The sequence below is a fragment of the Ixodes scapularis genome, unplaced genomic scaffold, assembly GCF_016920785.2.
Source record: "Ixodes scapularis isolate PalLabHiFi unplaced genomic scaffold, ASM1692078v2 PGA_scaffold10__122_contigs__length_95168666, whole genome shotgun sequence".
Lineage (NCBI taxonomy): Eukaryota > Metazoa > Arthropoda > Arachnida > Ixodida > Ixodidae > Ixodes > Ixodes scapularis.
In genome coordinates this window covers 57,644,079-57,788,257 of record NW_024609836.1, presented here as the reverse complement: position 1 = coordinate 57,788,257, position 144,179 = coordinate 57,644,079, and the positions used below count along the sequence as shown (strand labels likewise).

General features: G+C 44.3%; 1 protein-coding gene across 1 annotated transcript; it reads right to left on the bottom strand.

Annotated features, from left to right (window-relative positions):
* Nucleotides 1–27,915: 27,915 nt before the first annotated feature.
* Nucleotides 27,916–111,722, bottom strand: LOC8040513 (homeobox protein Nkx-2.2). Its single transcript, XM_002414276.5, has 5 exons — nt 110,425–111,722; nt 74,250–74,461; nt 40,084–40,311; nt 33,492–33,741; nt 27,916–31,393 (listed from the first exon to the last, which is right to left on the bottom strand). Exons 1-5 carry the CDS (start codon nt 110,565–110,567, stop codon nt 31,018–31,020), a joined length of 1,209 nt encoding a protein of 402 aa, XP_002414321.4. The 5' UTR covers nt 110,568–111,722; the 3' UTR covers nt 27,916–31,017.
* Between the last annotated feature and the right edge of the window lie 32,457 nt (nt 111,723–144,179).

Genomic DNA, 144,179 nt, shown 5'->3' with positions numbered 1-144,179 from the left:
GGTTTTTAAAATTGTTTTGCACAATACGCTTGTGTTGACATGTTTGATTTCTTAACCGGAATTCGGACAAAGGTCGGTTGCACTCTTCAGTGGCCAGTAAGAACGAGACAGGTTTAACTGTTAATAGCGTATTAACAGAGGCGGTTGCCAAACCTAAAACAAAAAGTGATTAAGTGGGCGGTGCAGCTTGCTCTCCAAATATTTGTTTCCCCTTTTTCCAGCGAATGTGTATCACGGCTCCCTAACAAAAATATTTGTCCACTTTCTAAAAAAATTCGATAGAAAATAGTGTATAGAGGCTAAAAATATTTGAAAGAAAATGTATCCACTTTTGTATCCAGTGTCCATAGTTTTTTAGCCGCTTTTTTCTGAAGCCATATTTCTTTTCTGAACAATTTCGGGGAATATTTAGGGATGTTGAATCTTGTCAGATTTCGAATAGAGTTCTCATTGTTTGGTAGTGGCTCGCCCGCAGTGAGTTTGAGGCTATGCAAATTGGTGTTTTTTTTATATTTGCCGGAAATCGGGAATTTGTACTATCTGGCGTGTGCTTCGCACTGTTATTATACTCTTATGACTGGTAATGATAGCGATGTCTTATTTATTTTTGCACTTACTTCCCGTACCCGAGTCGGCGTGAAAGTGAATGTATCATACAGCATGCTCTCCGTGGAAGGGTTTTGTTAACTTGGTTCCGCTAAGAATCTATTGCAAAGTGTACGAATGCCGAAGTCCTTCATATTCATTTATTTTTGTGAGTATCGATCTCTTTCGTATAAAACATACATAGCTTCTGAAGTAAATCATGTGTACATGAATGTGGTCCAATAAAATGTGTTCGAATCACTTACTGTTGTTGACCCCAAAATGCTCCACCAGCCAGGAGTCAATGCGGTGATTGTGTAACTTCAATGTTTTACAATAGAAAAAGAACAAGAAATATATATACTTCTGCTTTGTGAAGTAAGTTGAAATATTGTTTGACACATTTTGCACGAACTCTATCTTAAAAAATAAAGCAAAAGTGTGTCAGTACTAAAAAAAAACCCAAAAAAACAGCGGCTTCAGGAGTCAAGGTGCTCCCGAGAGATGAGCGAGGCGGGGAGGAAAAAGTGAGAGAAGGGTATTGGAGAACCGGAGCAAAAACGCCCAAACCGAAACCGAAACTAACTTGACCGGAAACGGAATCAGATTATACTTCATACCGCCCGCTAGGAGCGCTACCTGTCACTGGTCTATCTGGGCCGCTGGGGCCTATGGCAGTGTCCGCTCTTTACCTTGTGTATATTACTCTATGGTAAGGTCCCAGATGTACGCGGCTGCGTTGCGGTCATCTACGAGTTCGAGGACCCGACCGGTTCCAAGCGTTCCGAAGGCCTTCGGCGAGCAGGTTTGGCTTGCGGTTTGGCCGTTTGGCGGTATGGCAGCGCGAAGTGGCTCGCGTTCTAAACTGAACTTTACCCGTGTTTGCTGTCGTTTGGGGCCAATGAAGTGTCATGCCGAATTAGTGTTTAATCGCGCAGCAAATGCAAAGCGAGCCGCCCTGACTGCCCGCTTCCTGCAGCTTATTGTCACAAATGAAAATTGATGAGGCGATAACTGAACAAACTAGACGTCTAACTTGTGCCCAAAGCGAAATAGAGAATAGCTGGCGTCGCAAACGTCTGTGGCGGCGAAACAGCAGGATCGAACGCTGGGTGAGACTAACTGCGGCTCGCCACGCAAAGCCAATTATGTACACGCGTGGGCTTCTGGAGCAATCGGCGTAGAAGGTTCGGCGTGTAGAAGAACATTCGGACCTCGAATGAGCCCCCCGAACACGGTTCTCGAATTTACCAGAACAACACATTACAGAGTCAACAAAAATGTGTACCCGTGGCCAGGAATCGAACCTTGACTCTTGGCGTGGAAGGCAAGCACGATAACCGTTAGGCCACGAGCGCGCCGCCTGCTTGGTCAACTGCGCTCGCGGCACTATCCAGAACATGCTTTAGTGGCGCCCTCTCGAGCCGTCAACAGGGAGTGCGGCAGCCGTGAGCGCTTGCTGAGCTCACTACCCTTCCTCTAGTTAACGGTCACTCAAGCGACCAAGGACGTCATGAAGGAGGTTATTTTTTGCTCGTTTTCGTACTTTATTTTGCCTATAACTTTTAAAATAAAGCAAAATTCGAGAAAACAAAAGTTTCATTAGGTTACTAAGTTCAGTGCGCTCAGGTTCGGTGCAAATTAAAGCCAGTAAAGATCCTTGCAGGGTTCCCGTAACGCAGTAATATTGCGCCACGCGTAGCCGAGCGAACGCGTGCGTGACCAAACAGTTACCCTGCTTGCCTGTCGCGCGAGGGATCCAGGTTCGATTCCATTGAACGAGATGATCTTTTATTTATTATTTTAACTTGGCGTTTTCGTAAGTTCGAGAACTTTCTCGTCTGACTGAGTTACGAATGTTCTACGCGTCCAACGTTCTACGACAAATGTTCCAGAAACCCACGCGGGCACGAGAGGTGCTCCGCGTGGCGAGCCGCAGTCAGTCTCGCCCCTAAGTTCGATCCTGCTATTTCGCCGCCATCGACGCCTGCGACGCTAGCCTTTCTTCTATTGTGTTTTGGGCACAAGTTCGCCCCATTAAACGTTTTGTTTGCTTCAGTTCTCATTGCCTGATCGATTGTCACTCGTGACAAGATCTACTTTTCTCACAAGAGGGGAGTTTATACACTTCCATTTTACACTTCGAACTTAAAAAAAAAAAAAAAAGTATGAAGAAAACAGAGGAAAACATTGTAGGAAAGAGGAAAAGTTACGAGAGATCAAGAAGTTGTACAATCGTGGCGCAGATTTTAAACTCGGTATATCTATTGAGAAGAACATCTGGGGGTGTTTCCATAGGAAAGAGAGTAGATGCTGGAGAATTTTGAGAAGGACGAGATCTTGCAGCCAGCAGAGAACCGGAGGAGTAAAAATGACATTAGATAGAAAAGGAAAGTGAAAACAAGAGGTAACGTGGAACAAAAATAAATGAAAAAAAAAGTTTGAACGAAAATAAAAGTAAGGAGGTCAGTAGTGAATCTATCTTCTGCCCTCCTCTCCCTCATCTCCCTTCCAGAAAGAGCTTGGCTAAAAGAAAGTGGGGAAAGGGGAAGAGGGGAGGAAGGCGACGGAAGAGGAATCTTCCCCATTTCGGTGAAGGCAGCGAGACAACGGTAATGAAGTGAGTAGTAGTAGCAGCCAGGCCATCAAAAACGGTCCGAAATGAAAAGGAGGGCTTGATTTATCTCCTTTCGCCACTGTTGGTGGCGCGCTCATATGGAGCGTTCAAGTCCCGAAAGGCCGATTGGGGAAAAAGAACGATCCTTCCAATTCGATTGGGGAACAACGAGAACGACGCTGCAGGCGGTAAAGGGGGAGACGTAGGGAGCTATAGGGGCACGTTTGGATAGAGTCGAGAGAGATAGTCAGCGGGAGGCATTCAAAATGAGGATTCTGCCTCCCCATTCGTCCTGCGTTCGCAATGGAAGCGATGGTGTCATTTTTGCTTGCATTTTCTTGTTTTGTTTTGTTTTATCAATTGGAACTGTTGAAAAAAAAAAAGGGGCCACTAAATTGAGACTAACGCGTCGAGTTTATATGGCCGCCATTCGGAGAAAGATTTCGGGTGGTCGGTCATTCCGATAGTGCCTACTCGTTCTGGGAGCGCTCGAACCGATGGCGAATGTAATCTTACAGCTGCTTGCTTCTCATTGAGAAGTCGGCATTGTTAAGTCACATCTGTACTCATTGTCAGCATGAAAAACGTGGAGGCTATGAGTAACCGAGCATCTCATTACCACTCCGCAGCCAATCAAATTTCAGCATTATTGAACGAGAACACCAAAGGAACAGTCACGCGAGAGGAACCGGGATAGTATAGAGAACCTGATGGAAAAGTTTCAGAACTAAGCGCTATGTACCACCGTGTTTGCTCGAGTAATAGCCGCAATCCTTATGAAGAAGCCCCTTACGTCTACTTCCCTGCAGAGCACATGCTCAGCCAATCATCATGTCCTGCATAAAAAGAAAAAAAAAAAAAAAAACGCAAATGAAGACAAGGTGGGCAACACGATTGTTCGTAAAAATGCGATATGAACAGATAGCGATTTCGCGTAATGGCGATTTCTCCGTCCCGTAAATCGCTGCCATTTTTTTTTTTCGATCGTGGTGATTTGTTTATTCCGTGCTCCGCGAGCCAGCAGCTCCATTCATCACTCAAAACAATACGATAATTAAATTGTGGATTTTCGACAAGTGAAATGGGAAAATGGGGCTCGTTTTCTATAACTAAAGCCATTCAGCTCCACACCTCCGAGAGCTTCGTCGACCGACATTTTTCCATTGAAAATTTAGGAAAACCACTCATAACTTTTCAACAGGATAATGATAGTTTTGAAGCAGCGGCATTTGTTTTTTTCGAACCACTGGCACTACATTTGGGCGAAAAATGAGCGTTTGGTGAAAAGTAAATTACTTTTGCGTTAAAAAAATAAATAAACACAAATACCTTGTAAATTGGTATTGATGGAACACCTTGCACTTCTCTGCAAACCGCCTGGGAGATTCACCTCTCCCTATCTACGGTGAGAGCTTGGTAAATGACTAAGGTAAACATATGGTTAGACCGATAACTTAACAGTATGCGACGCGACATCGATCATGACGTGAGAGCGGGAAATGTCTACGTTGGTGGCCACGCTGCAGAGTGGCTTTAGGTCTATAGATATTTGCAGCCTCCTCATACTCTGTCTGAGCTCTCTCTCAGCAGAAAGTAGTCGCAGGAGAATATATAGACGCACAAGATTTCTTCGAGTATGGTTCCCTTATTGCATTTCAATGTTCTTTTGATTGCAGGATTACGTTGAAATGCGTGCAGTCTCTTACAGATATATTTAATCGTTTTCCGAAACATAGTTTTGTCTTTATTTATTTGTATCGATTTTCGAGAAAAACTTCGACAAAATGTATAATTATAGATACGTTTTGAAAAGTAGCCAAACGGCGGGTATACTTTCTGTCAAACATAATTGCTCCCAAATTGCACACTAACGGATGTGCATGTCTCCGAAGGGATAGTACCGATTGATTATAATCGCAACGCGTATTCCTTTTCTTTTGCTGTATATCGAATATTTGTAAAAATATATGGCGTTTTACGTGTATATATATGTATATATATATATATATATATATATATATATATATATATATATATATATATATATGTGTGTGTGTGTGTATATATATATGTGTGTATATATATGTGTGTATATGTATATATATGTATATGTATATACAGGGATGGGCAGTATTTCAAATACAAGTATTTGAAATACGTATTTCAAATACTTTGTGTATTTCGCATTTGTATTTAATTACAAATTGGGTAATGTATTTGACGTGTGTATTTAAATACTAAAACGTGGGTATTTCAAATACAATTGTAATTAAATACAATTTTGTGGGCGAAAACACATCTCTCAAATTTATTGTCACTGTCCAGAGCAGGAAGAAAACTACGTTCTGCAACGAGTCCAGTGTCTCTCAATCAAGCACAAGCGTTTAGTGACTTTGTGATTAGGGATCTAGTCCAGGACAAGAATAGTGACGAAATCGACGTTCACAGGCAGACTGGCTAAATAAGTGCCTGTGACAACTTGTGATGCTTTCCAGCCTGATTTCCATTCATATTTTTGCCTGGAACATTCTAAATGCGCGGGTCGTCCAGATTTTCGTAACTGGTGCGAGTTGCAACAATAAAAATTCTCTAACTAGTGCTGCGCGTCTTGGTCGTCTCGGTTCTTTGTTGGCCTATACCAAAATGTAATCGACAAAAAAAGCTGCTTGAAGCTTTGTACTTTTTTCACCTATTACGTCCAAGCTGATTACATTTTTTGTGATTATATTTCTATTACCTTACTAGAGCCTCGCACACTAACTCCCGACTGTGCGATGCAAAATTAAAATGAGATACCCAGAAACCCGTTGCAGGTGCCCTGAAGTCGCTGACGCAAATTTTTCGGAATGTTGACTAAAGTAGGAGTTTGGGCTAGTTGGTATTTCATGATTAAAGATTAAAACAGCGCAAGGACACGGACAAGAACAAGAAGGTAGACAAACAAGGCGCTGTTTTAATCACAGCGCCTTGTTTGTCTACCTTCTTGTTCTTGTCCGTGTCCTTGCGCTGTTTTAATCTTTAATCTTGAGAAATGTATTTGGAAAAATATTTGGAGGAGACCAAATACATTTGGTTGTATTTGTATCTTGTACTTAAATGTTTTTTTGGAAATGTAATTAGATTTGTAATTAAATGCATTTTTGATGAAGTATTTTGTATTTGTATTTCGATACATACTTGCATGTATTTTGCCCATCCCTGTGTATATATATGTATATACGCTCCGTGCGGGAACTATAGGGGGCGCTTCGAAAAACGCGCGTAGCGCCGCTAGCGGAGGAGCTGGCGTTCGACTGTGAGGCGCGCTCAGCAGCCTGCGGCGCCTTTTTGCGTGGGAAGCTGTGGCGGCGGAAGCGCGCAAGGACGAAACTTTTGCTTTTTGAGCCGATAAGTTGAGGGTGACGTGGCATAAGTGCTGTGGCAGATTTAAGAAGGGCATTTAGCTGTTCTCCGCTTTTTATATATTGAGTTTGAGTCGTTTTTAGGAGTAATTTCTTCAGTTGCGGTCGAAAAAAGACTTTGAGCAATTTTCCGAAAAGCAAGACGGCCGCCACCATAATTGCTCTCAGTGGGAAATTTGTTTCGTTCGTCGCTGTAAATTTAGGACTGCTGGGACGATAATATTTGGAGGCGAGTGAGATGTTCACTAAGTTTGTGCACTAAGTGGGCCAAGTTTTATTAAGACAGTAGATGTGAAAGTTATGGTTCGAAGGAATAAAGCTGTCAGGAATATCCAATATTGAACCCAAAATGTTGTGTTATAACCGGGCTAGTGCGAAGTGGAGATTTGGGCACACAGGTTCTTGGACAGGACCGTAACTTGACACAACAGTTATAATGCCAAAAATAGGTGTCATAGGGAATCCAGGTGGGAATTTGGTTTGGGTGACGTAACTCAATGGGAAATTGTTTTGACGGTGAAAGGGCTGTGAAGAAATAACACTCGTCGTGGGAGATGGAGGCTTTACAGGTAGGAAGGGACTAGTGCACTGCACTTCCAATTGAAACAACTTTACGAAAGGTGGCTTCAAAACCGAGAAAACCAAGTTGCCGGCCAACACACGGTTTGGCCGTCAAAGGCTTTTGCGGTCAGCTGTTGTATAGTAATCAGATTGTGCGAGGTGCTGATTTTCGGCACACAGGTACATGGACAACTTTAACTTGACAAAACACTTATTATACCTAAAAGAGGTGGCATAGTTTAACCAGGGGAAAATATTTTTGGGCGGCGTAAGTAAATGGGTACCGGTTTTGACCGTCAAAGGCTGTCAAAGTGTGCGCCTCCCAGACGTCTGGGAGGCGCACACTTTACACGTAGGAAGGGACCAGTGGATGGTACTTCCAGTTCGAACAACTTTGCGATAGGTTGCTCTAAAGCCGAGAAAAAAATTGTTGTCTACAAGACTCGGGTTGTCAGCGTATCCACATCCAAACGGAAACTGATAAAAAAAAAAAAAAAAAAAAAAAAAAAACATTACATAAACTTTTATACTCAAGCATCGATTGTCCAGTGATTCCAAGTTTCATTGTAGTTTTTCTTAGATTCGTATTTGTTACTTTTTGTACCGTCCGAATCTTTCTTTATGAAGTGCAGACTGTGTGACATACTGGTCCGGAAATGTCATCGACAGGTACGATGGAGACGAAACTTCTTTGGAGGGCATTCATTCAACGAAATTCCCACTGCATACCCGCGAGTGTGGGATGGTATTTCAGTTCGACCTACTGGTACGGAAATAAACGCAGAGCGCAAAGCGGCAGTGTAGAATATGTCAGCCGTGCCGACACAGTGGCAGACATGATCGGGAGACCAAATTTCTGGCGTCGTACGGCACGGGTCCATCGCTGTCGCTGTCCCACAAAACATCGGCGAGGTGAAAAACTGTGAAACTTGGTCCCCACGAGATGCGACGCTTAACTATTGGAGCACTTAACGACGCAGCAGTTCAAGCTGTCAAGTTCAACCCAGCGCAACCGCACCGCTCCGACTTCAATGCGTACCAATGTACGCGACGTGGTTTCGTTTCGCTGGGGCTCTCACTGCCTACCTTCGGTAACGGCCGCGCGGCGGCGCGCCGGTCGCGTCGCACGGAGTGTGTGTGTATATATATATATATATATATATATATATATATATATATATATATATATATATATATATATATATATATATATAACGGGCATGGTGGCGGGAGGCCGAAGGCGTGGGTATAAAACTGAGAAGAAAAAAAAACCTTAGTGAATATATATATATATATATATATATATATATATATATATATATATATATATATATATATGTATATATATATATATATATATGTGTATATATATACGAGGGGGGACCCAAAAGAAACCGAACTAAAATCTTTTTTAAGCAGAGCTTTTGCAGTACCGCGTTTTGCCGCCAGGAGTTGATAGAGCGAACATTGCTGAGTCATTAGGCCTAATTCCGTCCTCGAAGAAGGTTAGGACTAGCTGCGGCTGGGTTTATAGTGACAAGTGTTTCGTGTGGGCGTCGTTTTTGCAATGTCTGATTTCCGTGAACAGCGTGCGGCGGTTAAATTCTGTTTTTTGCTCGGAAAAAGTGGAACAGAAACTATTGAACTGTTAAAGACGGCGCACAAGGACGATTCCATGGGGAAAACTCAAGTGTTTGAGTGGTTTTCCCGTTTCAAGAATGGCGACATGTCAATTGATGACAAACCTCGTTCCGGTCGTCCTTCCACGACACGAACCCATGAAAACGTTAAAAAAATTCGTGCAATCATCAACGAAGATCGACGACGGACCATTGACGAAATTGTGGAGCTGTCGGGAGTGAGTTGGAGTTCATTGCAGCGAATTCTGACAGAAGATTTGGGAATGAAAAGGATGGCTGCCAAATTCGTGCCACGACTGCTGACTGCTGAACAAAAGCAAGGTCGCGTGGAAGCATGCTGTGCTTTGAAGGAAGAGTCCCGAAGTGACCCAAACCTTTTTTCAAAAGTTATTACAGGTGACGAAACTTGGTGCTACGGTTACGATCCTGAATCAAAGCAACAATCGAGCCAGTGGAAGACTTCAGGTTCGCCTCGCCCCAAGAAAGCTCGTCAGGTGAAATCAAACATCAAAACAATGCTGATTATTTTTTTCGATGTGAAATGAGCCGTCCATTCAGAGTTTGTTCCGCAGGGTCAAACTGTTAACCAGGCTTTCTACTTGGAGGTTTTGAAAAGATTGCGCAACAGTGTGCGGCGGAAGCGGCCCGATTTGTGGAAGTCGGGTGACTGGTTTTTCCATCATGACAATGCCCCGTCTCACACTGCCTTGTCTGTACGACAATTCTTGACCAAAAATGGTATGACCCCTGTTCCTCACCCTCCATACTCACCCGACCTTGCCCCGTACGACTTTTTTTTGTTTCCTAGAATGAAAAGAGAAATGAAAGGAAAGCGTTTTGCTGACGTTGCTGAGGTGAAGAAAAAAACGACGGAGGCGCTGTCAAGCATCACAAAAGATGAATTTAAACAATGTTTCGACACATGGATTAAAAGATTAGACAAGTGTATTAGTGCAAGTGGACAATACTTTGACGGAGATTGAACGTTTGTACTTGAAATGGGAATAAATAAGTGCAAAAAAATTTAGTTCGGTTTCTTTTGGGTTCCCCCTCGTATGTATATATGTTGATGAAATGTTTTGCTCGTAATGACCAATCTTAGAAAATGCAGTTTTTAGCATTTGCTTTCGCACCGTGTGAATGTGACTTATGACGCACAAATAATAAGGCAATAAACCTATTAATCTCAGACAAATGAAGCGCCAAGATTTAGCACCTCTGCTTTTCAATTCGACTGCATCTAAAGCCCTGTTCACACAGTTGCGGCGACCGCATTACGTTGCGTTGCGTCGCGCAGCACAGCGCCTCCCCATTGTCTCGTCGTAAGGGTCGCCATGGCAACAGCTCGACGCAAGCAGTCTTAACGAGACGCAAGTGGTTACAGTCGCACTCGAACGCCACTGTGTGAACGGGACTTAAGGCCGCGCACTTGTGAACTACTTTTTCGTCAGTACTGCGCAGTCGCGTCACGTTTAAACGCCAGGTAGAAAAAGAACATTGAACGTTAGACACAGTGCGAACAAGTGTGGTGACACTAGTTCACACTGAATGTAGGAAATTCGGCAGTGCAGTAGGACCGCTAGCTTGGGGTCTTTAAAGGGATACTTCAACGAAATTTGAAATATTCTCGTCGTGTTCAAAAATAGGTTGAATATGATCAACAATATCCGTAAAAGACAAACGCACGTTTGTATTTTGAGCCTGGTGGCTGTATTTTTCGTTGCAAACGGCCCACTCTGACAAGCGCTCGGAGAAGGCCCAGCAGAGACCACGTGACATCCAACGCAATCGTGACGTAGGTCGCCTCAGGACGAGCAAAGCTACGGCGAGGCTGACGTCGATAGGATGGCCTAGTCGCTCCAGCCATCGAAGCGGCTGCTTTTGTACGAATTTTGAGTGCGGGTTAATCTTCTGTAATCTTGTAGGGGGACAATAGCGACTACTGCGACACACGAAAGGCATTCTCGGGAAGAGGGGAGTTCCTCCTGCCCCTCTTCTCTCGTCGTGGCCGGAGGCGAAACAACCTCCGTCACTAGCTGTCAATTTTCCTAGACGGGCATTACAAGCGAGGCGTTAGCGACATCCACCAGGTGCTCTTTACTAATCGTTTAATTCGTTTTAAAATTCCTTTTCGAGACTTTTTTAACAAGACATTGGTATGTTCGATGCGATGCTGCTCCTTTGAACACATATAGACCAGAAAATGAGCAGCGCCGAAATTTCGTTGTAGTATCCCTTTAAAGGAATACTCCAACGAAATTTCGGCGCTCAAGAAAAAATCCTATGTTATGGCAACATCTGCTGCACTGTCAAATAGTTAACAAAAAAAGAAATTACACTATAAATAAGCAGGATATATATATAGGGCTTCCGGTATTCCTTTGATCTGTGAGGTAGTAATATAATACTGTTTGCCTTAGGCAGCCTTGGAATGTTCGATTGCGACGATAACGGGACTTCATCCCGTTCATGATAAGAGAAGGGAAAGTGCTTTTGTAAAGCAAAATTGAATTTTTTTTCGCTAGAAAAACAGGAAATAAACGATTGTTATTGTTCTTGCTCAGCAGAACAGCCAACTGATTTTAAAGGCCAGGACAGTGAAATGAGCAGTCACGTAGGCATATTCAACAAAACACAAAATGTTTCTTTAGACTGTGTTTCAATAAAATTCAAGAAAAAGAATGCATAAATTGATGTGAACAAGAATATAAAAGAAATAAATGGATAATTGAATGAATGAATGAATGAATGAATGAATGAATGGATGAATGAATGAATGAACTAGCAAATATTCAACAAGCTCCGAAACGAAAGTCTTTCGGCTTTTCTCGCGGTAAGAGCGGGCACCGTATACATTCTCCGGGCGCTAATAGAATGACCTATCGGATCTTGGTCCCCCTCCTCTGGCTCGTCTAACAAACATCCGGTCTTTATCGGAGGGGGCCTTCTCGGGCCCTGACCAATGGTCTGCGGCCTCCAGCGAGAAGGAAGATTAGGCCACCGAGATTCTATAGTCCATTCATCCCTGAGGTGACCGTGCGATGGAAGCTACCCGTTTGTTGAACCAGCCACACGTCTCTCATTTGCCACATGATCCCGCTGACGCCAGAGCCCACGCGCACAGAGCTGAGTCATGTGATGAAAGGGACGCGTTTGATTGGTCCGGCCAGTATGTAGCTTCCACCGTACCGTCAGCGAAGGGGTGAGCTGAGAACAGCGGTGTTGCGAGGAGCTGGGACAGCGATCATTGTGTGCCGTGATGTATGGTTCCCTTTTTTTTTTCTTCCTTCTTTTCTTGCCAGACGGTACGCGTTCTACTGCCCCCTTCTGTTGTCCGTAATCTTCGCCGATACGTGTTTCTCGTTCGTGTGTGTAATATTATTCGATGGTCCATTTTGATTCGGTGCTGCGAAGATGAGCGTTTCTGGGGTGATGGGAAAAGTGGATCCGATCGAATGAACGCGATCGAAATGTACCGTTTTCTGTTTGTTTTAGTATCCTTTGGAATTAGGAAGACGCGTTCAAATGCAAAAGCCAGTGGTGCGTGAGACGTAGTCCGAGATTTTTTTCTTATAATGACATACCTTTACTTCTATTATTGTCAATTGCCCAGGAGACTGCTCTTTGTCCTCCCGGCGCGTGACTTGGCGCTTTTTCTTTTTCGTGTGGCGCGGCTCGAGGGAACGCCATTTTGTTCTGTCGGGCTTCTCAGGGACTTGGCATAATTGAAATCGGGCAGCTGCGTTCGCCACGCGTGTTATTAACTTTATATTCTTTATTCTTATTTAAAGTTATTTCAAGATTTCTAGAGGAAAGTTTTTCACCATGTCGTTTGCTCAACTACCATGTTGTTACTGCTCTTTATGGTCACTGCAATAGAAATTCCCGTAATTCACAAATAATTCTTCGACTTGGTTCTGAAGACCTGTGATTGCCACATATGTCACCGCGCCTCTACTTCCTCCTAGAACACACAGAAAGAAATCACCGCTATGGAGGGAAAAAGCACGTAATTGCCGAGGCTCAAAACGAAGGTTCCAGACTTTGTGTCAGCTTTAGTTCAGAAGCAGTCGGTGCTGCGAGGTTATAGGAAGCATCAAAGCAACGCCAAAAACGTAATTCACTAGGAATTTTCCGTTTATGATTAGTTCAGCTATGGTAGAACACCTACAGACACATGACGAACACCACGACGGTATGCTTTCGACGATGTCTGATTGGTTCCCTCAGCTCCTAATGTCGGCTGCCTTTGATGAAACAAAGTACAATTTCCTAGATAGGTCACTTGAGCTTGGACACTATTCTATACTCAGTTGCACTTTAAAATCCAACCGCTGCCGATCCTAGGGTCCAACAGAGCAAATTAAGTAGCTCGAAGATTGTATTGTCACGGCGTTTTTGCTATCACCAGCAAAACCAATCACACACACCAAAAAAAAAAAAACAAGTCAGGATCGTGGGTCATTCACTGTGCGTGATTAGTTTAGTCGGTGAAGTCAAGGGTTCTGTGTATTCGGTACATACCCATGAACACCGCAAATTGACCCCCGAATCTGTTTTCTCTGAATCAATGAAAACCCAGAAACGTAGAATTTAAACTGACCTTAAAAAAAGAAAAAAAAAAAACCAACAACAAAAACATTTACTACACGTTCTTTTTTTCTTCACCTGGAAAACAGTGGCACTGAAGTGTCCTTGTGGTTGTTCCTGTCTACCGAAACCCGATCCCTTGCCTTTTTCCCTTCTTTCTCTTATCTTTAGCAGCATTACTGGAGAAAATATTATAGCTCATATATTTATAATATTTTCTGGAGTGATTATGCGGTCGCTTTAAATCGGAAGCCCGATAAACACCCATTTCTCTCCGGTATCAAAATTAGACACCGAAAAACATCGATTAAAAAAGAAAATAAAATCGATAAAGAACCACCCAATTCGTAGAAAAAATAAATACCGAAAACACGGTACTCTAGGGATAACAAATCTGCAAGGGCGTTGAGCGCCGTGAAGATGCAGCTTTGGCGCGGCTTTGATTGACTCCATTGGAGCGTTTCGAAACAGTTTTTAGAAACATTTTTGGAATGTTTCGAAAATGGCAGCGAAGGCATTGATTGTGGCCGCGGTGCACCCCCGGTATTTTACGAAACATAGTTCTACATGCAAGCAGATTCTCGTCTACACTATGCCGAGCGCAAGTTCGTCTGCTTCTTTTGCAAGGGTTCCGGTGACATAAGAACGCCGAGCGCTAATTGGTTCCGAGTGGAAGGATAGTGGGTATAGACCTCAAGCAGACTTGTGCCCGTTTCTCCAAAAAAGTAATTAATTACAATTACAATTACTTGGCCTCAAAAGTAGTGAATTACCGTTACAAATTACTTCCCGTAAAAAGTAACTAATTAATTACTTTGTTACTTTACTCAATTACTTTTGCGATACTTTAAAGAAACACGCGAAATACCTGCAATATCTATTGCGTGTTTGTGGGGAGAATTTCGGGCCCCATCGAAAATAAAACAGATTCAGTACTATGTCTACCGATTATTTTAGGATAATAATTTTACAACGATGGATCTATAAGGATGTAAAGGACTGGAACAGGTGTTCGATATAAACTAGTCTAGCGCTGTCCACCTGGGACAGAACTGAATCCCATGAACATGCGACGAATGCACATGGGTGGCGGAGGCACGCACACCATTCGAGATATGGCAACGGCAAACTTGAGAACACGACTCTCCTGAAGATGTGGTTTTTCTGCGGTTGCTATATATTGCCTAATAGGGGCTGGTTTAGCCACTAAAACCAACTGGCTGTAAGACACCTACAAGCGGTACTTGCGTTTGGGCAGATTTCGGAGTACCGCTTGTTGAAGGTTGTTATCCAGCCTTGACCCACTTGATCTTTTTTCTTTGTCATCAAACTAATCAAAACTGAAACTTCACACGAAATATTTGTCCACAATCTTTCAGCTAAGCTGATTTTTTCGTTTAGAAAATATTAAGAAAGCACAATTTTCAGTGAACAGCAGGCTTCAATGTATCTCACGAATTTACAGCCACCTTGCGCTGCCTTAACTCCTGTGGAGGCACCCCACTGTGTCCAAGTCAGCCACTGTTTATTCTCAGAAAACTCGGGCCTTGTTCCCTTTCCCTAAATTGTCGGAGTAAGTTCCCGTAGGCACAATCCGCTGACGAGAACCCCAACATTCTCGTTTCTAAGAATAAGGGTTCAGCTTCGAAGTTCCAAGCCATTTGGGCTGTGCTCCCCGGCCACCTTATCGCCTGCTGTCTAAAGTTGCTGTTTGAAGTGACAGTAGTGTTGATGCTACATTTTTGTTTTCTGTTCCAATGAGGTTTTGTCATCGCTTCCCTTACGTTTGTGCCTTACGCATCCGCTAGTGCGAAGTCAAGTGACAGAAACCACAAAGCTGGTTGGTCCAGTCAGTATTTAGCTTTCACAGCGCTGTCAAAGATGAACAGGGTCAAGATCTTGTTACAATTTTTTTTCTGTGGGGTGGGTGTGTGTAGGCAGAACATCGACAAGCAAAGGACGTTCTCGTGTGACAAAAAAAAAATGCTGATTGGTTTTTGGGAAACAACACGCAGGGGGTGGGACGGGGAGAGGGGGGGGGGAGGGGGCGAGCGGACATCTGCACCACGGTCACAGTGTCCACGTTCGTACTCTTCACGACTCCCACTCGATGGTTTTATAGGCTATTAGTTCTCTGCTCTTTTGTGCGCTCGAAGCATTCCGTTCGTTTTCCAAGTCGAAGCTTGTTGCCTTCATGTAGACAGTCGAATCCTCCCAGCCTGACTGACCGTACGAAATAGTCCAGAAACGGGCTCTGGCTGGGCTGTCGCGGTTTCCGTGAATTCCTTTCCTTCGCCAGCACTAGATCTCTTCGCGAGTGAACCCCCGTCTTGTGTTACCATGCTAAAAGCGCGAAGGCCGTTGCATCGCCCTTCTTCCTTTCTATTTTTCCCTTTGACGGGGCGGAAGAATTGTAACGAGTAATTTCAGTAACGCGTTACTGAAGAAGTAATAAAATTAGATTACAAATCACATTTTCAAAAAGTAACGGATTAATTGCAAAATTACTAGAAAAGTAATTAACTACAAGTAATTCCGTTACTTGTAACGGGTTACTTCCAAGTCTGACCTCAAGGCGGCTTGCTTTCAGGTCTACCCACTATCCTCCTGTCAGAGTCAATCAAAGCTCGGCGTTCTCTCGGCATTCTGACGTCACCGCCACCTTTGCAAAAGAAACAAGCAGACCAACCTGCGCTCCGCAAAACGTAGAACGATATGTTCAGCGTCCCAGCGAAGGTGTATACCTCACGTGACGTCACTTTCCCCGCTAAATTTAGCGTAAAAGGCACGGACGGACGGACGAAAACAATTTTGGTATTGGGAGGGTAACATTTAAAAGCATTTCAAGCTTAAGGGTAAAAGAAAAAACACACAAAAACACAAGAAACTTTAGGGGGAGCATTTTTACACTATGCCCTTTTGACGCTATCTGAATGGCTGCGGCGCGTTGGCTGGGGTCCGACTTAACTCCTTTATCATTTACTCTTTCCCTCTTCTGTCTATCAGTTCCTTTTAACATTAAAACGTAGTATAGTCAACAGCGCTGAAGACTGCTTTCCGCTTCAAGCCATAATAAACTGTTCGAAAGTTCAGGGCATAAGTACAAGAAGCAGGAAGCTAAATTACATAACGCTGTAACAATAACTTTTTTTAGTAGTCCCCACATAAGCTCTGCTGGACGAAATAGCAAATCAAACAGTTAAAACACGTCTTAATAACAGTTTTGATAATCCTGCATTCCTGCTATTCAGGGAAATACTTCAAGTGCACATTTTCAAACAATAAGCACCACGTGTAGTCACGGTATCGTATAATTGACAACGCAGCACAAATAACCTTTCCTTCTTTTGCGTAAAACTAATAGAAAAAATGCATACAGATAGAAAAGCATTCACGCAATAATACACATTGGCTCAACCGTTTAACACAATCCTGTAAAGCGATAGGCGAACTCTAACCGAATTACACGAAACTACACCAAACAAACGCCCACCTCCTCTCACCCCCTCAGAAAAATAAGAAAGCAACATTTTAAAATCCTCATAGAACGGGGCATGTGCTCCTAACACAGGGGCCACGACCTCACCCAAAGCCCGCGCTAGTGTGATTAGCTTTTGGCACCCTCGTACGCGCCTACCACCCCTGGATCATGAATATGGAATGAAGGGCTCCGACCCTGCGAACTGCGGCTGCGGGACAGGCACATCTGTCTACCAGTGGACACGGGGAGGGAGGGCTGGAACAGAGGTTAGCGGCCACACTAACTTGTCCCCCGGGGGATTAGAGGCAAGGAGGCACGGTTGGGCTCGGATTTCGGATCGTACACGGTGTTGGCTTTGGAGTTTGTGGCTGGCGGCTGGGTGGATAGAACGGTTCGAATCTAAGTTCGGAATCGTTTGTTATAGAACAGTTGTAGAAAGAAGGAAAAAAATGAAATGTTTAGGCTCACGCCAAACGCATTTGAACGAAGAACATGCCTCCGTCGAGTTTGGCGACTAAATACAAGTCCGATAGAAGTGTTGCCTCCTAAATGTAACGGGACAAATGCATGATGCGACCGTGACGTTACCCTTATTTGTGACCTTATATTTGTCGGGGACGTTATTATCGTTTTAGAATCACATGCACTAAAATATTTTAATTATAAGAAAATAATGAAGGCCAAATTTAAGAAACAGTTTTACGACAAAAAAGGTTGCAGTCGATTTAAGAACAGATCCGCATTCACGAGGAGAAATTATCGTAAGTTTTGTGTAGGTTTCGATGGAATCAGAGGACAGCTCCAGAAGTGTATCATGCACGTTTTATGATCAAATCCACATGATCGACAACATCGCTCGCTTTCATTGTCGCAACGACCAACGAGCATTGATCTCTCTACGCGCTCCGCGCGCGTCCCAACTTCAAGCAGCAAAAGAAAATGAAAATTCACAGGGTTTCCTATGTTATTTTTAAGACGAATTTGAGGAGGAAGCCCAAGTGTCGAGTCATGAAAGACAGGCACATGACTTACTTAAGTCATTTGATTCCTCTTAATTCGCTTTGTCATTCTTCTTAATTTTATTGTCTCTAATTCGCCTGACTGGTAACGTAAACGTGATAGCGAACCTCCGAGGACAGCGCGCTCTCCCACAAGGCACTTTTGGCGCCGTTTCATTGGTACACGTACCTTTGGTTTTGGTACCTTTCGTGTCGTCGACGTGTTTCCTGAAGGTCGACTGAACGATGAGACATATTAGGCTTTCGCCTTAATAAGTAATCAAAACTGAAATCCGTGGAGATAAACGCTGGAAGCACGGGTACCCTGCAAAGAGCTACAGCGAAACTACAGCGGCCAAAGTCTACCCATCAAGTGACCGCCAAGGCATAGCTATAGGAGCGCTAGGCCTGGCAAGGCGCACCGACGGAACGTTGCTCCGACGTCCCTGGCCAGGACCGTTTGCTCACTACCGGCTGGCTTGCTGAATAGAATATGTATGCGCGACCTTTGTGAACCCATCCCGTATAAATAGCTTGAACACTGACCGGCATTTTCGGGGAAGAGGGCCAGTCTCTTCACCTCATCGTGCACTTGTATACAGAGACAGCGGTGGCGAACACTCCCGTCGAAAAGAAACAATATCCTTCAATTCCATCTATTTTTATCATTTTCTTTTTGTGTTATAGAGTTCTAATAAATTCCGTATGGATTGATTTCACAACATGTGTACGTTCGCTTTTTTGTATGCCCCATGTATTTCGATATGACGGTACGCCAACACATGTCGAGCTAGAGCAGTTTTTGCGAGCAGCGCAATGCCGGTCCAAACTTGCTTTTTTAGGGGCGACACTTTGGCATAGAGTTGCGATTGTCTGGTGGTCCAGTGATTCATATAATCAGTTCTAAAAGTTCGTCCCCAAAGCGGTTACCAAGAAGCAGTTCAACAGCACGGTCCCGCTCCCAATATGAACAGGTATTTGCCTGGCTCTTACTGACATTATTAAAGTACAAACGTATCTTCGTGGACGTCCGCTCCCTCCTGCATCCCCAAGGCCACTAAACTCGCTGCGACGATTTGTTTCCATGTGCGCCGCTTTCCAGAGCCGTGCGAGTGGTGTCCTGTTAGCAACGATGTTAGTTGTGTTGCCTTCGTAGTGACCAAGGCAATTATCCTGTCCTTAGCGGAGCTGGACATTCGGACCTATTTAAATCGACATTTCGTAGCGCCGACGCTAGAGAATTTTAGTAGATCGCTGCGATAACCTCCGATACTCTCCAATAACAACACATGATAACGATACGATGCATGCTCAAAGGCGGCGGCGGAGTGTCGGTTGTCGTTATCGAAGTCATCGAAAGGATCTACTAAAACTCTGTATAACACCCCATGGACACAATCTCCAAATAAGCATTGCCAGAAAGGCCACCTACGTTTGTTGTGATACAAAATCCCCTTGCTTCTATCATGCCGAGGTCTCAGATTGAGTGTTCGTCTTGTCGAAGACGCTGTCGCTGTAGCAAGCGCCCACTCTCGCGCTAATCGGGAGCTTGCGGGGCACCGGAAGCTGTTGTTTTTCTGTGCGAGAACGTCGCTTACTTCTTATCACTTAAAAAGAAACGTTCGTGAATACCAATTTCTTGACTTCTTACGATGGGCGCAACTTGAGAACTTCTGAGCTAAGTTGTTGTAGCCCAAGAAGTTCTTCATGAATCTGGCCCCAGATTATATAGAAAAGATGCAGCGGTTACGCGACATTGCAAACTTCTGTAAATGGCGAAACATTGCTATTCAGATAAAACGACTGATCTCGTAGATGCTAGGTCGACCGAAGGATGCAAATACGTACCAGTTACGACAACAATACATTTTCTTTTCTCAAGTTCGTTTTTTTTTTATTCTAAACATATTTCCTTTTTCTTTTTTTGTTGAGATAGATTCTTGATTTTAATTTTTGCAGCCACCCAGAAGCTTTTTCTTCAATTACAACTGCAACGCTTGTTTCCCTTTGGTTGGAGACAAAACGTGAAAGTATGTGAATAACCCCGAGGCGGGGCATTAAATAATTACACAACCGCTTCGTTTTTTTTGTTTTTTTCATTTATTTCTGGGTTTTTTATCGGTAAGGGCGCAGACTGTTCTACTGGGGGTAGGCTTTTATTGTGTTCATGCCCTTTTTGGTGGTCACTCGACGATCTTACTAATAAACAAATAATTCGTAAAGAAAAAAAATATATATATACGTAGATTGGAAGTGCTTTAGGGCTGCCCTACAGATGGCGCCAGTGTCTCAACTTGTTCTCTTGTCGTATGTTGTCCCAAGCACTCACAAGTCATGCTCACACATAAATATCTCAACCCATTTTTTTTTTAACAAGTCACGCTGTTCATATTGCCACGTGCATGGTCGAGAAGGAATGCTTCTTGCGACATCTAGAAGAGTCCTGTTTCCTCCTAACCCAGAGTGTAATTAGTGAGGAGGCCAACATGGGACCTTGCCGAGTCAGTCTGCAGAGTGCTCGACGCTCGAACATGCTAAGGCGAATGTTGAAACGCCTAATCTAGCAGATAAAAAAAGCATTGGCTGCAGAAACTACTATTGTTGGTTTTCTATGAAATGCGTCAGCATTCGTCATGTTTACATCCCTTTGTTACAAGGCCATGGACAACGTCAAGGACGGCGTCCAGGACAACGCCGAGGACGACGTTAAGAACGACGTCTAGGGCGACCTCAAGGACTACCTCTTGGGAAACTTCTAGAGCCTACAGCCCTAGAGGTTGATGTGGAATCACCTGACGTAAATGTTTTCGCTATATTTAGCGGGAAAAAGGACTTAGTTTGTAGGTCCCGTGACGACAGGTCACGGGACATTAAATTTTCCGCTAGATATAGCGAGGAAACTAAATTGAAGTATCGGTCGTGCGATGCCGATTTTACGCTAAATTTGGCAGGGAAACTAAATTGGTGTGTAGGTCCCGTGACGTCTGGTCACATGACATTTCCCGCCAAATTTAGCGGGGAACCTGAATTGGTGCATAGGTCATGTTACGTCAACCTATCCGCTAAATTTACAGGGGCAACTGCGCATCTTAAGGCCAGAAAGATCCACGAAATCGGGGGGGGGGGTGGGGGGTAGCTAAAGAATGCTCTCACACTAGAAGCCCAGAGTGTCCTTGCCGACTTACTTTCGCATTCTCTCGGTAGCGAGTTGCCACGCCGACACCGCAACGCTCGCTGTTGCCGCTTTCGACACTCGCTGCTGCTTTCCGGACGCTCGTTAATTCTTCCCTTTGTTTCTGACACAAGTTTGACGATTCGAACTTCATTTTCAGTTTCACGCTTGTTGATCCGTTTCTATCCGCGACAATATATGCGTGCTCGCAGACGCGTCTCTCACAATGTTTAACCTGTCTGACAAAACCTGTTGCCTTATACATGTGCGAGGCTTGACCGCAGACAATACTGTCATACATGTCCGCACCACTGTTGCGGAAGGGGCCAAGTGCCCCCATTTCATTCCAATTCCATTCCGGCAAATTAGTGTCCTGAAGTTCCATTCCTTCCAACTCCTAAGGATGGTGACACTGGGCTCCTTCTTACTCTTGGAATGGCTGAAGTCTACCATTCCATTCCTCTAATTCCTATAGATAAAGAAATGGCTATTGAGAGCAACATTGTGCTACTGGAATAAGCAGCATAAAGCTGCTGACATTACCGAACCCGGAGACGACTGGAAAATATGTAAAAACCTACTCAAAACACTGATTCTACTTAGACAAGCTGTAGCCACACAGAGCGCTTCGTGGCACTAGCTGTCACTGCAGTTGTTAGGGAATAATTAAAATATGGCCACCAACCAATTCCTATACATAGGAGCCCTACGTTTCGAACCGACTTGGTTCTTCGTCAGCGGCAACTCTGGCTGTTGAGCAACGTTTTTCGGTTTTCTTTTTCTACTCTCAGGTATGTGGCGCATTTCTCCATCTTCTTCTTTCACGAATATGGCGAAGCCCGTTCACACACACTGTTGGTAAAGCACCAAGGCACCTATTTATGTTGCCTGGCGTCGCTTATGTCGCTGAGCGCTGCGAAGTCCAAGACCACCGGATTGATTTCTACAATAGCAGCATTATCGACGCAGAGACTAACAACCGACATAGGCTTTTCATTGAGTCCTGGCATATTCAAACGACGCCAGGCAACATAAATGGATGCCTTGGTGCTTTACCAACAGTTCACGTGAACGGACTTTGCTATATTCGTGAAAGAAGATCGAGAAATGCGCCACATCCCCGAGGGAACGAAAAGGAGACCGAAAAACGTTGCTCCTCAACAGCCACAGTCGCCCCTGACGAAGAACCAAGTCGTTCGAAACGTAGGGCTCCTACATGTTTAGAAATTGGTTGGTTGCCATATTTTAATTATTGCATTTCCCAACCAGAGAGATTTCTCTCGAATGTTTAGGTTCAAGATATAAGGGAGTTTAGGTAGATCGTTTTCGCTGTCCCGAAACGCTCTCCGCGACGCGCTACGATGCCCGGAACTCTACAGTCAACACCGTCGGCGCGCAGGCTCGGTAGCGGCTTCATCGTTGCGGAGGGCTTAGCGGAGGGGGAAACGCGTTCTACGAAAACTCTCGATTAATAGAGCGATCAAGCGTAAAAGGCTCGGAATAAAAGTCAAACATTACAACAGCCAATTTTCTTCGCAAGCGAAGCGATACATGGTAAGCGTGTTGTTCGTATGATAAGGCCTTCAAGATGTCTAGAACGTGCGTCGAGTAAGAAGCCATCTTGCTCTCTGCTTTGAATACTTGCACAACAGCACCGCTAGTGCGCTGTCGGATGGGACGCCGCGTATATATATACCTGCCGCGAATCTCCCCGCACTGCGGCGAGAACACAAAACAGCTGACAAAGTGCAATCGCTGTCAGTACAAGGAACTGCAGCTCCATATTATGTAACCTGTCTTAAAACAAACCTTTACGTTTAGTGTACGATTCTCGCGTTTCTTTACCGTACTCAATCAATTTCTTTAGTTTTGTTTTACACGAATGCTAGAAGATCGGCTGGATTAAAAGCTAAAGTGTAATCGCGCATGATTACAGCCACCACTTTGTCGCGTCTCGCGGCGCCAGGAACGACACCTTGTCAGCCTACAACGTTGCAGTTTTTGTTGCATCCCTGGGAGCCCGACATTTTCATCGTCAAATGAGCATAGGCCAGTGAGAATCAAGCCGTCAGTCACCTGCAGTGCAATGATGCTGTTTCAAGAGCAACTTTACCATGCGATATCAAATTACGCCATCATCCTGGATGCGCTAGATGAAACTCGACACAGTTCGCTTAGGAGCCGCGAGCCCATTCCATTACCACTCCATTCCGGGCAAAAGATATTTACTTCCATTCCCATTCCACTCTTACCACCACTGCCGCAATTCCATTCTAATTCAACTCCTGGGTCGCGGAAGTGCGGAATGATTTCGAAATCATTCCAACTCCGGAGTGCAACTCCGCAACACTGGTCCGCAAGAACATCGTGTCTTTCGCATGACGTACGAGCAGTTTGACTGCGACTCTAGCCTTTTCGCTCGAAGCTCCTAGCCTCATCCACAGAACCAGACGTGTATACGTTACTGAAGGAAAGTAACTCGTTACACACTCAAAAAGGAACTACTACCTATGTCAATCGTTGTTGCAATTCGAAGGGAATGCGTTTCCAGCTTTAAAGCAAGGAGCTATTCCCTCATCGCCCTTAATGTGTCGTTTTTATGAAGAAGCAGTTTCCGATATTTGTCGCCTTTAATAATTCTTTGCGTCTAACGCGTTCATGCCAAAATAACTGTCTTTATACTGGCGTACCTTGAGCACATCTTTTTATGGTCTATCTTCTGTAGACGTCTTGAAGAAGCTCCTGACATTTTCATTGTAATCTTTCGAAACAAAGGCGGGCAGGGTTTTTTTATCATCTTGTGTGCCAACCAGGACTGGTATGTTTGTTGCCGAGCCACTTAAAAGGAAAAAATCTAGGTGTAAAAAACAGACTGATACAACAACCGGTGCACCGAAATATCGTCGTGAAAATTACTGGCGCGAGCTAGGGCGAGAATTGAGGTGGGTACGTGTGCTGTACATATCACTCTCCAGGAGTAACTAAATAACGCTCGTTACCCCATCAGAAAGTTAAAAAAGCGTTACTCTTTCCTTTCCTTGAGGAGTAACTAAGTCGTTAGTTAGCTACCAAAAAAGTAACTTACAAGCAACGTATTACTTGTAACGCGTTAGGTAGAATTCTGCACATGACAATCTCCTCCGTCCTTTTTTTCCTTTCAGTCCTCAGTCTTGGTATACGCTCCTTAATGCCCCTTTGAAACGCAGACACGCAGGCTTACGCACGCCCTTCCCCAGCTTGAACGCGACGTTCCCCGTTAGTTTCCCGTTGTGGCCTGTAGGTGGAGGAGCGCGTCCGTCGGAACCGGAAGTGGGACCCGAGCAACGAACGTCCGTCCGTCTAGGACGGGCAGAAGGACTGTGTGCTCCACCCTTCCGCTAACGACCCGTGAAATCCCCTCGCCACGGCGGAAGACGACGCACGCCCACCGCGCCAAATTATACCGCCCGGTGATTAAGGAGCGCCAGCCCACCGCAGCCTAATAGAGCCATTTCGGAGAGATGGTGGGAGCAGAATGGACGACACCGTCACTTAAAGGGAGCTCGAACAAAAAGTGAAACTGAAATTTAATATTTCTTGTTTTTACCTTAACGATAGTTAGAAGCGTAGCGTAACTAGCATTTCCAAATACATTTTAAATGTAAAAAAAAAAAATAAGAAAAATATCGGTTGAATATCGCGGGCGTACGCGAACCCCCGAAAGTAGGAGTAAGAATATTTCTAAGAATTTCAAGTTGTGGCCTCAGTGGGCTATGTCACCATCATCGTAAGGCAGCATAAATGTTAGTTGGGGTGAAATTTTTGATCGACCAAACGATTTTGGTGGATCCGATCTGATCAATCAAATCATTTTGGTAGATGAGATCTATATACGAAGTGCTTTTGGTGAATCCGATCGGATCGACTAACTAATTTGGGGCAACTAGGGTGTAATCGTTAGCGTGCAGGAGTGCTAGTTGAGAAATTGGGAAGAGACATGGTGACGGAGTGTTTACCTCCCATGGGTTGCACATTCTCAAGCTCTAGATATTGAGAAAGTTTCCAAACACATTGTGCAACACCGAAAAAAACAAAGATTAGTTTGCGTAAAACGAACGTATTGTGCACAATATAACATGATTATGAAGGTTTCCAGCTGACCATAGAGGAAAACACCAAGGAGCGGAGAAAAAGAGAAACACACTGCTGGTTTTTTCCCTCTACGTTCAGCTGGAAACCTTGAGAATCATATCATACCAACCAGCTCAGCTCCAGGCAGTCACAATAACATGCAGTGATTCAATCGACTAAAGAAAAGAAAACGCCTAAGCTTTGGCTAAAATCAGGGTTATGCAACCATTTGAACTGGCTGGTTGCAAATCTACGAGCAAACCTGTTTTGGCTTGCAAGTAGCTTCAATAAGCCAACACCCTTCGGAGATCCGAAAGCTGAACATATTGTTTGTGGGGCAGTCAGGTAATCGAGCAGCACAAACACTAATGATTTAACGCCTAACACTGCAAAGTACATGATACATTGTTTTCTTTTTTTATAAAAAGATCCCAATTTCAAGATGGCCCTAAAAGACTGGGTTACACCCCTCCGAATCAAGGAAAGTATGTGCTGAAAGTTTAACATTTATTGGTCAATTGTATAGAGCGTTCGTAAGGTTGGAAGCAGATACAACCATATGCATAAACTGCTTGCCATAGGTCGTTAGACCACCATTGGGCTGTTTCTGTTTAGCATTTTCAAATGTAATTCAGGTGTAAGAGAAGCAACCTATGGTAAATAAATGTAGGACGCATTTCCTGGAAAGGAACTGCGTCGTTCGTCTGAGAACTTGCCATAAGTATATTTGTTGTCTGAGTTTGCCCCCTAAAAATTATAGCGACGAATACGTTTAACGCAAAAATGAAAGTTTAAAGAGACGTAGGCTTAGCTAATCAAAGCAATCACAGCACAAAAATAGGTTGATGTCTCTTATACTCGAACTAATGATGCCTAGCAGAAATGTATTGATTTCACAAAAGTTCCAAGTTTACACGTTGCTGCTGTTGTGTTTACACGCATATCGCTACAATACACTTCACACAAATACAGTCGTACTGTCAGTGTCCCATCAGTGTTGGCGATCTCTTGAGGACTTTGGCCGCAAGACACGTCTTCTATGGACGTCTTGAAGAAGCTCCTGACATTTTCATTGTTTGTAATCTTTCGAAACAAAGGCGTGCAGTTTTTTCTTATCATCTTGTGTGCCAACCAGGACTCGTATGTTTGTTGCCGAGCCACTTAAAAGCAAGAAATCCAGGTGTGAAAAACAGACTGCAAAAACAACCGGTGCACCGAAACATTAAAAAAATATGCAAAACAACCTTACATGTAATCGCTCTTTTAATTTGAATAACATCACAAGTACGGCCTACCTTTTTTTTTACAGGAAACATGCCTCATCTGCCAAAAGATGTCGGTAAAGAAGAAAGGGAACTCACGCAACCATTTACTTTCAACCAAAAATGTATATTGCAAACAATATTTTAAACCTTCAAACATTGGCTCCGTCCCTATGCAGTCACCTTAGCACACAGTAAAGCATAAAAATGACTTCGCCAGCTTTGAGCGACAGCTGAAAAGAAGCCGGATGAGGCGGGAGACACTCTAATGTATATTGATTTTATTTTTATATTTTTGCGATCCTTTCTGAAGCACGTCAGTGTTAACGTTCCTGTTCATGTTTCTAGAAAAAAAAAAAAAAAAAAAAACGAAGCCAGCAAAGTGGAGTTTTTTTGTCTTGTTTGATTGTTTTATCTCTCGCTTTCTATGAAGCCGTCGGGTAATGTTTCACTTAACTTGAAAGCCCCTTTTTCTAAGGAAGAAAGATAATGCGACCCACGCACGCCGAGCATGGCAGTTATGACAGGCGCGACTTTAGAAGAAAGCTACAGTGCGCGTTGGACAACGCAAGAAAAGAAAACTCCCAACATGTGTTCTTTTTACATTTTCGTTATGTAACATAAAGGTGTAGTGGTGTGCAATCGAGCTAAACGTCACTTCTACCATGGCCTCCGAGCTTCTTCTTTTTTTTTTATAGACTTGTTTTAAAGTAGTTTCCTTTTCATTCGCACTTTATTTCCATGGCGCGCAGAAATAAGCATTCGTCTCTGTCATTCAGAAACGTGCAAGCAAAATATATCCTTTTCCTTGTACTTATTTTTATAATACAACCGTTGAATACTTTTTTTTAACACGTGCTACCTGAGACGGACAATTTGAAACAGAAGGAAATTATATCGTGTCCGACTTTTCGTTTTAACTAAATCTTTGAAACTGCTGGGAGAACGGCCCAAGTGAGCCAAAGGGAGCATCAGAAAAAGGCATGCCAGAACGCAGCGACGCCATTGTGGGCTTCATTTCGGTGATTTCCTTGATTCTTCTGGAACTGATGTTACCGACAGCTTAAGAAACGTGTGGTATGGTAAGTTCAAAGAACTTTAATATCGCTCACGTTTGGCGCTTCATAATTTGCCGGAAACTGTGTGTACTCCCGTTCAATATTAACCTCCTGACAATTTACATTGACCCTCAGACGACTACACTGATATAGCCAATCCTTAAAAAGAAACATTTTTTTGGCAGTTGTGAACTTAAGCTTGGTAGTAATGTAACACTTTATTATCTCTGTTTATAGAGCTATAAAACAAGAAAGTAAAGTAAAGCGGGAAATAAATTGAGGAAGTTTATTATTTGTATGTAGGGAACGTTTTGAAGTAGAGGGGGTGTTTTGCGTCCTTGTTTATTACTTACAACAATCCACCTTTATCAGACCGAATTTTTTTTTTCTATAGCGATGCGTGAGGTTTCCCACGAACTTTAAGTGCGACACGGGAACAGTTGAAAGGGTGATGCACATTTCCATTTATTATGTACACAACAACAGAAAATAAAGGTGACAATAGGAGCTGTGCAATGTAGCAAGCTTTTTTGTTTTCTCCCAGCAAAACGAATGCCGGCAAAAAGTGGCAGTTTGACACCGTTTTTTATTTACCTTCGTTCAACAAAAATAAAACACGAGACTTGTCAACAACGCGAACAATTTCCAGAAAAAACCGATGCATGAAAGATGATGTGAGAACACCCATGGCGACGTTGAAGACTAGATGAACATGAATCAAAGCTATGAGCACAAGCAAAACTGTACTTAAAAAAAAAAGAAAAGAAACATTGACTATAGGAACCACTGTACAGCCCGGAGCTGAACCACGTGTTCCTTTTGATAATCTCGAAAGCTAGGCTCGGGATGTACATGCAAGGATTCGAAACAAGTTTATGAAAGCTAGCTGCCGTTAATTCTACGAATGCACTGAGAGTCCGCAAGTAGAACCAGAGATACAAGTCAGGCTTTAGTCAAATCATAGCTGAACATAAATGCCGCTCTTTCTTCGTCTATATATGTAACCTGTTCGTTTGTGTGAGACATTTCTATGCCTCTCTCTCCTGCGTACCGTACCATAAATGCATGTTACTGTGTTTTGTTCACCTATATATAAAGAAAGAAACTAGTGAGTTGGGAAAACATGGAAGTTACAGCTGGGATGAAGTTCCACTATTGTCACCGACAGCTTCAGGAACGCATGGCGTGGCTGAGAATACTATCATCGCTTTGCAGCCAATGAGATTGTTGCATTAGCAAATAATAACGACCAATCACGAAGAAAGGAGGGCGAACACACTCAGCCACGACTTGCGTTTCTTAAGATGTCTGTGACCACAGGGTCAATAGTCTCTGCAGCGTCTCAAACACACGCTTCTTCGTATGTACACATAGCGATTGTACACGATGCTTATACGTATATATATATAGATTCATATCTTGATATATTTAGCGCTTTATATCTATATATATATGTCTTTTTGTCTCTAGACGCATCGGCAATCATGTATGTACACCGAAACTGTATACAACGTCGTCATTGAAATGGAGTGACTACAAGGGGCCCAAGGCGGGCCTTATTTTTCTTATTTACACTGGCAGGACAAGAGAGCCTAACGTAATTCAGAAAGTGATTCCTCGTTTGTTTTTGTTGTTTGTTTTTGTAACGAAGAATAACTTTCAGTCGCGTCAGAAGATATTTTAAGTACCGTATTTGTGCGGCCCAATCCACTATTGGCGGGGAAATAGGAAACCCCGAGAGTTACAATGCTCGCCCTTAATGTCGTGTGGTACTCTTTTATAGTCGCTGACAGAATGGAAAAGGCAGGGAGTGTCTTTCCATAGCCTCCTCTCTACTCACAAAGCCTGGCAGTTTGACGACAAAGCCATAGAGTGCCCGGTCGCGGATATGGAGCGCGAGGATCTGGTAGCACAGAGCATCAAAAAGCCATTTCTCGGGGAACCTGGACGTCAGCGCACAGCTTTTGCAGCGGCGAGGACCCGAAACACACGTCTTCGGTCGGGAGAAGTGTGTTTCGGCGCCTCGCCGGAGCGGGGCGCCAGTCACGTTGCTCTCCTCTCATCCGCTGGCTGCAGCTCCATCTGTTCCATTTCGGCGGCCACTTCTCGTGGCGATCTGCCAGGCTTTATCAGTATATAGGAGGCTATGGCTCTATGCTTTCTGCCGTGCTTTGGCTGCGTACGGGCGATCGAGGGGCACGAGACGCCGATGCCTTGCTGAAGGCAGGAAGCTCGCGCTGGAGGCGGGACAACTGAAGTTCCTCCCTACCGTTGTCACCATGTCAGTGACTACATTAGAGGGGAAAAGAATTCGATCGAATAATTCGTTTTAGTTTCTTAACCCGCGTTTCCGCGCACGCCCATAATGCTCGTGAAGCGCTTGTTTGGGCCGGTGAGGCTTAATATAAATTCCATGTCGCGGTCCAACTCAACAGTTCGTACGTGCGTCCACAATGACAATGCAAATGACAGGAAAGCAATGACACAAACCCAGTGTTTTCAATTTGACGCAATACAACTAATTCTACTGAAGGATGCGAGGTAAACGGACACCCAACGACGGCAGACACTCCTGAAGTCGTAAATGCACATTGCCATCAAGGTCAGAAAGCGCCCCTACGCAAGTCAACGTCATGACTAAGGCACTGTTCAACGAACGTGCATAAGCACCGCTAAGGAACAGAAACAGTCTCGTGCGCAAAGCGCGACCGCAGCGTAGTGGACGTCGGCAAGCACGGCATAGCAACAAGTACCATAGTCTCAGTCTCCAACGTGCGTTGATGGCCTTCTTGGTTCACTGTTCATGCCTTCCTGCGTGCGTTGTGCACATGGCCCTGGTGTAACGGTCACTCGGGTAGTTCACGGTTCGATGAGTGAGTTGCAATGATGTTGCTTAGCGCTGTCTTGAGCTGTCTCCAAATAAAATTCTCATGCACCATCGTCCACCATGCGGCCATTTGAGTGGCAGCATTTTAACAAGGTGTCCTTTAGGGGTATTTGGACATTTACACACCACTGATTTGTTGCACTGCCACCTGCATTACTGATCTCCACCACTCCACCAGATAGGGGTCAGCGGATTTTCTAAAGTTAACGATAATTGAAGACGCTCGTTAAGCACGAGGAAATGGCTCATTTGATGACTGTTTGTGCGCTTGTCTCTCGATGCTGAACAATTGCAGAGACGCGGGTATCTCTGAGAATCCCCATGGTTAGCACTGCGGTGCGATGACACTATGACACGAGGGCAGAAAGTTCATGTGGTAACGTTTTTTTTTCAGTCTGCAGGTGACGTCTTGAGCCCTGGTATAGAGCCTGGCATGACGTACAGAACACGTGCGTAGACAGCAAGAACATGAAAACGAGTGCCTCCAGTTGACCTCGCGGGAGCAGATGACCGTTACTCTTTGTCAAAGAGTCACAAGTGTTGTTTCAGCAAACCAGACCAGGGCTGAATCTACAAGCACAGGTTCACTTCCATCGATGCTGACTTGTACGGAATTCGATAGACTCATTTTTTAGGCAGTCTCAAAGCGAGGACGTCAGTTTAAATTCATTCCCCACCATCGATGTTGAGGCTGCATGAGGGGATGTGTATACGTGGGCATGACGTTGCTGCCAAACGACGCCATGCAGGTTGCGACCGCCGACGGACCCAAGTCTCCAGGGAAAGGAACAGGAGGCCCGACCTCCGACTTGAGGCTAGACGTCGGTTGACAGGGCTTGCCGTCTCGAACGAGGACTGGGACAGCGACACGACGCGGCGATGGGAGGGGGTTGCCCCCCGTACCGTCGAGTCCTTTCTCTTGTCTTGCACGTTTCGTCTTGTAGCGATGGTTCTGGAACCAGATTTTCACCTGGGTTGGTGTCAGTCGGATGATGGAAGCGAGGTGCTCGCGCTCTGGGGCCGACAGGTACCTAATAAATAGAGAACAACGACAATCAGAATCAACCCACAAACTCCGTTAACATACTTATCAATCCTATTTTCAAAATAATCGCTGATGAGACTGAATAACAGGTTATGTTTATTTGCGTGTGGTTCACATGTTCCTGCAATTACTCATGAGCGTAGCTACCCTCAGAAGGGAAACAACTTTGTCTCGTTCACTACTTGAATGCATCTCTGTTTTAGTCATAATTGTTTCTTGCAGTTTACAAGTTATCTGCGTGTGCGTTTGCGAAATTTAAGCCTAGATAAAAATATGCCCGTAAAACCTTGAGTTTTGAATATCCTTGAAAGTCCGCATCGAGTAGAATACTATACGTACGAAAGTTCACTTTTTGAGCATCTTTCAGAAACGCATCACCAATTTGTTAAAGCGGTGTAAGAATGTTTGCAAAGACGTTGGGTAAAAGTACTTGGTCTAACCATTTTCTTCAACTTCGGCTCAAAATCTGCAAGAGATATGACGACGCGAACTACCCAGGTCGAGGTTAGATGTTAATATAAGAGCAGGGTGTTTCTAGTTTTTCCCTAATCGGACCTTCTGACAAAATACAGCTTCAGAAAAAGCGCAGGCAGCAACCTTTCTTTACCTAGAGATATATTTGCCACCATAACCGACGCGAATGATAAATAATACATTCCGACATAAAGTGCCCCCTTCAGATTAATTTTTCTTAACTGCAGCCTAAATTTCCTAACATCTGCCGTCAGGGTTCGCTCAATTTAAGCTGAAATATTCACCTGATCTGGTCATAAATCTACTAAACCTAAGGAATTTATCTTGGTTGCGGAGCATGATCGTAAGGTTAACGTTTTCGGGGCATGAGCAGACGGTTCCTTCTTTATACATCAACTACGAGCGTCCTAAAAGGCTGTGACTTGAATTCATGCGCAGCGCTCAGATTGCACACAAAGGAAACCATAAATCATGGATATTCTTCGTGAAATTACGGTTTCTTGAACGCGTCTTTGAATGGTGGCTCTAGCATCATATCTCGCTCATACATCAAAGTGGTCCCGAACTGGAAACAAATGAAGTCCCAAAAGCAGGCCTGTCATGTTGTCGCATGTCACGATCCTGGTGGTTGGTGCTAGAAGTCACGGCAAATGGTACGACTGAACACAAGTGTCGCTGTCGTTACGGTATCCCAACTCCTGTCTGCCGAAGCTTTCGTGAACTGTCAAGCTGGAGAGCCACCTGCAGCAAAACAGGCATCTGCCGTTCCACCTCGGTTGTTTGGACACCGCCAGGATCGCGACCGGCGAGAGCATCACAATTTCGTGATGTCATCAGGGAGAAATAGAGGGACCACTGAATTAATGTCGAGAGTTGGGCTAGTTGGTATTCGTTGATCATAATGTAAAAACAGCGCAAACAAACACGGACGAAAGAGAAGAAACACGCAGACGGTACAAGCGCTGACTCGCTTGTACTGTCTGCGTGTTTCTTCTCTTTCGTCCGTGTTTGTTTGCGCTGATTTTACATTATGATTAGAGGGACCAGTTTTTTGGATAAGGTAAAGGCACCAGTCATGAACACGTCGGAAGCATCATAGTTAAAGGCACGAGTGAACATCGTATAGCTAGTGGGTTCCTAAACTGGGTTCCTAGGAACTCGTGGGCTTTTCAGAGCGCCGCCTTGGGTTCCCCGAGCTCCTAAGTTTTCTGGGCCGTTCCTGCCATCAAGTAAAGTCCATTTTTTACTAGAACACTATTTAAGATCTTAGACACCAAATCACGTATAGCTTTGAACTATATGATCCCTTATATGTGAATTATTGTTTAAAAGGTCGGCAGGCTTTTGCACTGCTTCATGGCATGAATAGAGAGTTTTATAAAACCATTTTTGCGCATCCGATACGGTACTATGCGCCCCCCGGTACGAACTGCGCATGCGCTACCACAGAAGACTCGCACATGCGCACTTCGTGCCGGAGGGCCCATTGAACCATATCGAATATGCACAATGGTTCCCTAAAACTCGACAATGCCGACACCGGTAAGGGTTCTTTGTCTTTTTATTAAGACAGATAGATGTTTTTTTTAAGAAGCCCCGGTATAGTTTACCGTTGCTGTCGGAAGCGGCGCTCCAGCTCGTAGGTCTGCGCCTTGGAGAAGAGGACCCGCCGTTTGCGCTTTTTCTGCGGCTGAGAGCCACCGGGACCTGGACCCCCGGAAGGGTCCCTGCACCCCAACTGCGACCCTGATGGGTCGTCGCCCTTGATATCCGAACCGTCCTCGTCTTCGCTGTTCGAGTCGTCCACGGCCAGGTCCACGGAGGGCTTCGAGGACTCCGAGTCGTTCGGACTTGCAGGTCCTGCGGGACAGAAGGAGAGTGGTCCTGATGACGGATGCAGACAACGTGAACTTAAATGAACCTCGTATACCTCTACAGCGACAAGCGACAAACACTGCTCACTGACACATGTCAGATACACGTCGTCGTTGTGATGTTCCTGACATACGCACTCGTAAATAAAGAAGAAGTGTTGGGGGAGCTCGAGAGATCGAGGCAGGATCTCGGGGCACAACGCTTATGGAATGGCTATGGTTCTGGTCTCAGTCATTGACGTCCTAACATAACAAACTGGCGACGGGGTACTCCGTCTAGGATTGACTTCAAGGAAGCCGTTCAGCGCTACGACAAGGGCCATGTCAACGCTTGGAAGCATCGAACCCTTCGATGAAGCGGAAGGGGACTGGCCAACGTATGCCGAAAGAATCGGCCAATTCTTCATCGCCAACGACGTGAAGGAACCGAGACGAGTGGCGGCATTCCTGAGCATCATCGGCGGAAGGACCTACGCGCTACTCAAGAGCCTCGTAGCGCCGGATGCCCCATCAAGTAAGACCTATTTGGAACTTGTCGAGATACTTCGGGCGCATCTGTCACCGAAGCCAATTGTGATTGCTGAACGCTTCCGCTTTCACAAGAGGGACCAGAAGGACAGCGAAACCATCCTTGAGTATGTCGCATCACTGAAAAAGTTGGCTCAAACCTGCGAATTTGGAACAGCGCTGAGTGAAACTTTGCGAGACCGCTTTGTATGTGGCTTATGCAATGACAGCATACAAAAAAGGCTGCTTTCAGAAGAGGATTTGACTTTCAAGAGAGCGCTTGAAATGGCGGTAGCAATGCAAGCCGCATCCTCCAGTGCGAAAGTTCTACACGGCTCAGCGTCGTCCAGCGCGGAAGTTCTTAAGGTGGAAAGCAAACCTTTAGAAAAAGAAGGTTGTTCACACTGTGGTTACAAGAATCACGAGTCGGTCAATTGCCGCTGGAAGGGCCTGGAATGCAGAAGATGCGGAAAAGTAGGGCACCTGCAAAGAGTTTGTAAAGGATCAGCTCCAAAGTGGCAAGGACAAGCGTCTAAACCCTTCAGTAAGCGCAACGAAAAGAAAACGATGAAGGCTGTAACTGTGGAAGATTCCGACGAAGAGATAGAAATGCACGAGCTAAGAAGCGCGCGAAATGATCCGTTAGAAATAACGCTATCGGTCAGTGGAATTCCTTTGAGAATGGAAATAGACACAGGAGCAGCAGTATCTGTTTTGCCATTACAAGAGTACCAGGCTAAGTTTTCGCACCTCAAAAGGCAACGAAGTAATGTCGTTTTGAAGGCATTTAACGGAGCAAAGATTAAGCCGCTGTGGGAAGTACAAGTGACGGTGATGCATGAAGACAAGGAGTCCAACCTGAAGATGCAAGTGGTCGATTTCAAGGGACCACCTCTTCTTGGACGTGACTGGCTAAGAGTCATGAAGTTGGACTGGGCAAACATCAAAGCGATACACTGTTCCGAAGAAATAGGAAGAAAAGAGATTGAAGGTCTGATGGATGAATATAAGGAAATATTCTCAGATGAGCTGGGATGCGTAAAAGGAGTTGAAGCCAAACTCAAACTGAAACACGGAATGTCTCCACCATTTCAAAAGGCGAGGCCAGTACCACACGCATTAAGGGATGCTGTGGCCAAGGAACTGCTGGCTCTACAAGAAAGAGGCATCTTGACTTCGGTAGAAACAAGTGAGTTTGCTTCTCCAATTGTCCCAGTCGTCAAGAAAAACGGCGAGATCCGGATCTGCGGGGATTACAAGTCCACCGTGAATCCCGTGATCGATGTGGACAGTTATCCTTTGCCCAGAATCGAAGAGCTGTTTGCAACGCTGGCGGGAGGGCAGCTATTCACTAAACTTGACCTAGCCAAAGCGTACTTACAAGTTCAAATGCACGAAGATTCAAAGAAGTACTTAACCTTGAACACGCATTTGGGGCTTTTTCAAGTCAACAGGCTTCCTTTTGGAGTAGCCTCAGCTCCAGCAATATTTCAACGAACGATGGATCAGGTACTACAAGGCCTGACGCACACCACCTGTTACATTGACGATATCCTGGTAACAGGAAGAACAAAAGCGGAGCACCTGAAGAACCTGAAAGAGGTTCTCAAACGCCTTAAAAAGAACGGCATCCGACTTCAAAAGGAGAAGTGCGAGTTTTTCAAAAAAGAGGTGTCCTACCTAGGCCATGTCATCAGCAGCGAGGGACTACGGACACTGGATGACAAGGTGGCTGCTCTACGAGATGCACCCGAGCCAAAGAACGAAGCAGAGTTGCGCTCCTTTTTGGGGTTAGCTAACTACTATGGCAAGTTCATCCCAAACTTGGCAACCATCTTGAGTCCTCTGAACCTCCTGCTGCACAAGGATGTCCAGTGGAGTTGGAACGAAGAATGTAGAAAGGCCTTCAAGACTCTGAAAGAGAAGGTGACGTCAGCACCAGTGCTGATTTACTTTGACCCAACTCTTCCGATTGTGTTGGCATGCGACGCCTCAGCGTACGGCGTAGGAGCGGTGTTGTCCCACATCATGAAAGACGGGACAGAAAGACCCGTATCGTTCGTCTCACGAACACTGTCCACGCATGAGAAGAACTACTCGCAGCTTGAAAAAGAGGCCCTTGCCATTGTTTTTGGTGTAAAAAGGTTCCATCACTACCTGTATGGGTACCCCTTTACACTAATAACCGACCATGCTCCACTTCAAAAGATTTTGGGACCTACGACTGGAGTTCCGACGATGACGGCAGCACGCCTTCAGAGATGGGCTTGCAGACTGGCAGGACATCGATACAACATCGTTTATCGTTCGTCTAAAGAGAACGCCAACGCCGATTGCCTTTCAAGACTCCCGCAAGCTGCGAAGACTTCAGACGAATTCGTCGTAGATGAAACCTACGTGTTCTACTGCGACTATTTCAGCAACTTCCCAGTGAAGAGCACAGATATTGCAAAGGCTACGTCCCGTGATCCCGTCCTAAGCCAAGTCTTGGAGAAGGTGCTCAAGGGCTGGGGAAGTGAAAAAGGCGCAGAAGAAATGATACCATTCTTCACACGTCGGTTGGAACTATCGGTTCATCAAGGCTGCCTAATGTGGGGCCTACGAGTAATTGTTCCCCTAACTTTGCAAGAGAGAGTCCTTAAAGAGCTGCACAGCGATCACTTCGGTATCGTTCGAACAAAGGAAATAGCTAGAAGCTATGTGTGGTGGACCACCATCGACAAAGACATTGAGGACGAAGTGGGAACCTGTAAGCAGTGTCAAATGCAACGAAATAACCCAGCACAGGCACCGTTACACCCGTGGAGTTGGCCAACACAACCGTGGGAAAGAGTCCACATAGACCTGGCTGGGCCATTCATGAACAAGATGTTCTTCGTGCTAGTCGACGCACATTCTAAATGGCCAGAGGTATTCGTGTTGAACTCAACGACGTCCGAAGCCGTGATAAAATGCCTGCACCAGTGCTTCGCACGCTTTGGACTGCCTGTCAGCGTGGTATCAGACAATGGGCCACAGTTCGTGTCTCAAGAGTTCAAGACCTTTGTCAAGACAAACGGTATTGTGCACATTACGTCTGCACCGTATCACCCGTCGACTAACGGATTGGCAGAGCGATTCATCCAGACCATGAAGAACCACTTAAAGAAGACAACGTCTGAGGTGTCTATTGACACCAAGGTTTCAAGGTTTCTTCTATCCTACAGAAACACGACTCATCCAACAACCAAAGAGTCCCCGGCCAATCTAATGATGCGGAGAAAGCTGCGAACCAGACTAGATCTTCTGAAACCCACCATTTCGGACACAGTGGCGAGGTCTCAGTTCAAACAACAAAGGGCGAGGCCGGAACACGAATGCACGCTGACAGAGGGTGATGATGTCTACGCGAGGAACTATCGAGGATCGTCAAAGTGGACGCGTGGTACTGTCGTTTCCCAAACAGGACCGGTATCCTTTCAGGTACAGGTGTCCCCCGGCAGGATATGGAGACGCCATCAGGATCAGCTGATCCCGGCTCAGCCGCAACGAGAACAGTCACCAGACAGTACTCACATGTATACAAACCGGTGTGTGTCCCGACATCATCGGAAGAGATTTCAGTGGCCAACAACCAACAAACGCGTCCTAATCCTGGAGCGTCAGCGGTCATTGTCGAGGCCGAGGACATCGAGACGCAGACTCCCACAACAAGGTCGGGGTCGAGCGACGTAACGGGAGACATGACGGATGAACATCTCAAAGTGGGGCGGTATCCTACTCGAATCCGACACCCACCAAAGCGTTTTGCAAACCAGTAACTACCTTTGGTGGTTGCTTAATTAAAGGGGGAAAAATGTGATGTTCCTGACATACGCACTCGTAAATAAAGAAGAAGTGTTGGGGGAGCTCGAGAGATCGAGGCAGGATCTCGGGGCACAACGCTTATGGAATGGCTATGGTTCTGGTCTCAGTCATTGACGTCCTAACATAACAGTCGTCAACTTGTACCGCTTAGGCTGATCCGATAATCTCACCCGATTGGTGCCCTTGTATTATCAAAAGACTGGGGTTCTGCTTCTTATTCTATAGTCGCTGACGGCTCTAGAAATGGAGAGCGCGGCGAGTCCATGGTCATCTAATTATCGCGGCACAGAAGATGCCATTGCGGCATTATCCGTTAGAATTGCTGAAAAACGAATCAGAAACCAAGAAATGTGAATATAATGAGCCACGTTCCGCATTTCTTCAACTGTCCTTGATTCAACTTCGTTTCCCCTTACGTCTAAACGCAGCTGACGCTACGAGTTGATGCTAGACGTCAAACACCATCAAAAGCGCCATCGCGGTTTTGGTCTAGTTTCTGTACGTGTTTCTAACATCACTGAACCAATCGTAAACAAAAAAGACCCGGTGAATCGCGCTTTTGACCTTGATTGATTGGTCTCATTAGGTGATAGTGTCAGCTGCGTCAAACCTAAGTTGAAATGAAGTATATTGTGGAATTCGATCTTCGATGCGGTGACTCTATACCTGACTTGGACGGGACGTTATCGCATTATACTGGCGGTCATTCACGTTTGTTATTGCTTAGGAAATATTAAGCTTTTGATGGTGTAAACTGTGTATGCTGCAAAAGGATCGCGCTCAGCAGCAGTGTACCCACAATGGCTGTTGATGGGACGTCGGTGCGAGTCATGTATTGCTTGAAAGATCTAGTTTGGGGAGGCGCATTTATTTTGACTTTTATCTTCTGAATTTTGTCCGGTCTGGTATCCCCGAACAAATGGCTAATGCAAGATGGATTTTTTTTGTATATATAAAGCAGTGGATGAAATGGTTTATGATTATCTCTGTCTCAGTGACATTTCATTTTGTGTTCTTGGGAAGCCTATGAGACGTTGGTGTCGCCTTTCCGTGACACGCTTACCGCTTCTTTGTAATCATGATAAGAGTGATCTGGATTTGCTGTGTCCCCCCTTGCAATAGATAAAAAAATTGCTTATGTCACGCTGACCACATTGTGGTGATTTTTCGGTCCACGAAAACTACCAATGTCAGACATTTCTTAGACAGATTTTTTTTTCCCTCCGCTATGCTCTCCGCAAAATGAACGATGCTACTACGCATGCGCGTCGCTAGCGTTTTATGCAGAGTTCTGGATCTCATAGTGGATTGCGGAGAGCATTGCGGACAAATGGGAAACAGACTACAAAAACTTTCTATTAGGGACATTTCGCCTATCGTTTTTTGGCCCCTCCGCTATGCTATTAGTAACAAAGAGACCACTCCGGCGCATACGAGTTGCTAGGATCATCTGCAGATTCCCAAATCACGTAGAGTGTTTCGGAGATTGTTGCGAGACAGTGGAAACGATTTACGAACACTCCATATTAAGAATATTTCGTAGACTTTTTTTTTTTTTTTTGCTACGTTTTTTTACAACGTAGGCGTCACTATTACACAGTGTGCCTATATTTGAGGTTGTTTTGAACTGCTTGATTGAGGTCACGTGGGCCATGGACCGCGTTTTCAATAGCAAGGTGTGTGGTGGAGGCAAACGTCTCCAAGCTTTGCTCGTCCCGTCCTCCCGCAATGCTCTTGGACGCCCGGCCCGTGCGCTCCAGCAAACATTGTGCACAGAAGGTGTACGACAATGGATTTAAAACACACTTCGTGGTTTTAGTTGCCCGCAGGGCGCTCTTTATTAGTGCGCATGCGCGTCGCAAAATGTTGTCTGCATAGCTCTGGATCTCGCATGGGGGTGGCGGGGAGCATTGCAGGCCAGCAGAAACGACCGATACGAAAAACTCCCGGGCCTAAATGGGTTCACGATACGTACCAAGAAGCGGCCTCATGGAACCGGGGGACACGGAGGACGGGGTCATCAGCGGCGTGCTTCCGGTGGGCAGGGCGGGGGAGTCCTGGTGGGGCGAGGCGGCCACGGCCGGGGGGTCTCCGAGGTCCCCTTCCGACAGCATCGGAGACTGGTCCTGGTGGCCCGGGGGACACACCGAACCCTGGAGGTGGCTGGGCAGCTGATCCATGCCGGCACCCATCGTTCCCAGGGCTGCAGAGGAAAGTTCGAGAACGCTCAGAAAGCCGCGTCTGGGTCGACGTGTCACGACTCACCGTCAGTGACAAAGATTAGTGCCGCGGTCACACACTGCCCCAATACGTCGCACAAATGACGGCCAGCGGACACTGTCCGAGGCGTGTTTCTTCCTTGTACGACTATATCCCGTCGCGGGTGGATGGATGTTAATGGATATACCCTTTGTAACGGGCGGCAGCTTGCGCCACCTAGCCTAAGTCGCGTCATACACACGTCATACAAACACTGCTTGTAGACATCTGTTCCAAGCATAGAAACGTATATGGAGTAAACGTGCTTCGAACTTGCATGAGGTGTGCCCCGGATGATTCTGCTTTCGCGTTGACAGCGAACGCAGTGTATTTTGCATGATGCACAAACTCCCCCCCCCCCCCCCAGAAAAAAAAAAATATATATATATATATATATTGTGTGTGTAAAGTCTCTCGAATAAACTGAGCTCAATAGCACCAGCTACCGAAAGCGGGCAAAACTGAGCCCCATTTTACCATTGAAATTTTCAGCAAATCACTTATATAACTTTTGGAACTTCGGCATCTCGTTCGGACCACCAGCATTACATTTGGTCTGATAATGAGCGGTCAGCGATGCGTAAATTACTAAAAAAAAAAACTATGTTTTTTGTTTCTTTCTTAGGAGGGGGGGGGGGGGGGGGGGAACACACATATTGTGTTAGCGGTATAACTGCTATTTCAAGCTATCGATGGCTATAAGCGTTGCACTACTGCCCAAGAACAGACAGGTTTTCTAGACGATGGCCTTCATTGTCGATCTTCTGCAGCGTATCCCGGGGTGTGCTTGTGGGTAGGAGGACGTTGCCCGCTAACTCTAGCTGGAAAATGACCAGCGGAGACCTTTAGCGAGAAAGCGACGACGTCATGGTGTTGCTTGACGTCGCAGTGTTACGTAACCACGTCACGTGACGCCTTGATGTCACGTGACGTGATTTTGACGTCATGCGTCATGTGACGTAACAATCTTTTCTGACGTCACAGTGTTGCCGTGACGACACACTGTCAGATCGACATCGTGAGATGAATCCAGAGAGACGTACACAAGTCCGCTAAATTTAAAACCGGCGCGGTCTGACATACACGTTCCAAAACCCAGTCGAGCAACATTGGCGGTCGCCATTTCTTGGACGCCATTTCTTCTGTAATTTGATCCGACTGCTCGCCGGGCGCCGACTCAGCACTCGTTCTCAATACCGACTAAGCTTAGCCGAGTCCACGCCGAACAATGACGAAACTCTCGTGCCCAATAGATTCCCAGAGTGCGTGCCCAAGGACACAGAGAATTGGCGCTGCCGCTACTACACCGCGCTCACTTTTGAAAAGGGTTCATTGTTTTTCTAGACTGTGAGCATCTGAACGTCCTAGTGAATAACCCAACGAATAAAGCTGTTTTCAGTCCCGATACTATCCATGCTACTCTATTGACCGGTTTTTGTTTCCCCAAATCACGACGGTCGGGGCACCGAATGCCTTGCCGAAAGTAATAGCTTGGGCATTATTTGAAACATCGTCTTGTTCTTTAGCTATTCCAGGCATTAGAAATAAATGTTCCACTTGATTGGGGCCAGGATGGGTCACATTAGTACTTATAACTCTATACGCATGCACCAGAAACAGATGAAAAAATGAAGAGAAATGTTTAAACTGCGCTTTCCAAAGAACATATTCTAAAATTCGACCTGTCGTAATCGCGAAAACATTATATCTTCCAAAAATTATAGATTTTTAAACAAATTTCTAAATTTTGCTTAGTACTAAGCCTTAACTAAGCTGACTTACAGTGCTTACTTCAGTTCGTGGGGATCAAACAATCAACGAAACGAATCGACATGCAGAACTACAACTACACATGACAAAAAATCTGACGATATTCGACCCAAAATAAGAATTTGGTTTGGTAAGTGTCTTCCCAAATTTCTGATGGAAAGTTGCCTGTTAAAAAAAAGCAAAAGGACGTAAAATTGAAACGGACTCTCTTTTCGATCTGACCTAGATACTGCGAAACGTGTCCTTTCTTCTATTGCGTAATCTGCCGTCCTCAAATCTCTTTTTGGCGGGTCTCGGACGTCAGCAGATTACGTTCGTGATCCTGCGTCCAAACTGATACCAAAGATTCTCCTAAATTGCGACACACAAAGTTTCATAGGAAAGACATGGCTACCAACGGGGGGCGTAGATATCGAGTCAGTACTTCGCCGGCTATAGTTATCAGTTGCTGTCCATCGCCGGACACCAGAATTTTTTTGTATTAGTATTTTTTTAGTTATTTTTTTTTTAGATACCGTCCGCCGAAACGCTCCGGTTCTAACCGGAACATAATCTTGTAGCTAAACCACATTCGTATGCCATATGATGTACGTCAAATATAAGATAAGATTGTAGCTAATAGCTATACCACATTCGTTTGCAATATAACATACGCAGTCATGAGAAATTAATGAAGGTTTACTATGGTCACTGACATTATAAGAAACACAGCGCAACGTATTATCGTTTTGTTGCGGAGTAATAATAATAATAATAATAATAATAATAATAATACATTTATTTTTTCGAGGACTATACTCATGAAGCTGTCAGGTTCGTCAAAGCCGACATGGGCTTGTGTGACTGAACCCTTTTGGGTAGAATTGGTAACATAATCGGTCAGAAACAAGAAAAAAAAAAACGTTAAGACACTAGAAGTCCACAGTAAATGTCCACTTCAGCGGTACTATTCAATATAAATTATTTGAAGAAAACAGGAGAAAAAAAGAGTTAAAATTGGTTTGTCCGTCTGGTCACAGGACATAAAAAAAAAATCGACACAAAACTTTGAGGCACAGATCTTCGGGATGAGGAGTCTAGCAGAATGAACAAAAAGGACGCACTCACACGGCACGTCTGTTCACAGCACATTCAAAGATCGACACAAAGTATGAGGGACAGAAATACCACGCGATGAGTCTCTCCTAGTCACAAAAACATACTCCACAGAAATGTGAAAAAAAAAGACAGTTATCCTTTTTCTTTTAGTAAATCCATATGACGGAGGCGCTTTTTTAGTTTTTTCTTTGACGTAAGGTTCCAGAGATCTGATGGTAATTGATTAAAAATGTCTGGAACGTAGAATGAACGCATAGTTTTCCCGTGCCGTGTGTAGCATTTCGGGACGAGATATTTGGAAACGTTCCGTAGCTGCCGTGAGACGAGACGAGGAGATTTAAAGTCGTCAGACCAGTAGTGATTGATCACAACTGTTTCTAAAAAAAAGAGATCTAAAGTTCGGCATTGACAATGTCTCAAAAAGGTCTAAGTGAGAATAATTGAGGTTATAGCACACGTTTTTCAAAATCCCCTTTAAGATATTGTCTATTTTCGTTTGCCATAAATTCGAGCATGAACCGAGAAGAGTTATACCATAGCGCAGGTGACTATAGGCTAACGAATAGGCAACGCGTTTGCGTAAGCCGAGGGGCATGAAAGTTTTGATGTTATAAAGCAGAAAAGAAACGCTTCTCAACTTCGAACATATTTTCGTTAGATGAGAATTCCACGAAAGGTCGGAGTCGAAGTGTATACCAAGGTATTTCACAGAGTCGGAATACGGCACTTCAGCAGTGTCACGAGCTACAGTTTGATGTGTGTAGCAAAAAAGGAATATTTAAGGACACTACTTTCAAGGGATTGCGAAAGCAGACGAGTTTTGTTTTCGACACATTTATAGAAATCAAGTTCCGAGAAAACCAGTCCATGACTTTGTTGGAGGATTGCTGGAGCATCTGAAGCGCTTCTGGGTAGGAAGTATGACGTGTTAATAAAAGGGTGTCGTCTGCATATCGGTAAATAATGCAGTTTGAAACCACGCTATATAAGTCATTGACAAAGATGTTAAACAATAGGGGATAATAATAAAAACAATATTATTTACTTTAATGCTTTATTTTTTCTTTAATGCCCACAAACAGATATGGAGCCTTTTGTGCGGTGCACTTGCCAATTATTGTATACAGCAACACAATTTAAAATAAACTAAGACTGCGAAATTTGCCAGCAAGAGCGCCACAGAAGGAATCAGACAGCAAGATAGTGAACCTAAGCCACGCCCTAAATTTCTTAATTTGTCAGTGCCTAAATCTTGTAAAACGTACAGTATTATAAAATTTCGCAGAACGCCTAGTACTATACAGCGAGGAATATAAGCGTCTTCGACAGGTTTGTCCTGTGGTTCCCGCACACGACAGTGCTTTATTCCTTCTGTATATTAGCTTACTCGCTTTGCAGAGTGGGTGAATTTAACGCATTGCATTGAAACAAGACTAAATAATCGGGGCAGAACAGGAACGTGCGTAGAACGTAGTTTTTTTGTAAACTAATTATTCTCCTCTGGTAAGGGAGATTCGATTATTTCTTTAGGAATACCTTGCCTAACAGCACGTTTTGGTTTTCTTTCGGTGATGTGTAACTTTATTCCTTCTGTTGATATAGAGGGAAACGGCCCCGGATCCAGTTTTCTTTTTTAATGTTTTGCGTGATTGCTTTCAATAGATCCTGAGAGAATCATGGCCTGTACTTAGTTTATACTGCTCATGTACTCCAGCGGAAGCTACGGCAACGCAAGTGAACGATCGCTACAAGCTATGGGGAAAATTATAAAACCTCCCAGCCGCACTCAGATTTTTGAACGGATGCTTTACTTAGCGGAGCCTACATGTTTTCAGAATGTGTTTAATGTGTATTTAAGATGCAATCGGACTGAAGATTTTCTTTGCAGTGTCAACTAAAATTGCGCCACAACGGCATCGGCACATTCACTTAATATTTTTTTATTTATTTATTTGAAGAACACTGCCAACCGACTTTGGCCCGCAAAGGCATAAAGGAGTACACAATATGAGGGCAAGAGGTTAAACAGAAATGCATACACTGACATAATATATAGCATGAAATATTAGTTGACATGATGATTATTCACTTATAACTAAAACAATTTATTTAAAGCACTAGAAAAATATTCAAATGTACCAATGTTCGAAAGGTTAGAAGGGAAACAACTTTAACCCCGGACGGACGAGAAAACACGGATATTTAACGTAGAAGTTTGGACTACTTGGTATATATTATATCATGATTAAAAATTTAAACAGAACAAGGACACGCACAAGAACAAGAAGGTATGACGAACAAGGCGCTGACTGCTAACATCGAGTATAAATACTGTAACGCCATAACAGACGAACAAAAAAAAAATACATGACATGGACGCCACGCACACTTTAGCCACCGTCACGCACTGTCACTGTGTGTCTAAATTTTTTAATCACGGATATTTAAATACGTATTTTTTTTTAAACTGAAAATTAAGGATTAGTTTATAATGTTTTTACCATGTGTAACGGTTGTTATTGCCCCTCAGATAGTCCTGGTACTTCGATGCAATCTTATCATATATTATGTTGTGCACAAATTTCAAACACTTCCCTTTTCTGCGAATAGAAAACTGGGGTAACACAGACTAACCCAGTTACGGCATACAAAGATTATACAGACATTTCCATGCCGTAAGCATTATAAATAGATTGCAGTGCCTTTTTCTAACGGCTTCCAGTTGGGCAATAAATGTTTGGGAGTGTGGATCCTATAGGATATCTGCATATTAAAGGACGGATCAACGACGAGTATGCCACGAGCTTTGTTTCAAAAGTACAATGGCGCATTGTACTGCGTAAAGACCATAGTATACGCGACGCAATAAATGTAATGTTTTCATTCTGAACAAATTAGCTTACATCGAACGTAATGATCACACCTGCACTTAAATGACTTGACGACTTCAAAAGGCACAAAGTTGATAGCATGAAAAGCAAACGTGGAAACCTTTACTGTGTTGCTGTCGTTGGAACACATTTTTTTTTTTTTTACGTTTAAATTTATGCTTTACTTTTGACACGAGGAAAATACAAAACGAAGGTTATCGTCTAAACATTTGTGATTTGTAAAACATGATATTCTGTAAAACGAAACACAATCGCTATAAGAAAAAGAAACACACTGTATTGAAGAAGTATCAACCAGCAGATCATTAATAACACCAAAAAAGCAAAGGACAAAGCACCAAGCCCCGGTGCACTACTGAAAAAACGAGTAATTCTATAGTTTTGCCTTACCAGCAATAATATTTTTAAGGTAATTAATTCATCCTTAAAGTCAATCATGTTTTAGCGCCTGTTTAATTTTATATAGCAATTTCTGGTGCGAGACTATGTCAAAATCCTTCGCGAAACCTGAAAAAAAAAAATTGCATTTGTTTAGTGATTTTTGTGCACTATTCGCGTCTCCAGCTAGTTGCTCGCCCTCCCGCGGCGGAAACGGGAGCGCTCTAGTGAGGATCCCCGGTTCTCCTGCGTGCTCAGAGGGCATGGCTGAACTGGGGCTCCGCGCACGCGCAGTGTCGAACGCCTAACTCTAACGCAAACACGCAGTGCTCGCGTTCGCTCGTATACGCAATACTAAAACGTCGTTCACACACTTGCAACCGAGTAGGACCGAGAGGGACAAGACCGGTTTTCAAGCCTCTTGTGACGGCGGAGGACCGGACGCGCTGCTGAGGAGAGGGTACCACGCCGTCGCAAGAACCTTAAAAACTGGTCTTGTCTCTCTCGGTCCTACTCGGTTGTAAGCCTGTAGACGGCGCTTAAAAGTCACCACTGTTTTACCGGTTTCCAACGCCAATCAAACGTGCTGCGGTGAGCAGACGTGCAAGCGGGTAGGCGTTCCGTCAAACGAGAAAAGCTGAGATTGGCAAAATGGCGGCGAGTAAAAAATAAAGAAAATAAACGTGCCCGGAAGATTGGTAACTAAAAAAGTACAAGAACAGAACCCGTTTCTTATATTTTTTATTCAGTTTTGGGGCATTTGGGGCGGCTCTTTGGAAGTTTTGTTGATTGTCAAAGGTTACGACATTGATGGCACCATGCTTTACCCATAATTAATGTAATTTTATGTGGATTTCTCAGATCAGTTTGAATACTTTAATTAATTTTAGACTATTTTTTATTTTAGAACTTGTTAATCAAAATGCTGCAACAGGCACCATTGAAGATGATTTGCACACTTTTGATTGCTATACTTGTTCGCGCGTTTGAAATTTGATCATAAGCAAAAAAATTATATTAGGACTCGGAAAACAATGTGCCGGGTGTTGGTAAGAAAACTGAACCCGGCTTTTCGCAACGCAAAAATAAACTAGACATTGTGGATTGTTCGAACTGCGTCAGAACGTCGCCCCATCTGTTTGAGCAAGATGCCAAAGTTTCAGCCCCAACCGTTATCTTATTCAAAAGTTGTTATCAGTGCTTTCTGAAAATTTCAAGGAAACAATGGGGCCCATTTTCGCCCGTTATCGGTTTCTGGCGTCATAGAGCTCCATGTATTCGAGAGGTTCGTCGGCCGCCATTTTTTCATTGAAATTTCCAGAAAATCGCCTACAACTTTTGAATAAGATGACGGCTGGTACTGAAACTTTGGCATCTTGCTCGAACGGCTGGGGCTACATTTTGACGGAGTTAAAGCTCCCCATAACGTGTAGTTTCTTTTTGCGGTGCGAAAAGCCGGGTTCCGATTTCTCACAAACACCCTGTATATCTTAATTGTGTTATTATTATCAATACTAATTGCGGCAATGTAGGCCCCCAATGAACACCACAATCACTAAAATACGCCATTTAACCACAATAGTCTTTCCAGAAAGGTGTATTTTTTTAGCACATGAAAAACTCCATCTTTATCAAGATGTCAAAGTCAAGCAGTCAAACACTGGACGTAATATAAGTCATATGCGGCACACGCTGATTTAAAAATCATACGCACTTCTGCTGTCTGACCCGGATTCCGTCTTAGACTCTTGTATAAGAACAGGGATTTTTAATTTATATGATTTGTGGAAATGTCCTGAACTGATGGCAAAATTTTGTAAGATCTGGATTGAATATGTTATTCTTGTGCTGGGAATAATGTTTAAGCAATTATTAATCGAAATACCTATAAACGCATTAAAAAGCCCGCAGTTCATTATTTCACATGACAATTATCTGAGGGAAAAAGGGCAGCAAGAACAGAAACATATCAGCATTGATTTTTTTTTAACAAATACATAATTCTATGTGACCTCTAAGGTGGATGAAAGATCCCGTCTTTGAAGGACAGTGAACTCTCCAAAATGTTTTGAAGTGCCCGGATCAGACACGTAAGTCACAAAATCGTTTCCACAAACAACTTCTTTAGCTCAAAAATTACGCTGTGAGACAGATCTTGAGGTACGGAAGAATTCGAAATTAACACCTCTACCTAAAAATTAAGTTCCGAATAAATATTAGTTCAAGTTTCGTTTTAGGAATAAAACGTGCCTCCTGGTATCAATATTGCGCTAAGCTCCCTTTTTTTTCAGGACAAGAAGGTGACCTGCGCTCATAACACTCTAGCTTCCTCGTATAAGCAGAAATAATTAGTGTCGCTCAGTAAAGCCAGCACAATAGAGAGGCGCAGCAACTCATACCCTCACTATTACCAACATTTTGGAAAACGAGTGGCGCCACCTATAGGGAATTGGAGTTGCGAAAATAAGCGAATCCATGAATCATGTGAATAAATTCTGTAACTGTAATTTTTTTGCGAAATGACTACTAATCATTTAGCAAAAAAAACTTGTGCATCCAAAAAGGTACAATGTTTTAAAAAGAAATGGAAAACAACCTTGCTGCATGTACCCGACAATGACACAGGTCTCTAGCGAGAAACACTCTTTTTTTCAGCACTGATATTTCAGGGCTATTTAGCCATTTTCCTATCTTGCTGCACGTTACGAGCCGCAAAGTTTTAAGCTGCAAGAGTAAATTATATATAGAAATTTGGAACATCATTCAGCATGCCTTATGTCAAATTAAAAAAAAAGAAAAGGTGGTAATTCCGTCCGCGCCACATGACGTTTTAAGGTCCATCCGGAGACCATAAAAAAATACCACCCTCGGGACCACCAGATTACTGATTTGATGTTGATTATGAGTAAATGGCGGAGTTACAGGTATCAATAGTTTCGACAGAAGAGAAAAAAAAGCGGTTTATTGCACTTGCGATGCTCTGTTCATCGGTGAGCGCGACCTTATTATGATTAAGTTCCTTCATGAATAAAGCGTTTTCTTTTTCTCAGATGCATATAAACGTTATTTTATTTTTCTCTAAGAAAGTTTGATATTATGACATTGAAAAGACAATACCTCCGTGTATACACGAGGATACGTAGCTGTTGGCAGCGTACTTTTCAAAATTGTTTGGATACTTTCGACACGGCGTATCTTGTGATTTAATGAAAAAATACTACGCGTCACCCATGTGCTATTTCTATTCTGAACACTTGGATACATACTTGCCAATGCGCGTTATGACAACGCGCTTGAAAATGAGCAACAGAGAGTGGAATCCCTTGCCGTTCATTTCGCTTATTTCCGAAAACTCTTCAAATTCATCTTCTAAAGAATTAACAATGTCAAGTTCAATTGCGCTAGTGTAGTCGCGATAGGGTTTTAATCCCTTTGTGGGGTACGATTAATTTTAGGAGGTACGTCGCAGGCTACCTTTGCATGATCAGATATGCTTTCCGCGACTGAGATATCGACAACATTTCTGGCAACGGCCGCAGATAAAAAAACAAACAAGAACAAGCAAAGAATCGCTGCCATTCGACATGTGTGTGGAACACTTGACTACTTGGTTAAGGTTAATACAAAAAAATCAATATCCATAAGGATCCTTGAATGCTCGCACCTTCCTGTGGAGATAACACTTTCCCAGTCTATATCTCACAGGTTAAAGTGATTGCCGGTATAAAACGTTAAAAATGTATCAGTTTCGTTGTGAAAAGTCAGGTATATTTGTAAGCACATCAAAACCAGCTTGATGACACCTGTAAACTCCCTCTACAAGAATTGTTTGGCCCTCACAATTTACGAAGATTGGAGACATGAACCATCCCCCAATTGTAATTGTGTTTGATTAATGCAGACGCGAGGATGTTCCTGACAAGGAGGCACCCCCCCCCGGAACCGCTGTCGCACCGCAGCACATTAAAACGATCTAGAAAGACGTCATTATCAAAGATTTTGCTGTGTAACCAAGTTTCAGTTATCTCCACGTCGGGATCGAAATTCCAGAATAACACTATGGACGTACAAATCAATATTTCGATGCGATCTATTTCCGCCGTCCATTTTTTTTTAGATTGTTACTTTTGTTTTAAATTGGTATTATCTTAACTCTAGTGCCTTCTGAGGTCTGGGTCTTGGAAAATTTTGTTTGTCATTTAGTATTTATTGAAGTAGTTTATTGCAAGAAGGATATAGTAGTGCTCGTAACACTGGATGATGCGAACACGTATACACTCTAAGGTATCTGGTGTGTTACACTGTTTCGCAGACCTTTTGGCAGAGTCAATAGCTGAAATATATACCAGGAGATCAGCGAATGGCGAGGCTGAAAACATGTTTAGACCCAAGCAGTATGCGTTGTGACATTGAACATGATGTAAGCACGGGCTCAATGAAACTGCGCATAATCGTTTTAGGTATGAACATTTTATCAGCCTCGTCGTTGCCCGGGTTTGCTCCATAGATTTTAGGGTATCGTCCAGAACAAAATTCTACCTCTCAGCCTATTACAAGTATGGAATTTCCACTACCATAGTAGTAGTTTTGCCGATAGCCCTTCAGCCCTTAAATTTTACGCAAAAAAAATAACAACAACAAAAGAACCCGGCGATTGTTTTTTTGCTCTCAAGTGTTGTGCAGTGAACACGCCCTGTGACACAAAGGGTACGAAAGCAAGCTCCTAAAACTTAAATATATTGATTCGACGCGACTTTCAAACCTTTCGGTTGCCGGGTTTCAACGAGCTCACATAACAACACGTGGCTAACAAACCGGTAAAACACGATACTACGCCTTACCCCCCCCCCCCCCCCTAAAAAAAAAAAAAAAAGTCAACGCTTCCAAATCAGAAATCACGTGACACGCACGGATTTAGTTGTGACCCCCACCAAGTCGCCGAGGAAGGTGGAGAGGAGGAATCTTATCATTGGCTGGGCGGAACTCGGACCAATGCCTGGACTGCGGCTTCCACGGCTTCCACGGCGGGAGTCGGACTTTGAGCCATTATCGAAAGCAAACATTCTGCGCTGCGACGATTCTTCTTTGTGTTCGTCCGATGCCTTATCGGAAGAAAAAGCTGCCTGCGCCGGCGACCGCGATTCGTGACCGGGATCTGTTGCCAAGCTCCGCGCAGTACCGCACGATCGTGATTTGCGCGTGCTGGACGTTTCCATGTTCCTAGGAATAGTTCGTGTGTGGACGTTTACCTGTGTAATTGTTAATTAAACTGTCGGAAATCTTTAACTAGAGAACGCTCGTATTGTCTTACCCAAATGAAAAATTCTGGAATGTCTATAGAAACCGATTTTGAAAGTGTGCACTCTGTTAAAAACTGTGGAATCTCGGTATAATGGCCGCCACAAGAAGAGCCGCCACGAAATCTGGAAGCCTGTTTTAAATTATACTCACTGGTAGCTAAACAAAACGTGGCGGGTTGAGAGCATCTTAGTATTGCTCCGCACGTAATAAGAGTGCTGCATTAGCAGATGTTAACGTCCAAAAGCAAATCATAAGACAGGAACCACGAACATTCTAAGCTTCTTAAGTGACTATAGCTGACTGAGGTCAAGTTTCGTGCTTAAGAATGAACAGGCAAATGACTTTGAAGACATTTGAAACAAAATCCCATAAGTGATGTAACAAAAGCGTGACTTTAAAAACTGTTTATACAAATAAAACGACTCATAAAGTCGATATTCCGTACATCATGTTAAGATTTTCTACTGAGAAATCTAAATTTAAATGAGTGAGCAACTTCATCTTGTCATCTCAGTAAATCTGAGTTTTTAGAGCTTTAGTTTTGGGAGAGTGCTAAAAGAATGCATGGCACCCTCGAGCACAAACTCAGGAACATCTAGAATGAGGACCAAAGTATTTCACCGAGAATTTAACCGAGATTCACCACGGTCAAATTTTGTAATAACAGAAGACCTTTCCCATCTCCGGCTGCGAACCAGCGATGGTTCGATGCCGCTACCAAATAAAAGCAAAGAAGTGCCTAGGGATGGGCGCCGATGAAAACTTTTACCCCATTAATCTCCACCCTTTAATCGAATATTCATTGGATTAATCGGTTTCGTTTATTCCCATGCGCAATAAATAAAAAAAGTAAAATTGTTTTTTTTTTTTTTTTTTCAGTATGTGACGAATGGCACAATGTACAATTTCAAACCTTAAATCAACAGCAAAACTCGCGAAATTATTTCTTCATCCGTAGAAGTGAGGAGGTTCGTTGATATTCGCCGGCAATTAACAAACTTTCTTGATTGTTCTCAAGCGTCTCTCCTGCGCTAAACGGCACTCGCGCGACATTGAAGTAGCTGAAATACGTAGAATCTTCTACACTTGTTTGGCGTTACAAATCTCACCCCTACAATTTACTTTAGGACAAACTTTCACCTACAATTTACCTTCATACAGGTGTATTCGTCCACGTCTGCATGGTGTGAAAGTGTTGATCTTTAACATGTTTTATTAGTCAAAATATAACCGATTAACCGGTTAAAAAATGATCGCGATTAAAGTATGAATTGATTATTTGGTAGGTTAATGGATTAAGTGCCCAGACGTAAAAATAACCTGATAGCATTAAGGTGTACGTGAGGTTATATATTTTGGTTTTGATTATGTAAATAACCATTTGGTTATTTACATCATTGAAAATATTTCTAGTTCTTACTTGAAACATTGAGTGTGAAAAGAAAGTTTTGGTGGTTTTTAAAGCCTCGCATATTAGGTCTGGTTCACGCACTTCCGACTGCTTACGACCGGTGAAGCTTAAAAACCGGTTGCTGTGTAGTCGCTCGTCAAACGTAAGTGTGCGTTCTCGTTTTCGATGAGAGAAACTCTGAGATTTGCGAACATTTATTGTAAAAGGTTTGTTGATCCCATCTGTTCTATTTCTTAGCTCTGCACGGATGATTGGTACTTGTAAAAAAGGGTATTAATTCATCAAAACTGTGCTCTAATGTGTGGATTTTTTTGACGCGCTATAATTTAACTGTAGTACACCGTGCACAATCCATTATGGAGTGAGCGGTTTAACGCCCTCAAAGATATGCATTAACTATCGTATTTTATTGCACTGTAACTTAGAGCGTTCATTTTGGATATATTAATGGTAAGCTAGTTGAATTGTTGAAGCGTTCGAAAGTCATCGAGGGATTGCCATAAACGTAACTGTGCCAAGTGATTTTTTGGCGTTGTACACTTTTAGAGGTATCACAAATTTGCAGTAGAGAGACTTGAGTGGTCTCTTATTTCGACCTTTGGTAAACCGTTGGGCGATCAAAAGTCGATAATTGAGTAGAAAATAGATTTTGCTTTTTTTTTTTACCAAAAGTGAATCTCGGAATGTTGAATAAATTCTATTTTATGATGTGCACGTTTATAGTTGCTAATTCTTGCATTCGCCCTAAACTTGGTATTTAACTTCAATGTTGAAAAGGGTCACAAGTTTAAAGGACTGTTGATTTTTCGAACAACGAAGTTTGAGTGTGTAAAAGAAGCTCGAAAGAGAAGCTCCATTCGAGGGAAACCGTACTTCAAACGGATGCATTAACTGTCACCAACTCCGAAGCGTGATGCACATTGATATCGGACTGACAAAACAATATATTTTAACAGAAAGAATCTTATTATATCTTATCTCTAAAGCTATTTGGTGAAAACGAAATATTTGGGCTGTTTTGTTCATAAGGTTTTACAAAAAAAAAACGATATCGTATATATATATATATATATATATATATATATATATATATATATTTTAGACAAGCGGAGTATTTTTTATGTTCTCATCAAGTAACGTCTACTCTTTAAATAAGTGAGGCCAGAAAAACAAAATCCCGAGTGCTTAGATAAAAAAAATAGACACCATATCCTTTTATTTTAGATAGGAGGAGTATTTTCTTTCCTACCCATTAAACTAACATTTGGATAGTTTTTAAAACATAAATAAATAAAGAGACAGAAAGGGAAAGAGAGAGACGGTCTTGAATATCAAGATGCCTTGAAATTTGCGTTAATTAATAAAACAATTCAGAGGCTAAATTACCGCACACAGTAATGCCCCGCCGGCATACCAAAAATGAAAAATCAAATCAGAGACGAGAACAAAATCTTTCACCGCACACGCATTTCGCAACCTACCCGAAAGATTCCGGAAAACGACGACAGCCGTCGCGATCGGGGTTCTACGCCCCGCCCTCCCTAAACCCCCAAAAGGGGAGGAGCCCGCTTCAAGCTCCTCCCCCGTTTCATTTTTTTTTCTCCCCCATTCGGGAAGCGTGGAGATCTCTCTCCTGTGGCAGCAGACACTCTCCGCTCTCCCGGTCTCGGAAGATGACCGAGAATCGGAGCATTCTGTGCACTTCCGAACGCCATTTCCGGTGACGCCAGGGCTAGTGTACCCGTCGTCCCCACGAAGGAGCGCCGGGGAACGGATTCGGATTTTTCCGCCCCCCCCCCCCCCCCCCCCGCGATAGGGACAGCGCGTGTGAGTGGACTCAACGTCGACGGCGCCGCGGTGTCGATGCTCCTGTCGCTCGATGTGAGGGCTAATTGTGCTGCCCTCTGTAGTTACGGAGGACATCGAAACATCGGAGAGATACCTGCGGTGTGTTCACTAGCGCTAATCGGCCGTAAAAAAAAAAGCCCCGCGAATAAAATTTGGTTTTCACGCTTGTGGCCGCTTACGACCGGAAAGGCTAAAACTGGCCTTGAGCCTCTTGTGACTGGTTACGACCGAAGGAACCTGCTGTAAGCCTCATGTGACTGCTTGCTACCGGAGAGGCTAAAAACTGTTTTAAATCTCTTGTGACTCCTTAGAGCCGGAGGGGCGAACAACCGGTTTTAAGCCCCTCGTGACTGCTTACGATCGGAGAGGCTAAAAACCTGCTTTAAGACTTTTGTGAGTGTTTATGACCAGAAAGGCCAAAATTTGGTTTTAAGCTTCTTGCTGAGTTACCTTCAAGTTTACGCTGTATCAGCGCTGTTCATTGTGTTAATTTAGCTGTGCGCTGGATACGACTTAGTCAGGTTTTGTCAATGAATGGGCTGCAATAAAACAATTCATAAAGGTGAAATTTAGTGGTTAATTTATGATACTCAAGTTTCGTAAGTGCATGTTTCTGTAAAAAAAAAAAAGACAATTAAGACAATAAAAACCGTTCTTCCCTTACAGGGGGAGAAAAAAGGGAACAAACACTTTGGTTTTAGTTCCTACCCACAGGTGATACCACACGCGCTCGGATCTGCTGTATCTGGTTTATTAGCCCCGAGAAGTTCGCGTGGCGCCCCCTTACGGCAAACCGGGGTGACGTCACGGCGAGGAGAGAATTTTTCCCCGACTCGCCTCGCTCGCCCTGTGGAGGCTGTGTCGAAGCTAGCTGTTGGCGCGCTCGTTTCTATTTAATTTTTTTTGGCGTGTTTTTCGTAGGAAGTGTACATTTTTATCTGTGCCTTTATTGGGGTATGGCCTGTAGCTACAGGCGAAACTTCAACCAACATTTTAAGCACGGTTGACAGGGCAGGCAACGCATGAATCGCAGCTGGTATATGAAAATAAAGAAATATGACCACAATTGCAGCAGCATCACTATAGATTTACATCTCGCACAATAAATGCTGCTTATGGTCTGAATGAATTGGCAGGTTATGTATACTATTTTTTTGTATCTCTGTTTTTAAACAAGATCGCCGAAGCAGAAAAGCTGCATGCTGCTCGAGCAACATGCTAAATAGTCTGGGCCACAGGGAGAGAATTACAAGTGAGACAGCCCAAGTGAAGGGGCAAAGTAAAAAACAAAAACAAGGAACATTTATTATATACATTTCTCGCATTTGACCTTTGCTAGATTCGGATAGTATTTCAATGGACTACACGGGTGGTATCGGTGGACTTGTTTATATCAACCCTCAAGTAATGTATAACAACCGTAAGCGAAGGTGTCTAGCTCGTTATTAGTCCCTTAAGCCCTAAAATAGAGATTTTACTTAAATTGATTTGTCCTAAGGCTAAAATACCAGAAGCTTTTCTCATGCAGAATGTCGCTCTTCACAGGTTCCAAATTTTCTGCTACTAGTGCTGCATCTACCCCTGGACACACGTTCGAATGCTTGCTTTTACTCCTGTTTTCCTTTGTTGTCAGAGAGTCCAGCTGTAGGGAGTTTGGAAGCTCAGGAAGCTTTTGGGGACCTGCAGCAGTGTCTCTTTTAATTAGAAATGACAATTCAGACTAAACGGTGTATTTTCGGAATACCCAAGGCTGGAATAAAAATGTCAGGAAAAAGTATAAACAATCCGAATTACGGCACTATTGCTGTGCATATTTTGGGAAGTTCAATACATATCATACAGGCAACTGGGGGCAATGCGGCCGTTTTTGCTGCTACCATACAAACTAATTTCCAGTAATTGTGCATCTCGTAAGAAATATGCCGGCATACGTGTATGAAATATATAATTAATTGAAGAAGAAGCTACATTATGTAAAACAACCCTGTTCCACGAGCACTTCTATGATAATCAGACACAGGGCCTTAAAACATCTGCGAACCAGCGCATGCAGAGTGGCAGCGCAAAGTCGGGGTCGCGAGCTAATTTGCCGACCACTTCAAGACCCATGATATAAATGCCACTTCAAATGCCTTGAAAGCGGGATGTAATATCGTCCTAAATTATGAACATGCAAGGAACAATATTCCAGCGTCTGGAACACTTGCGCCACCGCTTCACCGATCCCTCGCAAAATTGCCTTGTGTCGTGTGGACGGACGGAGAGGTTCATCGGCGGAATTGCCTCCGCCGATATCTTTCGGGATTTGTAACCCAATTTTAAAGGTAAAAGGGACAAGCAGGCTTATAAAATGTACGGAAGCACGTCAATATCGGCCTAACTCAACGTCTTGTACACCGGGTAAATGAAGTCCATCTCCTCGAAGTGCTTGCGGCACACAACGCCAAACCAGGAAACCGGTGCTGGGAACTGTGGGAAGCGAGCCGATGCGAGATCGCGGAGCGCAGTCATCCCCCTGACGTCACGGTACACCTCAACCAATCAGGGCCCCGCGACCGCAGCGTCGCTTGTGTTCGCTCTCGGTGCTAATAAAGTGTTTACCTCGTAAACGTGTCCAAGTTTTTACTTATCTATGAGTAGGAACGTCAATTAGAAGGTTTCGTTAAGTTTTTTTTTTTTTTTCTGCATACACATGAAAATAACAAGTTTCTATTTCCTTGCAACTCCCCCCCCCCCCCCCCCCAAACTGAAAAAAAAAAAATGCTCACGAAATCTGGGTATAATAAATGAACTATACCTAAAGACACACTTATACAAACTTTCATTGTACTATGTTTAATATCGGCATATTTACACGCCGTCTTTAAGACCAAAGAGAGCAATCGGCAACACCACGAGGATCGTGCAACGCTTTGTTTTGATTTGACGGCTCGTGCAGTGACGAGGCTCTCTCAACGCCAAAACATCCTCGAAGGCAAAAAGTGCGTGCTAAAAGTTATACACAAAGTGAAGTCCTTTATTTGTTTGGAGACGATTAGAGGGGGTCTATCAACGTTTATCTGCCCCATCCCATCTATTTGACAAAGTCGCAATAAAATTCCACTGAATCACGAATATAAAAAAATCTTTTTACCGGGTAGTTCATTAAACGAAATTTCAGAGCCGTTCTTCGGTGCTCCCATCGGCTGATGCCGCAATATGCGAATATGTAAAAAGAATCTTGGGACTCATTATGCCCCCAGATTTCTTCAGGTGCGACTAGCTCTGGGTGAAAAATATTTATAGCCAGGTTTTCATGCCTTACTTATTAAAAAAAAAAAAGCAATATAAAAAAAAGACACAGAGAATTAGCATTCTTTAGGGGCGGATCTTTTTCAAGCAGAAGCTGAAGGAAGCGGAACGTTTACCCAAATCGCATATCAGTGTTAAGACAGCGACACCTTCAAGCGTCTGCATTGATATAGATGATGAATACAGCATTGAATTCCCGCGCATAATCGTGTTTACCTTTATCGTCGAATTCGCTGGTCGCGTCTGTCTTTGTTATACTCCGCTAAGTCCAGGCGCAGCCCACACTGCGCGTGAATGGGACCAACCAAACGGTGTGAAAAGCACAATTCACTGGATCTTTCCCGTACGTGATTGGTACAGCGATGATAAAACACGTGCGACACTTGACGAAAACCTCGATGTTGCACTTTTGACGCTGTTTTATTGGCGAAACACTTTCAGAAATAGGGCTTGTAGTACTTACACCCCTTGCCCTATATATAACATGCCCCCCCCTCCTTCCCCCCCCCCCCCCCAAAAAAAAAAAGAAGAAAAAAAAAAAAAAACAATTGCATGGTTAGTTCACTGACGTCGAATCGACGATACCAACTTTCATGAGCGGCTCGATAGTTAAGCGATAAAGCTTATTTAAAAAAAAAATAAATAAATAATAATGTATGCATAAAAGAGTACAGGAAAAACATAAAGATTTTGTTTACTCTGCTGCAAAACTTCCTTTTTTTTTCTGTGGTCTTTGATGGGTACATTAGCTATTTAGTGAGATATATCACACAGCTATCAAAACGCTCGTAAAAGTGGGTATTGTCAGTTCTGTGTCAGCAGACTGAATGTCCAAATGTTGTTTTAGGGTGGTGGTGGACTGAACGTCGAAATCTGATTTTGGGGTGTTGTCTATCGAATAAGGGGTGTAAGTACTACCCCCCCCCCCCCCCTATTTTTGAGTGTTCAAGGGCTCCATAGCAGGGGCTGCGTCTTCACTTAAGGTGAAACGAAGTATTGTGATACAGCGATGGGTGGAAGTATAGGCTTTAGTTCGAACACATCAGACAAGCTGAAACAGTTTTGCTCATCAACAAATTAAAAACTATCGGCCAAACATGCACTTAGCCCTGAGCAAGTTTGTTAAATCTTTTTTTGGTACCACATAAAAAATGCTATGAATGCCTAAAGAAAAAAAAAAAAAAGATATATAGATATTTAATCATCTCTAAAATATCAACAGTGCTCATTATATCAGATTCGGAACAACTTCCGGAGATCTCCCACGGTTCTACCATCACGACCTGAGCGCAGGGCCCATGACGCGGCAGGCGTTTGCGGCATGACTCGTTTATTTATTTCGCCTCGCTGGGAGTACGCCGGCCACAACGCTAACATGGGCGGTTCTGCCCGTCAATTAGTAACGGAAGACTGACGGAGGGATACGCCAAATCGCCCCTTTCTGCAGACTAACCTGCTCGCCATTACCGGCACCACGCCCCCGTGGCAGGGGAGAAAAAGAGGGGAGGGTGGAGAAAAGAACTCTGCATGCGTGGCCGACAGAAGGCCGCTGATGGCCTAACCTAACGGTCTTCGTCCCCCGATGTCCGCCCTACTAATGTTCCGGCGCGCCGATGTTTCGCAACCTTAAATGGTTGCGATAAATCCCAGACTGTATATACCTAACTTTTGGAGGTGGTAGTACCGTGGTAGTACCGTGGATAGATTTAACAGTAAAGAGGCTTACTAACACCTTCTTGGCATAAACATGTTAGGTAAGGCTCTAATATCACTCGTATTTGACAAAACGCGACGGACTTAGAATTCGTAAACCAAACTTCGTACTGATGTTCTTCGACGATCATCCACACGACAGTTATTTTGACAGGCGCCTGTGCGCCCCCTATCGCAGGGAAAGCTTCGCCTTGAAAAGTAGGCTGAAGTTGTTGGTCCTTCTGGAAGCAATTCCTATAGACCGACACGCGGAGCGACCCTGTTTACCAACACGGCCGGAAGGCCGCGCATGCGCGGTAGCTATGTGGGCAAAAGCAGCCCGGCTCTTTGTGTTTTCGCCATTGCGTTCTATGGCGTGCGCTCGTTGTTGACGTTGTAGGGACGCTTGTATCTTTGTTTGTGCGTCGTATTTCCTGACAACGTATGTCGTATGCTATGCCCGACTATTTTAGCTCGCAGCCCGAGCCTGAACGGCAGCGGTATCGAAACAAACTGTGCGTGGACGGCGTTGCCTACGAACATCCGTACGCCGTGAACAAGGCTTGCTGGACTTCCGAAGTAATTAAAGTTGCTGCGCCTTCTCTACGGCGCCATCTTTGTGAACTAAACTGTAGAGCGGGCTTTGAGCATGCGTAGGAGATCTCTTCTGCGCAATCTGAGACGTCGCCCAACCTTATGACTCGGCATTCTTGGCTCCGGGTGATAAATGCTACACAGGTGTTTAGATCGCTTTACCGTGACAATCGCCCTGTTGCATACTGACGTACACACCGTTTCTCGAGGCTTATCACCCGAGTAAAAAAAAAAAAGCCGAGTCACTGTGCCTTGAATGCACGCCGGGTGTCTGATATTCCGTAGAAGAAAGCAACTGGGCATGCGCTAGACCGTTTTCGACGGCCCAACGGACAAAAGTGACCGCGTGCAGAAGGCAATAATTGGAACAGTGATTCGCTCGTTGCAACCTAGAAACTACATAATGAACTTTCAAAAGGCAACGGCATGAACGTTGTTTAACACGAGGAGTAACATCCGACATTATAATTCATGTCAGCTAAAGAAACGTAGGTCGAGCGTTCTTTAGGATGTAAGTTACTATATCAGGAGTTAAGTGCTTGTGAGCGCCAATCTCGAAGAAAAACAAGGACAACGAAAGTTGAGGGATGCTGCTTGCTGTATTACGTCAGGGAGACGGTGCTTTCGTACTTGGTTGGGGGTCGGTATGACAAAATGTCGATCGGTAAATTTGAGGACGATGCTTCTCATTCAGTTCTGTAATGAAACTGCTGCTTGTATAAGTGGGTTGGGCGACGGAAGTGCAGGAACTACGGATGCGACTAAATACTCAACTATAATTTGGGATCCGTACACCAAAACGGACATCAATAGGCTGGAAAATGTACAAAGCAGAGCGGCTAAATTTATTTTCTGGGGAATATAATAGCTAGGTTAAAGTTTCAGTGGGCGACTTACTCGACAAAGCACACCTACCAACCCTTTGTGCCAGCAATAATACTCTTAACAGAATGAAATTACTGTAGCAGATATTTCACGGCGTGGTCAACATCAATCGGGAGAAACATATCAAGTACGTGTCATTTTCTGGGCGTTTCAATAGACGTAGCCATTATGAGTACTATGTTGTAGACCACGTAATAACGTATTCAAGAATTAATATTTTTTCTCAAACCTTCAAATACTGAAGATAATAATTTTAGTTTACTATTTCACTGTAATAGTAAACTAAAAGTATTATCCTATTGCAGTTTAAATATTTTTAGCCATTTCAACCTCACATTTAAACTGTGTAAGAAACCACGTCAACATTGAGGGAATACTAACTTTGTTTACTTGTATATATTTTTATGTGTAGTTCTTTTTATTTTTTTACCAAGTGTTTCTGCTACACATTTGTGACCTGTTATACTAACGCAGTCTAGATATTTTTAGCCATTTTGAGCAGTCTTTTTGTGTGCTATCAATTGTGTACAATTCCTAAAACAGTCCAGATCAAGGACTTGCAGTGTAAATAAATTTATAAAACAAACTGATCTCAAATACTTTACAAACCCCAATGAAGCAATTTGACGTTTTCTTGAACCCGTCCGGTTGTTACGAGTAATATCCTCAACAGGGGTGCACCGATTAATAATTTGTATCCGTTTCATTAATAGTATAGCCAATCGACAAATTTTTCTAAGGTATAGAAAAAAAAAATGCTGAAAAGCAAAAAAAAAAAAAAAAAATCAATGAAGAGCTTGAGCGCGCACAGCTGTTTTAAATAACTTCGATTACAAACATCTCGGAAGATTTTTTTTCTCAATTTAAATTAGATTTTTTATAAGTACATGAAAGTAAGTTCATAATACGTACGCAATATCTGGGTGTTATATATATTTTTACCGTAAAATATACCTACATTCGCCGAGACATCGATGTTTTTCTATTTCTTCGCCCCTGCATTTGATAAAGAATTTTCTTCGAAATTTCCTCATCGTAATATTACAACTAACTACTCCAGGAGAAAAACATACGGATACTACTAGAAATAATAAACCATTATTTTTCTGAACTCCGATAGCGAAGCATAATGCATTTAAATTAAGTGGGCCACGAAAGCGAAATGTGAAAATAAACTTTAAAGGACGTGCCTGGCGCTTTACATTCCACAAGCAATTCCCTGGCGCCCATTTGAGGAATGCTAATGCAGGTACGATGCTACTGAACTGCTTTTCCCAAAGAAAATTGCTCCCTTCTAAATCAGATCACGTTCCGCTGGAACAAAGTGTTCTTTCGTTGTCTAATTCTTCACAAAAGCTGCAGAGCACGATTGGTATCGCCACAAAATTTCCGCACACCGTATGCATAACGCAAAAAAAAAAAAAAATGTTTCGAAACAACGTACAAATCGCGCAGCTCTGAATCTCCGTAAATTACTTCTCGCCGTACGACGTTCTTATGCCGATACTAATAGACATTACGTCTTTTTTTTCGGAGCCGGCCCTGTATTACATTTATTCCGAAAAAGTTCCCTTACAATTTCGCCCAGATATGACAAAGTCCCAGTAGGTAAGGACACAGCGTGCTCATAGGTGGCGCAACCGACCCTAAATGATGATGTCTGGCGTAATGCCGCTGTTTGAAAGAAGACGAGCGTCACGGTTCGTCCCCGAAAAGGGTCCGTAGAACCCGTCTGACTAATAGGGAAGATTTCCTTCCGCAAAATGCGCGTTTGCAACGACCGCACGTGATGCTATATAGATGTACGGACAATCATCGTTAGGCTTAACTCGGGCCATCACGCGAGCACTCCCGGCATTTGGACAGGGAACGTTATGGGATATAGACGAGCTGGGCGCTAAGCCTCGTGTAATACGGGGGGGGGGAGGAAATCCCCCAGAACGGCCGTTAGAACGGCATTCGACGCCGCGCTTTGTTCCAGCGCGGACTTTGTTTATAAAGTGTGACTTTTTCGTTATGCTTCTGAAGTGGTAAAGACGAGCCAAAAGTCTGGACTCCGGACCGACGCCGATTATGCTGTAGTGAATCGTGTGTGCGTTATTTTGCTTTTATTTTCTCTCAGGGTATCTCGTGTTGGCACAACTTCAAAAACGCCAGTCGGGTTCATTGTAAGATTAGACAGACCATTCCAGCTTTAAGTGGGGCCGAAATATGTGTAACTTGAGAGCCCTTTCGGACACTTCAGTGAAATTTGCATAAATGGTTTGAGCAAATCAGGACTGTTTTTACATCCTCACCACGGCAACAAACAAGCCTGTGAGTTTTGAGGAACTCGAAATTCTGCAAGCGAACGTCCACCCCGCGACACTGCTAACGCAAACAAGCTATCGCCATTTTTTTTAAAATTTTTTTTAGTATAATAAAGTGGTGGATTGTGCACAACTGAGTACTAACCCATAAAAAGTAGTAAATTTTAAGTAGCTGATGGTCGTTAGTACTCTTTCAAAGTAAAATAAAAAAAAAATGGCATCGTGAGATTGGCAGACGCAAGTCCGCTTTCAAGGATTCGTCCTCGTGCCTTTGTTGCCGGCACCCTTGAATGCTTCGAAAAAAAAAAAAAAGTATTTCTCTTTTGTAAATTGTAGAGCATTTTTAATCCAAAAAAGTTTTAGAATGTAATTAAATTGGTGAGCAATACGCAGGTGCCTTGATGGTCATCCTCTGGGGGGCTTTGCGTCGACTGAGACAGGGGCGATGCCGTTTCACAGGACTCAATTTGCTAAAACCAGAAACGCAGCTTGGCGAATAAGTGGTAAGAAAGGCTTGACCTATATACTTTGTGTAACATCACAATATTGATTCAGTAGTTTTACCTGCTCGCCAATCAGGTCGCCTGTCTAAAAAATTCGTTCATTTCTCCTGGTAAAGCATGGCTAGCTCTCCAGTTCGCCTCGAAAATCAACTAGAACGCCGCATGTCACCACGCCACATTTATATCATAATATGAAACAAAAAAGCCAGAAAACATTACACAAATAATAATTTTGATCTACCTGGAATAAATTAAAAAAAAAATTAAAAAAAGTTTACAATTTTTTGTAGTGCCGAATTAGAGCGCAGCTATTGAAGAGGAGGAGAGGAGGGTGCGGAGGGAAGGCTGTGCACTTCCTTCCCCTCCACTCATCCCCTCCTGTTCCCCTCCCATTTAGTGGGACATTTTCGCTCAATTTAGCGCTAAAATTAACGAAAGTTTTTCCGCTACATATAGGGGGAAAATTTCTTTCTATATTTATCGGGGATATTTTCCCATAATGCAACGCGCGGTTGCGCCCGCTTGCATTATTCCCATAGTGCAACGCGCGCGGTTACGCCGACGCCGACCGCGACGCCGCTTAAACCGGAAACGGGCGCCTAAGAGCTACGTTTTAAAAGAGACCAGCAGCACATGGCGTAACAAAATACATCTTTCCAGGGCTTATAGTCATGCAAGCCAAAAATACCGAGTTACTTGGCTGTAATCGCCTGCGCTGCGCCTCATATCTCGCAGAGGGGGCCTTCTGCGCATGATCAAAACACATCCTACAGGCAGCCCATTACACAAAAAGGGCAGCATTCAGAAGCGGGTAATAAAAATACTTTTTAAAGCGTTAGTTTATTTTTTTTTCTTTTGTGACTTACAGTTGCAAAATTCTCAGCTTCATGATATAATCCCTTCTAAATGTAAAAAAAAAATTCTCAGGTTAAAAAAAAAATATTTGCTCGATATAAATGTTTTATGAACATTCGGCAGGCGACACAACAGATTGTGTGAGTTAGCTTTATAAGCGTTAGTAAACAACTAGCTCATGCTTATGTAACAATACTTTATTTTGCATTTCGTTTAACCAACGCGCACACAAAGTTTCCGAATTTCTTGGGAACATGAAACTCGGAATACGAGTCCGCGACGTCGATCACCCCGAGTATCTATCGCATCACTCAAACATATTCCCGCCAAAAAAAAAAAAAAAAAAAATTCTATCCGCGCTCAAAATTGCCTAAAGCTAAAAAAAAGAAAAACACACACACACACACACACGCACGCACACACAGAGACAAGGCGAAGCGATCTTATTGTCCGACCACATTGTCCCTCCCTGCCCTTCCTGCTCCTCATATGAGGCACGGACCTCAGCGTTGTCCGCCGAAAACATATTGTGCCCCTAGACGTGCCCGGGAAGCAGCGGCGCACTAACACAAAACGGTTCCTGATGACCGCGTTCGGGCGTCTTCCCCCGCGCGAAGAAAGAGATCCCTGGCGTCGATAAGGCAGCGACTGCGGGCATTTGTCTTCAATCCCCCCCGAACTCCCCATCCTTCTCTGGCCGTAATACGTTCCCCCGCCATATGCGTCGCTGTGTTCCGCTTCACTCTCGCGATGGACCGCAGTCGAGGCCACGAGCCAATCCAACACCGAGAACGAATCACGTGACTACGCGTCCCACGCGCTGCTGGGACCCTCCCGGTGGTCACGTGACGCTCACACGGCCCAGGACTGGCTTCGAAGGCACATAGCATCCTCCGAGGTCCATCGCGTAGATGAAACTAAGTACATATGAAACGGGCCAGGACCGATGGACGTATTTGTAACTCCATAGAGTCAAGTCCTTATCACTGTCAAAATGACTTTCGTTTTTTTAAAAAAAATTATTATTAGGGTTTTCGTGTTTGACATTTTCGATTTAACTTTGGGGATGGCTTCATGTTGGCAGTGACTGACAGCGGTGGTATTTATCGAATTGGTAAGGTGTTGCGTTACATACGACGCCGTGACTTGCAGCTGGTTCTTGGATAACGATCATGTTTAGCGAACGGGAAGGATTCGACGCATTTTAGTTACCCTTTTACCCTGCAACAAGTAACAATGGTTCCGTTATCTTAAAATGTTCATCAGCTTGATTGTCTCCATAGCTCCGCCTTCTCGACTGTCACCAGTTCATTTTTTTTAAAATTCAAGTGGAGTGGGAGAAAGAAGAAACGGGTTTTAAAGCTAAACCTTACACATCCTCTGAAATTCGGTTACTATCCAACGGACAGTGACACTTCGTTATACCTGTTTCTTTTCTGGTCTAAACGCCTGCCTAGCTCACATAATGGCTCCTTCCATAGACGCAAATGTCTTCACTATTATATGTATATATGCAGGTAATTTAGGACACTGTATGTTTAAATATTACACCTCTAAAACTGTTCCAATGAAACCACAGTTTTTGCTAGAGCCGCCAGGAATTTTTCAAAATACGTCGCTACACTTCGTTTGAGCTTGAGTCTAGACGCAGCCCACGCCACGAGGTAATGTGACCAATCGAGCAGCGTGAAAAGTGCGAGTCATTAGGCCTTTTTGTTTATGGTTGGCTGAGAGACGATGGAACGCGCACAGAAACATGATGATGGTTCGCTTTGGACGCGGCCTGATTGATTCCCTAAGCACGTAGCGTTGGTTGCGCCTAGACTTAAGTTGAAACTATGTATAGGTTCACTTCCTAAGCGCTTCGATATGTGCTATACTCACTGACAGTTTAGGGAGGGCAGGGTTAGACTTATTATGATCACTCTTTATGCTTCCAGATTTGTTCTTGGGCATTCTTATTCGTTAATGCTGCAACCTCGTTGGTTACGAAGCGATAATAAAATGTTATTGACTCACCACACCCTGCACTCCTAAGTGACTATAAACTCTCTAATCCTAAGAAATCAGACTTGACGCCGTGAACTCCTAAAAAGGTACTGAGACCTGAACTACGGCCTGAACGCATGAACTCGACGCTTTTTGTTCCAAAGAGTATTTGATGACATTGGCAGCACAAAGTGTTGAGTTACCTGTGACGTGGTTGATCAGTTACATTTACGTGAGTTTGGCTTCGATAGAACAGCGACATTCTATTAAGATTTTAGTCTCAAAAGTGTCTCTCTCATTTGCCATCAGGAAAATGTTAATGGGTTCTTTGAATTACGATGTGCCAAAGATATGGTGTTACACTTTTTTGTTCAATTGCTCCCTTCAATGAGATGCCACAATCGACCATATTTTAAATGGAATGTTACGAAGTGTATCTTACAACCCACCGCAGTGTTTAAAGAAAAACTATTTTACTATTTTCAGATGCCTTGTTATTATTCTTTTTTTTTTTTTTTACACACCTCAGCCCAGTGCCACCTTTGACATAGTGATTTTAAAACGTAGAGAATTTTCACTCGTACATCGAACAGCAAATTGTGCTATAAAATTTCACGAATATTCACTCGCTATGGGAAAAATGTGAGGCCGTCTTATACTCCAAGGATCTTTAACGCCTTGCCAGATTGCATTTTTCCATCAATTTAATTTTCAACGGAAGAAAAGCTTAAAGCGATTCTATATTGATCGGGACAAACATATCAAAATTTGGTGACTTGATGCTGTATTGTTAGTTATGTGAACCATGTGCTTCTTCTGCCCCCCCCCCCCCCCATGTCACGCCACAAAAGCCTTAAATTGGCCTAGGTAGACTTGATCTCTTCTATCCCCTGAATTCCTGAATAAAGTTGTTATTATTATTAATAAATATTAAGAGAGAAAATTCGGATGGTCGGCTGTTAAGACGTTATGGATTGATGTAGAATTTTTGGAAGGAGCCGATTTATTTGACCCTCCCCCTTCATACAATCACGCACAATAATATGACTCACATTCCTAGGGTATCTATGTTATGGGCTATGCAAAATAATTACAATTATGTGAGTGTAAGCAGTCCTTCTTCCAAGCCGGCATTCTTAGAATTATGTAAGCCGGGATTTTTACTATAGAGGTCGTCACTTTTGAATATATTGCTAAATTTATACGCAAATAACATATCACTGCCATCTTTGAGCCCTTTAATTTAATTCTCATCTATTGGAATTTTTACTTTTATTTCTTTACCGGTGTATGGCTTCTTATCTAAAGCAATCATCATCCGAATTCTTATGTGAACTTTCCATGTCTGCTCTCGTTCGTTATCGTCGTGGGTAGCGTTTACTTTCGTATACTTGATAAAGTAAAAATATGGAGCGTTTGCAATCTCGTTCATGCATGCAGCATTCAAGAACAATGCGCCTAAATTCACTTTTAAGTTTGTCAGATCAAAATCCGATGAGTGCTTAAGAACAGTAGCGTGTGGCGAGTTCCGAACATTGTATATATGTTCTGGAGAATAATAGCACCAAAAAACATTCTCTACACTATGCAATGTATACCACAAACTCGCCCAAGCATAATACCCTTCTAAAAATCCTACATCGCTTTTTAACCAACGAGGTTGGTGTTGGCCGATAAAAACGCCAAATAACAAAGCGAGAAGCGCGAACAGAGTGAGCAACACCCTGCTTCTTGCTAAGCGGGTCGTGGTGACGTCAGAACGTCAAACTGTGATTGGCTCTGACTGGAAGGGTAGTGGGTAGAGGTTAAGGCAGCTGGCGTTGAGGTCTACCCATTATATTTTCCTATTGAGAGCCAATCACAGCTCAACAATGCAGAAGAAATCGAAGTACATAAATTTTCCTCAACGCACAACATTGTGCCTTTTCTTATACTACTTTTGAAATGTTTTGAGCAACTGGCGGAAACTAGGTACCCTTGTCCACAAACTGCATGGCTATATACTCAGTTTCGCTTTTAAAGGGATACTGGACGGAAATTCGGATCTCGCAAAATAAGGTCGCAGAAGCGTTGAACGGGACCCTGCGAACTCCAAAATAGCACTCATACATCGATGTTTCAAACGGATAGCTGTACTTTTGGAAAAGAAGGGCGCGATCAAACGACGGCTGTGACGTCATTGTCCTCCTCGAAAATATGAGAATGAGGGGAAGCGGCCTCCCTTCTCTCCTCGCTTCGGTTCACCAGCTCGACGAGACGTAGCGAGGAGGAGAAGGAATGAGAATCGTGACGCGTCACTTGTCTCGTCAGCCTCGTCCAATCGCGCAGTTTTCAAAAAATACGGCGATCCGTTCGAGATATTGCTGTATGGGTGATGTTTTGGGGTTTTACAGCGTCCCGCCTATCAGTCCAGCCTTGTTTTGTAAGCTCAACATTTTAATTAAGCTTTTTTTTTAATTGTGTCTTTAGTTTTTGTGGGAACCTAACAGACTGCCCACTTTTTATAGACATTTCTGACGCGTATTTCTGGGCCTACGAAAGAAGTGAAGAAACCGAAACTGAACTATCTCCATTCTCATTTCTGGGCCTCCAAAAACGGGTGTGAGGTAGTTAGTGACGTCATGTGTGAACAGTTGGTATTGGTAGCATTTAGGAGATCAAGACTCTGGTACTGCGGTGGATTATAGCACGCGGTGGTGTGATCGTTTCGTCGGGCCTGTCAACATGGACGACAAGGCCGCTTTCGCGAGTGAGTTACGGCTCCCGTTCAGTTACCTAACACCAACGGAACGGAAGTACGTGCAAACTATCATCGCCCGAATGATCACGGGTCTTCATTCGACCGTTTGAAGAGCCATCTACAGCGCAGAAGTTGGGCATGACTACCGCTTTGCAGAATCCTTCGAGTGCCTTGTTCCCAAAGTAAACACGACACCGTCATCTGAAATCAAAACCAAACGCCCCCCCGGTGTCCCGCGCTGTGTTTTTTTTTATTTATATTGGCTGCCCTTAGTTGCTCGTTGCCCGCTTCGCGTCCAGCGTAGCAAAGGAAAACATAACTATGATGTTTTATTCACGGTTTAGTAATCATTATCGGTCCGATTTAATACTTTTCATGGTTATTTAAGAGGAAATTGAAACATCGTTAATGAAAATCGCGAACCAAAATGTGACCGACGGCACGCCTCTTTTCGACGAATCGCTAACGCGTCTCTTGTGACGTTGCGCTTCTAGGCCCCGCAACGTCACGTGAGCTCCGCTTCTCCTGGCTTCTCCCGCAACTCTCAGTGCGTCGTCGCAATCGATCCCGGTACAATTATTACCGCGACTGTTTAATTGATTTTCGCTCTACACAAGCGCCGGTTTCGGCTGAAATTTGGGGAACGTTGCCTGGGACGTGCCTGGAACCCAGTTCAATCGCCAAAAAAAATATCCGAAATTGCCTTCATTGTCTTTTTAAGTCCGACGGCAGCAAACGCTATGGGGACAGGAAGTCGTCTGCTTTTTGCGCAGGGGTTGCAGTGACGTCAGAGTGACGCCGAGTTCCGATTGGTTTAGATGAGAAGGGTAGTGAGTAGACCTCAATGCTAGATGCCTCGAGGTCTACCCCCCCCCCCCCCCCCCCCGTCCGTGCAAAAAGCAGTCAAAGTTTCGCTCCACATTTACGAGCCGATGGAGCCAGTCAAGCAGCTCCAAAGGTGTACCATCATGGCGCTCGTACGTCCTTGTGCGTTGCTATCAGCGCTAAAACCAATCACGTGCTCTGAATATACTGCGTGATGCTGCGCTTTTTTATATGTATGTAATTGGTTTATCCGATCACTGACAACACATCGCGACGACGAGCGCCGTGAGGATGCATTTTTTGTGCTGCTTGATTGTATCTATCCTATTGTATACACCGTTGGATGCAGTCAGACTTAATGCGAAACGGAATATAACCAATCAAATTTTCTCTACAAGCTGGAGCGGTGACGTACGTACTTCAGGCGCGCCTTCAGACTTGACAGAACGATCTCCGATCAATTGAAACTTTATTCGTGAATATCCATAGTTACTCCAACTTAAGGACTGAATGAAAATTACAGGCGAACGCTTAAGCTTCGCCTTTAACAGTGGAACGCGATAGCAAAAACATAGAAACCCCCACTCGCTCCGAAGCTGTACAAGCCTATCTGCGTGACCTAGTCGGTAGCGTGTCGGGCTCGCAACCGAAGGGTCGTGCCACCCGTCTAAAAGTCTTAATTTTTTTCCTTTAAGGCAAATAAATTACTGTTTAATGTGAAATCGTTTGGGAAACGCGCGAGGTCATGTGGCTGTGATGTCATGACCCTATCGATCAATCAGAATTTTCACGTCCGCCATACGGCGACACCGGCTTTTTTGCCATACATGCTCCTTAAAGCTATCGTTTTATAAAGCTCTGCAGTGCCCTTAAACGTATAAAAGATTCAGCACCACGACCTGTAGCTCGCTTGGAGGGGCTGCTAAAGGTCACTCGTCATAAAAGTGCACTATTTTTTATGGCGTCACAGAAATTTGAGAGTATCTATCCGCGTAACGCCTTTTAGGTAACAAAGCCGTAGAGCGGAATTGTCGACGTCACCCAGAGAAAGCCAACACGCGGTGCAGATTAGACGCGAGTGCTTTGTCAGTGTTTGGCTAATACTCTTAACTTCACTGATCGAACACGAGTTTCAGCCAAATCCCGCTGCAGGCTTTAGTTATTTTTTAAAATCAAATTTAGTTTTCATGAAACGGCCATGGAAGTCGCCCGTTTACCCATTTTGTGGTAGCCATGCTGACATGCAGTTTGCCAGAATTTTCTCAAGCTACAGTTAGGCTAAAAATTTCTTAGGCTTAGTAGTGAACAAAAGGCGTCCTCGGTCTATGTGCGACAGCCTAAACACCTGTTAAATGTTCGTGAACAAACAGGGGCATCAGCAGGACGTTAGTCTGTTGTCTCGGTACATGCCCAGTAAGAGTTTGCTGGAAGAGCAGAACGTGTTAAAATTCCGAAGCGCTGTGAAGCATGCGTAACACACGAAGTTCAGCAAACATTGAAAGTGTGTCCTTCAGGATGTGCGCTCAAATAAACCTTATCGCGTTGAGCGTTTCTTTTTTTTTTTTTTTTTCTGACTAACTAGGAGAAAGTTGATGCATTCACAATCCATGGGGGTATCACTCATTTTCAGTATACTTCGTTTCAGCTTCGATCCAGACGCAGCCGATGCTGCAAGCGCGAGCATGTGGCCCAGAACAGTGCTTGCACTGCACGAGCGCGCGTGCTTGGCAGCGATGCTGAAAGCCCGGAGCTCGCGCTTGTAGCTTCGGCTGCGTCTGGACCGAAGCTGAAACGAAGTTAGAAAATTTAAAGAGAAAATTTGTGCGCCAAAATTCATTTGCCTATGATGTTAGTGATACTTCCGATCGCCATTTCTATAATTTTTTTTTAAATATCTCACCTGCATTTGATTTTACTAAGACATCAGTCGATCCTTTATGTGAACGACAGAAAATCATATGAAGGCATAACTATGCGCTTTGCAGCAGACTCACTAGAGTTGTTGCTAAGCAAGCAAAATAAAAATCGATTGAAAGAATGAATGAATGAATGAATGAATTGTGTACGCTTCAAAGTAATCTTGGGTCATCAGAGCAAGCAAGGTAACAAGCTATACTTATAATCATCTCGAGATTTGTTTTTTTTATAGTAATGACAGCTGAAGAAACGCCGAGCGTGGTGAGCCTTAAGAATTTTTATACTACTCAGGACAGTTACCGGGAGTACGGCCTTTGCCGATGAGAAAGCTGATTGATTGATTGACTGATTGAAAAACAATTTACGGAGCAAGAACCGTCAGCATAAAAGTCCAAGCCGTACGTTTCTTAAGTTGTTAGTAACGATGGTGCTCCCACGCTTTGCAAATGTCACTCATTAACATGTTTGTGTGAGAAATTACGTGGTTCACTGTTTCGTCCAGAGTATAGGAAGCGTGAAAATTGCTGGATCCTCGAAGGTCACCTCTACGCCCATTTCCCTCACTCGATTTGCAGAGTTTATAGGTTGTATAGGTTGAGTGATCTTGAAGATCGTATTAGCTATTCCTTCAAGAGTCGAGTGGACTCTTAAGTCTAAAAGTGCTATGAAAGTCAAGGCTACTGCAGATGAATTTATTTTCGCGGATTAAATATTTATTGAATTTTTTCGACGTACGAGTTTCGAAAATATTCCACGGGCTCAAAGTTTCGCGCCTGAAAACGACAAGCTTTATACTGCATATCCTAGGGAGACGTACTTGCGCCATAAATTTCTGACGATGTTTTTTTTTTTCTTTTTTTTTTTCTTTCAGGTTACGAAGTTTGCGAAATTTAGCGCCTCGCAAAAATTAAATTGGCTACAATATATGGAAATGAATCTAATATGCCTAAGTACCTAAGATTAGATGTTTCAATACCCATACATGTTTTATATCCTCGCATTGCAAACCACTAAGTGCGTACTTCCGATCGTAAGTTGTACAGTACATGAGGGAAAATAAGCGTATAGGAGAAGAATGTATGGCTGTCATCATAAGCATAGAGGACTAATACGCGTATTAACTGGCCAAGATGATATTCACGCATTTAAGATATTTTACTCTGAACGTATACTCAACTAATACTTGATGCCAATAATTACTATCAGCTTCTCCTTGATGTCCTTACTGTTTCTACTTTAACCGATTATATTTTATGTATTTCGTGGTATGTGTTAATTTCCTCGCCTTTTTTTCTTGTACGGTAGGTGCACCTCACAGAAGGCCCCATAACCATTTAAAAGAACACGGCGATAATGATTCTTCTTATTCTTAATATTATTATTATTATTATTATTACTGATATGCTCTAAATATTTTGCGAAAGTTCCGCCAAGGCTGGCATGCGCGTCACGCGTATGACTCCTAGGATTACCTTGAGAAACAACCGCCTGTCTCAAAGAAAGAATGGTTACACTAATTGCCTTTCAAGGAAATGTTATACTCCCTGAACCCAAAAGTGGCTAAGATTGAAAGTGCTATACTCACCGAGTGCGCCGTAGGAGAGCATGTCTGCCGATGGATGCAGCCATCTGTATGGTCCTTCCGAGCACATGCCACCGTAATAGAACGAAGGCCCCAGGTCCTGACCCAGGCCAGCCGCACCGGCAGGGTTCCCATGATGTCCCGTCCAGGCCGGAGGCCCACAGAGTTCCCCGACACCTCCAGGAGAAAGTCCGTTGCCGACGATCTGCTGCGGACTGGAACAACCAGATTTGACCTCTGGTAAGTCAAGGATGTCTCGCACGGAAAAGCTAAGCTTAGCGGGACGACTGCCATGGCCGTTGCCCTGAGGCCCTGCACCGCGCGACTTGGAGCCCGAAGCGACTCCTCCGCCAGCTTCGGCTGCGGCTGCGGCCGTGGCTTGAGCCACGGCCCTACGCAGCACGGATACGTAGGCTATGTTCTGCAGGGATATGGGGAGGGAGGCTACGCGGGGGCTCCCAAAGATGGCCGGTCCACTTCGGTCTTTGAGGAGCGGGATGGCGAGTTCTCTCAGGGTTTGCATGTGGCCTTCATCGCCTCCGGACCGTCGACTGTACCTCCGAATTCCGATGCGAGAGAAGGAAGCTCTTCCTTGCCGAGAATGTAACACCGCCGCTGTGATGTTTAGACATTACCTCGGGCAACTTAAAGAAAAAAACAACAAAAAAAAAACGCACAAAGGCCTCTTGACTTTTTGCGATCAAGTCTCGGGTGGCGAAGATGGGTCTTAAGAGGAAACACGTGTAGGTTAGGAGAGGACCGCGGTCGACCTTGCGAGACACGGGCACATTCCAGCGGTGCTTGCCTGCGGTCGTGTTGTCTTAGCAGAAAACGACGCACACTCGAAGCGGCTTCCAGGGAAGAGGGTCACAACGAGCGGGAAAACTCAGAGTACACGGTTCGGAAGTGGAGGGGGGCCCCGGAGAGGCCGACGTACGCGCACACTCACTCGAGCACATACACGGAGGCTCTTGACGTTGCGCTGGCCACTCTGCACCACTCGAGTGGTTCCTGAGAGCGCGGCGACGAGAAGAGGACGACGGTCTGAGTTGAGTCGGCGGCAAGCAAAACTCTCGAGAGCGTTGTAAATCCACAGCCGGGACAAAACTGACGGGGCTTGTTTTCTTTTTCTTTTTTTGAGAACAGGGGAGTCAGTCCAGGAAAGAGAGTGAGAGAGAAAAGTGGAGGGGGGGCCGGCGAAGATCCTCCCGTGCAGAGCCTGCTGCTCCAACAGCGAGCGACGATGCTAATACCACTTGGCCCCAGACACCTACTCTCGGAGAGCGAGGAGCCCTCACTGTTCTGTATATATTTTTACGCGAAAAATCTCCACTGGAACTTCACTCCACGCCGTCACCCCCCACCCCCTACTCTGGCCTCTTGGCGTTCATCAATAACACCCCCACTTTTCGGCCCGAAAAGCAGCGAGGCGGGCTCTCTCGTGGCCACGTCAATTGGCCCGTCTTAGGGGAGCTCCCCATTGGTTCATCGATCGCGGGGCTCTCCACCAATGAGGAGTGACGCTTTCCCCCACCCTTGACTCGAGTGAGAGGGCTCCAGAATGACGAGGGGTTTGTCGGATTTTATGTCGAGCATAGAGTCTCACCCCCCCCCCCCCCTCTCCGTCTTTTCAACCCCCCCCCCCCCCCCCAGTCCCCCTCAGCCACCCTCCGTCCGGAATGGGTAATGATTTTTTTCACAAAGTGTCTCCGGCCCGCCGCGCCGCGCGCAGTTTCTTTCGGCAAGGACAGCTCGAGGTCCAGGACTGGGGAGAACCATGGAACTCGCATTCAAAACAGGAGCTGGCTATCAATTCATGACCGCTTTCTTTTTTTGACTGCCCCCCCCCCCCCCCCCCTCCCCTCTCTATCCCTCTTTATGCCGAGAGTAGTTGCACCGCGAGCTTTCTGCGAGGGATCGGCCCAAATATGTATTCTGTCACCCGCCAGCCACCGTACAGCCACCGTAGCGGCCGTCGCCAGCCCTCCCTTCCCCGAGGAAAACCAAGGGTCTGATCGCCACCCCTCGTCGTCGACAGCTGGCGTTGCAAAATGTGGGAGTGAGTATTTGCACAGAGACCCGCTTTGAAATAAAGCCTTCCCCCCTTGGCGAAAAGGAGGCGCGCACATTGGGGCCGACAAAGGAGAGGGACCGCGTTGAAAGGCGCGAGCGCGCCAAGAGTCGCGCCGGATGCACAATGGTTCCCCAGTTTCCGACAATTTGCCATTGTCGCCGATGGATCCCAGGTGTTACACGATCGGTTGTCCTCTGCGTCGGGGAGCTTCGCAACGAACGACGAGCCCCCGCGAGTGACAAAAGTCAAGCTCCAGTTCTGGAAGCTCGAGAAAGAAGGATGCTGACTAGGAGTACCCTTGGAGGGTCCTCCTGATGCCACTCTTGGGGCCCTGCTAATCCCCACTCGTGAGTCGAGGATCGCGCACTCTAGGAGAGTCGTCCTCTGCGCCGCTGCTGAACGGTGGAGGACCGTGCTCTCCCCTCTTGGAAGGGACTCCCGCGACTATGCCCTCCTGATGATGAGAGTGCTGCTTAGATCAGATTACATATTTCCTCGATTGACTCTGGTTACTTTGGGAGGCCATTGGAGACGGGAGCAGAGTGATGCGAGAACGGACGTTTTTTTTAAAGTTTTTTTTAATAAATATAATATTGCGAGGCTCGCATACATCTAGAGGGGGAATGCAAATACAAGTTTTTCTTGTCGAGGAACTGCTTTCAAAACTTGTTTGAGGTTCATCATTATTCCCTACTTTGGCAACAACTGACATGCAACTATAAGAACAATAAAATTATACGAGGAATATACCGCCAGTTTGGCACTAAATTGTATTACTTAATCAGAAAAAAAAATCCAATACACCTTTACTTAAAAAAGATATTTTATCTTTGGTTACAGCCTTTTTCTTAAAGTAACAAATATAATATTTCTAGCACAAATCGTGGATGAGGGGTCAAGTTCGACTAAGATACTAACATAGAATATCACGCATGTAATTGAGTTTAGTTGACTTTAAAGTATTTGCTCAAACCCTGTCGCTCCTATCCGAGGAAGATGCCTAACGCACGAGAAAGTTGAAATAACGTTATGACTATCCAAGATGCAATCTGCGCGGGAACAGTGAGCGTGCAACACGTCCCCTTTGTCCTCTTCAAAAACAAATGCCATCTAGCGGTTCAAATTAAAGCCTATCTGCCGACATGACTATACAAATAGGGTAACATTTAATCGGACACCGACGACTTTTCTTCTAGACATATTATAATTATTTCTTCTCTGCTAGCTGTCTGTCCTTAAAGGAAAACTCCCTCCCCCCCCCCCCCCCCAACCCCATTTTTTCGCTAGGCGATTTATTATGGCCGTAAGAAGACTACCCAATTAATATTTTGCTACAGCGTCACGTATACTTTAATAAAATAGAAAAACGCAACTGCTCAAAACAGAAACCGAAACTGGACCGGGAGAAAGAAGAAATATAGAAGAGGAGAATGTCACCGGAAGTCACGTGGCTGTGCATTTTTTTTCTTTCAATCAACGTATTTGCAGCTTTTTAAACCACCTCCCCCCCCCCCTCCAAAAGAAAAAATATAAAAAAGAGAATAATATTTTTTGTCTCTTTATAGAATTGAGTGTGTGCCTTCGATGACCCACGACTTTGACAATCTTTGGTGGTTGTGTCTAAACCATAGAAAACAGCACGAGACCACGGAAGAGATAGTGAGTGCGACTAAAACCGGCCAGTTTTTGATCGGCGGTTTTCGGGCGGAAAGAAAACGGATGTCGAGTCACAAATGGTGTTCTGAGTAGTGTGGCCCTCTGAGTCACGTACAAATAAAAACGTTGGCGAGCATGAATACCTTGTCAGTGTCCCCTTCAATAATTGCAATTCCAATAGTTCAAACAGGCTGTGGAGTAGACACAGTCGGCTAAAGAATTCTGCGATGATCCGACTGTGTGCCAATATATATTGATTGACCCTGCTTCCAACAACTCGCTGACGGAAAACTCACGTCCAATGTGTTTTTCCTATGGGGCTGACATCTTGAATGCACCTAAATTTGTTCGTCCGCCCGTCTCTCCGCTAATTTATCCGCTGAATGTAACGAAGAAATTGACGTCACGTGACGTCCCGACTTGACACCGCGATGTCCCGTCACGTGAACACGTCGCGTGACCTCAGGTCACGTGACGTCACTGTCCTTTCTAAGAGTTAATCTTGTTCACTACCTCAAACGACAGCATAAGTTCTAAACAACTTTATAGTATCGGTAATCAAATATTGCGTTCCATGCATCACGGGCTTAATAGGTAAAAGTAGCTAACGATTTTTCGTCGTCAGACACAACTGAGTCGTCATTGACATGACAAAGCAGTTATACACTCTAGTTAGTTTAATGATCAAGTTTGTCACACCGAATTCTGGATAAAATATTTTTTTCATATCTTGAACCAGTTTGCTGGGCGCCCCAAATCTAGTACCACTAGGGTTACAGTTCCACTGATTTCTTTCCACCTCGTTGCTGGGGTTGACAATGTCAGCCTATTTAGAGACAAGGGCGAGAACAATTGGGTAGCCTGTCGCATTCCGTGATACAAGGGGACGTCGCTTCACTTCATTATCTAGATTGGGCATCGGGACTTAATGAAGTACGTTTCAATATACGGCCCATCCGTGTCGCCTTAATTGTGCACTGTCTTACTATCTTTTTTGATAACACGCATCGCCGATAACATTTCGGTGACGTAAGTAATTGCTGAACTGTCATTGTTGTTGCGCACGTTTCCTTTTCTGGAGCAATGCACGTATTAATGAAAGTCAGCTAAATGAGTGTGTGACGCCCAACAATTTATTTGGCATCTTTGCCGCTCTTTTAAGTCCAAGTAAAGTAAAGTCAAAGTAGAATTCAAAGTCAAAGTCAAATTCAAAAGTGAATTTGAGCAAAAACTTGATCTTTTCACTATAGAAAGTATATCTAAAAAAGTGACGCAAAGTTTCAGAGAAAAAAAAGTGGCGTGCATTATTTAAATTTTAAATAAGCAAAGGATAATCACCGATTCTAGCCAAAATGATTGAGCGAATTCCTAACGAACACGGTGAACTCGAAGGTTATACAACAGACCTTTTCGAAACCCATCAAGCAACGTTTGCAGTTGCCATTCCTTGGCCAAAAAGCTGAAGCGTGTGACTGGATTTGAGGCTTTGCCAAACGCTGGCGCGGCACCCGTTCTCGACAAGAGCTGAAGCGAGTTTACGCCAAATATTGTCGACCACCACCTGCCCTGTAAATGCTCAAAGTGCGTGCCGGCTCAAACAATGGTGGACTCAAATAATTTGAGCAGAAGATACTAGATTCCGAGAAAAAAAAAGTCTATTGATTACAACATCAATTAAGTTTTTGTTGGCTAGCTAAAGTGCGAAGCAGATAATTATCGGTGATAAGGCAGGTCACAGGAGTGGCGAGTTGTACATATTCGTTGAAACAAACAACGGTTGACAGTAAAAATGTGCTGAAATTCTATTTTTAGACTGCAGAACGCAACTTGCTGTCTTTGATCAATTGTTATCTTCGAGAACATCCTTATGAAATGGCTGTTTGTAAGAGCGCAATCTAAGCACAAAAATAAATGAGCGAATGAAAAAAAAGTACAATGTTGTATGTTAAAGTAGTTTTCGTATAAATGTATTGAAATTTTATTGAATACTGTAAACAACTTTATTTTCGCGAGGTGAGTATTTTTCAAACTTTGCAAAGTGTGAGTTTGACGCGCAGTTCGCCGGCAAAAAATTTCGTAATTTCGAGTGATATGCCATGTCTTTGCGATGGTGTGCTTTATTCGCGTGTTGGGTTATTCGCGAAATTATATAAGTCGCAAAGTTCGCAAGAAATTATTACCTTGAAAAAAAAATCAAGTCGTTTCTTCTCTCGAAGAATAATAAATGAATGAATGAATGAATGAACAAATGAATGTATGACCAAGTAATGCGTGTTCTTCGCGGCAATGAACATTTCACGCCGTTACATTATAGTTTGTTTTTACTAAGAAATGTTCTTACATAATTATTCAACAAGTACACTCTTATTACTCTAGCAGCATACCTGCTAAAATTTTGAAAATATTTTTTTTTAAATCGAAAGTTTAATAAAAAAAAAAAAAAAAAACCGTTCCCCTAACTCTTAAGATATGCTAACCTGAGCTGCCATTAAACTCATTAAGTTTCATTTACGACTGCAAGTTTGCGCTTGTTTTTATAATTTTCGACAACTGGTAAAGTTTTATCGCCGCTTCAACGTTTTGTTAGGAGGCACTAAAATAAAGCTCAAAGAAGGTTTTTTTCTCCCTAAACAATAAAAGTCGCAAGTATTTAAAAAAGAAAAGCTAAACAACGAGGGAAACACCTTAAGTAGGTTGTTGCATAAAGCTCGTGATTTTTGTGGGGTAACTCTCTCATCGTCTGACGTTTCCATCAACATTCTTCATGTAAGAAGTGGTGCTTTGTTATATCTGCTATTATAATAATATTAATAATAATGATATAATATAATGTTTATTGTGTGTTCAAAAACAGCGAGTGGCATTTTTGGTGAAACACGAGGAAAACACTGAGACGAAGAATATAAACAAGAGAGGGATATCAAGGCGTAAAATGGCATAGAAGTGACGCAAAGACGATGACACAAAATAAGTGAAGACACATATTAATGCAGATAAGTACACATCCAATCAGTCCACTGGAGTACATTCACCAATTTGCTCCAGAAACAACAGTGGCAAAAAAAATATCATCAATTGCGTCACAATAGCTTTAATGGCGCGCGAAGCCCTGAAATGCCGTTGTTGAATATGTTGAGTTTTTAGTCGAAATCATTGTACTTAAGTTTCATGCGGGTGACAGAGTTCAATATATTTGCCAAAGTGAGATAAAATGCGCTACAAGACACAGTAATGTAGTGTGGCACACGCAACGAAATAGATGATAGAATCTCAGGAGAATCAATCTTGCCGTGTAAATATTGGAAGATAAATAAAATGTGAACAGACAGTGATACAAAGATTCGATGCTGTAGAGGCCACAGACACTGGATTAACTATGGCTTGTTTTGCAAGTTGCGGTGGTTAAGAATGCAGGTAAATTTCTTTTGAACGCGGTCAAGTAAAGCTTCATTTCATCTCGCCAACCCGTTCCAGACTACAGATGCATATTCCAAGCGGGATCGGCAAATGCTTCTAAAGAGTGTAATGAATACAAAAGGCTGCAAGAATTCACTCGCCTGAATTCTAGCGCCTGTCCTGTATACTTCTTGTCCGTGTCTTTCTGTTGCGCTATTTTATATGTTTTACTAGGAATTCACTCGTTATGCGGTTAATCATTCCTAGCGTTTTCATAGCAGTAAAAAATGTTGACTCTATATGCGAGCGAAACTTTAGATTTGAGTTGAAATAAACACCCAGATATCTCGAACTGTTTTCGTCCGCGCAATTCTGTCGGACTTTTTTTTTTTTTGTAGGGGAACATAATTTGTCCCGTATTGCGACTGTAGGTGACAACTTTCTTTTTTGTTCTTTTGATTGCTCGCTTTGAATTAACATTATTCTAGAATTCTCTTTTCGTCCATGCAGACCAGCTATTTACGTAGCGCCGAACTTCATTCGGATTCCGCCAGCGACTATCCTCCACATTGTCCGTGTACCTGCGCCGATCCACCTTGAGCAGGGCCTTGATGCGTTTCCTTAATCGACTAAACTCCTCATACCAAGCAGACATATTCTACGGTAACAGCGCAGAGAAACAATCATACACCAGATATATACTCAGAAAGACAAGCACACGCGCTGTCTTCCTGAGTATCTGGTGTGTGATTATATCTCTGCGCTGTCACCGTAGAATATGGTTCACCAACTCGCCCAAGCATCCATCCTATCAAGAAAGCATCCCTTTTGTAACATAGATTTTGTGAGCGTAATTCTTCCTTTTTAGGCTCTCCACGAGCTCTGCTGAAAGCCACGAGGGACACTTTTTGTTGAGAGACATTTTTTTGAGGTATATACTTCGCCGTGCCGTCTTCAACCACACCTGTCATAGCGCGAACCTGATCATGAACCTCACCAAGCTCTTGAATAACGTTCCAATTAGCTTCTGTAGAGAAGTGGCATAATAATAATAATAATAATAATAATAATAATAATAATAATAATAACAATAACAATAATAATAATAATAATAATAATAATAATAATAATAATAATAATAATAATAATAATAATAATAATAATAATCAATCAATCAATCAATCAATCAATCTTTATTATACAGTGCCCAGGAACAACCCTGAGGTCTTGGTGCTGGTACACTGGTGGATAAAAAAAAAGCAAAAAACAAAAAAACACACTATACACATCTCCGCAGAAAATAAGATACATTTTTAGCATAATACTAGGCAGTGCACGAGTAATTAGTACAATGAAATAAAAACGAGGCAGTAACAATAGAGACGGAACACAAGTGCACCACCAGAAAACACGACATGGAGATGACGATATTCAGACATAACAGAGCAATTCAACAATGCTCATCCTGCACAGGCAAGTTTTTAATAGAAAGGACAAACGTCCTGTAGCAAGGGTTGAAAATATCAAGTTTTTCAGAGTAATGATTCAAACGCTGAGCCATTCTCACAATTGGGTTTACCGGACTAAACGTTTTAGAAACATAAAAAGATGACAGAAGACGAGTAGGCACACGTGGGACCCTAAGGCACAGTTCAGATAACAGGCTCGGAGAATTGATGAGTCCATGCAGCGTTTTAAACAAAAATAGTAAGTCCGCGTTCTCCCGACGCCGGTGCAAGCTAAGCAAACCAACACGCTCTAACGCAGACTCATATGTCAAACAGTGAACATCCTCCTTTATGTAGCGATGTTTAAAGATAGAAACAAACTTTTTTTGCACACGCTCGATCTCCAAGGAGTGACTTTTAGAAATTCCATTCCAAACAACTGAGGCATATTCTAACTGTGACCTGGATAGCGAGCAGTATAACGTGATAAAAGCCGTCGGGTTTTTGAACTCCCTGGTTAAGCGAGAGGCAACACCCAACATTCGCAAAGACGAGTTAACCAGCCTACCAACGTGATCAGAGAAACGCAACCCAGAATCAACAATGACTCCGAGATCTTTCATTACACTTACTCGAGACAAAGTCTCTCCTTGAATATTATATGCAAAAGAGATATTGTGAGTCTTCCGACAGAGCGTCATGACCTTGGTTTTGGACGGGTTCAAGAAAAGGTCATTTTCAGAGCACCATCGGTAGAAAGAACGTGCATCTTCCTGAAGCTTAGCACAATCACGTTCAGTAACTATTTCTCGATAAATTTTTATATCGTCAGGAATGAAGAATTTAAAACAGCAAAAGAGACGTCATTTACGAAAATTGTGAACAGAAGGGGTCCTAAAACAGATCCCTGAGGAACGCCAGAGCGAGTCCTGTACAACGAAGAGTTCATGTTGTTAACCCGGACATATGCCTCTCTCTCTGACAAGTAGCTTTTTAACCAGTCATGTACTGAGCCACATATTCCATAGGAGGAAAGTTTGGATAAAAGAATAATGTGATTGACTACGTCAAAAGCCTTACTTAAGTCAGAGTAGACAACGTCTAACTGACCTCTGTTACATATTACACGAGATGCAGCAGACATAAAGCCAACAAGATTGGTAGTTTTCGATCTGCCGCTCATAAAACCATGCTGATTGGGAATTGCTAAGTTTCGAAATTTGAAAGACAGGAATTGATGAACTACCATTTCAAAGAGCTTAGAAAATGGAGAGAGAAGAGAAATAGGTCTATAGTTACAAATATCACCTTTTTTTCCCGACTTTAAGACTGGAACAACAGCAGCGACTTTCCACGTTTCAGGAAAGGTTCCCAACCTTAACGTGTTGTTAAATATAGAGCACAGTACCGGCGTGAATATGTCGTGATACGTTTTGAGAATCGCAGAGGGAATGCCGTCGGGCCCTACCGACAATGTTGCTCTCATTTTCTTAATACAGGATCGTACGGACTCCTCATCAACATTAATGCAACTTAACAAGTCACCAAACCCATCCAAGTGAGGCAGCGCAGGTGCAGAACGCTGCGTACTATCCCTGTAGACGGACCTAAAATGCTCAGCAAATAACTCAGGAACGGACTTCAAATCGCTCTCGTGATTATCCAGGACAACCTTCGACTCGATATGCCTCCCAGAACGTGAATTAATGTACCTCCAGAATTTCTTCGGATTATTGACAAGATCTGATTCAACTGAGCAACGATGAGCCTGGCGGTCGCGATCCAGGACCGTCTTGCATTGCTTTCTGCAGTTCTTGAATTCTACTTCCCACTTTAAAAGGCCACTTTTCTTAAACTTCCTGTGAAAGAAGTCCTTTCTTTTCAGTAGTGTTTTTAGCTCACTGGAAAACCAGTTAGGAAAGCGAGATTTAGTAACTGTCCTTAACGGAATAAAAGTATCCATGGCCTTCCGAACAGTTTGCGTGAAGAGCATGACCTGGTCATTCACATCAGGCGACTCCAAGATCAATGCCCAATCAAAACTCGTGAGGTAATGATGCATCCCGACATAGTCCCCTGCCGACAGATTATATGAGGTGTGCGGCGGGGAATCACGAGAATTAGCACGAACAGAGGAATTCTCGAAAGAAAGTACTATATCAAGTGCAGGATGATATGTATCCTGAGGAACTAATGGCAGTTCACCCCGTGCTACACGCACGCTGTCCATATTTGAGAAGCATAAATCTAGAGCATTAAATTGGTGATTCAGAACATTATTGTGTTGTTTGAGATTTAGGAACGAAGAAAAGTTTAAGAGCTGGGTGCCTTTCTGCCTGCAGTAAAAGTTGTCCGTAAAAACATGAAGCTGCGGCCAGTTGACTCCAGGAGCATTAAAATCCCCCAAGATTAAGACTTCGCATCCCTGTAAGTCATTCACTGTATTCTCTATGCCAACAAGACAACTATAAAATTCATCTGGCGGTGTCTGGGGAGGGAGGTAAAATAAACCGATTAAAACGCGTACTCCCTTTGCAGCCTCAATCTCGACCCATACGCTCTCGGGAAATTTCTCTAAGTCTTCGCGTCTCCTAGAGCGGTAGCGCCTGTCGACTGCGACCAACACACCACCTCCCGTTCTGCTCCGCGGGGTAGAATCACGATCGCGACGGTGCACCTCAAAACGAGGAGGGAAGTAATCGGAGGAGCCGATGCTAGAACACAACCATGTTTCAGTTAAACAGAATATAGAGCAATTTGATAAGGTAACATTAGAGAAAAAGCAATCGGCTTTTGTACGCAGGCCGCGAACGTTTTGGTAAAATAAATCAATGTGACTCATCCTTGGTCTATCCAACGTTCAAAGGGGAGGCGGCTGCCTCGGATGCATGGAGCAGGTCTTCGCGAAGGGCGCCTCGAAAAGCCTTAAAGAGGCATGATTTGGGCCACACGGTAGGATCAGAAAGCCTTTCGAAGTCTTTTGCAGCCACAGACACGTGGAAGGAGTCGTAGCGCGTCTTCAGTTTCCGGCACTCCACTTCCTCAACTCCGACGGAAGAGAGATGAGAACTGATGTCTTCGCAGCTGGTGTCCGGGTTCAGCTTGGTGACGAACAGGGCTCTTCGTCGAGTTGATGGAGGGGCAACGATCAACTTGCAGGTTTCCGACGCCCCGATAAGCGCCGGGGTCCTAGCTTTTGGTCGTGCAGAGTCGATGCCACTGGGAGGGATGTCGTCTTTCGGCGGAGCATTATTCTGGCCATCCGAAGGGAGGGTTGCCGCCACAATTTTCGTAGGAGAAGCTTGGGGGAGAGAGCTGTGTAGAGCGGCAGCATAAGAGTCTTTTCCCAAAGACCCCCCCGCAGCCCCATCTACGGGCTGCCGCCGGCGATCGGGCGCGTCCGGCTTTCGTCGCTGGCCGAGTGCGTCACGCAGACCCCGGACCTCAGTCCGTAGTAAGGCCATGGCACCCGCCTGTAGCTCGGCGTCGCGCTTTTGCTCGTGTCGGAGGCGTGCGTTTTCGTCCCTGAGGGCGGCGACCTCGTCAGTCAGGAACGAAATTCCCTCCATAGCATCGAGGAGCAGGCTCCGCTGGGACTCGACGCCGGCTCCAAGGTCAACGGGAGGAGAGGAGGCGGGTGGCCCCGCGGGAAGTTGTCGAGCCGGAGAGGGGGCCGGAAGGGTACGGGAAAAGTCCGCAGCGTCGCTGTCGTGATTGCCGACGACGCCATCGCTGTTAGGCCTCGCAGCACCGCCGACAATCGCACAGCTCTCACAGAGAAAGGAGCTTACCCCAGACTGAAGAAAGGTGTCGACGTTGTCCGGCCAGCATACACACTTTGTGTGCGCACGAAGTTTGCAATCTGAACATCGAAGAAACTTTTGTCTTCCGTAGAAGACACGGGAGCAGATAGTGCATGCGTCCGTACTAGGCGGCATAATAATAATAATAATAATAATAATAATAATAATAATAATAATAATAATAATAATAATAATAATAATAATAATAATAATAATAATAATAATAATAATAATAATAATAATAATAATAATAATAATTTTTTATTCAACATTGAAAATATAACCACTTGAGTCTCGGGTCTGGTCAAAGCAGCAGAGGCTTGTGGGACCAGATCCAGCATTTGGTGTGGCAGACCGGATATTCACACGGACTCACATTGCCGTGAACATAGGGGAAAAAACACACACACACACACACACACACATTCAATGTTTCATCAGAGTGCTTCTGTGTCTTTCCCGACCGCTCTCGTGAGCGCGTCGGGTATGGACCAACAGAGTCGGGAAACCTAACTAAAAATACTTTACTCTGCAAGGAACCAGAGCTTGGGCATGGGCAGTCATGCGGAACTCGCAGTGCGGTCTCTTCACCGTCAGGCCGGTCGTTCTTCTATGTCTCGCGCAGGGCTGCCTCGAGCTCGGGTCCCTCGTCGTCCTTCTCTTCCTTTTTGAAGAATGTAGACACTTCAGAGCATGGTGTCTTGGAAGGCTCTGGTAATCCTACAGGGACGCACCGCCACATTACTCCCCCTCCAGTCAGGAGGCGAACGTTTCAATAGCAGCCTCACACAGTGACCTGGGGAAATCGTGTGGGTGATGGGAGACGGCCGGCTCGCCTGATACATTTAGTTAGGTTTCCCGACTCTGTTGGTCCATACCCGACGCGCTCACGAGAGCGGTCGGGAAAGCCATAGTGGTAATAATAATAATAATAATAATATTTTTTTTTATTTTTTTTTTATTCCAGCATTTGATTTTTTTCATTATGTTAGACTCGGGTCTGTCGAAGCCAGGGTTGGCTTGTGTGACACGACCCAGCACTGATGTTAGCCAATGTAAGTGGTAGACGGGCGTTCTTGGTATGCTAATAGCAGTCAGTTTAGAAGTTCAAAAATAGTTCAAAGATGGCAGTCAGTATAGATATTTGAAATAATTCACAAATGGCGATATAAGAAGCACAGAGATGATTGCTATAACTACACTATATCATCCTTCATGACAAAGTAATATTTAAACACATGGATAAATCAATGTACACTTTCAAAAAGTAATAAAAAAAGTAAATGTTTGCAACAAAAAAAAAAAAAAAAAGACGGATATGTGTATACAGGCATATATCACACAAAGATGCACAGAGGCATATATATATACCCAAATTTAGATCTACAGATGCGTACACGGATACACAAATATACAGCACTTACAGCATAGACACGGATAAAGACACAAACAAATGCCTATGTGGATTCAGCACCAACTGAAGAAATAATATTAATAATAATAAGAGTAATATTAATTATAATAATGTCCTCATTTTCAGTGCCAAAAAACAATCACAGCGCTCTTCTCTCGTGTTCTACATAACCAAAAAAAGAACACTTGTTAGAATAAAATAATAACGAAAAAAAAGTTATGAGTACAGTACAAGGTTGTTCAACTGATGACGGTACAACGAAATAGATGTACAGAAATCGAGGTGAGGAGTGAACTATAACTGTTACAAAAATGCAAGGATTAGCCCTAATTTTTGCTGTCTCAATTAAAGCCCCGAGGTATTAGGAGTGCATGATCGAATTGTTTTGCTTCCCAAAACTACTATTATTCATGTCGGGGGTGTCAGTTGCTTGCCAGATCATTTTACATGCATAGAGATAGGTGTTCCAGGCATTTGTAAGCCATCTGCGTTCATTTCGCCTGTGACTATTCTAGTACAAAAGAATGCCTACCCATGATTGAATTTATCATAGAGGCGCTTTTGTTTTCATAATACAATATACACGACAACACATGACGCACGGGAGATATTATTGCACGCGATTTTGCAGCTGTTATACGTATCTTTCTTGTGAAGCCTCCGCGTTCTAGATGCCTATAGAATAGTCAGACCCTATAATGTTCTGCATCGGCATTGTTCTATATAAATTAAATGGGCACACACATATACAAGATATTTGTGTACGTACCTACGTAATGTGCCATAATAGATTCCTGTTTCAGTAACCGCATAGAGATGAGTCACACTAAGGGAAGAGTAATTTATTCTCAAAAATTATAAACCACCCCAGGTATAACGGGCGGAAATCGGTTCACTTCTTTTTGTTTTCGCATTTCTAAACATCGCAAAAAAATAAAGCAATCTGGTGATCGTATTGATTTGATACACGGAAATAGCAAGCGTCTCGACACTTCGTAAAGATTTTTTTAAAGATTGCTTGCAAGAATGTATTTAAACTAATCCCAACTCGAAAATATTATAATATATCACTAAGCTTATCTATATGTGGTCGTGAAACGCAACAAAATTATGAAGAAAAAACTGAACATGTGGGTGAACCTTTACTTCCGACAAAATTGGTGGTACCGCACACCTTAACAGACACGTATGCCATTATCTTTATTAATAAATACAGAACTGATCTTTTAAAAGCCGTAGTTCTATCAACTGGCATCCTGAGACTTCTTAGTCAAAATTTAATAAATAAAGAAGCACATTATACCTGTTTTGAAGGAACATACTCTTCTAATATCACTTACCGTTGCGATACATTTTCAACATGTCACTTATTTCGTTGTCTGTATGCTCTAATTTTGTAAGGCGTTCCAGGAGTCATCATCCACTGTCACCTTCTAGTAAGCTCAAATTTAAAGTATCAATGCAAAAAAAAAAAAAAGAAAGAAAAAATATTCTCTATATTTGCGGAAGTTTTGGAGAATTCGCGCAAACTCCAATCTCTAATGCGATCGTTCAGGCTGCTATTTGCTCAACGGCGTAATCCACAGGCGCACTGCCACAGAAGGAAGTTAGCGCAGCTCTCACACTCTCGCCCATTTCCTTCTTTCTGCACTCTATAGGCATACCAACATTAGCGCACTTCCTTGTTTCTACATTCGGGCCCACCGAGCGTCGGTTTATCTGCATAAAGGTGAAGTGACCGAACGGTATCGTTCATTCGACGCTCTTCAGTCTCAAGTTGAGGTGGTCGCGAAAATGAGTGGGGAATTACGGTCTCCGATAGGAACTGCTTGTTAAAGACTGTCCCGCGTACCCTCCCGCGAGCGAACGAATCTGTGTGAGTGCGTGCGTGAGCGTGTGTGTGCCGATGTGTAGACAAACAGAGATAAGAGATAAGCCCTGGAGGAGGACGTCATGTCTGGTGTTGTTGTAGCGGCAGCTGCAGCAGCGTGTGTGAAGGAGCGAGTTGTGCGAACCACTAGAGCTCATTAAGCCCCCACAGAGCGGCACTCGCTGTTATCGGCGTTAGACTCATTGACAGCCTGATTATTCGCGTCCCGTATTCTGAAAAAGAAAAACTATACCGAGTTCGCGACCGAGAGGAAAACCAGGATTTTTTTTTAGGTCCTCGTGAATAAACTGCGCATCGTAAGAATGCTGAAACTTTGTATGAATGTGACGCTGGTGGTGTTGATAGCAAGCGAAAATTTCGAGAACCCTGTGTTTACCGGAATGATTGATATATATATATATATATATACAACGGGCATGGTGGCGGGGGCCCGAAGGCGTATAACGGAGAAGAAAAGAAACCTCTTGATGAAACCAGCAACAACGGACGGTTGCTGTTTTCAGTTATATATCTGTGTGGCGACGTCCACTTGAGCTAAACATTAGCAATGCCAAAAATGGCATTATGAGCAATTGTAACAATTATTTCAGTAAAAAAAAAAAAACACAAAAAAACTAATGTCAGCAAAAATGAAAACTATGTCGTTTTTCTCGCTGGAAAGATTTTTTTCACTGTATTAAATGGTAGAAGTGCCCTCGACATGTAATATCTTGGTTCCATCAATATTCAGCTTAGGTAAACGTGGACTCATCGAGAAATTTTGTTTAGCTCTTGCATATTTTGATCCAAGTGAAGGCATGTCGTCAGACCTTCGGATTTTATCACCACCACAATAGCCTCAGATTCACACAAAATTTCAGCTTTTTGCGATATGTGGTTAGTAAATGGGGGCCGCAAAGTCGGGTTTCGTTTTCTCGATGGGACCCGGTATTGTGACATTGCAGGTGGCGCTGGACGACTAAGTATACGGTGAGACTTGTGAAGAGTTTCGTGTAATGATCACGAGGGGACGGGACCGTCTTTATCTTTCGGTGCTGATTTTGAACTTATTCTTTACCATTTCCGAGTATCGTACAGGCTTGCTTATACCATACAGTCTAATAGTTGTACTGCCGTTAAATATTGAAGAATATTGTTACGAAGGACATCGTTATAAATTCTTGGGCTGCATCTTTTCTTCATTTTTTTTCTTTTGAGTGTGAGTTTACAAAACAGTGGTACAAGAAAATGGTGAAAATATATAGTTATAGCACTGCTTTATTTTTGGGCGCGTTTCTAGAAGGTAAAACATTGATTTTCATTTTTGTTACGAGTCATCACAATAGCTTGCTAAAAGTGTTATTGTATACATTTAGAAGTTACAATACTGTGCAGAGATGATTTTGCCTCAACGTACATGTTTCTTTTTTTTTTCTCGAATAATGTTGACTGCTAACATAAGGAAAGCACGAGTTAAATTCCTGATGAATTTTAGAAAATAAAAAGGAGGTTGAGACCATTTTCTGTGTTTTTCATAGCAATATAATTGGTCTGTCGTTACCTTTTGTCGTCCAAGAACCTATTTTTAGTTACATCTAAGATGAATCACACATGTCTGACTTGGCCAGTATTCCGAAAAAAAGTTTTACGCACGAAAGCATCCACCTGTTTATAAATTACTTTGTTCCTGAAGTTCCTGAGTTTCTGGCAAACCCCTAAAACAAGTAACATAAATGTAAACTGCGACATCAACCAAGTAATATTCTACTAGCTATTATACAGATGCAATATGCCAAAGCCCAAAGTTTGGGAAACTAAACGTGAAGCTTTGGGTTATGATTATGGTATAAAGTACATTAGAGGGGCAGCGTAACAGTATTAAGTGTGAAAGCTTTCTACATCAAAGAAGCTTACGCGCACTAGTGGGACCGAAGTATATTCCCACGCAACGACAATTACTAGGAGTCTTTTTGTTTTGTCTTTTTTGCGGAGTAATTTTGAGAATGAAAGCTGACCTCTTCTTTGAGTCCCTTGATACGTAGCCCAGGTGGCACAGTGCTGGAATAGTCCCCAGTACAGGTAGGACAATATTTGAATGCGCCTCAAAGACCCGAAGGCAAACATTGCGAGAGCATTCGGTTTGAGCTCGCTGATATTGAATGACTCAAGAAACGATCGGGTAGTGGCTCGTGCCCGATCGCTGCAATGACGAGAATAGCCTAACCCTAACAACAAGGAGTTTTAGTACATAGTTTTCGAAGGCCCGCTACCTCTACGGGCGCGCGCTTCAAAGCATGCATCGAAGTGGCAGCGTGAGCTCCCACTAGAAATAGCGTGGCCTGGAAGCACGATCTACTAAAACTCTAATGTCTTTAACTCGGCGCGTGCCTTGTTTCCTACCAACCGCAATGCAATGGCAAAAAAAAAAAAAAGAAAAAATCGCTTAATATAATGGGTCCCAGACAACGTGGTCGCTGTTTCTGACTCCCAGTTGAAAGGGTGAATATTGCCGGTTTCTTACTCAAATTTTTTTCAATTGCCGTTGCATGGAAGGAATACAATTAACGCGTGCTTCGTTGGGTATTAACGCCAATGAATAAGGTTTATACCAAATTCACACGGCCGGCATACCTGTACGATTATAGGGAAAATAAAGCGGTTCCGTATTTTTGAAAATAAAAACACGTACATCATCTTTATTTGGCCTCCAGGATTACGAATATTAAAATTATATTTCAGGCTAATACGCCAAGTAGCCAGAGCAGCGCTTTCAAAATTGCGCTGAAGCCCCTTCTTCCCGTCGCATTCGGTGTTATAATCATGGCATATTATGCGGAGATTTTAATATTTCCGTACCTTGCGCAAGCCTTAAGCGAGGAACACAAGTGAGCGAAAATGGCGTCGCATGGCACCACCGCATGGCGTAACTACAGAAACCACCGTTGGCAGGAACAGCTGTCATGGTTGCGCCGCTCAGCGGCGTGAAGCGACGCAATTTTTGCTTAGGTGTGTTTCACCATAGCCTCCTATATACTGACAAAGCCTGTCAGATCGCCACACTCTAAGAAAAAAAGGAGGAGAAAGGTAGCAACAGCGACTGTTCCTCCTTGTTGCGGACAAGTTGCCCAGAGAAGGGAGGAACGGCAGTTCAGATGAAAGGAGGATGGCGAGTTCCTCCTTGTCTTGTTCAGTTGGCGCAAGGGTAAAACATCGCGCTAGTGATAAAGCGGTCAAAGGTTCGATCCCTAGAGGAGCGAGTTTTTTTTTTTTTTTCGTAAAGTTTTTTTGTATTTTTATTTACCAAAACACACGTAAATAAACCCAGACCGATGAAAGGAAATTAAAGTCCTTATTATTCACCGAGACGTTTTCCTCCTTCTCCAGGCAGACGGGAGAAAGCTTTCGCCCTCCCGACTCATCTTCTTTCGGTTTCGTTTTTCGAGCACATCGCGCACGTTGTTTAATAAATTAATGTTGAGTTGATTGAGCTTCAGCGGCAGCGAAGGCCGCCTGTAAATCTGTCTTCTAGTCTAAACGTGCAGAACATTTCAGTTGCATTGACGTTTTTACCACTAATTTTATCAAACGAGCTAACGAAGCCGCTAGAAACAGCGAAGTTCCGGAGCAGTGCCAACAGCGCTACATACACTGGGTAAGACGGCCGTCTCCGATTTGCGGGACACACGCGGAACTACAGTAGCGAAACCACGAGGAACTGTGTCGACGTTTTCGACGTTATGGAAATCGCAGGAACTGCGCCCAAGTCAGGCAGGTTTTCCTGCCGGCTGCCTGGGTGGCTTCCGTGCTGAGCTCGGTTCTGTTGTCCCGTGCCGAGTGTCAACCGGTGTTCAACGTGATTATGTATTTCTGCGTGTCAGCAACATCGTCAACGTGGTTCTGTATTTCTGCGTGTCAGCGACATCGTGATGGCAGTGTTGTGGGTTGTGAACAAAAGACTGGAATTACCGCCAATGTGACCGTGTGTTCGCGTATCAGTGGTGTAACAACAAGATGAGATGACGTAAACTGTCGGGCATTGATACCGCTGTTCGGGCCGTGATCGGAGGGGGCGGGGTGTCGCAGGACGACATTCCGCTTTACATTAAAGAGTTTAAAACCACTTGAGGGATTAGGTGCAGTTATCGACGTGTGGATAGTCATGTTGGAACGCTGGTCTGAACCGTAAGCTCCTATCGTACAGTGGCCAATGTGACTGTCGGTCCCCGAGAGCGATTGCGCTCTGGGGAAAAGACTGAACAGTACGAAATTATGACGGAAAGTACGTATATTTACAATGGAAGTTTAGCACAAAAAAAAACAGATAAAATTTAAAAAAAAACGCTATCCTTTATTTTACTGTTTAAATATATTACGGTTCCTGTAGAAACTGCCCTCCAAGTGGCGCGCTGGGATGAGCGCTAGAAGTTTTCGAACTCGCAATGGCGTAGCTCCGTACACTTAACACCTGCCGCAAGTCACGGCTTTGACTGCATTCAAGTTGATCGAAAAGCGATTTCTCTGCCCGTGAAGCATCACTTCCAGCGGAGTGAATATCCGCTCTACAAAGATTAATTCAAGACGGCAATTGCAGCCGTGCGCGAACAGCACAAATATAAAAACAAACACTACAATAGAAATACTGGCTACGAAGGACCGTGCGGGAAAACAAACTCATGGCTTGGAACCACATTGGAGCGGCTCGATTTATTGGCTTTCAAATAATTACGGCATGATCAAGCGTTTTCTTTTTAATAAGAGATTCATCTTCTGAGCCATTAAAAATAGTCTCAGATGTATGACATTGCTGGAAAAAAATGAACATGTTCGGAATATTTTTTATTGCTTAGGGAGTCACCAAACAATTCCGTACGTTCAAAACGACCAGTATAAAAGACGGAAACGCAGGGTGCTGGAGTTGTGATCGGGGTAGTGTGCTGTCGTATTGATGTTCGTATGTGCGATGCATGTGTATGCGCTCAATATATGTTCACCTGACGCTTGTAGTTTGCGTAACGCGTCTACATGTGTTAGAGGTTCCCGAAGAAAAGTAAACGCAATTGTGGCGTGAGAAAATAAAAATATTTTTTTGCAAAACATGAATTGGGCGGTACCTAGCGCCACCTAGCCTAGCTACTTGCGATTACTCTGCTTGACCCAGCCATCTGGTGGCAAGCGACGATTTAACATCCTTTTACGCTACGCGGCTACGACATAATTTCGTGCTAAAGTGCCGAGGTAAGCCAAAAGGTTGCTTCGAATTTGGTTTTTCTTTTTAAAACGGCTTTTGGTTTTGCGGGCGAATGATTTTCACTCCTCCGTGATGTGCGGTTGACGCAACGGTTAACGAAGGAATTGTGGCTCGAGGAATAGCAAAGGTAAGACATAAAGTGCGCGAACTGGGTGCCGGTTGTCTCCGTTGAACATCGCAGTGCTGACGATGAAAAGACTGAGTTGCATTCTTTCGAAACGTAAGTTTCTTTACCTGCAGGGGTAAAAAAAACTTCTGAAATAAATACAGTTCGCGGAAAGCTCGTGTTACTTTTTTATTTGCTGCTCCTCTCGCTCCGTACAATAGACTTAGTGTTCTTGTTAAGCCTTATCGAGCTCGATTTGCTCGATTCGTGGCCGCTATAATGAGATGCAGTCGAAGGAGGAACCTTTGCTCCCCTGCTTAAGGGACGAAAGTTTCTCCCTTTCTGAAGGAACATATTTGTCAAGAGCGTTCCTCCCTTTAGGGAGGACTATACTGACCCTTTTTTCTAAGAATGCACGAGACGCGGCCGCTGAAAGTGGAAAGGTAGTGCGGCAAAGAACGGATGAAAGGGGAGGCTCGTAACGGGCGCCCCGCTGCGGCGAGACGCCGAAACATACTTTTCCCGAGCGATGGAATTGCTGATCTCTATTGTAGTAGGCTGGATCGCGGACTGCGGCCTCGGCAGCTGGGTCCAAGTGTCGCCACCGGTGACCATCGATTGACACCACCAAATGCATGGAACTCTATGTGGTAAACGAGAAAAAGTGGCGTTTCCCCCGTTTCTAAGCTGTTGTCGGCACTGAAACTTTTTTGGCTGATTTTCGATAAGCCCGTCAAGTAGCTTGCGTACAAACATTAAAACTGACAGCCCTCGCAACTTTTATAAATACATATTTTGTGGGGGTAAAATGTATTTATAAAATACACATTTTATAAATACATAACTTTTATAAATACATCCCTGTAGTGCAGCTTAATGAGGCGAGAGTTTTCTATAGTTACCGTGGAGTCGGTGGCGGTTTCGTTGAGTTGGGTTTAGCAGACGACAAGCTCTAGGGCTTTGCTGCCCGGAATTCGTTCACTCCCGGAAAGCCGCTGTCGAGATGGAACTTCTTTGCCATTAATCGACCTCCGGGCTTCCCCGAGGACTGTTTCATTGACGGAAAGTTCCTTCGTTTACTCCAAAACGACACCAAGCTTGCCAACTCAGCCGCAGGTGCTCCGGTACGTTTGATATTTTTAGACGGCGTTCGAACGTTTGAAAAATACCGATTTGATCTCCAAACACCCGACATAAGTATCGCAGCACACCATGAAATACTCGCCTCCGAGCACAGCGTACATTTTTCAATATTCTTACTTTTGTGCGTTTGTCCCATAGACTGACGTATACTGCCCGTTGCTAAGCAATGGCCGCCGGTGGTGACACCGACGGGCTCCCGATCCGCGATCCAGCCTACTACAATAGAAATCAGTGGATGGAATGTCCGCTCGTGCTCCTCGCGTTCTTCGCGCTACCGCTTCTTTTCTCGCCGGGTTCGAGAACCATGTTTCGGCTCCTCGCCGGTGCAGAAGCTGTGCGCTGAATACGAGAAATGCTCTCTGATACCAGATCCTCACGCTCAAAATCTGCGACCAGGCACATCTATGGCTCCGTGTTCGAACTGCCAGGCTTTGTGAGTGTAGAAGAGGCTATGGTTTCACGCTTTACCCGAGCAGTCGGGAGCGCTACAGGCGTTCCTTCGCAGTCGGCACGAGCGAAGCATTTGAAACCTCTGGGTATGCACGTCAGACCCAGCAGTTGGTTTTTTGATTATCAGACGTCTCTCTATATGTTCGGGTCAAATGCTCGTGATAATCAAATTCACAGGACAAAAACACGCCAGAATTCACTTCTAACTCGTTTCTTTCAAGAACCTCTTCAGCTTCCCTTTAACGCGGGTCTCATTGCAATCGGCAAATCAAACCACCCTCTTGCTTCGTGACCACATACCACGCCCGGAGGGTCGCGAACTGAAAAACGCCAGCGTCCATAACGGTCCCTTAGCCAAAGGTACCTTCATAAGTGTGTGAATGGGGTATATATACGCAGTATCTACCAATAGTACAAGATCGTTGCACAGCCCCTTTAATAACGCGAACACTCAAGATCGAACACGAACATTCGCGCATAAAATACAGATTCTTTCCACTCCGAACTACCGACTTCTCCCAAGACACAGCCGACGGCTCCAGGGAGAAGAGCTTTCTTCGAGACATCTAACAAGAGTCACGCGCGCGCTTCTTTACTCGACGGAAGTAATATTTGCAGACGGCTAAGTCCGCGGATAGTCGCCGCCTCGGCGAGTGGCCTCCACCGACCACGCGAGGCCTCTTGTGGCAAGAGCGGCAAGAAAGGGCCGGCAGCGTGAAGACGTCGATATTCCGTGGGCGTGAGAGGACTCTGGAGGACCTCATAAGTCTCGGAGGACTAACGAAGAAGAACGCAGCGCGGCAAAGCTCTTACGCCGGAGCTAATCACGCTTTACAAGCGAGTAGGGCACTCTCTTCTCGGGCAGAGGATGGTGCGGACGTGCTTCGAGGATGGCCTCCTCTAGGCCCCTGGACGAAGGCATCGAGGGAGCTCTCCTTCTGGTCTTGGAGGGTTACAGCGAGTAAATGTTTTTTTTTTCTTGGTTGCGAGTGACCGGTTATGTTGGGCTGTTTGTTGGTTGATCCGGGGAGCGGGTTTAAGGGCTAATGTTATTCGTGGTTTCTGGCTAGGGTTCTGGACTTTTTCGCGCTACTAGTGTCGGCTTTGATGCAGTGTTGTGAAGAGCCTATGAAGCCAAGCTGTTGGAATTGGTGAAATAAGTTAAGACATGCGAAAACAATTCAAGCCATATTATTTATTTTGTCATTAGTTAGACTTCGAGTATTATAAAGCGTGGGAATAAAAAAAAAAAAAAGCATTATTTTTAAATTTTCGGATTAGATTACTGGTTTCAAGGTCTCTAGATCTGTAAAGTTAGGTATTCTGTTTGTAGTGTTTTGAACGATTGATGTTTTTTTTTTTGTTTTTTGTTTTTGCGAACATAACTGTAATATATTAAAGAAGTATAAAGACCACATTGCCGAATCTCTTTGGGTGCACAATCTGCGCTATTAAACAATACGGGCGCAGACTTCAAGAGAAAGCATGTCGCGGGCAAATTGCGCTCTATCGAAATCATCTGCGCACCGAAAAAAAAAAAAAAAACAACAAACAACCTTCTTGATGTTCAAATAGGACACGTGGCGGGTCACTGCGATTGTAGGACGCCGTGTTCATGTTCTATTGGCTATGTGTTTTCCGGTCTACGGTTTTTCTGGATTACGTCATGCCCTAGGTTCTTTTTTGTTTTGTATTATTTTCAAGAAAATATTGTATATCGATTGATTAGATCCTGAGCGTGTTCAGCGGAGATAAAAGATTTTGTGCTCCTCGACACTGTTAACGCAAACAAGCCAACACGGGTTTTCAATTTTCATTTTCGTTTTGGTTTTGAAGGACTCTCATCAAACTACTATATTGGTACAAATTGATCAGTCAGTACTAACCTAAGTGGTACATATTTATGCCCACCAGTGTACCCTTCCAAAGTAAACAAACAAAAAAAAAATCCGAAAACGTGTTTGCGCCAGCAGAGTCGCGCACAGCACATTTCTGAAAGTGTACTTGTTAACACGCAAGTAATAAATTCTCTCGGGAACTATTATTCCAGCTATAAGTTACGAACGTGCCGATCTCGTTTTCCCTGTATATCCGCTGTCTCTATAAGTTCTCCACAAATACATTTCGTATTTGATCCACAGCAACTTTCGTAATCGGCGATTCTGCTTTCCCATCCTTCGGACATAGTCTTTTTTCTTCGTTTTGGTTTATAAAGGGGATACGTTAAAATACAGATAAGTGCCAAATCTGCGGAGCATCCAATTTCCCGAAAATAATTATCGCACCTCAACGCAAGACAGCGCAGAAGACAGCCAATCAGCCAATCAGCGTCAGTAATCTCGTCAAATCCGAAGCCCGGCGTCGTCGAAAACCACGAAACGAAAAAACAATTCGTCACCCAACTTTTAATGGCTCGCAGTGAACCCAGCGCCGTGCCTTGCACCAGGAGACGAATTGGGTTCGAACGAGTTGTAGCTGACACCGCGATCCAAATCGAGCTGGACTTTGAGCCGGTCAGAAAAGGAAGGGAGGGAGGAGACGTAAAAATTGTACTCCGTTAACCCTTAAGCCGACAGTGCAGTGGAAGCTACGCGCTCGCCGAACCAATGAAACGCCACCCTGTCATCACCTGACCCCGCACTCTGCGAGTGTCCAATGAGCGGGAGCGTGATCACGTGGCGAAACAAAGACGTATGATTCGCTCAACAATTCACGTAGCCCCCTATGCACCGTGAGCTTAAGGGTGAGCGGTTTATAGACCGTGTCCCCGTCCTCTTTCCCTAATTACCGAAACCCGCAGCGGCGCCATTCCCCATTCTCCCGTATCGGGAACGGCGGACGGAAGCAAGCTCGTTTCAGATGGATACCGAACGTCCGCCGAGCACACACAGACGGGTTAATCATGGCGTCCGCGAATATTCCGGTCCTATGTGTCATCGGTCGCAATTAGGAGTCACACCTGCGATCGTCGGGAGGGGAGGGTAGGGTGTGGCGACTGCGCGGGACTGCGCGGGGAAATTGCCGAATCTGACGACTAATTACGGCGGGAGCGAACGACTCCCGTCAGCGTAAGTTTCGTACGACGAATATTATTACCTTTTTTTCCCGACTGGGGAAGTGCCATTTAGGGTTCGTGTTTTGGGGAGAGAGGTCGTTAAAATAACCCCGTTTTCGTTCGTAACGACGATTTCTTTCTTATCTTTTTTTTTGTGCCAATACTATTAAGTCGGAGTTGATTTATTCTGAAAGTTAACAAAAATGAATAAATTATGTTTGCATTTTTATGCGACTGAATCGTAACATTTCTGTTACGAGTGTGTTTCAGACACCGCTTTATACGAAGCTCGGATCAAGCGTTGTGCATGATACATCCGTGTGGTAGCGCCGCTTGTAACGGTTCCTTACGTTTGTTTTTATTAAAACACGTGATTGCCGTGGTCGTGGGAAAATGTGAAACCCGGCATTCCGAGCCGTACAAATAAACTTCACATTGCAGAAAGCCGAAACTTTGTCAGATGATGACATTGGTGGTGAGGATACGATATGAAGGACTGATGACTTGACCGTACCTGCATGTGCGATGTATTGTTTATTTATGCAGACTTAAACACCGAGTATGAGGTTCTCTCATTATATTCATGTCATTTGTTTCATAAAAACTATCCTTGCTTTCTTTAAAAAGATGCGAATAAACTAGCGCGACAATGTTTACCATTCTTCTAAAGCATTTATTGAAGGGGTAAAAACGTTTAACATTCGACTAGTTCCTTAACTTTTCACAGTTAGTACCTCAGTTTGAGTCACGTACGCCAGTACATCTCTGCGTGAGCTCGCCTGCTCGCTTGATTTTCTCGTGACATTCTATTATATGAATAATTTGTTGTTGGCATGAGTGCGATTGGCGATTGTCATACTTCGTTTCCATTTAAATGGAGGCTGAAGCGGTTTTGTATTTGGGAAGACGGCAACGAAATCTTCTTTATTTGACCTCCAATATCTCAATTATGGAATTTTTGTTTCTAATTTGGTGCCTGAACGCTGAAGGCACATTCCTAACGAGCGTGTTGGTAAGATGTACTAGATAACAGAAAGTATAAAACAGAAAGAGGACTTCTTCCTGGAGTGTGACGTTACAAAAGGAGATTTCGGAACCTCTGCTCTCTCTCATTTTCAGCGTCTATAAAAGTTGTGCACCCGCACTCATGCTATGTTAAAAAGGGACTGGTGCCAGTGCGGGGGAATATTGGCGGCAAAATGTTTAGGTGTTGCTTTCGTGTGGTCCTTTCCAGTGCCGTTCATTCTGAGAGAGTTTGGCCTTCTTAAGGAGATTTTGACAGCCTGACAACCACAGCAGCGTAGTCTGACAACCGGGGGATGACTACTTCCGTCCGCCATTTTGTGTCTCTAACTCATAGGAATTCTACCCGATTTCTTTGGAATAAAGAAGACAAAGAAGTAACGCCATTTTGTGTTATCGTGAATTCCGCTGGCTCTAGCGGGCAACAAGCTCCGTCCATTGGCCAAACTCTCTCAGTATATACGGCTCTGGTTCCTTCTTCTGAGGTCATTACCCTGCGAACAACAAGTTAGATGGTGTTTGTAATGATGATGGGGAAAGTTTGAAATCATTGCGCTTTGAAACCAACACTGCCAACACCATCAGCCATTGGAGTTCTACATCACTCTTATTTTCGTCGATGAGAAATCCTTTGCTGACTCCATAGGGAGCATTAGGCCGATCGTGGCAGGTCGACCGCTGCGACGCTTTCGATCACTCACGTCGCCAGTACCTGGCAAGCTTGCAATTGCACGCGGGGCCCTCGCTTGGTGGCCGAAAGATGCACTTTTGACGGTCGGAGGTTTTTCGTGTTTTCTCCCGTTTAGTTAAATCTTCGGGAAAAACGAACGCAATAGTCGGATTTGAGGAATAAAACTACGCTAGAAGCAACATCCATACCATTTTTTAAAAGAAGGGTTTCAGCTTCTTTTTAATCCCACGAGCCCATCACAAGCTTCAACAGCAAGGGGCTCTCTTTCGGGATCTCTGAAGAGCACGCGCTCTCGTGCTAGTAGCGTCGGCTTCTCACAAGTAGAATAAGCCCTAAACTCGAAGAGAGAGAGAGGACGCTATGCGCACAAAAAGACAACCAAACAATGAAGAGTTTTGACGCTCTATCTACAGAAGGTTGCAAGCAGGGCAGTTGGCCTCTAAGAGGGCTGGGCATGCAGTACAATTAAAATACAATATTGGAGTGCGTATTTGAAATACCCTCAGTATTTTGTATTTTCCATTTAATTACATATTGGGGAATGTATTTGTCAACTGAATTTGAACACTTAAAATTTAGTATTTCAAATACTGCCCGAAATACAATTTCGGGCATTGTTCTACCCAATCAAATGATATAGTGGTCACTTTTCGCGAGGGGAGTCATATGCAGAAAACATGAAACATGCTGCGCTTTGATTATCATAAACATTGAGGAAAAGAGTCAGATTACAAAAGGGAATTAATAAAATTTTTGCCGTTTTGGTTGGGCGAAATATTTATTTCTTAAAACACGTCGAATTAACAGCACGTTGTTCGAAAATGCTTTGATGCATCAACTCAGCCTTTTAAATTGATCTTATATTGAGCATATTCTATTTCCTTGCGTTGAATCCGCTTAAGAAGTTATGACAACTTTTATTTTTAGAGCTGCGACATTCTGTCCAACCACTCGATTTTTGGTATATATAAACTCCACACTTTATTTGGGCATGGTATTTTTTTACCTGGGTTAAATTTAAGTCTAAAAACTTTGAAAACAAAAATTTATTTGAAAACAAAAGTACTTGAAGGTGATAAAATACGCTGGTTGTGTTTGTGTCTTGTATTTGAATAGCTTTCTTCAAAGATGCAGTTGAATTTGTAATTAAAAACGTTTTTGTCAAAGTACTTTATATTTGTATTTAACTACATTGTTTAAAAGTATTTTACACATCCCTGGCTTTCACGTTTCTCCTCGGGTATGTGGGAAAGAAAGTGCACTTGCAAGACTCTCGAATCTACGTGTGCGCGCGCACGCTGCGCCCGGTTGTACGTGATGTGGGAACCATGTACTCTGTTTCAATCAGCGTTCGACCGCAACGGACGCTATGCTGAGAGCAAGTTTGTCTGCTTCTTTTGCAGGGATTGCGGTGACGTCAGATTGACGCCGAGATCTGATTGGCTCTTACTGAAGGATAGCAGATAGACCTGAAAGCAAGCTGGCCGTGAGGTCTACCTTTTATTTTTTAAGCAGAACCAATCAGAGCTCGGCGTTCTGACGCTACCAGAACCCCTGCAAAAGAAGCAGACGAACTTGCGCTCCGCATAGGATTCGATGGAGCAAATCAAGCAGCCCCAAAAATGCATTGTCATGGCGCTCGCTCTCTTTGTGGGTTGGCTATGACCAACTAAACCAATCACGCAAAAAAAAAAAAAAGAAACGCAGAATCGTGGGGCATATTTACTGTGCCTGATTGGTTTAGTCGGTGATATATAGCAAACGCACAAAAGCGACTAGCGCCGTGACGTTGCACTTTCGGCGCCGCTTGATTGGCTGCAGCGGGTCCTAGCGTCAGCTGTGGTACGACTTTAAGTGAGACGGGGTATAGTCGGGTGTTACACCATGCTTTCGTTTGTTCATATATGGCCCAAGCTTCAACGATGAACCTTGTTTTTCAGTTGGACCTCGCGGGAACCTAATCGATTTGCTTTTGCCACAACACGGTTGCTTATGGCAAATACCGCTTGGTAGATTTGGAACGATTTAAAAACCGCTCCATGCTGGCGCGTTTAGATCAGCGAATGGTACAGCTCGCGTTTGCACGTGCATAGAATAAAAAAGCACTGCGTAACCGCTCCAAATCTACCAGTGGAATTTGCCATGAGACAACAGTGCTTACTTGTAAGTGTATATTGTTTTTTCTCCCGTCGTATTATTTGTTGCAAATACGAGACAAAGCTGCCCGGATGTTCTTATTTTCTTTGTGCTTTTTTAGATAAGGTACAAGCAACGACAACTGCTCGTGATTGCGCCACAAACGGTTCTTAATAGCTGCAGACGAACGCTATTGTTTCTCCGCATTATCGCTCCGTCTTTGTCAACTTGTTGTTGTATAGGAGAAAGGCTTGCCTCGTTGGCTTTTGCTGTGCATCGTCGACGATATTGGTGGCGAACAAAAGCTGCACGTGTTGCACTGTTGGGAGGCATCGGGATCGTATCTCATCTGCTCGGAGGAGGCGCCGTGCGACTGGACGCGTGCTACTTTAGTCACTGCGTAAAGGCTTATCGTTGCTTCACCTTATAACTATGGCTGTAAAAAAAATTCGACTCGAACACGCAAAAAGTCAATCAAAATTTGGAGTTGTTCTGTCCCAATTCAACCGAGGGCCTGTGGAACACCCCAGCGAAGGAACCAGGAATAATTTCGACTGCTTGGGGACCTTTTGACTTGTAACCGATATATTTGTTCCTCGGTGCTTTCTCGGCAATAAGCCTCTGTCAGATTTGAGGGCACCATGTGTTCAAAGTGCCATGTAACCGAAATATCGGTTCCATGGCACATTGCATCGGTGCCACTGAGGCGACTGACTCGAACGCGCAAATACGCTGGTCTTGCTCATTGGTGTTACGTTGTGGCAATAGCGCGGATGCTGGTTTTTCTTCATTCAAGACCTTCTGCGTGACTGGAGAGCTAAAATATTCTTTCTATAGCGTAGCTGAGTAGCACTTTTTATGTTTTGAAAAGAACGTAACCAGAACTAGTAGTGCGATGAAAAGGGCTCATTGCCTTGTGAGAGGAAAGGTTGGAACACATCTGCAAAAAGACAGCCGAAAATTTCACCCCCCCCCCCCCCCCCCCACTCTAAACGACTAAAAAGCTCTGACGTTCGGTTCGCAATAACCTCGCCACGCACATACGAAAAAAAGAAACAAAAGAAAACAAAAAAACAGCAAACAAACAGGCGATTGTGTTTCATTTTTATCTGTTTACTTAAAGTTGAATTACGGTGATTGTATATTATAATTAATCCGCATGAGGCGATATGAGGACCCTAAAATATAGGCGTTTAAATCCGTGGATCAACACCCAAGCTCAAAAGTTAAAGAAAGAAAAAAGAAATCGTGGATCAAATTTTCTTATATCTCCTCTGTTTCGCATATGTAAACTGCAAAGTTTCAATTATCAGTTATAATAAGTGTCAATTTAACTCAAGATTTGGAATTTCACCCACGTTCATCACCGTCATCATCTTACATAGCGAGGGAACTTTTACGCGGCCACCTTGTTTTCGATTTAATTACGCTGCGCGATATTACTCAAAATTGTTTCAGGATCAAACTAAAAAGACGTAAGAAGATGAACGCAAAATAATGGAAAAAATAAGACAAATCGTGATGCTTTTTAGCAATTAGTACTACGGCGTGATTGAATTAGTTATCTGATAGACGAAAATAATTTCAAGAGGGGTACGAATCTTACACGCGTTTGATGTCTGAAGGGGTCAAATTACGGGCAGATTTTGAATATCGTCTAAGTCCGTGACAACCTAATGTGGCGCAGTAAAGTTACAAAAGCACCTGCTATTAAGTCAGTCTTTGTTGGCTTAGTGATATGATGTGTATAAACCAAAATATTTACAATGAATTGAGTTGGTGGAAGTTTATTATCATGGAAATTATTATGATATGGGGATGAAGAAAGTAAACTAGTACTAAAGTGGGAAAAGAAAAAAGATGCCCAAGCAACATCTTGTTCTCAGCTACAGCGCTTTTAGTAGGCGGTTTAGATATTTGCATTTTCCAATTCTCTACAAAGATAGATGAAGGGGTATCCTACATTTCAAATAGTCATAAATACTTGTACATTTTGCCTAAAAAAGCACACACACGCACAAACGCACTCGCGCACACAAAGATACGTACACACCCACACACACAAACACACGCGCGCACGCTCACATGCACGTGTACGCACACACGCACGCCAAGAAATTCAACAGACATTCTTGCGTCTCTTCCATATTTATATATTTGTTTTTGTTACCCCAGCTGCTAAGGTTAATTTGCACCAATATAATATCGCCTTTTGTTTCTTCAATAGACTGCAATAAGAAGGGTAAACAAATCGCCTTTATGCAACGACCACAGTACACCATTAAGTTGACCTTGGAAATTTGCACGTTCAGCCGTTAAAAAATTGGCCAACCAATACTTATGCTCTATGTGATTTATCAATGCCTTAAATAATCCGACTGATCGTGTCATTCATTGCGATACGGCTCGTAACAAAGAGTGAGCTCTATATTGCAATATTTTGACAACAGTAAGCTGCAGTTCGGGGCAATAGATTAACTGATAGCATAACAAAGCATATGCATTGGAATTTAGACGAAAGTAGCAAAAAAAAAAAAAAAACTCGTATGGCACGTCAGTTTTTTTGCCCTAGAATTGATTTTCAATCAGTAACCTTGCGGCAATGCTAGATTCGCAAGAACTATAATGTTGCCGGCCCCGGCTCAAGAGCAGCAACTTCTGGGTAATTTTATGGGAACATAATAACTTTTTCGTGTGGATATAGCACAAGAACGGCTGAATGCAGAAATCAGAGAGCTTTAACTGAGAAGGTACTATAACATCGCACAGATAATAACCGTGAAGAACCCACCATAATATTTTCTAAGAAAGTACTTATAAAATAAGTAAGTACTCACTTACTTATTTATTTTATATTTTATTTATTTTAAGTTTTATATTTTATAAGTAAGTACTTACTTACTTTTGAAGTAAGTAAGAACATAAAGTTCAGATTTTTCTCTGAACTATTTCAAGAAAGTACAGATAATTGTGCTCTTCAAGTCCGCCAGCTTGGCAAAAGGTAAAATCTAGAATTGGAATTACAGATTCTCCGGTGGCTATGTAAAAATAGGGTAATACTTTCCTTCTGATATTTATGTATGTTGCCGCAGTAAAACTATCGATGAAAAAAAGTAACGCGGTACAAACTGAAGTCTTCGAGTACATAAATGATTCTTGCGGATAAATATTGTTTTCTTGGACTGTGCATCAATTAGTAATTTTGTTATTCGTAGGCGACCTTTACGATTTATTAAGAGAGGGATTCGTCTAATGTGAAAGCTGGTAAAAAATTATAAAGTGTTGACAAATGACAAATAGAACGTTAATATTCTGGCAACAAAATAAGTGGGATACCGGCAGCCTTGTACAAACAGGAAAAAAACGCCTTAACAAAGTTTTTTTTTTTCACTGATGTCTTTTTTAGGCATTCATTTAAATGCAACGGGTGGACGCCAGATGCGAGAGGACGGACAGAGGGTATGTATGCAGCTTTTGTTTGTCGGTTAGCACCAACGAACTAGGTCCACCGTTGGAAGTTAGATATGAATGTGAAATTTGAAGAAAAGTACCGAAGTTTAGGGTTTCATGAGGGACAAATTTCTAAACGTCTCACCACGCGTAAACATTTCATGCTTCATTGTGCTGTCCCCTAAAGCCGGGGTCACAATGCCTATACATTATACAAAAGGCAGTCTGCATCGAGCGCGAGTCCTCGCGAGATCAGTGCTTCGAATGCCGCTTGGCAATGAGTTCACGGAGAAACTTGGCACAGGGCATTCGAACTATGGAAATTGAAATGTCTCGTGTTTGCAGACTGTCTGTTGTATAATGTCTGAGCGGTGCTACCCTGCCTCAACTAAGCCACGGGTTCATGCGGCAGACTGAAGAAGCGATTGAGACATTCGGCTATGGCCTTATACTCAATCTCTCGTTGTTCCCAACATTTGTAGCACCACCGAAGGCAAAAACACCACTGCGGATTTGACCAAAACAGTTAGTCTGCACGGAATGCTCAGAAGGTATATACCCACTTTATAAGATAGCCTTACACTATTGTGTGTACATCTTTAGCACTGGCACAACTCCTGGCTACTCCTAAAGTCCTTGTTCCCTTACCCCAGGACAGATTACTGAGATGTGTCACCATGAGCAATCTCTGTCTGTCCTATTAAAATAATCTCCCCCCTCGCCTCACAACTCGTTTAGGTGCGCGAAGAAAATTATTTGACCGTGTTACAAGACTTTTTAGTAAATGATGTTGCTGCTGGTGGCTTTCAGTAGTCCTTAGCGTTCTGGAAGTAATTAATGACAGGGCGTTCTGCTGAAACTGCAATGTTTGATTGGCCGTATTCAGTGTAATAGGTTCGTAGCTCTCAGTGGCATTAGAATGGTCTATATCTCATCTGTGCGTGGGGTCATTCGAAATGCGACATCAGGATGTTTGGAAGCAGCAATTCCAACCTTCCTGGCAGAGTAAGGGGTGGAGCAGAGGCTTTTGTGATCGCTCGACACGAAAACATGTAACATTTCTAGACGTACTCAACGAGACGGACAGTCGTGTAGATTAAAAAAAATTAGGCATCTCTATTTTTGTTTTAGGCCATGAACAAATCAAGTAACGTATTCTCACTCTAAAAGAATAATTAATATTGCTGTAGTGTCTTGCGCAGGTAATGTGTAATGCGTTCACTCAAATACATGTTGGAGTGCCTACAAACAATGTACATAGGGGAAGTGCGGCATTTGCAGCGGATTAGTTAATAGAGGTGACGGCAGCGACCGTATAAAAGGTTCGTGGTACTAGTGTCAAAAGTTTGGGTCACAGACTAATTGAGCGATAAACCTCATTTTTCGAGTGCAAGTTGATGAGAAGGAGGCCCCCACATTTTTTGAGTCCTAGAAACCCCGGTACTTACGCAGTTGTGTAGGCCGCGGGAAGTCTCGATTAACTTCCATCTCAAATAAATTGCTGTAAATGGGCAGCTCGTCTGTATACCATGCATTTCCTGACAACCATCTTCAATGTACATGCCGTTACGATGCTTAAAGGACCCCGATTTCTTAGGGTCACTTAGTGCGAGCGAAAACGATTTCCCAGCTCAACACCAAAAGCTCCATCATGCTGATACGAATGAATGGTAGACCACGTTGAACTTTGAGAATAAGACCATTTAAAGATATAATACCTGCTTTTTCCGACAGGGTCACGTGAATCTCCCGAGACACCCCGAAAGGTTACATCTGTTTTCTACGTTATGATGCATTCATGTGATATGCCGATAATTAGAGTTGGTTGTTTTGGGACACAGCCGAAAATAAAAACCAAGTAAAAAACTCGCTGGTAAACAATTTTCGTAGTTTCAGAATTATTTAAAATGCTCCAATATCCGAGGTGACGGCGATAAAAGCATTAACACAAACATTACTCTTGGTAAATCAACCAGGTCGATTTCAATTCTGGGGGAAACCACCCTAGTGCTACCTTTAACTTTAAAGGATCGACAAAAGGTCAGCGTCAACGGCTGCTTTGACACCCTAACCCCATCAGGACAATGAGCCAGTGTCAATAAAGTTATACGACAGAAGCCAATCTAAGCATTTAATTGTCCAGCCGCTTTTTTATTTCATGTTTGGAGTATGCCATTTCGGTTCCTTGCAGGGAAGTGGCAGTACTTTTAAAATTCCTGAAGATATTAATGATGATATATCTTCTTTCTAATTAATTCGGCTTTCTATATCATTTGGGGCAAATATTGACAGGTTCACACTAGTTATAATTATGAAGAGGTAATCAAATATCTTAACTAAGTTAAGGAAATACCAAATCTGATATAAAAAGTTAACTCCGAAAAATATTAGATAAAAATTACTGCGAATACACGGACTCCTATCTACAATAAATGGAACAAGTTCAAGCTGTTTAGTTGAAGGCTAAACTATAAAAAAATTTCGGAAGGTGTTTTTTTCTTATGCTAGTATTGAAACAGTTGAAAAGGATCGTAAACATGTAAAAAACAGCAGCTACGTGCTCTAAAGTGTAAAATTATTATTTTGTTGTGGTGTTAGATAATTCTTTCTACCTTATAAAAAGTTACTTCACTAACTGTTTAGTTGCCTTCAAAAATATATTCAGCAACTCGTTTAAGATATTTTATGCTTATTATTATTTTTTTAAATCGTGAATGAAAAAAAAACAAGCGTTGGTGTTCCAACCATGATATGATGAACACAATATATTTATTCTTAGTTCCTGAGGATACAACGTTTGGCAAGGTACTTAAGAATAAAACTCACTTCTTTCTGTGATTTTTTTACTCATATATACTCCATGAATCTGAAACATGGGAAGCACGCGTCCCCTGTTGTCGTTTGAACATTTCAACTTGCAAGTTCAAGTTATCAAATTATTCCGACAAGTAAATAGACTGTGCAATAAAACGAACCACATTGTTTAACTTAAAATAACTTGTACCCTACTATATGGTGATACACAAGAGCACTCACATCAACAAACCGTTTCTTCCTAGGCAGCTCTGCGAATCGCTTTTTTGGTAGACCTTGTTCCTGGTTACATTACTATTTCCGCCTCTAAGGTGACGTTTAGTAACGAAATCAATCTCTTTTTTTAATTTCTGATGGCCCCAGAACAATACGGACATGTCTAGCAGGTAGTAATGTCTTACCGGTAATCCAGGTTATCATCCAAAAGGGGAGGGTCTGGTACGCTGCCGCATGTACTGGGCTGCATGGACATGCCATCGGGAACGTAGGTACAATCGGACCACCTGTCCCCATACATCATGGTGGATACTGGACCAAGTTCCATTAATGTCTCCTGGCGTCAGAAAGCTACAGCAGCGCAGTCTCGTGGCGACTTGGATGAGGCTTCGGGTTCCTCAGAAAAAGTGTCCTTGTAGAACGGATCGGTTGTTCCAGTTGGAAACTGTAAGGCTATTTTCTTCCCTGTTTTTCTGAAGACCGGTTTGTAGGAATGCACTGGGATATTCATGCGATGTGGTAAGCTTGGTATGGTCCCACAGGTAGGGCTCGAAATGCGATGAATTCAGTCGATGATGTCGAAAAAATGCTCCTTGGGTGTTCGCGTTCCGAGAGCTGTCCAAGTAGTTACTTCTTCACTATGGTTTCTTTGTTATCGCGCGACGTCAACAGGTTAGAGGCCGTGGTAAAAAATTCTTTGGCTTCTTCAAATGAATGCCGAGCTGTATTTCCTCTCTGGATATACGGTACAATATCTGGCTTTTAGAAGCGTGTCTTGTCCTTAGATCCTGATTCAAGAGAGCTTAGCTTTCAGGCTTACATCGAGCAATTTATGTGGTATACCATTGTAACCCAAGGCTCCGTCGACGTCTCGTGCAGTTGTTGGCAAGGAAAGACGTGATCCTCCTCGAATATGAGAAGTATTGCCTGGACGGATCACCTTGTGGACGCAGCACATACACCAGCATACGCACACTGTAAAAAGCGGCGTAAATCCTGCGATCTTCCCACACTGCCAAGCCACGTTGAGAACAGACCACAGGTGACTTTACGGGAGGCCGTGACCAAAAACTGCAAAGGATTTGTTGCACTTCCGGAACACAAAAGCCCTGGTAGTCCTCGCCGAACCTTCAGGCTGTCCTCGGCTACGGGAGGAACAGCCCAGAAGAAGCGATATCTCTCGCACAAATCACAGCACGCTTCCCTTCCGTCGCTCCTGCTGCCGCTGCCGCCGCTCCCGGTGGTGTTATCGCATCGAAAGGGAACCTTATCAACCTCAGAAGACCCAAGGACACCGAGGCACGGATAGTGCACCGGCACCCATCTTTGCACCCACACGGGAACCTCTAGGGTCCGCACCCCGTTTTTTTTTCTTTCTTTCTTGGAGCAGAGTTTGAGCTTCGTTCCCCGGAGCACAGGGTTGTAAACGTATCGAAGCCAGGCGCAGCTCTGCCTTGCGGTCACTGGGGTCGCCCTGACGGTTGTTCTGGCCCCGTTGCTGATAAGATAGTCCCACCTTGTTCCTATGGAGACGAACTGGACGGGTCGGGTCGGGGAGGAGCTATCTAATCACTCTCCTATCACCTGGGGAGTAGCGCCGTCCAAAATTCATAAGCTTCTCCTGCTATACCAGCGGCGGCCACGCTGCACTTCTTTGCACTATGAGACTCAAGTTCAAGTTTAGCGCTCGTAGAACCAAAAAAACTTGATCCTCAGCCCTGAGTGGGCAAAGAGTCAAAGGTTCTAGTTGCCTTAATGTTTCCTACGTCTACGGACCCAGATTTTACATTGTTTTAGACGCTTAGGCTGTAAGAATTAGGGTGTAAGAAACACCTTTAGTTGATGGTACTTCATTCGGTGAAGCGTTCTGATTATGTTCGGCGAAAGCATGCCCCCCCCCCCCCCCTCCCCCCGTTTTGGCGCACCTATCCCTGTGTAAGCGAAGAACTACGAGCGCCGAGCCGGGGTCCAAGTGTCCCCAATGACGCGGTTATCAAATTACACAAAGTTCACCAAATAAAATTATTGAAAATTTGTCGATAATAGTTTTAAATCGAGCGCAAATTAGGGATGTCCCAGAGAACAATCGTCAAAAGGCCGCCGTGTTTCCCTCTCTCTTATATGTTTTATTGTTTTAAAATTAAACATGTCTGCAATTCTAGATATAAAGCATTGTCTTTCGTATGGGATACGCCACAACATATAAAATTTGAGGGAAATAAAAGAAACTCAAATGTAACGCCTGAGTGAACATAAATCAAATAGCCCCTATGCTACATTAGATATTGATGCTTGGTTTCTTTGACCTTCGTTTTTACATCAATTAAAATATGTGTTATAGAAATCGGACGTATTCAATTTGCTCGTTCTTTACATCACAGAATTACGTGGCATGAGTTTCTAATAAACCAATCAAGAAATGAAGTGAATATATAATGTATAAAGTGCATGTATTATGTATAATTGATACTGTATAAAATGAGTGTATACTGTATAATGTATAATCTGAATGAATCCAGCCGCGTTCTTATGATGATCCACTCGTATCATGAGAAATTTATTGTTGATTTATTATTCAAAACGTTGCTTAATCAACAGGCGTTGTGAATAGTTATATCGCATAACACAAAGCAATTTTAAGCCTTTTAAGAAGCTGTTTTAAAGCATGCCACAATTCATATCACATTTCATAACAAATGATCCAAAACCTCTTACCTACCACTTTTGCGTTTCAATACTTTTTTTTTTTTTTTTTGAGATACAACATCGCTCACTCGTGCCCAGTAATAAACCGGTAATAAATTCATCCACAATGTACTTGTGAGGCACCGCATTCCGAGCATTCCGATCGACGCAAAAGTACGGCTTCAACCTCCTGTGACTGACCCGACCAATTTCACAGCATTTAGGCTCACACAAAGCCCGATCGGGTACTGTGCGCATCGAACTAGACTAGTCGCCCACGCCACCGCACGACAAAAAGTCGCATTCTTGACTTTTCCCCCAGGATCGCCCATTCCTTTTTCTGCTTCGTCTTCCCCACTTTTTTATCGCTATTTTGCTCGAAACCCAATCTTAAATTGGGGGAAGACTCCTAAAGACTGGTTGCACGTGCGAGCAATATCCTCTTCTAAAGCGCTCTGCCAGGCAAGCAGGCGGGCAGGTAACGTCCAAAGGAACATCACACAAGGACACCGACGCACAAACATACACACACAGAAGTCCCGTGCGAGCCTTCTATTGCTATATAGAAGGGGGTCTGGAAAACGTGCCGAAACGCGCGCAACCCTCGCCCGAGGATCCTCAGCTGGCCAGAAGGGGGCCACGACAAGGGCCACAAAGAACTGTTCTGGACAATGGCCGCGGGAGGCATCTAGGCTTAGCGGGACCATGAGGGCCACGCAGTTTCTTCCTCCAGCCGCCGTCAGCGTGAAGGTGGATTCACGGCATCTACCACCGCAAGGTGGTTGCGTTGTTGGGGAACGAAGAGGGAAGGGTGGGGGAGATAGGGGTTGCCAGACTGCTTGACGCTCCTGCCTGGTGGGGGGGACGGTGGGGGGGGGGGGGGGGGGTGGACAATGGCGCTGGATAGTTGTGGGGCTCAGGCGGTGGCTGGACAGCTCCCGGCTTGGGAGGGCCTCCACTGGAAGGACGGCGTGTTTGCCGTTGGAATTGTTCCCGGATCGGTAGGGTTCGGCTTCCTGCCGGTCCCAATTTGTCAGTTTAGGCTTCCGCGCGGGTCGTGCGGGAAGCGCCATCGGTCATCGGGGAGGTACTAAGATGGGCCGTGTGGATGGGAGATCTCAAACTCGTTTTTTTTCGAATGTTTGTCATTCCAGAGGGTTTGTGCTGAAAGTGTTGATGCCGAAGAAGTGGTGTCGAGATGTAAGCACCGATGAGGCCAGGAAATTATTCTCTATATTTTCCGAGAGCTTAAGAATTGCACGGCTTATCGAGTTTTAAGAACCTTATGATCGCTTTACAGTCAATGAGACTACGAAGCTAGTCAAAAATAACGCCGGAGAACGTATCCCAAGAAACGAATAGTGTGAACATGGTAAGTTACTCACTAGGTTTCTTTAGCTGTGAGTGATACCACATTGTCCTTGTGCTCTCGCGTTATCTGGTGACCCGCGTGACTACCTTACGCACGGTCGCTAAGCAGATATGGTTGCTTACTTTGCGCGCATGCGCAATGGCAATCACTGCCCATGGCAGTGATTGCAGCAATGCGCCGCAGACTTCCTTTGACCAATTAGAGAAGATAATAACAAAACATGGGCTTAAATAGAGACCGGAACGAGGATGAAGGATGTATCCTATCAAGAAGAGCTGATCCCATACTGATATTTCTGATGACCGTGCTTCCTATGCACTTCCTCCATGGCTGTCGGGGATCCATCACGGTCAAACTTCATTCGCTGCATTAAAAACAAAAGCAACAAATCACGCAAAACAATAAACGCCTATCAGAAATAAATAGCTGCAAATCACAACAACTGCAAGAAAAAAAAAAAAAAACTACAAACCAGCAGTAAGCAAGTGGCACGTAGTGGCGTTGAAAGCTGTCACTAAAAAGGTTAAAGCAAAAGAATGAAAACGGTACATTATAAAAGAAAAAGAATAGGGGGGGAAGAAAAAGGCGAGGTGATGATTTATTGAAGATCAATAATGGTTGAATGAGACACAATAAAATCTATTAGGAGCGTTTCTCTCTCTCTCTCTCTCCCCCCCCCCCCCCCCCCTAATCCGGCGTCTTCATACCCGCCGCCTACACCACTCTCGTTTCCAAAACAACATAAGACAAATGAATACCGGCAAGAACCCACAAAACAACCCGGAGGAACCGAACAAGAATAAAGACTAAAGCAATGCAAGTAAAACCAAAGCCCAAAGCAAAGCTGTCCAGTCATGGTGGGTATCACCGCACTAGTGGGTGGATTAGCGGTGGGGTGGGGGACCGGAGTCCGGCGATGGTGGTCAGTCCAGCGGCTCGAAGCGGCTGGTAGGAGAGGACCGAGGCGCTGCGATCTGTCGTTGGGTCGTCAAACAAACGCAGACAGACAGACAGGGCCGTTCGAATTGGTACCGCAAACAGACTGGGGTGAAGGGGGGGAGGCGGGGGATGACTGACTGCCGACCGATCCTGTTTGTCCAGCGCCCGGTGACCGTAGCGGCGGCTGCGACGGAGCGGGTGAGGTTGGTTCTCTTTAAGTCTACGGTTCTTCCGTCTATTTTTTTTAGCTTGGATTAGTAAAGGGTTTAACGCAAATAGTATAGACGGCAGCCCAAAGGGTTAAAGCCTAGTAAACTTTGATTTCCTATTGTAGTTTCTTTTTAATGCGTTAGCATTTGAACGCTCGTTTTGGCTAAAACCCGGCGGTGTCGTTCGTTCGTGAGCGCTATGGAGAGACGGAGAAGAAGGGGGGAAGGGGGGAACCATTGGTAACGCGTGCGACGTTACCGATGGTTCGAAGCGCTTACCTCGGCCCGCGTCAACCTCTCCCTCTCTTCCCGGCGCTGACAAGCTGACAGACATCGCCGGGTTTTCGTCAAAACGTCACCTTCCGTTTACGTCACAGTCACGCGCACAGCAGGCGCGGGGCCAGAGAGGAGGAGGCGCCGCGCAACATCTTTTAGATAACAAAGCAATAGTGCTGAATGAGATGGCATCGTAAGAGAAGGCCAAGGCCGGAGACAGATTGGAAACAATTGCTGCGTCAGCGCTTGGCTTCGAGTCACGTTTGAGCCGAACGTTGAAGCAATCGTTGTGTCCAAACTGTGCCCAGCGTTGGCCGTCTCTCATGATGTCGTCTTATTCAACACTAAGGCTTTGTTATATAGGAGGTGCTGCGCCGCGGCGCGGTGGAACACGGGCGTGCTCAGTTGCCGCTCATCCGTCGCCGGTTGTTCTTCGCTCTGGGTTTCCGTATTAACGGAAACCCGGAGCGAAGTGGCATGTGTGTGTAGTTTAAAAATGGATGGCGGTTCATTCCTCGAGTGATATGAATGTGATTCCTTCCACGAGCGGAATGGATGGGGTTTTTTCACCAAGTGATATGGATGACCATATCTAAGGGCGTCGACGTACTCTGACAGCGAAGGCACGAAAAAGGAGTGAGAAAATTACAGGAACGTCCACTGGGGGATTCTTATGGGATCCATTATCATGATCCTTAAGGAACAGCACACACGTCCCTCTTTGGGAGACGCTAAAGCCGACCCTTTAACGAGGCAAAAAAAAACAACATAAAAATAGAAAAAGCAAATGAGAAATTTAAAAGAAAAATGTGGGCGGGGTCAGCGTTAGCGTCTCCCAAAGGGTGACATGTGTGGCGTTTCCAAAGGGAATGCGAAGGCATTCCCTAAGAAGTCACCAAGGGATCTTCCTGTAATTCTTTTTATATAATATTGAAGCCGTTTCGAATATCCGGGATCAACTAACCAAAGAGTTGAGCGGGTGTTACGGGGGGTGAGGCTATCAAAAGGCTTGGATTACCCACAGACATAACCAGTTTTTCACTTCGGTAAAAGTGAAGGAATGATTGACGAGAGAGGCTAGAGTTTATAACTCAGCGCAGACGCACGCTTTGATTGCCTTGACTGCAACGACACCACCAGCGTCGTTGCAGTTCGTGAGCGCAGGCTGTGATGCCAATTGTAGTTTTTGAATGTTCATGTGCTTAATATTTCTTTGAAGTGCCATGAGTAGAACGATATTAATCGGCTTTAAAGACGAATTGAGTGTAAAGCTAAGCGATGTCGGCTTCACTATTGTCGCGTAAGAAACACGCCTAAGGAGGGTGTTTTGGTTCTAGACATAGATACAAAACTTGACACTTCGTTGGGTAGTTTACAGTCGCTTAAAACATTTTATAGTCAAAGACATAATAAATTTTTAAACTAAGGTTCTAAAATTTGAACTGCCCGGCCTCCAGGGAATAAGGCTACTACAAATTGTAGGATGCATATGCTTCTACTGCACCATCAAAGAACCCTTGACGTTAAAGCATCTCATTGTTGGACGGACGGTAACATTTTATTTCTACATTATTTTTACGTCTTTCTAAGAATAGTTATTTAGGTATTCTGAACTGCACTAAAAATACAAAACAAATAAAATGCGGTTCTGTTCCTGCACTTTCTGCAGTCTAAATGCAGTAGCGTCGCAAGTATTTTATGAAAACTTGCTTCTCTATTCCTGGCCAACTGTCGTTGTCTCTTTCACGGCACCTCTTTTTGCACGTTAAGCACGCGCTATTCAGCCCCCCACCATCGCCGCTTCTGTTCATCCTTGTGCCTTAAGTTCGCACCTTGCTCCTGCGATGCATTGTAAAACTGCGGCGCATCTATGCTTCGTTCCATCTTAGGTTCGAGCGTGACCAACGTTATGAGCCGAAGGGCCCTTCTAACGGCAAAAAAGGCACACCGTCATGGCGTGCTCTGCGCAGGTGATAGGACCAGCGGTGTTCGCCATCTTTCAGTGCGTGCTCCTCCACCGGCTCGTCCTTTCAAGAGCAAAGAACGCTATGACGTTGCACTTTTTGCGCTGTTTGATTGGACCTACAGCTCACAACAACGGCCACGCTCGGACGTAATCTGAAACCAAGTCTGGTGAGCGTCTCGCCCCGTAACGTGCGCATGCGCGATAAGGAGAGCCGAACGACATGATCATTTCACTCGCTCCTGCGGACAAGGGTGCACATCCTCAAACACAAATTAAATTGAAATTAAAAAAAGAAATACAAGCTTGATCATGCTAATAAAGACTGGCAAGCACAGAATGTGCGATAGGCCTTGAAGAAAAGGGCGTCTGAACGGCACCGCCTATTGAAGATTCTCTCTAATTTTTGGCACACGCAGTACGAGGAAGGCCACGAAGCGCACGATTCTTAGTGAGTCGCGGCAATTAATTCGCTTCTGAGCGCTCCGACCAGTGACCCTGGATAGCTCAGTCGGCAAAGCAGCTGACTCATAGTCTCGAAGTGGTTAGTTTAAATCCTGCCAGGGGACTAAAGTCTTTTTATATGGTTTTTTGTGGGAGTAACGTTTTTCGGTGTCTGTTTTTATTTACAGCCGGCTGTCAGAGCCAAACGTTAGAAACTTTATGAAAATAACATGATAAAACACATATTCTCTGTTAATAGAATAATGATATGAACGGCAGCGAGGAAGAAAGTAAAACGAACAAAACGAGCCTACGTCAACTTTTTCCAAACATCGTGCCACAATAAGAGCACGCGACACGTGTCGGCGGCCAATACAGGAAATGAACACCCAGCAGCAAGTTTCCCAAGGAGCGACACACACACAAAGCCGATCAAAGCGCTCACTCGGTTCGTCAAGGTGCGCACGAAAAAAAAAAACCAAGCGGAAAAGGCGGTAACTGAGCTCGGCTCCACCATAGCGCTGACGGCTAGAAGTTCGCACAACTAAAAGTAGCTCCGACAATGAAGAGACCGAAAGCGGAGCAAACATTTTCGGCCTTTTGTCTGGGGGAGCGGCGGCGTGTTTCGACAACTCTCTCGCGACCGTAAATCGATGCGTTCGTACCTTCCGAAAGTTTCCGGCGGCGGCAACCGTTCCGCACTTTTGTTGAAGTGCCACTAGAAGGTGAGAGTTTTCCAGCAGCAACCAAAAACAACGAGAAGAGTGGTGCATTCGTTTTTGTTTCGTGGTTGTTGTTTTATCTTCAGTAATGTCACCGGTCACGAACACACTGGACTATAGTTGGGGGAGGTAATGCGGACAGTGTACACATCGTTTATAATAACGTCTCCTTATATATGCGCCCGTGGAAGGAACCCAGCTGGAGTTGCTCATGTTCAAGCAGAAAAATTGCTATTTCCTTACAACGCACGTTAATTGCAAAATCAGAAAGAGGGCCCGACGCTGCCTTGACATCATGTTCTAAACAGGTGCTTCTCTCGGTGCATTTTTAAATCTATATGCGTGTGATGAGTTCCGTCAGACAGTATTCCGTATCGCACAAAAAAAAATATCGTTTTTATAAACCTGTAAGTTTCTTTAGTCCTGCTGCGTTCCAAATAAAGACAAAATCAAAATCGTATCATTGTGCAAAAGATTGACTCTGTTGCAGATGCCATACTTCAGTCATTCCGTCTGCGTTCCTCATGCATACGTCGTCTGCAGCAGGTATCTCGAGACGTCTGGAGGACCGGAACTTGCCGTCGAAATTACTTAAAAAAACAGCAAATTCTCGGCAGACTTCTGTCGTGGTAAGAGTGAAATTTAGGCTTCCTTTATCTATTATGTTAAGACGTTTAAGTTCCACGTCCGATTTTTCACCGATCGTTCTTTAGGAGCGGAATTCAGACCCGTGTTTCATCCATTACAACACCTCTAGCAGCGGTTTGTTTAGAGCGGTGACGTCATACTTACATGGTCAATTGCACGCGCTGCCCAACAAGCGACAGGCGCTTGGCGGCAGAAAAATCCTTTAATGACGCATCGACTGGTCGGACGTATTCGTGTTTTCTTGCGTTGAGTTACATCTTTGGGGAAACCGACGGTGGTATTTAAATTCACGGGATAAAAATGCTCTAGAATTCGCCTCTAACTCGTTTCTTTCAAGAACCTCTTCAGTTTTTCTTTAAGTCTAGTTCACACGATTGAGTTTTAGTGTGACCGGCTGCGTTGGTACCACTTGCTACCTCTTACGACGAGGTAATACACTGGCACCATCTATCCGACAGTCCTGGAACGCTTCCGGCCTGCGCATATATTGCCTACTTTATTTAGACATCATTGTTCATTGGCTTAAAATAACTGACAATGCTATATGACACCACTGTTTTTAAAGGTAGGGCGTAGTCCTGAACTTGCAAATACTGCAAAAACATTCAGTCTAGTTCAAGATCAGAAGCATTCGTGATATTTGCAAGTTGGCGCCAACTCGTTTCAGCTTTGCGCAACGCGTCACAGTGAAACGCAAGAGGTCGTAACGCAGTGTGTCACGCTCAAATGCATGTCTGACTGAACCAATTTAAGTGAGTCTGCACATTCGGTGATTACAATAAGAACCCTGATTCCGTTTAGTTACCAGAATAACTAACTTTCATTTATTACTGTGGACTGCCGTTCTTTGAGTTACTTCAAATTTTATCACACTTCGGTTTAAAAGAAACTCCGATGTTTATTGTCATGGCTGCCCTCTGCGAAAGTGCCTATAAAACGAGAAACAAAATACGACGGTGCCTTTATGTGAATCCAGGTTCGTTCAAAGGGCACGAGGAAAAAGTTAAAGGGACGGATTAGATGTTCTTTTTAATATTTATGTATTAGCATACGTACGAAGAAATTATGATTAAAACGCCCTCGACGTACATTTCCGGCTTATTTGTGGTCGTGTTTCCGGCATTCACGTTGCTCTGCCAGTTTCCGGTGTCGGGGGCGGAGTTCTGACACGGTTCTCAATATCCGGTTCCGGCTCTGCAAAAAGACTGGTCTCAGACGATGCTTTTGTAGCAGACGACGCGGTGCACACAGTCGATATTCGGCGGTCGAACGACGCAGGCAGCCTGAGTGGCATGGACGCGTAGAACGGGACTTTTGCTAGCACCGTGTGCGCCCTTTTCAGTTCGCCATTGCAGTTACTCCCATCCATCCGTAGAGAGCTAAGTGCTTACAGATGAACAGCACGACTCCCCCGCCAGAGCAGTAGTCCTAAGCCGAGGCGCAAAGTAAACGCCAACGCCTTGTAAAGCGGTGAGCCGGCGTTTGTCCACACCAGATCCAGGCACTGCGTATGGGCAGAAACCAAATTCACGTGAGCTAAAGTGTCTGCGAAGGCAGTGCCACCGCTGTCACGTGACATTAAAGCTGCCCGCTGGTGGCGCTGGTGTCACTGACGGCGCATGCGCAAAACTTCACTGTCCGAAAAACAAATTTTTCTGCATAAGTGTGTAGTGTTCACGTAACGGTAAGACACTCACTTGCTTATACGGATACATTGAGCGACTGCATACGATGCAGTGAAGTGTTCGCATCATAGCAAATTAAAAATTTACTATTTCCGAAAATGGGAATTCGCAGTGAAGCATCAATTAACTGGGACGCTTGCTTTGTGCTCTCGGACTTTCCAATTTAAGGAGGTGTCAGAGTTTGCAAAGCAGTCGTCACGCGGCTGGTTCAAGTGGAGCTAAATGCAAATTAGATGTGAATGTTTAGGCAGCGTGAAGTCGGTACACCTTTGGAGTATGATGACAGTAATACCCGCAGTAGATGGGACATTTAGATTCTTGAGTACGGCAAATGAACATTCGTTTCAATAAAGAACAATCACAAAACAAGCATCCGCACCACATAATGCGAGGCACGTCGCGCTCACCGCATGCGTTTCACGGTAAAGACTACTGTTGCGCCATCTGCCGCGTCGACGGCAGCTTGCGACGTGCGGAGTTAAGTCACTGGCCTTTGATGCAGGGTGTTTCACGTAAGAGCGACACAAATTCCTTACAATAGTGTATTCGAGATAAAAGGTTAAATTTCTCCGGACCGCGCTACTCGTGGTGGCGAACGTCAGAAAATGCGCGATACTTACTAGTTAGTTCGCTAAGTAACTAAAGATCAATAAACGACTTTTTAATTAGTGAAAACAAACATATGGTTCCAATTAGAAACTTGCTGATCGCCATCGAAAACCACTAAATCAGCAATTTTCATGAAGACTTTGAGCGCGTGAGAAGCGTGGTAGTACGCTAAAGCTACTACTGGTGGAGCAGCTACAAGGCTTGGGCTATCATAAGACACAGAAAAATCGCGCGGGCGACTTACCTCAACCATCAACCTCGTACCTGCTTCATGAGTGGTAACTTCAGTGCAACCGGCGCTACAATCAAATGAGGTAAACGAAGCGGTGGTTAAAGTTCGTTATCAACTCGCTGGTCGTCTTTGTTCGCTTGCACCGCCGACCAAATCAATCACGCTCAGCGGACGTTCCGTGATCCTGTGATTTCTATTCTTTTTTTCTGCGTGACTGGTTTAGCCATTGATGCAAACCCAGTAAGACAACGAGTGCCGTCACGATACCCTTTTGGTGCTGATTGATTGGCTTCTTCTGATGGTAGCGTTAGCTGTGATCGGACTTAAAGTGCAACAGCATAGTAAGCTATTAACATAGTCGATGACAGCTGACAAAACACAGGGCGTGGGGGAACCCGGGTCCGCGGCCAATCACATCGCGTCATTAGCCGATCAGAAAGCCGAAGGACAAACCATGAATCGAGGTGTAAGGTCGTGATAAATAGGCCACGCACCGGGCGATTCTTGACCTGTCGGTGGCAAATAAAGTACATTGTCCTCCGGTCCGACGTTGCCAGAGTACAAAAAACGGTCTCGTGGAATAAAAACAGTTCAGTTTAGATGCGCGAGAATTTAGGGTAAAAGAAGCTGTCCATAAAAACTACTCCGTATCTCCACGGAGCGTTGAACTTGCACGTCGAGGGTACATATATTCAACTTATCGACAGGGACCGACCGAGAATTAGTAACCACCCGGTCCCCCTCGTACGAGAGGTATCAGAGAGTACGGGTCCTTTTACGACGATCGTAAAACCAACGAGTAAATAACAAACTAGCCACCTCTGAAAACGAAAGACGAAAAAAATAAAATAAAAGAAGAACAACGAAATAGCAAAATCAGGCAGGCAGCCTATTCGGGGAGGAAAGGGTTGTAAACCGAAACCAATAAAACGGAGACGACAAAAAATGGCGGCCTTCGAAGCTGTCTCGTCGTCTGCTATCTCGTATAGCTGCACTCTCGCCACGTTTTTACGACTTTGACTAAAGTGTTGGTCCGGGAGAGTCACTCCTAGCGCTTGGAGGGGCGGGACGGCGATTGGTCACACGGTCGATTACTTCCGGCGTCTTAGACCGGAAGTGGGACGCGATTGGCTGATGGGTGAGGGCTGGTTTATGACGCGACCAGTCGCTGTGTTTATGGCGAAAGGCGGCCGACGATAAGAGCCCGCCGTGTTCTAGGAGGCGAGAAGTATGATTACGGCACGATCAACAAAAATATTTAAAAAAAGATGAACGAAAATAATCGAGTTACGAAGTCTTCGCGAAGTTGTCGTCCGACTCGGCATGGTCGGATGAATCTGTACCCAGCGTGTCTGTATAACTATGGCCAAGTACGGATGGAAAGATATACGGTCCAGACCCTGTTTCATTTTAATTCCGACAGTAACCGACGCTACTCGAAGCTTAGGTTCGTCTGCTTCTTTTGAAGGGGTTCTGGGAGCGTCAGAACGCCGAGCTCTGATTGGCTCCGACTGAAGGATAGTGGGTAGACCTCGATTCTGCTTATTCTGAGGTCTACCCACTATCCTTCAATCAGAGCCAATCAGAGCTGAGCGTTCTGACGCCACCAAAAGAAGCAGACGAACTTGCGCTCCATCACGGTCAGCAAGAAAGAAAAACAGTTTTTGCAGTGTGGCACGGCCCCGTGAAAGGGAATAAGAGGAATACGTTTCTGCGGTGGTATGTCGGTTGGATCAGGGAGGTGTTAGTGACCAAATTTAGTAATTTAATGTAATTAAATAATTTTATTTAGTATTTTAATTTAGTAGTGTAATTTAAGGATTTAGGATGATTCATTGGCATTACTTTAGGTGTGAATCTTGGGGTCGAAGTGATGAAGAAGAAATAAAAAGTCTTAGTTGATAGTCAGCGGTGTGTATGTCTCTGTTTCTCCCTGTCTGTGGTTTGTCCCTATCGTTCCAGCTGACCATTTACCTAAATTATGTGCCAGCTAGCTCAACTTCAGCCTTTTATTTATTGCGCTCCACATAGGATTTGATAGAGGCAATCAAGCAGCGCCAAAAAATGCATCGTCATGGCACTTGTTGTTGTTGTGAGGGGGGGGGGAGGTTCCACCAACGGATAGACCAATAGGGCGCTGAAAATGAACAGGATCCCGGTTGATTGGCTGTGCGTGATCAGAATGTCTAGTGATATAAAAATCGCAAAGGCGTTGAGCGCTGTTACGGTGCACTTCTGCCACTGGTTGATTGACTCCACCAGATTGTAGCGTAAACTGCGGTCGGGATTGGAGGGAAGCGGAGTAAATAACGCCGTTTCATCATATGTTAGAGTGCATGAATGAGGCAGGAACACAAATAACCAAAAATGCACTCACTAATAGCCCAACTCACTCTGCCTTTTTTGTGTATGATATGTTTAGAGATGCGAAAACACGCACGCACGGAAACACGACGGAAACACGACGGACACCATGACGTTGAGTTTTTTTTATAGAGTTTGATTTGAACTTCTCAGATGATATAAAGCTTCTACTTGTACAGGAAGTTCCATCGTGCTTATACAAGTAGCGACGTTCCTTGAAACTCCGACTGCGCGATGGTGCAGGCTTTAAGAAGCGTATGGCGATAAACAGCGGTAGACTTAACTAAATGACGCCATTTTGTTACAGCCGAATGTGCTTCGTCATTCGTATTGGTTGTCGTTACTTTGATAAAACTTTATCGAGGGACTTTAATTTGTTCGGTTGGTTCCATCGGCTGGTAGCGTCAGTTGCAGCAGGACTTAAGTTGAAACGAAGTGAAGGCATAATCTTCAATACCCAAACGTATGCCTTACGTACAAACAAATGCCCGAACAGCTCTTTTTTTTTATTCGGTCATAGCGATCTGCTTTGAGAGATCAGCACATGACCGGGGAAACAGAATATTTCGTCTACCTTAGGCGTTGCCAGCAGATATCACCCTGGGGCGAAAAATGTCGAATCACTGAGCTCAGTTTGATATGCTGCACAAAAGAGCAACAGCGCATGCTCAGAGAAGGCGTTCCACAGTCCAGGAGACAAAGGTGGCAGGGCGCAAAAAAGCGAATTTTCAGAAAGGTCTATCTATGGTGTTCGAGTTGGCCTGCTCCTTGCGCACTTCCTCGTGCGTTTGTGCACCCCCCTCCCCCCAACGCGCCCACGTGCATTTGTTTTCTCCCCGACCTCTAGCAATGACGGCGCAAGCTGGGGCATCTCCTCATTGTGCGTTTCCAGCGAGTTGTTTATGTTTTCCTTTGATTGGTGTGCTCCTTCTTGTGTGTACCGATGCGCCAAAGACGTATTTTGGAACAGTTGCTCGCCGTATAGTCGGGAACACCTTAAGAAACCCAGGGTGTGGGGAGTCCCGGGTCTTTTATTGTTGATTCGCGACCAACGAAATGGCGGCATTAGGTAGTAAGAGTGCCGAAGAACAAATCACGATGCAAAAAGCAGTAAAAAATAATATAAACACGCCCTGATGCTTAAACAAAATTATATTTGTGATTTTAGGTTTGATATGCGCAGGGGTATGGCACATGAGAAACACAATGCAGTGTCGTAGATCAGGTGTCACTTTTGGAATAGTTAATTGCATGGAGTCTCCGTACGTAACGATCATTCTTGTATTTGGGTTGCGTTGTGGGTGAGATTTTTACACAAAAACGTCACACCTTTGGGCGAAGGAAAGGTAAAAAAGCAGTTAATATTTTCGAAACCGCCGTCTCACGACGGCGCCTCCTGGTGACTACTCCAAGGAGCAGAAAAAAGAGCGTGTCGCGATCTTAGAGTATATGTTTAATAGGGAAATTGGCGGCTCATGAGTGGAATTTCGGATTCTCTCTACGAAGCTTATGGCCCGTGACTTCTCATATAAATAGGCAATCTCAGAATGCACTTGACTGCCCCTTTAAACCGAGGAAGAAAAGTTTACACACACAAAGTAAACTATAGATAATTTTTGGGGATATGAAATTCTCATTTCATATCCCCAAGTCATTAGCTATTTGGAAACATGCCTCAAGTTTAACCAACAACAAAACCACCCGTCCGCACTCGCTGGTCAGGAAAATGGAAGGTCTCCTATTCTGTACAAATTACAGTTTGTGATTCCTACATACAACCTACTACTTAACAAATACTGTATCTGATAACATTCACACTTAGAGTTATCAGAAATCAGTGTATTTACTTTTCTGTAATGTGTTTTTGACGTACACCGTTCGGCCCCGGTATTTTTTTTTATAGATGTAGATATGTTATATCGCTTTATATTTCTGATACTTCCTGGCCATCTGCCAAGCACTCCTGGCCATCTGCCAAGCACTCAGGACTACGGCCTCGTCAACAAAGGTTGACTTTCTGTTCGTGGCTCCGGCATCTCTATATGCAGATCCGCGATAAAAATACTATAAATATTCAGTATAGGACTTTCTAATTCCATTTTCAGCTGCTAGCGATACAAAGGTCCATGTCTCAACGTCTTCAGTTCGAAAACGCTTACGTATGCACACACCGCTTTACATGTTCATCAGCAAAGTTCCGATTTACACCACGTGTCTTCGAAGCAGACCTGCCGGTGCCTTCCACTTGAGACGCTTCTTTGAGCCACGACGCAAGCCCGAAGATACCTCAAAGAAAGCGTTATCTCGGTCTTCGGTTCGATACAGGCAAGACGCGGGAAGATAGGCCACTTCGTGGCAAGCACTAAATCTACAAAAGCCAACCGACAAGGTCTGCAAACCCGTGTCCGGCGCCAGATATTGCTAAAGTCGCTCCGCTGAAGTTACGACAATGGTTCAGCTATGGTCAGTTGACCCGTAAGAATGTGCTGATACGAACCAACCCGCGGTTCTGATCAACACCGCCTAGAAGACAGGGTCGTACTGCTGACATTTCTGCTTCGCCAGCGAAGGACAACTCTATAGACACAGATTGGAAACGAGTGCGGTCGTCAGCGTTCGGCTTCGAGTCAAGTTTAAGCCGAACAGTGACGCAATCGTCGTGTCCAATCTGGTGTCGGCCTTCGCTGATGACGACATCTCTATAGCCACTACGGCCTTGTTATCTAGGAGGTGTTATTCCGACGCCATGTTGCTGCGGTGGCGCCGCCTTTGGAACGGCGCTTGCGCTGAAGCTTCATTTTATGCAAATCTGGTTTCTTGCTCACGCGCGGTGATTGCACCTGGTGTGGGACACCATGGTGTTCGCTAACGCAAATTTGTTTTGTAACCAGCGTTTTGGTCTATACACTGTTTGCAGTGACGTCGCATGAGAGGCCACTGTGGTGGCGTTGCTGACTGAAGGCGTATACTTTCTTCAGAGGACGTTTGGCACCTCAAAATCTGTTTTTCTCGTTAAGGACAAGTATAGGAATGAACACAGCCATGGTGCGACGTCGTCACGTGCTAGACGCGCATACGATCCTCCTTTATCTGAAATCATCTCCTCGTTTGTGGCAAAATTTGGGAAAAATGCAAATATGCCATGGTCATGCCAAGCAACCTGCTCATTCCTCACGAAAGTTCACTAACATGCATGATATATATAGTCACGCGCTCCGACCCTCTGATTGGCACGCCGTAGCATCATATCTGTTGCCTTATGCCAAGCTATGTTGCAGCCCAAGATGTACCTTCTTTACACCATGAGTCAAAGTACCATCGAGACTTGTACGGTACTCGCTACAATTAAGTAATCAAATTACTTGTAATCCATTACATTTTGAAGTAATTTTGTTATCACTTTGAAATAATTTAATAAGAAGTAATCACAAGAGTATTACGATCACTTTTGGAAGTACTAAAACTACTTGTAACTGTTACTATGTGTTCCTCCCCTTTGAGATGACGCCCTCTTTTTCTACAATTTTCCTACCAAGAATTATCCGAACCAGATATCCGAGAGGGGAATGGTTTACCAACCTTGGCGGATTAAGAAGATGAGTAGTTTAAAATTCGGTGATCCTAATCCAATAATGGGCAGTACGAAAGACCCATTTTCAAGCCTGCAGGAAAAATCTGTCATTCTCAGAATCTGAAGTACCCGGAAAACTAACGTTTACGTTTTCAAGGAACGGTCAATTACTTTTTTTGTGAAGTACTTAAGTAATCTCATTTGATATTTTTTTAAGCGAAAGTGATTGTAATCGTAATGAATTACATTTTCGAGTACTGTATACAAGACACGAATCTTTTAAAGGCTAGAAGACTTCAAAGGCATTTGTAAAGACAAAAAGCACAAGGCAACGGCGCGGTCTCTGTTTTAGATTGCTTTTTGTTTCATGCGTGAGTTACTTCAGGTATGGCAGTAACTCACACACAAAAATACGGCAAAATCCCTGAAGTTGCAGCCTCGGCTTTGGCTAATTGGCATTATCGTTTCGTAACATTAGTAGAGCAGCGCAGTGACTTGCGTCAAAAGGCGATATTATAGTGAGCAGTTTTACATGTGCAGTTTCCTGGTGTTCTTTTTTATTTTTTTGAATGTCATGGTTTGTAGAACGTCCAACGCAGGCTATATCACGCGGCCGAAAAAAATTGGAACTGCTTTGACTATTCGCATTACAACATAAGTTCTTAGTCGCAAGAACCCAAAACAGCAAAAGGGCCCCGTCAGATTATTAGGAACGAGAAGAAAAATATTACGTTTACGCTAATACTGTAGAAATTATATTATGGTTATTCACGTGCCACGCCAAACGAAGCCTATCTGTAACACTCTAGCGAAGGTCTGGAAAAAAAAGGTTTAGTTATTCTAGGGCTAATACGGCAAGCAGGTGGACCCAAGATACATTTCTACATGCGTATGAAGGAGCGCGAAACTTTATCGGGACGGGTGTGCGTCCAACCTCACTCTCAGTACAAAGTCTTTTCTTTGGGAGGTCAACGATATCTCGGTCGTGAGTTCTTTACTTATTGCGGCACCCCTGATAGTTGTTAGTCAGACTTGGGAAGTAATCCGTTACAATTAAGTAACGGATCACTTGTATTCTGTTACTTTTTCAGTTATTTCGTAATTGCCACGTTATGTTTTGCGGCAGTAAGCAGTAATGTAATTTCGTTACGAAATATTGCTAACGGATTACACTAATTACCCGCTACTTTTAAAAATGTTACAGTAATACAGAAACTGGAGGGATAGGAGACCGTTCAGCAGCATAAAGGTGGCAAGTTCTACAAAAGAGAAAACATTGTAAAGATAAAAATGACCGAAACGAAAACACGATTTTTTGTGTGGCCGGTAACTAGAACTAATCGAACCACACTTGAGAGGCCCGTTTTGAAAGGGAGCTTTCGTCGATCGGTTCCATACCTCTGAATTTCGTAGCGTAGGTAGACGCTGCCACTGAGCATGCGCACCGCTAACTTTATCTGGAGAATTCCCGGGATCATTTCCGGTCGCCCTAAGCTAGCGGGATGGCGGGTGTCGTTGAAGCTTTCGCTGCCTTATCAGCTGGCAGGTGAACCTAGTGCAGCCACTTTATTCCTTTTAAATACAGTATTTTATTTTTACAAGAGCTACTATAATGCGGGCGTATAAGAAATGGAAAGTAGTGTTGCTGAACATTTTGGAAAACACCAAAATTGTTTTCAATGTTTTCTTGTTAAGTGTACTTGAAAAGTAACGCGAAAGTAATCTGCAACGTAACTAGTAATGTAATCCGTTACTTTTCAACCAAAAGTAATTTGTAACGGTCATCCATTACATCTGAGGTTCGGTAAGTTGTTGTAATCAGTTACACTTTTCAAGTAACTGGCACACGTCTGTTAGTCAACAAAGACAGCGTCCCCTTCAAGGCATTTTCTTCTGCCTATCTTGAACGCCGAATCCTCATTTGCAAAGGACCGATGAAATTGCGACGGTCACATAAAAGACAAGGCAAGCCACTGTTACGGCTGTACAATCACCGACAACTTTAAGAACGACGGGCGTGCGAGGCCCGTTCGTCTTATTAGGAAGTTTTCATAGACCGCGGTGCCACCTCCGCTAAGCGTTCCGCAACGAAGAAGTTGCTACTGCGCCTGCGCGCCGATAGCCTTGATTGTGGAGTTTCCGCTATCGTAGCGGGTTGCGGAGGGCCTTGCGGGACGGCGAAAACGATCTACGAAAACTCCCTATTACCGCTACAGAGGGATCGTTAGCCGAGTGGGCTATAGCACACTAGCACGGAGCATGTGGAGCGAAAGCTCGCGCTGCACAACCCAGGGATCCTGGTCGGAATCCCCACCCCTGTCCGTTCGGTCTAGAGGAGCATAGTACCGGCGTGCGGTCGTGTACCACTACTGCGTAGTGCACGTTGAAGACCTCAGGCTAGCGGTTGTACTGCACTGGCTAAATTTCTCACCTACAGCTGAGAGACAAGTCACCGTTGAGGCAGGCTAAGCTCAGACTGTATAAACATACCCACACCATAATTCATTATCGCTCCATACGTAACATGATTGCGCCATCAGCCGATAAGAATGACGAAGAGAAATCGCGATGCAAAAAACGCCGAGATAACAAGGCAGACTCTACGTTTCTGAAACTGTCAGAGACTAAACGGAGAGCAAGCGATTCCAAATGCGTGTTTTGCGCATATCCGAACGAAGGAAGGAGCACGTCAATCGAAGGGCAACATAGAGAAGGCACAGGGAACGCACGATGTCGAGGCAGCAAGCGCACGCAGTCATAGGTTTAGGTCGGAGAGAAACAAACGCACTTGAGCGTGTTTGAGGGTGAAAGGTGAAACAAACGTACGAGGCACGCAAATGAGCAGACAAGCCTGCAGGCCGTATAAAATCTTTTTTTTTTAAAGAACCGCAAGGGCGTTGCGAGTCCCATTGATCTTTTTATATCTTTGCAGCCACTGAGATGGCGGTAAGGGTAATTAAGAATGCTGAAGTACAAATGACAACGCAAGAGGCGCCAAGTAACAATCAAAACCCTACGTTTCTTGAGTTGTCAGCGACTGTAGCTGAAGACGCCGCTTTTGTCAATACACGCCACAGTGCGGCAGCCATAGTATATGTACATGTATAGACGTTTTTATCGTGGGTGCTGCCATTTTGAAGACTGTAGCGCCATCTAACGAGCGTCAAACTCCGCGGCCATTCTGAGTGGTTAGAAACGCTGGCGAAGGTGCTCTTTGGTGCGCCGCTCCTGTGTTGGGTGTGCTGGTTTGGTGCTTGGGTGCTCTAAAGTGTTGGGTATCCGACTTGGGGAGCGTCATGTGTTCTTGTGTGCCGTGGTAGGCGTTTGTCAAAATCCTAGGAACGTTTCTTGCACAGCGTTATGACATCCGCCAGTGCGGCGATGCCGAAAGCGGTGGCGCTGAACGTGCCAGCGATAGAAATCGGAGGTGACTACTCAAAATCTTGTATCAGTTAACAGCGAATGAGTTACCCTTCTGGCTTTATATAAGATCAGGTGCAGTACACCCAGAACATTTTCGGCGTTTCAAGTCGTGCACAAAAATTAACTATAATGTGTACAAGGGCGCGCGAAATAAGAGCATTGCAAGGAGCGATCGAAGGCAGCTCTCTCCGGCTTGCCGATGTTTCTAGAAGTTTTAATCAATAATCTTGTGTCCACGGATATGTTCTTTTGTTGAGAATTGAAAACAGCAAAGTCGAGATGGGCCTAATGGCGGAGCGAGTTGATCAACAAAATCGATGCAGGAACATATTTAGCGATAGAAATCGAAAATTTCTCCCAGCTACGTTATGTTCTAATTTGCTAAAAAAATATGAAAGACGTTTACAATTTCTTGTAATGCCAAATTAGAGCGCAGCTCTTGAAAAGAAGGAGGGGAGGGTACGCAGAGGGGGTATACTCCTCTCCTTCTTCTCTCCCTCCTCCTTCCCTCCTCCATTTCCTCTCCTCTTCCCCTTCTCTTCCCTTCCTCCTCCCCTTCATCCGTCCCCCCTCGTGACGTCACCCCTGAAAGCCACTGTGAAAGTTGTGACTTCCGTCGTGACCTTTACGAGTGACCTTCGTGACTCTAGTGCAGTCACTCGTGATTTTCGTGACGTCACACATGATGCCACGTGTGACGTCATTATGGGAAACGTCCCATAATGCAACGCGCGGTTACGCCGACAGCGACTGCGACGCCGACGCCGCTCAAGCCGGAAACGGGTGTAAGAGCTGTGCCCTGAAAGAGCACAGTCGCGTTGTGACGATAAACAAAAGCTCACGGCTCTGCTATCGCGCAGGAGATCGCGATTAAGGGGAACAGATAGAACTAACTTTTCGAAAATTACCAGCCACACCCGGCAGCGGAAATGAGCCTTCAACTAAGTGTTGTAGATGATAAAATCGAGTCCGTGTCACCACTGCAAAATATAAACGTTAAAGTAAATTAGGCGCAACCGTTTATTTGGTAAATTAAATTCAGGATCAATTCTTGAACGGCTATACTTCGTTTCAGCTTCGGTCCAGACGCAGGCAAAGCTACAAGCGCGAGCTCCGGGCTTTCAGCATCCCTGCCAAGCACGCGCGCTCGTGCAGTGCAAGCACTGTTCTGGGCCACATGCTCGAGCTTGTAGCATCGGCTGCGTCTGGACCGAAGCTGAAACGAAGTATAGTAACCACATTCAATAACATATTTTAGATAATGCAAGCTTATTTGACTTTCCCTATGACTCTGAAATTCAGAGGGCCGGCAACAGTCCAATCCAGCTTCCTTAGAACATGGGATGAAAGTAAGAAGAAATAGCCTGGACCCCGAGGATCCGATATTATATACCCCTGACACTCAAAAGCCTATGATCTTCAAGACACCACCGCCTATAAAACCCTATGTTTTGAGTTATCTAAGCTCATTACCGAACAATGATGTCCTGATGACCAGAGAATTATTGTCAATAAAAACTCAACCTCTAATTTATTCTGGAAGTAAAAAAAAAAAAAAAAAAAATTGAGGAAACCGCGAAGAAAACAAGCGAACTTGGTGCAACACATGCTTTCAAGGCGTTCATCCGGGTCTTCCACTCGTTCATTGCAACAGGAAAGAAACCGATTTTTCTTACTTTTTTTCTCTCTTGCCTTCTTTCAGTAAGCCTGAGGTGGCTTTGTCAGTCACAGCGGGGCCAGGAGGCTGATGGGGCAGCGTTCAGCGACGCTGGCTCGGAGGGATTTCGTGTGACTATTTGTTCTTCCTTTCCGTTGTGTGTGAATTGATACAATATTGTGTGGCTGCTCGCTGTGCCGAAGAGGCGAATGACTCAAAACTATGTCAAATACTGCAAAGAAGAAAAAAGACAGAGCTGTAGTGTTTTGTGCAAGGGTGTGTGGGCTACACAACACATGCAACGGAAAACAGTCCTTCTTTCGGCATACAACGCATCTCTGTCCGCAGAATGGTATCGTCTGATTCGAAAAAAAAAAATTATACTGTGTCACGTGGTTGAATTTTTTTTCTTAAAGGAAAAAACAAAACAAAACAAAGCTAATGCAGAGAAGAAAATAAGTCTAAGAATGCGCGACATGTGTCACATCTCGAAAACAAATTTCTCCTGCTCTCCCATAAAGAGAACAGTTGAAGTTGGTTCATTATCTTGCCGGTATCGGTGTTTATTTCCGTTTGATTCATGCTCACTAGATGAAACCAATTCAGACATTTTCTTTTCTATAAATAAGCTTTGGCTAAGGATGCAGAAGTCAAGAAAAGCTCGGTTTTATTAATTCACGCTACAAAAAAGATTGACATAAAAAGGCATTTAAATGTCTGCAAAACGTACAACTGCTGAAAAATACAATTAAATGAACTTCGTTCCACTACAAGGAGCGGAGATGAAAAAAATGTCCTCCCTCTCTGACCCCGTGCGTCGTCTGCTCCGCCGAAAGGGCTGTACCTAACATCCAGCTGGCGTGCGAACTCTGTTTAAAATCGCGCAATTTCGGAAATTGTTAGGGCAGATGCGCAGATTTTGATATGCAAGTTATACTGTAATGTTAGGTTTCATAAAAAAACTAACCGGGTCAAATTGCTCAGTTACCTTGTATAAATTGTAGAAATTGTATAAAAAGAGTGACCGGTATCTCTGGCGAATAGTAAAGCCAGTTGCCGTGGGTTTTTTACTATACAAAGTTGGTACTGGTGTAGGCCTTTAGCGACAATAACTGGAAATCTGGAATGATAGATAAGTACGTGCTTTCTTGACGCAACAGACGCAATAGTTGAGGGTAGAACTGCCGGCTGACTCCACTGCTATAAGCACCGTAACGAAGATACGCTGGTTCATCATTTACTGAAATAAAAGAACAGCGCTATAGGCTGATTTTGGTTTAGCCATAAATATTTTAAAAAGGTGAACCACGTCCCTACGGCAGCCACGAGCGTGAGTTCGATGTTCGGTGCAGCCCGCCAGTACAGCCCAAAGATGAAGAACGACAACCTCCCAGTTTGTCGTCTGCTAGGGGAATCGGCGCGTGCCCTCTCCCTCGGTTTACCCCGTCGAAACTCCATAAGTTTCCAGGTGTGTGTGGAGAGGACGCTGCGGTCGAACGTAATGGCGCCGCCCTGGGAGCGCTAAATGAAATGGTCTATAGTGGAGAGGACAGCATCGCATATCATATCATATTCAAACCTCATTTTTTTTAATGCTGGCATGTAAGGTGAGATATGCAATTATTTATCTATAACAGCAGAACGAAAAACAAAAATTAAAGAAGCGAGATTATATAAGTAACAGACCGCCCCCAAACGGCAGTTATGCTTTGAATATAAGTTTCTGCCGCTCGCACAAGTCACGCTTTTTCAGAGGAGTGTGAGTTAGGATGCAACTCATTTCTCACAACCGAGCAAACAAAAAAATGAAAGCCATTTACAAATCCCTGTAACGCCGAATTGAAGCGCAGCTCTTGAGGAGGAGCAGGGAAGGGTACTGAGGGGGGTCACGTCACCTGCGGGTAGTCACGTGACCCCGGGGGGTCACGTGATCTCGGGGGAGGGGGGGTCACGTGACCTGGGCGGCGTCGGCGTAACCGGGGGGGGGTTACGTGACCTCGGGGGGGGGGGGTCACGTGACCCCCCCCCCGGTTACGCCGACGCCAACGCCGACGCCGACGCCGACGCCGCTCAGGCTGGAAACGGGCCCCTAAGAGCTGCGCTCTAAAAACAAACGAAGAATGCAACAATTTTCACGCCCAATAAAGCATCTCTGCAACGACCGCCAGGCCTCTGTCAGCAGTCGGATGCCCACGCCCTGCACCACAGCGCCCTCATCGGCGTGCTTGTACATCGCGGCACGCTCACGGCCGCCCGACGGCACACCTGCCCATTCTATGTAGAACAGCCCACACGCAGCCCGCCAGGAACCTCCTGAAGAAATCCTCTAATCAGAAAGCCGCGCCGTGACGTCAATCTGACACTCTCCACGAAGAGCAGTCAAGCTTGCTTGCCATATTGACGTGCAACCAAAATCTCGGTATTCAAATGAGGACGTTTTTGTTAATTGATCTAAACGAACGGACCAAATTGAAACTCGAGAACTAGCTGGAGAATTTTTCTGTCAACATTGAGAGTAGCGTTAAGTAGACAAATTGGGCAGCGGCACATAAATCATCTTTTAGCATTGCTAGATGTCCCTACCCTGTTTTTTTATCCTCCTCTAGGCCAAGGGCCACCCGTCACGAGGCCGGGAGCTAACCGAGTAGAAAAACGGAGCTATTTCCTCCTTGCTAAAATGAAAAACAACAAAAAAAAAAAAAATGAGACGAGCTTACATTTCTCTGGTTGCGTACCCACGTCGTCCTATAAAGCTGAAGATTGTGGAAAAAATACAATATTTAAATAATAATACAACAAGGCATGCTCAGACCATCCCAGACACCTAAGTATGGTGAATGTATCAGAACAGGCTTAGAACGGCGCTCAGTTTTTCTTTTTTTCCAGCACTTAAGTGGTCTCGAAGATGACTCGAGCCAAATTCTTTATATCAAAAGCCAAATTGCAAAATTACATGTTTAGTTATTTGGTTAACTTGTGCGCCGTATCCTACTTGACCGTACCGCTACCCTTCAATTTCAAAGCTCCGAAGACTGCTCAAATCACACCCATGTCTTTCTAGAGGGAATAAGCCGGGTCGCAAAGCATAAAACGCAGGAATTCGACAACCCGAGTGTTCGAGTTCAACATTCCTTTTGTACCTCCGAGATTTATAAGCATCCCCGGAGACGCACGAGGCCATTCACGCCTGTAACCACGCCGACATTCCACATTGTGTGTGCCGGGAGAATTAGAAGAAAAATATATAAATACATAAATAAAAAGCTTGCAAAGCTGCCTGGAGCCGCATACTCGAACGCGGTCCTAAAGAAATCCGCTGCCAGACTTTTGAAGGAGCTGGAACACCTGCAAGTTGGAAAGCGATCTCTTCAAAAACGGTTGTGGGGACTGTGATACAGACACACCGCCTCACGAAGGGAGAGGGAAGGCGAGAAGGGCAGAACGTGGAAGCTGAAGCTGAAGTTGGGTTTGGGGAGAGAAAGAAAAAGGAGGGGGGATGGGGGAAAGCGAGAAGAGGGGCGTGTGGGCTTACAAATTTTTCGGGGGTGGTGAACGCTCGCTTATAATCCTTGGTCGCTGATCCCTTGACTCACCGCAGCTCTTGGGACCTTGCAGCTTTCAGCACCACTGAAGGAAAGAGAGGGTGAATGAGAGGGGGGGGGGGGGGGTCACGTGGGATACAAGGGCGTTTAGCTGCTCACCCTTGTTCTTGTTGCAGTTGCAGTTTGATCGACGGAAATAAGGAGCTTTAGTAGAACGATCTGAAAACCCCGATGACAACATTTGATAATAGTAAGGTGGGATCAAAAAGTTCCGGAAGTCATTTTGTCGCGTAAAAAGAAAGGGCCGCACAGTGATCCGCGCGCAGCAGGCAAAGAAAGGTACCGTTGCGTTCCGATTTATAACCTTTAGAGGCTTTACAAACGCATGCAACCTCTCACATTCATGTTTCATTTTGCATTTAGCTATATACAACCGCTCAGTTTGGTTGACACAATGTATGGGTGAACGTAATAACTAAATTTGTTTTATCTGAGGTAATACAAATATACGCATTTCAAAGCAGACTACTGGTACACTTTAGAATAAAAAAATCTGACCACCAAGTATCCTTTAACCTATAATTTTTACTGCAGCCAAGAAACTGCTGCTTCAACACCGCGTGCAGAGATTGGGTTCAGCAAGTATCTAATTAACAAGCCGACGGAGTAGAATAAACGTAGATCCTACGACCACTGCAAGGGTGTGCCTGGTCCGTCGTTGGAGGACACTCTGTGAACATTTGGAGCTGCGCTACACGAGTTTCTGTGACCACGGGCATGTGTACACTGGCGATTTCACCATAGACGGCAAACCAGAGCGAGAGCGAACATCAGTTAATAAATAAATTTGGTTGATTTGAAATAAATTGACGCAGAAATAATGAAAACGTTCGTTCTGCGCCAAACTCTGGAAATATAACACAGACACCTTTCAAATGTTTCATCGGGCTTCTGTCGAAAAGCAGGGAATTTCGCGAACGGCAGAACATCGCTGGAAGACGGAGAGCGCAGTAGGGCGACCTTATCTGACCTTTCGTGGACTTCAGTGACGTTATTCCATTTTTGAGGCACGAGTGTCATTCAGAACACCTCGCACACCTCACTGTTTCTTGGAATGAGCCTGCAAAATAATTTCAGAGGTATATGTCCCTGATTTGCCAAGTTTGACGTAAAATTGATCTTTGCTTTTGCTTTGGTTTGCAGTCTACGGAGAGGTCGCTATTATGCTCGTGCATATAGTCAAACAAACTCGTGTAGCGCAGTTCCAAATGTTCACAGAGACACGTCCTTTGCCATAATGACGCAAGCAGGTCTCTGCCTTCGACTGCTGCGCGCGAATCACTGTGATAACCTCTCATTTTACGCTACAAAATCAGTCCCGGAACATTCTGGTCACACCTCGCGTGACGCGCCTTCGCTCATGCATCGTACCGCTATCGGTGTCGCTAACGGAAGTATTGTAACGATCTACTAAAACTCCTGAATAAACTGAAGATACGAAGGATATGTTCTTAATGTGGTTTTATTATCTGGCCAGATTTTTGTGTGCAAAAAACAGGAGGCTTGCCAGGTCCCATGGGTATGCTATATACTCATAAAAGGGAGCCTTCCTAAATAATTTTTGCCTCGCTTCTGCGCTATTTGGAACTTTAGAGTGATTGTGCATACGTGCTGCTACAGCAGTTTCAGCAGAGCAGCGTTTTTCTGACAACTGCGGAATTGTGCGAGCGCTGCGCTACGAACCTAATAGCAAAAACGTTGCTAGGAAAATACTTTCTCACTTTGCGAAAATTCAATTGCCTTGGCGATGGCAGATTTCGCGTAGTCCAATTCGAAGGCGGTTTACGCCTTCGAATTGGGAGAGTAACTGTCGCCATTTACCGTCACAAACTTCCCGAGCACCAGATATGATAGCCATTGCGACTGGCTGTTTCGGCTAATCCTACATCTTCAAATACTTTACTAGACGAACCCCCGCTGTCTTGAAGGATGTCCACAATGCGAAATGACGGAAGCCACACTTTCAATCCACCTCCTTAGAAAGGACTCCTGCCATCTTTTTGCAAACGTCGGAAGCTCATCGAGACTGGGTTCCGGGATTTAAGCTATATATATATATCAAAATAGGCACTACAAACTCCGTTCTCCCGTTGTTTGATGCGTTTTTTTTTTTTTTTTTTTACACGCTGGTTTTTGAACTAGTCTCTTTTTTCTACTTGTTACTGACCGAGATCTATGGCTAAAGAAGAAAACAATATGTTTTAATTTAAACCAGACAGTTGGGTGAGGAAGCCTGCGCTTTGCGGATATTCTTTGCAAGACCAACAGTGGCGATACAGTTATGTCTCGTTAATATAAACACCTCCGTTTTCTCCCACAATCGTCCATAATGTGAGTTGTCCATAATAAAGATACACAAATGCATTTATTTTACCAGTTTGTCTCCGAAAAAGGTGTCCATGTTGCAAGGTGTCCATATTAACCGGTGTCTGTATAAACGAGACATGACCATATATGTTCGGCCAGATTGAATCTTTTTGGCAAGGCCCTCCGAGGATAAGCTTTCAAGGAAGGAGGCTACATGCCGAATGTTCGGTGAAGCTCTTCGGGCGATTCGCAGACGTGGCATGTGCGATGCATGTGCCCTCCGACCATGAAGAAGGCGCCCTACACCGCGTCCGCTTGGTTTTTGAAAGACACGGGCACTGTCTTCGGTGGCACTTGCACTTTTCTTGCTGGGTGAGTGATACCCTCATACGTTATTGAATAACGTTCTTGTGTCTGCAATCGTACACTACACAAGAGATTGTGTACGCTTTGATTGAAGGCAGTAAAAAAGGCCCGCATTCAGCACGTGCATCTACAATATAGCACTAAAGCAGTCCTTGTGCGGCCACCACTACGCCTATTTCCAGACTGATTGAATCTTATTACTTGCGCAAGCAATCTCGATGGTATTGGCCAAAATGCCAACGTTGACGTTTTCGTAGAGCTTCCTCTGGCCGCAAAAGAAACATCTCGGTACAAGTTGTATAAACCGATGTTTGCCACCCTTCCTGCGCTTTTGATAATGCCTCTCAAATTTTGCAATCTATCTGGTCATTGAAGGCGGATTGTTTATTTTGCGCATTTAAAAAAAAAAAGTGGGTGCTGCCAGCACATCGCTGCTCAGAGGAGATCTGTAGCACAAGTACAGCAACAAAATATCTTGCACGGACCCTGTTCTTTGATTGTGCCAGCTGAGGGTGACAATAAATGATTAGCTCCACCAACAGGTATGGTCGGTGACATGTTAAGAGTAAAGTGGGAGCTCCTCGCACCTCTGTTCACTTTAGCAGAGCGAACGCTGGAGTGGAGGTCGCCTTCTCTCTGGCTTTTGTTCTGTCAAAAAGGAAAAAGTTGTGACGAGCTTCCACTTGACTGTTTAACTGTCACCGACTAAAGCTGCCATGACATATAATGTGCATACATGTCCTATTTTTATGCAATCCTCTGCAAATAATTCTGAGGCCAACTCGGCTATTTTAGAGCTGTAAAATGACCCCACTCGTTCCGATTTATAACCTTTAGAGGCTTTACAAACGCATGCAACCTCTCACATTCATGTTTCATTTTGCATTTAGCTATATACAACCGCTCAGTTTGGTTGACACAATGTATGGGTGAACGTAATAACTAAATTTGTTTTATCTGAGGTAATACAAATATACGCATTTCAAAGCAGACTACTGGTACACTTTAGAATAAAAAAATCTGACCACCAAGTATCCTTTAACCTATAATTTTTACTGCAGCCAAGAAACTGCTGCTTCAACACCGCGTGCAGAGATTGGGTTCAGCAAGTATCTAATTAACAAGCCGACGGAGTAGAATAAACGTAGATCCTACGACCACTGCAAGGGTGTGCCTGGTCCGTCGTTGGAGGACATTGACAAGATGCATAACAGACAGGCCGATGCAAGACCATACCTTCATTGCTTCCGGTTTGGCAATAGGACCCCAGGGAACCCGCCAAGCCGTTCAGGTCGACGCATACAATCGGGGACGACCAAGATTGGCGGAGCCAGGAGGTCCGGGAAGTTGTGCAGCATCACGTGGTGCCCCTCAAGATTGAGAAAAGAGGGAAAATACCGGATCGTAGCGATCAAAGATTTCATGACGAGAGACTGGGCAAAATCACGCCATTATAGGTTTCTGCTGTGATAAATTGCAGGAAGCCGGACTACCTTGTGGGAAGAATCTTGTATCCAAGCAAGGGTGCCACACGTGAGGACATGCACTCTGGTAAGACAAAGGAACCAGTTGCCGTAGCCGCCTACGTCGAGCTGATGGGCTCGACGTAGGCGCAACACCGCAACATAACTTCGTGGGAGCATCACCTGACAGGATCGTCGTCCAAAACTGCGAGGAAGGGTTGCTTGAAGTCAAGTGTCCCATGTCCAAAATCAGCGTGACTATTGAGGCCTGTTCCCCTATTAAAACCGTCTATTGGGCCCCCCCAGCACTTCTGAAGTGTTTTGATGTACCGTTCCAAATTGTTTTGAGGGGTTTGAGATGTCCGTCGAAGTTTGTCGAAGTTTTGTGAGGGGCTTTCAAGAATTTCTAAAGGGTATAAGGGACCCATCATAGTTTGCTTAGAGGTTTGTAGGGTCTGTCCCAAACTTTGCCCAGAAAAATGACACCCAAAAAAAACACTTTTTACGAGTCTGCGGGAGACAAAGTGTAACAAGCTTGAACTGAGCTAGTTGGTTCGTACTTCAGGTAAGGCCAGCTGAACTAGGAAAAAACATTCACATAAAGAAAAGGCAATTCACACCGCTGGACTAACCACTGATTTTCGTTTTGTCTCTCTTCTACTACGAGACACACTTGAGAGAAGAATTCTATTTTCCTCTTTTTTGCTTCCTTATTCACCTTAAAAGTTTTACTGCCGAAGGAATACTTTTTTTTGTGCAGCACGAGAGAAGGTGCACTAATGCAGTCATCGCCTTTTTCCTCGATGGCAAGTGCCTCTAGGATTTCACGTCCGAGTTTTTGTATTGTTTCTTGCCACGATGTTTACGTCGTAGGACCGTGCCGAACATTGACACGCACGACAATGGGTTGGCAAATGTCCTCCTGCTGACAGGGTTTTCACTGATGCAGCGTGCTCCCTCGTCCGATCATTAATGCATCGGCCGGTTTGTCTAATGCAACTTCGGCCGCATGTTAGCGGAATCTGGTACACCACCTCCTTTTCACACAGGACGTATGGAGACTTGTGAACTGTGCCACAGCTCTTCTGGTTGTAACTTCGCTCCTGGGTAACCCTGCGACACATGGAATAGGCCTTGTTTGGAGCAGAACACACCACCTGAACGCCGTGCCGTCCAGCAACATTTTTCAACTTGTGGATCATCTCGTGAACATAAGGTGCTACCACCACCGCATGTCGAGTCGTTTTCTTTTCCTTTGTGCTTTTATTCATGCACTCTAAACCGCGCTTGATGGTCCTGCACACCTGCTCCCAAATCGCTACAAGAGCGGTTTTATATACCCAGCTTCCTGTAGTCTCGAGACCTGAGTTTTAAAACTTCGCTCGACTTGATGGTGAAGGGTCTTCTTTAGGGCGGATATAAGGGCTGTGGCGGCCACCCCTCGTTTTACATTGTTGGAGTGCCCCGAGTCAAAAGGTAACGTGACACCTCAGGATTTCGTCGGCGAAGCCGCTTGGCCATTTTGTATCGGGCGGCTGCAACGAGCGGACGCTCAGTGTCTACTTCCCGTCCCAGTGGGGTGACCTGTCTTCTAGACCAGCTCAGTTTTCGGATCGAGGTCACTAAGCGCTTTATTTCTGGCGCCCTTTCCTCCGTCTGCCTTCAGAAGCTCATCCAGCGAGCGAAGAAGGCGCCGGAGACGCTACCGCGACGAAACCAGGGACGTCACCATGATCGTGCTCAGGATCTCTCAACGGCGGCGGACGTAGGTTTCGAGTTGCTAGTGACGGTGTGTACGTGTGCATGAGGTGCACCTGCTCGGTTTTGTTAGTTGAACTACCGTGCGTTCCAGAAATTTACTCAGCGGCCTTATGAGTACCTCTAAAGATATTTCTTGCGACAAAGAACTCGGTTGAGCCTATTTGGTCTGATCGCTTTTCTCTATAGCTGCTAGCACACGGGTTGACATGCATGTAAACCTCAATGTCTGAAATTAACTTCCAATAACATTTTAAACAGCATTTTTGGTCTAGGGTTTACTGTCATTTGGGTATATAAAAGGCTGAAAGGCTGAGGAGTTCTGAAAGGGTGAAGGGTTTGAAAAGCTGAGGGGGTTTAAAAGTTGAAGGGGCTGAGGGTTGTGATGGGCTGCAGGAATTTGAAGGACTCAAGGGCCCTCTAATGGATAAGGGCTGAAGTTTTATTTTGAATAGGGTCGGATAAGAAATTATTTTGTGAGCTCGTAAACGGACAAATACATCTGAAAAAAAAAATCATGCCTTCTACAACCAGGTACAGGGGCAAATGGTAGTGACTGGCCACAGGTGGTGCTCTTTCGTCTTTGCACGAGTAACACCACTATAGCTGATTTCACTTACACCGAGGCCATCATCCTTGACAAAGAGTTTGCCCAGAGATATCTGCTGCCTGGCTTGCTTTATTTTTGTTTTTGCGGAACATGCCTCCGCATTAGGAGAATCAAATAAATTGCTAAAAGGAAGTATCTCTCCTACGAGAAGCTTTGGTAGGGAGCCTACGAGGTAAAGGATGACCCCAGACTGAAGAAGACAATCAGTGCCCTGTTTGTCTGCTTTCTTGTCCTGAAGGACAGTGCCTACGTGTAGGAGTATGAAAGCATTATAGTCCCGCGCGGTCGCCTTACATTCCATCGCACGAAGCACACAATGAGCACAGATGAAGTCTGAAGCTCTCCTTTTGCACACGCCGCTCCGGCTGTGACATCGCGCTCTCCATTGCGCAGGCGCGGCGCCCCCACCGGCTTCACAGCTTACGTGACGAAGCATCCGCGTCGCCCTGCTTTTCTTTGTGTTTTATTTCTGAGGAGCGTCCGCTTTGACCTTAAGCAGCGGCGCCCCTCCGGTTTCACAGCTTCCGTGAGAAAGCATCTGCGTTGCTGTGCTTTTCCTTGTTTTATTTTTGAGGCGCGTCCGCTTTGACTTTGAGCGGCGTGTGGTTGATGACGTATTTTTATGGCCATCTTTCGGGCACAACGCCGACGCCTTTTCCCGTAATGGGTAATATAAGGCTTTCAACCTTAAAATGTGAAACTGGTTCATCCTCCCAATTACGCGCTCGAGAATTACCCCAGCTCTAGCCACATTGCGGGTGTGTGAAACATCCTGATCCAACACCTGTTTTTTCTTTGGCTTTCTAAAAGTAGGAATGTGCACTTGTACTCTTAGTGGCAAGTTATTGAGCCTAAAACCCTTATCCACCATAATTGCATCTGCTGGCTCTAACTGCACGATCGTCCACACTCCTTCCCTGTCGTCCTGTCCGAGACAGACATTCCTCATGGATCATAAATGTATAGAATGAAACCATCAGGGGTACAGCCAATAACAGTCTTGTACCTGTTGAGGTGCTTCTATGGCGAGAACGT

What these genes read in the sequence shown, in the direction of transcription:
- LOC8040513 (XM_002414276.5), bottom strand. Translation starts at nt 110,567, where the DNA reads ATGGAACTTGGTCCAGTATCCACCATGATGTATGGGGACAGGTGGTCC. An exon ending in GATGATAACCTGGATTACCG is followed by an intron (nt 74,462 to 110,424) that starts GTAAGACATTAC and finishes TGGTTGTTCCAG; the next exon opens with TCCGCAGCAGATCGTCGGCA. An exon ending in CGCCGCTTCCGACAGCAACG is followed by an intron (nt 31,394 to 33,491) that starts GTAAACTATACC and finishes TCTATTTATTAG; the next exon opens with GTACCTGTCGGCCCCAGAGC.